A 128505-nucleotide genomic window follows, 5' to 3' on the forward strand; every position below is an offset into this window, starting at 1 on the left:
TTTTTTTGTTTTTTAGGATTTTCGAGACAAGGTTTCTCTGTAGTTTTTGGTGCCTGTCCTGGAACTAGCTCTTGTAGACCAGGCTGGCCTTGAACTCACAAAGATCCTCCTGCCTCTGCCTCCCGAGTGCTGGGAATAAAGGCGTGCGCCACCACTGCCCGGCATAAAATTCATTTTCTATAGCTCACCTAACACAAACAGCCGGCCTGACGGTCATGGTCCAAGTGTTCACATTGCCATCACTACAACAAGCACCGAGCTGGAAGGGAGGATCTACAAGTAGCTCATTTTATGGTCAGAAGCCAGACTCTGTAGGTGTGGAGCCAGTTCCACAAAACAAACCACGTGGACCGAGGTGGAAGGAGGGGGCTCATCAAGGAAAATGGAGTGATTCCCCCCAAAAGCAAGTTCGATGAACATACAACAAGCTCCTGGGGTTCCATCTCCAACCAAGACCACCATTCAAAGCCCACCACCATGACTTCACCTGTTCTGCACATCAGCCTCCCCATCTTAAACATCTTCTAAAGAGCCCTGACTCACTTCAGGTCTGAAACCGAACTAAGTTGGCCTTGAGAGATGATCCGGTAGGTAAAGGTGTTTCCGACACAGGCCTGGCAACCTGGATTTGGTCCTCAAAACCCACACAGAGATGGAAGGAGAGAACCGACTCCATGGTTCTCTGACCTCTACACATTCATACACATCATACTCGCACACACACATACACATAAAAAATATTAAATAATAATAATAACAAAGATACCTCCATGGCACCCATTGTCCAGCCCATAAAACCCAAGGTACAAGAAACTCAGTAGATTCATGCCCTGGTACTGCCATTACCCACCTGCCCAATTCACCTATCCGTCACTCAGCAGACTGGCATTTCAGCTAAACAATACTGGCTACTATTCCTCTACACGGCTTCTCTAGTCTCTCCCCTTGGAAGGCATCTTTAGCCAGAGTTCCACCATTTTCTGAGAATGCTCCCCCTCTCCATTATCCATTCCCCATAAACCAGCTCAATGCAGTGACTACCCCAGCCACACCAAGCACACGTCAGTATGGCGGGTCCCATGGCTGAGGCCACTCTCGGGTGCAATTCACCTGAGACTGTGATTCCTAGGTAGGGAAGCATTGCGAGCATCAGTGCAAGCATCCTCAGGCCTCGAGCCAGTCTCCACATAGATCAGGACCCTCCGAAATGCAAGCAATTCAACCAGAGCCTCTTCAAGACAAAGGTGTTTGGATCTGCCAAGGGCATGAACCGAGGCATGGCTGCCTCCCCACCGGTTCATTCCTCACCCCTCCCCCATCCTCTTTCTGCTTTCGTAGAAGACAATGGCCTCATTTGTTCCTGCTGGAGAAGGTGGCACCTGTCTCCATAGACCAGACAGACCTTGAACTCCCGATGCTCTTGGCTGCAGTGACTGCTGGGGTGACAGGCGTGCAACCCCACACCAGCTTGGAACTACATCTCTTCTAATACTCCGGCACCAAAATTCTGGGAGGATTCACTTGGCATGGTCCACAGATCTTCCTGAGCCAATCACTGTGGGCTAAGGAATAGGGTCACATGGTCACAGTAGCCTCAGCCCCACATTAGAACGGCAGGAAGTTCATAACATGGCCGTGTGTTGCCAGAGGACCCTCCCGACACTCAAGCCTGGCCTGAGGGTAGACTCTTAGGTGGGCTGTCAGCCCTGTTCTGGCTAACATTGCAGGCTGAAAGCTCCGCCGGGCACACCCCTGACCACAATCAAAGCAGCTCTGGCTGTTGGATACCTGTCCCAGATAGTCGCGTATTCCCATGGCAACCGCTAAGGAAGCATCCCTTTTCGTGGATGAGGAAAGCGAGGCACAAAGGAAGGGCAATTCATTTGTTCAGGGTTCCCAGATGAGAAGCCAAGGAGCCGGGATTCGAACCTCAGGAGGCATCGGCAGAACCCGAGCTTCCCGCTGCACGGTAGCGCCTGCGAGGACTGCTTGATCGGGGCCCATGAGCCCTGGATAGGCAGCAGAGCAGCAACAATCTGCCTCCCCACATGGTCACAGCCTCCTGCCTGAAGTCTCCTCTGCTCTAACAGCCTAGAGCTGTGGCAGACTGGCTAGGGCAGCCAGCTCTGTCCTCCGCCCCAAGGGAAAGGACCTGATGTGAACCCAGCCCTAGTCTCCCAGCCCCTGTCCACCAGGTGACCTCACTTCTTCAGTCCCCATGGGGTCCTCTACTTCTCAGCTCCACAGCCCCCCATTCAGTCATGGGTGCACACAGAGATGAGGTACCTGAAGAGTTAAATCATGGGAACAGGCAATGCACCCCGGGACCCTGCAAATTGGCAAGTGAGGGAGGGTGCCAGATCCCTCCATCTACCTCTCCCATGGGATAGAACCCTTCCTCTGACCACAATTTACACCAAAGTTCCCCACCCCAGCATCTGATCCTCCAGCAGGGTTCTTTCTTTCTCCCTGACCAGCTGAGTGACCTTGATTAACCCTTTCCCAGCTGGAGCTTCAGTCTGAGTATCCAGACTACAGCCCTGTGGGGAGACAAGCCTCAGTCCCGGAATTGGTGGCCCTCACCTATTTCCCCGATAAGTAGAGCCCTGACAACCATGCTCAGGGACCAGTCTTGTCCATCTGACTTCCCCAGGAAGCCCCATCCTGTCAAGTGTCACCTCTCTTGCCTGTCTGCCATCCAACCTTAGCTTTCTGGTTCCCTCAAATCCTTGCCAAGTACCTGACAACTATCCATAGGAATTTCCATGACTTCAGTGAAGTGGGAGGAATCCACAGGAGGGGAGACCCTGAGCTTTCTTAGGTTTCTCCGGCCTGCCATTTTGGTTTTCAGACATTACTGTATCAGGAGCTGGAGAGATAGCTCAGGAGTTAAAAGCACGGGCTGCTTTTGCAGACGACCTAGCTTTGATTCATAGTGCCCACATAGTGGCTCACAACCTTTCATAACTCCAACCCCAGGGGATTTGACACCCTCTTCTGGTCTATTCCAGGTACTGCATGCATGTGGTATACAGGCATGCATGCAAACAAAACGCCCACACATGTTAAATAAATAAATAAGATCTTACCACACACCCCCCCAAAAGAAGAACATTACATAACCCAGATAGACAAACAGTAACTAAAACTAATGGCTTTTCCTCCTCTTCTCCTCCTTCCCAACAACAAGATGGAGGGCTGGGATTGCAGGTCAGACAGTTCTGCCCAGGGCCTCTAGCCAAGGGCCTGGAAACCTTAACACATCTGCATCCAACTCACCTGTGACAGGGTATTGGCAGTCCCCTGGGGGCACTCAGGCCCTTCTGTGGCAGAGAGGCACAAGGCACATTATTCCTAGCCCGCATCCAATGTCAGTCACGTTGCCTGGTACCCCACCCTGTTCCCGAAAACCAAAGGCGCCCCTTCCAGAGAAGAAAGGAGACAGCCTCTTCATTAATAGCGCTGGCGGCAAGGTAAGGCCGGCCGCCCGCCCCAAGCCCGCGCCCCTAATTATGCCACGCGCCTTTCATCCCCACGCACACACGCAGAAAGTTTATTGTTGTATTCCGGCCTTTCTTCAGTCTCCCCTGCCTTTCATGCCAGGGGAAGGGTGCTGAGGGGTCAAAGCTTCCTCCCCCAGCGCCTCTCCCTGCTTCAGTCCTTTAGAAAAACACCCAAAGCCATAATTTGTCTTAGAATTTCTTTTGAAACAGCTACAAGAAAGACTAACGACTGCTCTTTTCCCTCTGTTTCTGATTCCAGCCATCCCTTTATCTGGCTTTCATTAGAGCCTGGGCCGCGCCTCTTTTGTGGGAGAGACTTGAGGGAGCCGAGGCAGTTTCCCGCCGCTGTGATGTTGCTAAAGATTAAAAAAGAGCTTTGAAGCTGCACCAGCTCTGCCTGCGCCCCCTCGGAACAGGACCTCAGAAAGACCCGCGCCATCTGGCAAACCTGACATAAAGACAAAATAAAGTGATTGAAACAGTCTCTTCAAAGCCACAATGGCAGATTTGTTGATTTGGGCGTTATCTTTCATGCGAGGCCTTCAGAAGTCACCAGAACACCTAGGTAATCTCGGGCAGGCCTGACTGGAGTGGATGGAGCCTTCCGGGCTGAAGTTTGACAAGCGGACTGGCTGTAACTGGTGGGGGCTGAGGGATGGACTGATGGTCCCCCGAGGTGGCTTTGAACTGAATCACTCAATAACTGAATCTAGAAGCCCGCTCGCTGTGATTCCTCCTCACCTGCGGTCCCCTCAGGAGAGGCACCTGATGCCAGCTGAAGTAGAGCCCAGGCAGGAAGCTGATACAGGGATGTCCTGAGCAGGTGGGGAGTGGCAAGACACGGAAGGCCTCTGCCCCGGTTGCAGCTAACAGCCTGTTAGCAATGCCATGGCGCTCTTGTCAGGGATGATCCTGGCCGGGCAGAAGCCTATTTGCTGGGTCCCACCGAGAGTCTCACGGCCAACTGAGCCCGGCAAAGGTCCTGCAGAGGTCCTACTGGCCTTCATTTACACCCACTATGGCTAGAATTCCGTTTCCTGTGTGCCTTAGTTCCGGCTCCTTCAAAGGAGAAGGCGCTGTCCCGATCAGGTTTTATACTGCGTTAGGTGGCAGTGTACAGCCTAAGGTCCCCATCTTGGAGCTAGTGTGGTGGTTGACACCTGTGAGCCCAGCCCTTCATAGGTGGAAGAATGAAGAGTTCAAGGGTCAGCTACACAGCTAGCCTGGACTACATAAGACCCTGTTTCAAAAACAAACAAAAAACTGTCTTGGACAGCAGTCTGGAGACGGCAGCAGAAAAGCCAGCTAAATAGCCCCTCCTGCACTGAGCTTCAGGCCAAGGAGTTCGGGGCCGCCATCCACATATCCGCCGCCCGTGCAATTTCTCCTAGTGAGAAAATGCAAGGGTTGGAATGGGAAGAAGCAGGGCTCCTTAAGCACTACTTAAGGGACTCAGGTGGTGTCTGGGGAGCACTCCCATCCCCCCACCTGCCTACCTCAGCTGATTTGTCCGTCTCCATGTAGAACACCTGACTCAATTTCTGGCTATATTTTAAGACTTTACTAGCCAAATACGTGCACAACGTAAAAGGTGAGGGTCTGGAGGCCCCTAGTCCTTCTTATGGGTCCCCTCAAACCTGGGGTTCAGGCAGATGCTGATGAACTCGATAGGAAAATGAATTGCAGTCTGCCAAATTTTAGCAAAATTATCAATTCACAAAACCTGACCACTGCTCAACCTCCAATGATCTACTGAAGACCTACTGCACACTCCCACACAGGCAAAAGATGCCTGTCTGTCCTCAGAGACCTAGCACTAAAAAGACACACGGAGGGAACTGCACCAGCAGGAGGCAGTGGTAAGGCGCTTCTGCATTCAGAACAGAGACACCAGTCCTAGTCACACATAGGCCCTAGCGACAACTTGCCTGTAGCACGGATTCTAATTGTTCTTAATAATAAAAGCCCGTTAGTTCCTTGGGGCAGCTGAGGATAGGGAACCTGAAATGACCCTATCCTATAGCAATACTGACGAATATCTTGCATATCATCATAGAACCTTCATCTGGTGATGGATGGAGATAGAGACAGAGACCCACACTGGAGCACTGGACTGAGTTCCCAAGGTCCCAATGAGGAGCAGAAGGAGGGAGAACATGAGCAAAGAAGTCGGGACCACGAGGGGTGCACCCACCCACTGAGACAGTGGAGCTGATCTATTGGGAGCTCACCAAGGCCAGCTGGACTGTGACTGAAAAAGCATGGGATAAAACTGGACTCTCTGAGCATGGCGAACAATGAGGGCTGATGAGAAGCCAAGGACAATGGCACGGGGTTTTGAACCTACGTAATGTGCTGGCTTTGTGGGAGCCTAGCCAGTTTGGATGTTCACCTTCCTAGAAATGGACGGAGAGGGGAGGACTTAGGACTTACCACAGGGCAGGGAACCCTGACTGCTCTTTGGACTGGAGAGGGAGGGGGAGAGGAGTGGGGGGAGGGGGAGAAGGGTGGGTGGAGGGGGAGAAGGGTGGGAGGAGGGGGAGGGAAATGGGAGGCTGGGAGGAGGTGGAAACTTGTTTTTTTTTTCTCCTTTTCTCAATAAAAAAATGGAACCTTTAAAAATAATAATAATAATAATAATAAAAGCCCAGAGTCAGATATTAGGGGGTGAAAGTTGACAGATCAGAGAAGCAGAACAGTCAGACACTAGAGAGTGCTTACCTCTATCAGTGCTCAGACCGAAGGGGCCACCCTGTCTCTAGGAATCCTCAGACTGCACTAAGCCCCTGTTTCCTCTTGCCTTATATTCCTCTTTCGGCCCAGCCATATCCCTCCTGTCTCCACCTCCCTGGTGCTGGGATTAAGGGTGTGGGATCCCAAGTGTTGGGATCACCTTTGTATGAGCTCTGTTTCTCTTTTAGACAGATTCAATCTCACTAGCCCAGGGTGGCCTTGAAGTCACAGAGATCCATCTGCCTCCTTCTCCCAAGTGCTGGGATTAAAGGTGTGTGCCCCCACTCCCTGGCCTCTGTGGCTAACTAGTGGCTTAGCTCTGCACTCTGATCTACAGACAAGCTGTATTTGTTGGATCGCAAACAAAATATCACCACATTCTTGCCCACCTGTTTTTCTTTGCCTCCCCACTCTGACCAGAAGCACCGCCTGAGTGGCAGCACTCCCCACCCCCTTACCCCCTCCAGAGGAAGCTTCTCATCAAAGGTGGCCCACACCACCCTTCCTTCCTCTCAGAAGCACAGCTGGCTTGGCATAGGGTGTGGGGAGAGGTTCACAGCACATTTCCTGGCGTGAGATTAGGGTTCTATCTGTTCCCTCCCACAGTGAGAAGAGAGTCATCTCCCCTGAGGGACAGCATGACTGGAGAGCACAGGCAGAAGCGGCTCCCAGCCTGCCAGTTCCTTCAGGGAACCTTCCAAATACATAATCCACCCTCCTCTGCTGGCTTCCATATCCTCATGATCTGATGAACTCCTACTCACCCTTTAAAACCTATGCCTAATAACCACTCCCCTGAAGCCCTTCTGAGTTTCCTTCTCCCTCAGCCCACACGCCACCTCTTCGTCTGTCTTGCGTGCCCCTGAAATAAAGATTAGACTATTTTTCCAGAAAGAGTATGCATGTCCGGAAGTCAGAAAACTTTAGACCAGGTGTCTATCTATCAGCTGTGACATTTGAGCAGGTCGCTTTGCCCCTCTGGTCCCCACTTTCCTTGTTTGTGAGTGAAGAAGATAAAATTTATCTTCCTGGGGTTGTTATTGGATATTAAATAAATCTCCAGTTTGAGGCAGGGAAGAGGCTCTGTGAGCAGAGAACTCTGGCTGCTCTTGCAGAGGACCTAGGTTCAGTTCCCACACTCACACTGTAGCCCACAACTGTCTCTAACTCGAGTTACAGGAGACCCCATGCCCTTTCCTGGCCTCTGCAGGCACCAGGAACACACGGTACACAGACAAACATGCAGTTAAAGCATTCGTACCCATCAGTAAATAAGGTAGTATATTTAAAAGAGCCTGAGACGGTACCGTACACACAGTGGGACTCCAGGAATGTGAACTCCACTCATTCCTTGGTAGAACGTGAGTACCTTAAAGACAGGACCCCGGTTTTCCCTCAGTCAGGCAGTCACTTCTCCAGTCGTCCATCCAGCCTGAGCTCCCGCAGAGCTCTGGGGTCTGAGTTCCCAGCCACAAGCTGGGTTGCACAGCAGGAGACAGTACAGGCTGCGTCCTAGTGCCCAGCGATCCCTTAGCTGGTTCTTTCTCCTGCAGCCGCAGCACTTGCTTTGACTGGAACTGTCCCTACACCCCCATGATTCCCAAGGAGGTCTTCACAATCCCTGGTAGTATGACGGGCCAGAGCAAGGAAACATGAGGTAAATAAGTCGGTCGTCTCCAGGGCCTGTGACTAGGATTTGCTTTGGAAGCAGATGAGGGTCTCTCTGGTTCCCAGTGAGTAAGGTATCCTTTAGGCATCTTTCCTGTGCCTAGCATCTGAGGACGGGCAGACACACATTTCTGTATGGGAGCACACTGTAGGTGTTCAGAACTGAACCTTTCACCCTCAGGAATGGTCAGCAAACTTCTCCCTGAGCTAAGCATCTATTTTTCAGTTTGCATTGCTGTGACAAAATCCCTGAGAGGCCTGAGGGGAGAAAAATGTTTGTTTTGCTCAGTTTCAGAACTTTTGATTCATGATTGGCTCCATGGATATTAGACTCAGTAGACTATCACAGCAGAAGGCCATAGTGGACAACTGCAAATCTGAGGGCAGACAGGAAGCAGAGAGCAGGAGATGGTCCAGGGACAAGACACACCCTTCAGAGACATGCCCCAATGCCCCACTTCCTCTAACCAGGCCCCATTTCCCAGGCAGCTGTGAACTATTACATGGTTTAGCTGTTGAGGATATGAGCATCCTCACAACCCAAGCACCTCTAAGCATCAGCAGCAACTGGGGAACCAAGCCTTTAACCATAAGTCTTTGTGAGGATATTTCATATCCAATTCAAAACAGCATTCTTCGGGAGCAGAGCCTCATCTGAACACTCTGGAGAAGACAGAGAGGGACCACCATCCACTCTTTCGGAGCTCCTGATCTGCTGGAGAGGATGCTCAGTTCATCCATAGAAGGCAGGTAGAAGATACAGGCACATCATTCTCAGTCTTGAAACCTGACGATCCTGGGGCTGGGACTGTAGGTCACGAATAAACCATTTGCCTAGCATGCAGAAGGCCCTGGGTTCAATCTCCAGTATAACATTTTTAAGAAAATGAAACAGAGGCTCTTGTTTTGATTAAACCCAAAGCTGAAATGTTTCTTAAAGTAAGGAAGGGAAGAGGGAAGAAAGAAAGGAAGAAAGGAAAGAAGGAAGCAAAGAAGGAAGGAAGGAAGCAAAGAAGGAAGGAAGGAAGCCACTGATTTAACAGAAGAAAGCTCTTGTCTGACAGCAGACAGCAGTTTCATCTCTGATGGTGCTAACTTCTGACTTGGTGGGGAAGACTTTGTTTCTGAGGCTGGCCCAGTCTCTGACCATGGGGTAGAACTGCTCCTATCACAAGAAGATTCCTGTGATGGAGGAGGTAGCCTGTACTTGTAGATAACGTGACACAGTCAGGTTAGCAAGTATGGGGAAAAGCCATCCATCCGCATCCCTTTGAGAAGCTGGGTGTGCAGCATCTGCGTGAGCTCAGAGAGATGTACCATCCTCAGTCACACGCTAGATACAGGTGACCCAGGACCACTTCCCTCTGGCTTCCAGCCAAGTCTTCTCACTCGAGAACCAACCCAGAGGAGCTGGCCTGGGGCCTCATCCCTGGCATCTTATGCCAGCGTGGCCAGGGGAGGCTTTCTCACGATCAGGGACATCTGGGCTGGCACAGCTCCCAGAGGCCACTGACATGAAAAGCAAGGGGCTCGGCGGAAACACCATCTGCACATCATAAAGTCGCTGGTAGTTCCCAGGGGTGGCCTCCAGCTGCGCTGGGGCTGCCAAGATAGAGGGGGGCGGGGTGAGAACAATGATGACTAGGGAGCAGGAAGGAACTCTCCCACCTGGCATCCTAGCACTTGGACAGTCAGTGCGCCAGGTTTGTCTCTCTATAGCCACAGGGAAGACACTGGGAGTTTCCTATCCCAGAAGGTAAGTTGGGTCATGCCAGGCAGGAACCGGTAGTGACGAGGCACTCTGTTCTAGACTGCACTTCTTGATCCAAATCCTAGACCATTCCTGGGACGAGTGGGTTGCTTTCTTCAGTGTTCACACGTGTTCAGATACATCTGAATGACTGTAGGCTTGCCACGAGGATCAAAGATAGAGTGCACTTAATATCGGAGCATTGGTTATATGCCAGAGAACTTCATTCCCAAAGAGGTCACATGGATGTAAAGGGGTGCTCCATCGCTCTTGGTTCTTATTACCTCCCTTGCTGTCATCTTTCCCATCCTGAAGCTGCCAGCCAGCTAGCTCACAGAGCACCCATCTGTGATGAGCAACGGGAATTAGATAAGAGATGTTGAGGCTAGCTCACTGGACCTGCTGCCCAGACACCCACCAGAGCACCAAGGCCACAGCTGACCGGGTAGGAGGTTGGACCTGGCTTAAGAGAAGTTCAGCTATTGAAAGTCGAGCAGAACCCATCCGGTTCTTTGCCGAGAACTTGAATGGGGGTCAGAACATTTGAAGTGATGATTCTGTTAGATTCTGAAGAAGCAGAGAAAAGAGACAAAAAAGGAAGAGGAGGAAGCAGAGAGGTGAGACTGAGAGAGAGGAGGACAGCACAAGATCTGGAGGAGATGAGAGAGAAAGGAGGCCCCAGTCCTCTTTAGACTCCTACACGCGCTCTCTGTAGACAAGGCCGTACCTGAGAAATGAGTCGAGCCAAGAAGCATAAACCCAAACACATGTCTCCGACACCCACAGCCAATCACACTTACGTACACGAGCTCTTTCTCTTCTTTTACATCCCATACGCAGCTGAACAACTTCTAAAACAGAGAACCCCAAGGGAGGCTGGCTGGCTGAGGCTCAGAAGCTGCGAGCACGCTGAGTAGCTGTGAACAATGGGATTTCTGGAGGGGTGGGAATGGTGGCTGCAGAAGAAAAAGCACAGGTGCACAGCGATGGGGACTCTATTGAGCATCTGAGCAGAGGTGTGTGGTCCTTAGAGAGCGTCAAAATCCCACCACCTGCCACCTCTGGCTCTGTTCCCCCAAGAGTTTACTCCTGACAGCTAATGAGAGGAGGTAATCACATAACCACAGACAGCCAAAGGGGGGCCCATGTCTTTGTCAGAGCTCCCCTCTGGAAGTCCTGAGTCAAGGCCTTGAAATGAAGCAGTGCACCCCCCTGGGAAATGATGACAGAACACCAGCAGGATAAAGGGGTGGGCCAGAGAGGGTCTGGTGCCAGCAAGGAGTGGCATAGCGTTTACAGTCTCTGTGGGTACAAATAGCCTAACCCCACAAAGAATCTTGGAGACCCAAGGTAGAACATGCATCTCGGAGGAATTGAGGGGCTCACTACCACCCCCTTTAATTGAGGGGAACCCCAAGGCCTGGACTAAGAATTTCTTAGATTTTTCGACCCTAGGCATCCTACACTCTCTTCAACTCCTCTGGCTGCTCCCCTGTCACACACATGGACAGAACCAGCTCCAGGTGCCTGAGGGCGCCCTTAGGCAGAGACGGAGGGTGAGCAGCTGGAAATTGAGTCAGCATGAATGCAAATGGAAGATATCAGGGGCTGCAACAGGGCACAATCGGCAGCTGCCACATAGAGCAAAATCTCATCACGTCTGTTCAGCCCTGGGCTAATCTCGGAGGCCAGAGGATGGGATATGTGTGGATGGAATTGCTCACGGAGCAGGATGGGAGAGCAAGATGGAGAGAAGATGTAAAGGGCCACGCATGCTCCTGCAGCCCACCCTGCAACCGTGAGGAGGTGGGTGGCTCCGGTACATACAGTGGCCATTCCTTACCCATAAACCTCTCAGGTCATTGGCAGGTGAGAGGATTGGGTTTGACTTGGCAAAATCCCTTCCAGGGCTGGGTCTGGAACTCAGTGGAGGAGCATTTGTCTAGCATTTGTGAAGCCCTGGGTTGGAGCCCCAGCCCTGCAGAAACAAAATCAGATCTCTTCAACCAATCCAAGCCACTTGCCCTAATCAGAATTAGAAGAAATTACTAGTGGTTCTTCAACCTTCCTAAGGCTGAGACCCTTTGATACAGTTCCTCACGTTATGGTGACACCCCCCCCCCCAACATAAAATTATTTTCCTTGCTACTTCATAACTGTAATTTTACTACTGTTATGAATTGTAATGGAAATATCTGTGTTTTCCAATGGTCTTAAGTGATCCCCGTGGAAGGAGCGTTCAACCCCAGAGGTTAAAATCCACAGGCTGAGAGCTGCTGGATTAGGTCCTAACTTTGTACCCGGATCTGAAGACACAGGAAAAGGTACCACTTCTGTTCCTGGAAGATGAAGGTGGCATCTCTGGAAGTGGACATGGCCATGACAACCATTCCAATTCTCATTCCACCCAGTCTGTGGGTGAGGTGGCGCTGATTGCACAATGTACCCAGAAAATGATAAGTTGCTAATGAGATTCCGCTACGCTGTAGATTATAAAATTCAATCTAGTTTTAGAGCTATGAAATGTAAAAAGATTTATTTTAGAACTTATGGGTTGCGGCCGTACTGTTATGATTTATAAAAAAGAAAATCCGTAGGCACGTTGCATTTATTGCTTACAGCAAATTTGCTGGAAGTTACATGGCGCCGCCTGTGTATCGTTGCATGCAGCTGCATCAGTATTTGCTGGGGGTCACTGAGCTCCTGGGTAAACAGAGGGGTGCTCCACATCACAGAGCCATGACTGTGTACCCTCTGCCCTCTGCCTACCTCCACTTTCCCCCAATCCCTTTAACCAACTGAACTCTTTCGCACATGCCCTCCTCCCAGCTGGAAACAAGAAGCCCACCAAGCACCCTGCCCACTGCCCCCTCATGCCATGGGCTCCCACAGGAGGCGTTTCTGGTCCTGAGCAATCTCTTCTTTCTAGCAAAGCCATCCTCCTTTTTAGCCACAAAATAGTGGACTCCTTCCCTTTCAGCTCCCCTCAAGACCACAGTCACCTGAATCTTTATTCGAGATTTGAGAGGGACAAGGCACACAGTCCCGAAAGTACTTCCACTTAGGCCTGTTTGATAACGGTTAATACCATAACTTTCTCACATATACGCCTAATCAACCCAAAACTGAGAAGTGCACGCAGTGTGTGTGTGTGTGTGTGTGTGTGTGTGTGTGTGTGTGTGTATACTGAGCTCTCGCCGGCCCTCTTTTTACTTTTTCTTTCTTTCTTTTTTTAAAAAAAGGAGGTTTTAGCATTTATTTTTTGCTATGCAGTGTGTGTGGGTATGTGCATGTAAGTCCAGGTGCCCACAGAGACCAAAAGGTCAGGTTCCCTGAAGCTAGAGTCACAGGTGGTTGTGAGCTACCCATCATGGTGCTGGGAGCTGAACTACAGTCTTCTGTCATCTCTCCAACCCCTTCCTTCTGGGGAGGGTGTCTGTTTGGTTTATTTTTGTTTTAGGGGGCTGTTTGGTTGGGTTTTCTTGGTTTTGGGTTTTGAGACAAGTTGCTCGGTCTAACCTTGGAGTCACTCTGTAGCCAGTATGGCCTTGAATGTCCTTGCCAGCCCTGGTGCTCTGCCTCCAAACCTCTCTAAACTCTCGGTCATTTTGATTTTCGAGACAGGGTTTCTCTGTAGCTTTTTGGTTCCTGTCCTGGAACTAGCTCTTGTAGATCAGGCTGGCCTCGAACTCACAGAGATCCGCCTGCCTCTGCCTCCCGAGTGCTGGGTTTAAAGGCTTGTGCCACCACCGCCCGGCTACTCTCGGTCATTTTGAATGAGGGACTTTGTGTGCTTCCCGTTGGCACTGGCTTTCAGATGATGCACTGGCTGAGACGGTCCCACTGCTCCAGAAGGCGCCTGAGCACGAAGATACTGCTGCTGTCCCTGTTCTTAGCACTGCTGAGATCGGGAACTGTGTCCTGGTCCCACTGCATGCTCTGCCCTCTCGACGGAGGGTGCACTTTGTGAACACCAAGGTGCACGTGGGGGTGGTACACGTGTCAGCCTCTATTCAGTCACTGCAAAGTAGTCACACTTAGAAGAGGAACCTATGGGCTCACTGGATTGAGAAGATTAAGAAGTGAATGTGATGGGTTTGATCCTGGGCTCTTGGCTGCTTCCCAACATGGCTCTTCTCAGGCATCATCTCCTCCAAAGCCTCCGAAGCCCAGGCTGACATGCACCCAGCTTAGTTTTTACAAGACAAAAACGACAAGTTCCCACCAGGGCCAGCCTCACTCCATGGCCATCTCTGTACCGATCATTAAGCCAGAGGCTGTGGTGGTCCCATTGGCCAGACCTCAGTCACATGGCTACCCCTAGACCCATCAGTCATAGGCAGTTTGGCTGCCGTTACTGACTGACTGTGCTGGATGTGCAGACTACCAGGGTCAGGTGGGACAGCTAGAGCAGGGGGCAGAATGGACAAACTGATAACGGCGCACGTATCTGGAGCAGGGAGCAGAAAAACAGACACAGCGCAGGCAGCTAGAGCAGAGACCAGACTGCAATGTGGTGTTTAAAAACAAAACAAGACAGGAGGAACTGAAGATGCCCACGAGTAGATCACTTGCTTAGCATAGACAAGGCCTGGCTTCCATCCCCAGCACTGCAAGCATAAATAAAATCAGAAAGGAGAAGCCAAGAGAGCAGAACCAGGCGAGAGCACACAGTCCTGAGAAGTCAGAAGAGGACATACTTGAGCAGGCTGCAAGGATGCCTTCCCGAGAAAGTAGAAGAGGGAAAGGAACTGGAATTACAAAGAGTGTAGAAGCAGCCCTCCAGAATCTGGGAGCTTGTAAAAAGGCTTGCCCTGTTGTCAAGGGAGGGTTGTTCAAAAGACTAGGATTAGTCAGAGGGAGTCTAATCACGGATGATGTCAAGTAGATTATGAAATAAGATGCTGATGGGGCGCCAGGCCTGTAACCAGGGTGCGCAGAGATCTGTGGACTGCGGAAGAGATGGAGCTTGGCCTGAGTAAAACGGGAGGACCTAGAAGGGAGTGACCAGGCAGTGATGTGGTCTTCTCCGATGGATGTTTCCAGGCCACTCTGACTGTGGTGGACAGAGTGCAAGGACAGTGGGACAGAGTACCCCCCCCCCCTTATCAATGGCGTGGTGGCTCTTACCAAGCCAATGTCAAGGGTAGACAGAGGCAGGTACAATTTCATCCTCATGGGGCATCAGGGACAGCGTTAGGGAGGAAAAGTTGGACCGATAAGCCAGAAGCAGCCTTCACTTCCCCCTCAAAGATTTTTCTTCCTGAGAAGTGGGAAGATTCGGTTTTCCCTTCTCTTTTCATTCTTTATAATTTATTTAAATTTTTTGTGCATTGGTTTGAAGTTCCCCTGGAACTAGAGCTACAGACAGTTGTGAGGTGCTGAGTGGGTGCTGGAAATCGAACCCATGTCTCAGCCCAGGCTGGCTTCCAGTGCTGGAATTGTGTGTTTGGACCACTGCACCTCGCTAGCATCATTGTTTTTAATAATCAGAAGTATTTTAAAATAAATGAAAAAGGCTCTTGGCTCCTCCCCATCTTTCCTTGAGTTTGTGAGTAGATCAAGCTCCTCTGAGATGGTCTGCCCTTCAGAGCTCCCCTGTGGGTGTCTAGTTGCTCTGAATTTACAGAAAGACTCTCCACATCTTGTCCGAGAGTCAGGAGTGATCTAATGCTCTAGAATGTTACTTCTCAAACTTTAACACCTATGCGTGCATTGCTAGGAGATTCCAGTTCCACAGCTCTGAAGAAGGCCCTGCTATTACCCAGTTCTCAGGACATGCAGATTGACCTGTCCACAGCGTTAGACCTGTCTGTAGAAGTCAGACTCTAGAATATTTCATGAAGGAATATTATAGATATACTGCCAAGGCAGGAAGAGGAGAATCACTACCAAACTCTAGTGTGGGAAAACAACGGGAAAATCTCTGGAATGACATATTCCAAAATATTACAGAAGTGGTGAGGTTCTGAGCAATTTAAATTCTCTTCCTCTTTCTTGTCTGCATTTTCAAATTTATAAGGAGTGTGCACTGCTTAGGATGAAGCTGAAATCTGTTCCAGCTTGATCAAAATTGTCCCCAGCTCACATTTTGAATGGATGCTCCTCAGCTGGTAGAACTACTCTGGGAGGGTGTGGAGACCTTTAGGAGGTGAGGTGGCTGCAGAAGTGGCCACTGGAGGCGGGGCTTTGACAGCTCCTGTCTTGAGCTCACTCCCACTCTCTCATCTTGAGCACTCTCTCTCTCTCAATCTCTCCCTCCTTCCCTACTTCCCTCTCTCTTTCTGCCATGCAGTGAGTAACCCTCATCACAGGCTCCCATGCCATGCCTTCCCCACTGTGATGGAATAAACCCTGTGAAACCATGAGACAAAGTAACTCCCCTCTTTCGCCCTCTCTTCCAGATAGTGTGGTCCAGTAATGTGAAAATCGCCAATACAAAATCTAAATGACTAAATCAAGAAAAGCCATCTAAAATACACACACAATTTTCTTTTCTGAGACGGGGTTACATGCAGCCCAAGCAATCCTCAATCTTGCTGTGTAGCCAAGAACGAACTTAAACTCCATACTGTTCGAGTTTTCTCATTCCATACAGTGAAGTCCATCCTGGACACTCTAGCTTCAAAGCGCTCAGACCCTGCCTCTGCTTCTCTTTCCCAGGCCTCCACTCGCCCAGCCTCTGGCTTCAGTGCCCCAGCATACATGATTCTGCTTGTTTAAACCAGCCCTGGAGACTCTTAGGCGGCTTCTCATCTTCCTGAAACCTAGTCTCGCACTGTGAGTTCTCTTCCTGCTCCTAACTGGTCTTCCTCGGTCTCTCTGGATGACACCTTGTCCTTCTCTGAGCCGTTAGTCTAGAAGCTCCCTATAGCCCCTTCTCCTCCGCTCACTCCCCTCTCTTTTCCTGAAGTCTCATCCCCTCCTAAGGTCCTGAATTATCTCTATGCTAGCCTGTTTGCCTAGCTGGCCTCTCTGCCAAGCATTGCTTCTAGGACCATTCTTTACCCCCATCAAATGCCCCGTCCTAAATGACTCAATTATCCCATCACACCCAGCCCATATTCCCCACTGACTCCCCTTCAGGACTGCACCAGCAACCTGGGTCCCCCTGCCACGTCTCCAAAGCACCATTTTTTTCTTTTTCTTTTTTTCTTTCTTTTTTTTTTTTGTTTGTTTGTTTGTTTTTCAAGACAGGGTTTCTCTGTAGCTTTGGAGCCTGTCCAGGAGCTAGCTCTTGCAGACCAGGCTGGCCTCGAACTCACAGAGATCCACCTGCCTCTGCCTCCTGAGTGCTGGGATTAAAGGCATGTGCCACCACTGCCCGGCCAAAGCACCATTTCTTACATTGTATAGCTGGACATGCATCCCCTTCCCCTGCTTGTTTTCTTACAAAGCCCCATACCTGAGCCGTGCCTCCAGAGGCTCTCCCAGCCCAGGCCAGCCTCTTCCACTGACCTCCTCACTCTCTTCCCCCAAGCCTGGCCTCCTTTCTCCCTTGCATGTATCCACCAAGGGGCCCTCTGCTGCTCGCTGGGTGGATTCGCCACGTACCTGACTTTGCAGAAGGACATAGCTAGTAACTGGGAGTGCTGGCTGCTAAAGGGTCCGTGGCCACTACTTTCTCTGGAGAACTGTCCTGGGACAACGGAGTGAACTCTACGGCAGATGACCCAGGGCCGACCTCACTGGCTGACCGGTATTGTGAGAAGTCAACCCTGTCCCTTGAAGTGTGGGTATCCATAGTGATGTTTATTCTCTGCGTACAGTCACTGGGCCACCTTGGGACCTAGCTAAGCTGAACCCATCTCACTTCACTTTAGCCTGCTTCTCTCCCTCCGCTTTGACTTTCTCCTGGTCCCTCGTTGTCTCTAGGTCACTCCCTTCTAAGCTCCCAACCCTCTTTATGTAAAGGACGGCTTCCCCAGGAGACCTTGCCTGAACCTCAGGCTGGGACAAAGCCATATCCTAACTGCTCTGTGTTCTACATAAGAATCAGAACATCTGCAGCTTACTGGTGATCAATGTCATCACTCATGAGGCACAGGTAGCCCTCATGGGTTTGCAAACTCCACGAAGCCAAAGCCATTCTAGTTCTCCCAGCATCCTCCTAGCTCCTAGGGGCACTTGGCACTTAGGAGATAGGCAGTAAACACCAGGTGGGTGCACCGGGAGGAAGGGGAGGGAGAGAGGGAAGTCCCTTGTGTTGCCTTTCATATTAATGGTCCAGGGCTCCATGTTTATCTCTATTTTGGCAGGCACTGAGACTGGCTGTGGCCTTCGAGTTGGCAGCCAGAAGCATTTGTGTGCCAGCTCAAGGCACAACTCCACCCCCAAGCAGCCCGTGTAAGACCACACAGTAGAGGTGGCACAGGATCCCCATGTAGAGTGCTGCTTTCTCTCTGCTCACTAGGAAGCAGGAGGCTTGGCTGCTCTACCGGTGACTGAAAACCCTGGCAGCTGCACAACCGACTGCATGTCACCATACGTCACCTCGGACAGGTGCATCTCCAAAGAGCTGCCCACTAACTGGCCTTAGCCCCTAAGTCCCAGGATCTCTCCCAGCAGAGATGGCAGGCTAGCACCAAGAAGACCCTGCCATACCTATTCTGTCAAACTGGGACACCTACTTGGTTATTTCCTGGGCTCTGGAAAATGCTATCTTCCTCCCTCTCTGAGAGATAGGACTCCTTAACAAAAGTATGCAGAGGAGCCAGGCCTTCCCCACCCATCCTGCCCCCTCACATCTGGAAAGGGCTGAGGACGCTCACTTCTCTTTTTGCCCACTCTCATGCTGGTCACACGCAAGTGTGTCACCTCAGATGAGCAAACTGAGGTCAGACCGAGGAGAGGAGGCACAGCTAGGAACTCCCAAGCTCTAGAGCTCCTCACCTGCCTTCCTGCCCCTAGAGCAAGTTTTAAGAAGCAAGGCGGAGGTGAGGACGGGGGAGGGGGGGAGGGAGGCGGATGGACATGTGGTGCAGAGCTTTGGGTCCTGCCGTACAGGAAAACTCAGGAGGGCTCCATAGGATCTCCCAGAACCAGGCCAAGGGGTTCAGTCTCAGCTACAGGGGACAGAGGCCACAGTCTACTTCAGGATTAGATGCCAGGACAGCAGATGTGGCTTGAAGGGTACCTCTCTCCATGAGAGTACCACAGCTGAAGCCCTCAGACCACTGCCCAGCAACTCTTCCCCCAAGGAGCAGGGCACAGGGTAGAGGCTGAGCTGGACAGATTTTTCTGGGAAAACCACGCCCCCCAGTGGCACCTGTGCAGTACCTCTCCCATTCCCAGGCTCCCTTACTAAAATAGTCATATCCTGTTCCCCCAGAAAGGACCCCAGGCAAGGGAGGAGGGAGGGGTTCACAACCACAGCATGGGGAGGCTCATTCGCTCATCCATTTATTCAACAAAAATGGCCTGTTTCTTGCCCAGTTCTGCAGAAGGTCCAGGGTCCCTGTCCTGAAGGTTCTCATCTGCAGGTTGTTGAAAGCCTAAGGGAGCAGAGACAGTGTGCCAGAGGCAAGTGAGGAGGGGAGGCCAGCGTGGAGGCGCTGAGATGATGCGGGGGGGGGGGGGGGGGGGAGGAGACAATGGCGCAGAAACAAGTGCAGAGGCCAGCATGGAGGGGCTGAGATGACTGGGCATGGCAGGTGGGTGGGGGAAGACAACGGAGTAGTTCAGGCCCTAAGAGCCCAGATGCGGTCTGGCCAAGACTATGACTGGGCTGTTGGCCAGGGCTGAGGTCTTATCTATATGTTCCAAGCAGAAAAATTCAGTTTGACCAAAAACACAAATGTTATGTGTCAGGTACAGGGGTGGAGTTAGGAATTCGAAAATGGATGCCTTGGGGTTCTTGTTTTGTAGAAATTTCTGTGAGCAGAGATTTCTGCTTCACGCTCTTATTTTCCCTCATGTGAACCCTCTACGGCTGGGGAGGATCATTCTCAAACGGAGAAGATACTAACCCTGCCGTACAAATGAGGCCAGCGGGTTCTCTTCCTCCATCATAGGGGCAGGGGAGGAAGAGAGACCTCTAAGAAGCCCTGGGAGAGTGGTGGCTGACTTGCTGCACATGCTCCCAGAGAACGGAACCATCCCTACCCATCCCTACCCTCGGAAGGCACGCAGAGCACAGGGCAGGCAGGAAAGCCCAATCCAGCCTGGAGTAAGAGGTATGCCACAGGCATCACAAAGAAAGAGGTGCACCCAACAGCTGGGGAGCTGGCCCGAGCTCTCTTCACAGGGCCCTGGGGGCTTGATTTCACTGTAGCGGAATTCCTTTGACCACACAATGCCCAGTTTTCCCACCTGTGCCTTCAACTTCACAAAAAAAGCTGTGGCTATAAAGTACCAGACTCAGATCTGGCTTTTGTGACAATGTAGCTACATTCATGAGAGCTTGGAGCAGCGTTGACTTCACTAGAGCTCCAAGCATCACCTTCCCTGGCCCAGTCCCAGACCCTCTTCCTTTTGGCAACAAGACTGGACTTGGTACCAAGATTGGATCAGTCTCCTGTTCCCTGACTATAAAACAAGTCTCAAGTGAACCAACCAGAGTCCTTCCCTGGGATTTTTTTTTTTTTCCGGGTGAAGCTATAATCACTTCCCCAGCTGCCAGGACATACCAAGATCCTAGAGACAGTTGGTGACCATGTTTCCAGCTATACGTGGTAGGGGTGGGTGGAAGCTCGAGAAGGTGGGAGACAACGGCACCAAATTCGTGTCACCCTCCCCTTTCAGACAATAAATGCCCTTTTTATTGAAATAATTCAAATTGGGTTTTCTATCACTTTCCAACCGAAGCTCCTAAAATATCAGCCCATCCTCTCCCCACTGGAAGTCAAGATCAAGCTACAGGGCTGGGGGTGTAGTTCAGGAGTAGAGCATTTACATAAACTGTACAGAGCTGGGCTCCATCCCTAGTATACCATGCACAGAGATAAATACACAAATATTCCTGAAGGAGGCCATCTAGGATTCCAACTTGGGTTCTTTTTTTAAATTTATGTGTGGATGGCTGTATGTATGCATATACACTGGATGCATGAAGGTGCCCAAAAGAGCCAAAAAGGAGCATTGGGCCTCTGAAACTAGAATTGCAGGCACTGTGAGCTGCTGACTGTGGGTACCGGGAACTGAACCCAGGTCTTCTACAAAAGCAGCAAGTGCTCTTAATTCTATCTCTGCAATTCTAGGTGCAGATTCTTAATACAGTAGAAATGATTGCTATCAAGAGAAAAAAATGAAATTATAAGATTATTTTACAGAACATATAGGGCAGTATAAGGTTAAAAGTGCAGTAAAGACCTCTTTCACTGTGTATACTAATGAAAAGGACCGTGACTCCAATTCATAACCGGATTTGAATCTGTATCTGGCCCCTAACTCACCTCTCCGGGCATCCGTTTCCTCGTCTATAAAACGGGAATGCAAATATTACCTGCCCTTCTCAATGTATAAAGTTATCTCTCTCACACAGACCACTGACACAGCTTTGTGACCCTTGCACACCAACTGCAAGCGCCATTTTTAGATGACATCTCACCGCGTAGCCCTGGCTAGCCCGGAACTCAGTTCGTCCTCCTGCCTTAACCTGAGTGCTGGGATTACAGTCCCGCACCACCACGCCCACCACAAGCAGATCTTAACGTGGCTTACCTGGGTGAATGCCAGTGGACAAAACTGTCAGTGAGCCACTGCCCCGGAGGGCTGGGCATCCAGAGATAAGAGAACAGGAAGGGCATTGACAAGGTGAGTGGCAGACGTGGGCTCCAAAGTCAGTCTGGGCCTCCCTAGGGAGTCAATAGCTACAACATCGTCACCTTTTCTAGCTGATGTTCTAGCTAATTTCCCGATTTTTATCTGTCTTATCTTTCCAGTTACTTTAGCATGTAAATTATGTTTTAAACAACAGCGATCAGCATGAACCTAAAAGAATCAACCGCCATTGGGTCCTGGACACCCAAGATAATCAAATTAAGCCATGCTATGTGTTTCCAGCCTTTGACTCCAGATGGCACCTTCATGTCAGGTTTTATTTTTAAAAGCCCTGTTCCATATTTGGTGGATTTAATTAACTTAGATGCTTTACCATATCATCAATAAGGCTTTGTTTTCTTGCTTGCTTGCTTCTTTCTATATTCATTTACTTGTGTAGGGGACGTGTATGGATGTGCACTACCATGGTACATTAGAGGTGTCAAAGGACAACCTTTCAGGAGTCAATTCTCCTTCCACCATGAGGGTCCTGGAGATCAAACGAATATCGTGGGGATTGGCAGAGTGTTCTTGTGTTTTCCAGATCCAGTACAGATTCGGAGTTCAATAATATTGGGGTTTTTTTTGTTTGTTTGTTTTTATTTTCGAGACAGGGTTTCTCCGTAGCTTTTTTTTTTTTTTTTTTTTTTTTGGTTCCTGTCCTGGAACTAGTTTTTCTAGACCAGGCTGGCCTCGAACTCAGAGATCCGCCTGCCTCTGCCTCCCGAGTGCTGGGATTAAAGGTGTGCACCACCACCGCCCGGCCTAATAATATTGTTAAAGAGAAGAAACAAAAAACAAAGGAAAGTGAAAAGGAGTCAGGAAATGGGGGGGGGGATGGATGGGGGGGGAGGAAAAGTCGGAGAGACTGGCTCCGCCTCCGAGCCCGCCTCCAGACGTGGCCCCGCCCTCCACCGCAGGCTGCAGTGCCACCTCCGGCCGCCAGGAGCCACCACGCGCGGCGGCCTGCACCCCGCGCGCCCCGCGGCCCTTCTCTCCCGCCGGTGTGCCGGCCTCTCGCCCTCCCGCCACCGCTCTCGCGCTTCGGCCGCGTCTCGCGCGTGGTCTTCTCGTGAGGGGCCTCGCGCCGCCCGGCGCGCCGTCCCCCTGCCTCGCGGCGCGGGGTCTCGCGGGCCCCGCTCCCGCCCTCCGCTCGCCTGGCCCGGACCGGAAGCGGCGCCGCACGGCCTGGGTCTGGCGCGGGGGGCGGGCACTGGGGCCCGGTCGGACATGGGCAAGAAGCACAAGAAGCACAAGTCGGACCGCCACTTCTACGAGGGTGAGGAGCGACCGGGCTGCCTGCGGAGCCGCGCCGCCTCTGCCTGCAAGGCTCCGACCCGCGGAGATCCCCCGGCGGGGCGGCGTTCGACCCGGGCCTGCCGGTCCCGGCGGGTGTTCGTGGGGCGCTGGGAGGTGGGGCGCCCGTCCTCGGTCTGCCCCCGGTCAGCCCGCGCCCTGCTGTTGTTTCAGAGTACGTGGAGAAGCCCCTGAAGCTGGTCCTCAAAGTGGGTGGCAGCGAAGTGACTGAGCTCTCCACGGGCAGCTCCGGGCACGACTCTAGCCTCTTCGAAGACAGAAGCGACCATGACAAACACAAGGACAGAAAACGGAAAAAGAGGAAGAAAGGAGAGAAACAGGCACCGGGGGAAGAGAAGGGGAGGAAGCGGAGAAGGGTCAAGGTAAAGGTGGCTTCGTTGCTTATGGCCCCGTCACCAGCTCCATTGGGACTCCAGGGCGCCTGGGGAGGCGGCTGGCTTTGTAGAGGAGTCAGACAGACCAGAAGCCTGGGTCACCTAGGAGCTCAGCCAGTCCTGTCTTATTGAGCACTTGTGCTGTCCCCACACGTCACGTAAGCAGCGAGTCCTGGCCCTCAGGAGCTGCTTCAAAGGGCGCTGTGTAATTATTTAGGAAGGATAAGACGTCATTCCCCAGAAAGCCGTGGAGGTTTGGCAGCCCGAGCCGTTCATCAGAAGTGAGTGCCATCCTCGGGAGTTCAGGTGTTGTTCCGAAACAGCAGCTGCCACGAGTTGGCCCGAGCCTGTAATCCCAGCCCTCAGGAGGCTGAGACCAGCCTGTGCTGCTTAATGCAGCTGCCTCAATCAATAAATAAATAAGTGGAGTTTGAGTCGGTTGAAGAGAATGTGATTAGACGCCTGAAATAACTATAAACCAAGAGTACAAACAACCGTTCTCACTAAATGAAAAAGAATTAGTAGCTGATGTCTTAAGTTACAAGGTAGGCTGAATAGTCAGAACTTTTCCCTGCAAAGTTGAGCCGGTCCATGTCTGGAATTGTCCCAGAATTCTGCACAAAATTTTTACTACCTCTGAATGGCTTCCTAAAAGTAATTGACATGATTTGGTTGTAGAATTCTTTTGCTATATACAGCCAAAATGCCCTATTCCCTGTCAGTAAACACACTGGTAAGTAACCAGGCCTTAGAGATAGTCTCTTTAAGATGTTTTAAAGTATTCAGGGAAAAAATTGTATTTCTCTCTGACCGGGTTTTTGTTGCCTTTAGGTAGACTATGACAGTAATCACAACCTTTTCCTAAATTACAAAAACCACAGAAGCACGAGTCTTTGCTTTAACTGAGAGCTTTGGAAGTGGGCATGTTGTAAATTGTTTTTACCTGTGAGGCTCAACACGTCTTGTCTTGACTGTTTTCTTGGGCACTTGAACATCAGGTAGGCAGCTGGCCTAGAACTCACTATATATAGTGTGATCTTTCTGTTTTCATCCTTCATATTGCTGGGATTGTGGATGCATGCCACCACCCCTGCCTGGTTTAGAAACCTAGGAAGTATGTATAGGTAGATTTTGGTAAGCTTTCCACGTTTAGAAATATTTGCTCTTGGATAGAATTGTCATACAGACTCAGAGTTTGAGTCAGTACAGAAATTTAAATTAAAAAGTATTTTCTCTCGAATTTTAAAATTTGGTGCATGTGCATGCAGTTGCTTATGGAGCCCAGAAGAGGGTGTCACTCCCTTAGCTGGAGTTCCAAGCAATTGTGAGCTGTCCAATATAGGAAGGAATCAAACTTGGGTCCTCTGGAAGAACAACTGCTCTTAACTGTTGAGTCATCTTTCCATTCCCCCATCTCTCAGATTTTGAAAGCATTTTAAAATTTAAAATTAGCTGGATAGTAGTGATGCATGCCTTTAATCCCAAGCACTCAGGAGGCAAAGTCAGGCAGTAGCAGTGATGCATGCCTTTAATCCCAAGCACTCAGGAGGCAAAGTCAGGCAGATCTCTGAGTTTGAGGTCTGATCTACAGAGAGAGTTCCAGGACAGGCTCCAAAACTACACAGAGAAACCCTGTCTTGGAAAAAAAAAATTTTAATTAAACATATTTCAGATATTTTCTGGCTGTCATTCAGAAGTTACTCTGTTGCATTCTAATTCTTAGTTTGTGACCATTATTTGTTTCCTTGGAATTTTTGCGATTGTCCCCTTGGTTGTCATTGTCCTAATGTTTCATAATAGATACTTGTACCTTCAATCCTGAGGTATTGCTCAAAGTATCTCTGTGGTCATTTTCTTCCTCCTTTTTCTCTTCCTTTAGAACCTCTATCATGTAGATGTTGGACTCCTAGATTGAAACTATTATTTTTTTTTCTCTTGTTTTGTGTTCTTTAAGGAAGAGCTCAACTTTCTCTTCTGAGCTTAAGAATGTGCATATAAAAATTTCCAAGTTACATGGGTATTGCTGGCATAGGGCTCACACTTCGGGGTCACTGATACAATGCTTTCTGTCTGTTCTCAAGCTCTACTTTGTACCATTAGCTCAGTAACTCTGGGGACCCTGACTTGCCACCTGTGTTTTAAGGTCTTTGGATGGTTCTAATGCACATTTCATCTTAAGAACCATCATGCCATTAATCCAGGCATGGTGCATTCACCTTTAATCCTAGCACTAGGGAGCCAAAAGCGGGCAGACTCCAAAGTTTGAAGCCAGCCTGGTCTGTATAGTGAGTTCCAGGACAGCCAGGACTACACAGAGAAACCCTGTCTTGAAAAAACAAAAAAGAAAAAATAAGAGAACCACAAGTCAATAATAATCTTTTGTGTAGTTCTCTATCATGTTGTGAAATTTCTCTAAGATATTTATAAAGGAATAGCTGAGATTAGGGGGGAAAGTTTTTCCAGACTTTGTAAGGTAATTATAGCTGCTTTCCTAATTGTGCCTACTCAACTATCTAGAACACAGTAGTTCTCAACCTGTGGGTCACGACCCCTTCGGGTCTGCTGACCCTTTCACAGATCACCTAAGACCATCAGAAATCATAGGTATTTGTATTATGATTCATAACAGTAGCAAAATTACATTTATGAAATAGCACGAAAATAATGGTTGTGGGTCACCACAACATGAGGAACTATATTAAAGGGTTGCAGCGTTAGGAGGGTTGAGAACCACTGTTTGGAAGGTATTTGAGTCTTACTTCTCTACATCTTTATTACAACTTGTTCAGACTTTTAAATTTTGCCCACCAGAATGACTGTCTTCTAAGTTTTTATTTTTTAATGTGGATGGGTTGTCTGTGTATATATGTGTGTGCCACTACATGCCTGGTGGTAGAAGAAGGCATTGATCTCCTGGATCTGGAGGTGTGAGACGCCCTGTGAATCAAAGCCAGGTCCTCTGGAGCAGCAGCCAGTCCTCTTAACTGCTGAGGTATCTTTCTAGCCCTGCCTTCTAGTTTTTAAGTTTAGAGTTCCTGACTCTTAGGAAGCCAGAGCTAGTTTTTACATCCCTTCTGTGAATTACCTGTGGTGTCCTTTTTACTTTTTGTTCTTACTCTCTTTACATGGTTTTGTATCTATTCTTGCTCTCCCTTTTATGATTATTTATGTTTCAAGTACTTCATCCCAGTCTATGGCTAGATATTTTAGCTTGAATTATTGGGTTTATTGAGGCACCAACATTTATAAATAAGTTTCAAATTTGGACTATAGAGACAGTTGTTGTGAGCACCTGCTCTACTAAGGGACCTGAGTTCTGTTCCTAGTACCCATATCAGACAGCTCCCAACTACCTGTAACTCCAGTTCCAGGATATATGAGGCTCTCTTCTGGCCTCCATGAGCACTGTATGCATGTGGTGTACATATATACACCCAGGCATACATGTATACAGAAAATATACATCTTTAAGTCAAATTTATCAAATTTGTTTTTTAAGAATCAGTCTTTCTGTGTTTCACTTAAGGAAAAAATTCCCTACTCTTGGGTCTCCAAGAATCATTTATCTGAACGTCTGAAGTTTTGCTCTGTACACTTAAGTTTTTGGAGTTTTGTGTGTAGGTTGGTTTCTGGGTTTATATTCCATTCTTTCAGCTCGTCTGTCCTCTGTCCACATTGTCTTTACACTCACTGTACAAATGCTTAGCGCCATTAAGGCTTACTGTCTTTTGTAGCTTTCCTTCCTTGCTTGTTTGGTTGCTTGTCATGCTGGAAATCAAACCTAACCAAGCCTTCTCAACTGTCAGGAAAATGCTTTATCAGGCATCTACATCCTCGGATTATCTCACTGTGACCTTTTCAAAACTCTCCTGGTTTAAATCATTCACTCTTTAAGAAAAAGTATGTAATTGGTTTGCAGATTTCATAGAAAATTCTGTTTTACAATTTTGAATGGCATTACATTGAATTTGATGAGCTTGAAGAGAGCTGACTTCATTAACATGGTATATCTCCTTTATTCATGTCTTCAGCTTGAATAAAGCTCACTAATGTTGGCTCACTCATGTTTCATGATTTTTCCAGAAGGTTATGGGAATCTTAGGTTTGCTCTGATGTATATTATATATTTGTGTGTGAATAGTAGTATTTTTCTAATCTATTATTTCTGGCATAGAGAAATGCACTTCTTTTCCTTGAGGAACATGTTCTCTTTGTCCAGTAGATGGCAGCAAAATACACTAAGATTTCTTAATTTAGAATTTCTTCTTTTCAGTACTACCTTTTTTCCTTCAAAACCAAAATGATATGTTTAAATATGTTGATTGTGAAATATTTCTAAATTGCTTCCAATTTTTCTATTTAGGACGATAAAAGGAAGCGGGATCGAGACCGTGTGGAGAATGAGGCAGAGAAAGATGTCCAGTGTCATGCCCCTATGAGATTAGACTTACCTCCCGAGAAGCCTCTCACGAGCTCTCTAGCCAGACAAGAAGGTTGGAGTTACCCTGAGCTGTCTGTCCTGAGTTGGGAGGGAAAGGGATCAAGCATTAGTTTCTGAATTATAACTAAGAGACCTGTAACAAGTTTATTCTAAGTTCTCTTGTTTCTCTTGCTGCATGAGAGCTCTAAGTTAGCTTCAGTGTTGACTTGTTATTCTCAGCCTTTAACACTTTTGTGATAAATTGAATTCCTGTGTGAAATGTTTAATAAAACATAGATGAGTCATCTAGATAGAAAACTGAAGTGCCAGCTTATATCTTTCTAACACACATTTTCTGTTTGCTTTAGAAGTAGAACAGACACCCCTTCAGGAAGCTTTGAATCAACTCATGAGACAACTGCAGAGGTAAATGTTTTCCAGCTTTTCTAAAGATAGTAACTCAAAGGGCGAAGATAGAGGTCCAAACCACATCTCTGTTGCTAGTTATCTAACGTCATGTTGTAGGGCTTAAACCCAAACACACTTGGTTTTAAAGTAGATGGTAAGTACCTTGCCTGGCAACAGAAGTAGTCCCAAGAGGGTGACATGAACTCTTATTTGGTTTGTTTCAACTGGCAACTTTAAGGGTGTTATGAAATGTCTAGTTTCTCCTTTCTGAATTAGTTTCTCATGTTAAAACTTGAAACTAACAGTAACAATACAGATAACTGCCCCCCTCTTCCTAGTAGCACAGGACAGTCCTTTCTGTGTGTTTATGCAGCACCTAGCCCCTGTGTTCAACAGTTATTAAGTCTGAAAGATAAAATGAAATGCTGTAAGTTTTATGACCCTTATTTGAGTATGTTGTCTTTGAGATGTGCTCTCACAATCTGAGGCTAGCTGGAATTCATCATCCTCCTGCCTCAGCCTCCTGAATGCTGAGATTGTAGGTGTGTGCCACTGTGCCTGGCTTTATGTTCCTTTAAATGTAGTGATTGTTGTCTAAAGTATTCTGGTAGGTAGAATAAACCAATTTAAGTTCATAAAAAGAAAAGAGGTGCTCAGCTGTAATGAAAATTTTGATGCATCTTTTTATTCCAATTTGAATTCCAACTCAGTGATATTTATTTTACTTGAGAAGATTGACGGTTGTGGGGTTTGCAGTCTGATAGGGAACTTTTCTCCTAGCTGTGTTGCCTGTTATCTGATACAGTTTGTATTCTCAACATCCATCTGGCTTTTCAATTAAAGTCAATAGTTACTAGCTTCTTTGCTTTTTTTGAGACAGATTTCACTATGTAGCTCTGACTGTCCTTGAACTCACTTTGTAGAGCAGGCTTGCCTGAAACTCACAGAGATCTGCCTACCTCCTAAGTGCTAGAATTAAAGGCAAGGCTTTGACTAGCTCTTTTTATGTGTTGGAATAGCTAAGAAAATGGTATCTCTAATCTTTGCATTTCAGTAAATTATTGCTTGTCAGTCCAGCAGAGAAGAGTTAAGTATTGCTATGGTATCCCTGTTGGAAGGTGTGACTATAAAGTGTTTTGCTTTTTGTAACAAAAGAGCAGACTGTTTGTCAATAATATCACCCTAAAAAATAAAGTCTACATCAGGAAGTATTTAAAGTCAGAGAAACTAACAGTGACCAGCACATTTTGAGGATTAGAATCTATGGCCACATTCTGTGACTATATAGTTATATATGACTATATGATTGTGATTGGATGATTCTTCGTCCTTGAGGTTCAGAGTTTAACCTAATTTTTTTTTTTAGAAAAATATTTATTTATTCATTATGTATACAATATTCTGTCTGTGTGTATGACTGCAGGCCAGAAGAGGGCACCGGACCCCATTACAGATGGTTGTGAGCCACCATGTGGTTGCTGGGAATTGAACTCAGGACCTTTGGAAGAGCAGGCAATGCTCTTAACCACTGAGCCATCTCTCCAGCCCTTAACCTGATTTTTTTTAAAAATGTATTTGATCAATTCTGGCAGTACCATTTTTGTTTAGAAAATAAAGTGGTCTCTATATTAAAATGATTGATTTTTAAGGAGAACAGATAATTTGTCCTTAAAGGTAAGAGGTCAGCCATTGGTGAAGCTTGTTATTCATAGTAACCCCGTGGACTGTGTGGACTTCGGCATGTGGGTTCCACATTGGACGTTTTTGCAATTTGCCATTACTTTTTGGTTTTGCAGCTTAGCTATTAGAGGCAGTCTGAGTTCAGGTTCCAACTCTTTTATTAGATTTATAGCACATATATATTATTCTCTTTTTCTTTTTTCTTTTTTTGATTTTTTGAGGCAAGTTTTCTCTGTGTAACCCTGGCTGTCCTAGTACTCTCTCTGTGTAGACCAAGGTGGCCCCAAACTCAAAGATCCTCCTGCCTTTGCCTTCAGAGTGCTGGGATTAAAGGCTTGTACCACCACTGCCCAGCTACAAATTATTCTTACTCCTAAGTTTCTGCCATCATCTGCCAGTGAGGAAACCACCAGCTGATGTGCCAGCTCTGTCAGTGGCAAGATAATAAACAGGTTTTCAAAATTGTTGCTGTGACTTATTTTGTTTTTAGTCATTTGTTAAAGCTTTAACAAAATCTGATATGCCAAGTTTGCTGGGTGGGTAATAGTCTAATGGCCTAATTTTGTAGAGAAGGGCTTAAATTTTTTCCACTTGTAACCTCTTTCCACTCAAGGAATTTTTATGTAGTCTCAAATGTATAATAACAAAAAGTAGATAAATGTGGAATTTATTCCATTTATTTTTTGGTTTTTGGTAAAGAGTGTCTCTATAGCTAGCTGTCCTGGAATTTACTATGTAGACCAGGCCTGCCTGGAACTCAAAGAAATCCTCCTGCCTCTACCTCCACCTTCAGAGTGCTGGGATTAAAGATGTACTCCACTACACTCAACTTGAAATTTATTTTTCCTCCTCCATGTTGTATCTCTGGCTGTCCTAGAACTCGATTTGTGGACCAGGCTGGCCTTGAACTCGGAGAGATCAGCCTGCCTCTGCCTCCCAAGTGCTGGGATTAAAATTGTGTGCCACGATTGCCTATTGCCACATTTTTCTTTACACCTTCCCACTGGCAGTTATGTAACTCTGTATGAAGTCACACCCTACGGTTTAAGAAGTTGTCCCAAAGAGCATGGATACTCAACCCTGGCAATATTAAACATACTAATGCCATATGCAGATGCCACTGAACCCTGGATACACCAATGACTTGGTGCCTTCTTCCTAAGAAAGTCTTGCTATAGTGAGGTTGGGGCTAGCCTTCCCTATCCCACTCTTGAAATGTACAGCCAGAGTTAAGAATGAACCTGTGGTAGAAAGCACTAGTTTTTACATATAAAGGGTGGGGGGGGGTATGCATGTGCTTGCTATAGCATGTGTGTGAGTATCTTTTAGGAATCAGTTCTCTCCTCCAGCCATGTTGGTCCTGGGGATTGAACTCAGTTGTTCAGTATCTAGTAAAGAAACAGTACCCCTTCTTCCATTATAATTATACAGCATTCATAGGCCTGCTCTGGTGAGATACTCTGACACAGGAGGCTTTTTAAAGCCCCTGAAGGTGCTGTACACATCAGTATTACCCTTTTCATTAGGTTAGGATTTCCTCCTCTATTTGCCTCTCCTGTTGTGTGTTGTGACCTCTTCAGTCCTGAGCATCTATCTGCAGCTGGATGAAACAGGCAGGCCAGGGCCTATAGGCTACACAGGGCTCCTGAGTCACCACAAGGATGACAGCACAGGAGGATTACACAGACTGTTAACTTTCCAAGGTCACTGCCTCCAGATGGGTTGCTTTGGGGTGACAGACGGATGGACAAGAGAACAACCAGAGGGATGTTGCTGCATAGTGGACCTAAACAGGCTCTCCTATGCCCAGTCCCAACTCTGCCCCATATCCTATCAGTTTCCACCACAATCCAATAGGAACTTTTCTTTTTTTTAAAATTTTATTTATTAATATATACCGTGTTCTGCCTGCACACCAGAAAAGGGCACCAGATCTCATAGAGGGTTGTGAACCACCATGTGATTGCTGGGAATTGAACTCTAGACCTCTGAAAGCAGCCAGTGCTCTTAACTTCTGAGTCATTTCTCCAGCCCCCCAATAGGAACTTTTTAAATGTCTTGGGGGAGGTGCTTCCACATTTACATAACAGATATGTTAGTTGATGGGAAAGTATGGTTTTATGGTACAGAACCAGAAAGAAAGCTTATAGGTGTGTATTCATAGTTAAACCAGGCTGAGTCACTGGGCAGTTAGTCTAGATCACTCATAGAAGGTGCTGCTGATAGGTTACTTCTCTAAACGAGAGGTTCTGTGCCTTAAGAGTCCTGCTGTTAGGGGCTGGAGAGATGGGCTCAGAGGTTAAGAGCATTGCCTGCTCTTCCAAAGGTCCTGAGTTCAATTCCCAGCAACCACATGGTGGCTCACAACCATCTGTTAAATAAATAAATAAATATTTTTTAAAAAAAAGAGTCCTGCTGTTAGCAAGGTGGTGGTGGTACTTGCCTTTAATTCCGCACTCTGGAGGCAGGGACAGAGTAAGTCTCTGTGAGTTCGAGGCCAGCCTAGTCTACAGTGTGAGTTCCAAGACCGCTAGAACTATACAGTGAGACCCTGGTGGGAGGGGGAGCCCTGCTGTTTAAAGTCTCTGATCCTTATTGTTAGTTGGTCTTGAAAATCATTTTTCAATTTTTCAATGAAAAGCGTATATACATTTTTTCTGATTATGAGAATTTATTATACTGACTTTGCTTCTGTACCAATAGGTTGCGATAGAAATAAATATAACTTTACCTTTTATGTGCCTGTACAGAAAAGACCCAAGTGCTTTCTTTTCATTTCCTGTGACGGACTTCATAGCTCCTGGCTACTCCATGATAATTAAACACCCAATGGATTTTAGTACCATGAAGGAAAAGATCAAGAATAATGACTACCAGTCCATAGAAGAACTAAAGGTAACTGTAATTAGTAGTTTTAATCTGTTTTATAATGGGATCTTTTTTAGCCTATCCTGGCCTTGAACTGATCCTCCTGCCTTCCTTCACTTATTAGGGACTAGGATTATAGATGAGTGCCACAAGATGTCACTCATTAGCTTTTTATTAGAGAAGCAGACTAAAGTATAATGCATTTTAACTGAGAGTCAAACTCTTGGATCCTGTGTAAAATAGAAAATCAACAAATATGTCTTAGAGTCCCAACATCACCATGATAGCGGGGAAAACAAACTCCGCAGAGCTGTCCTCTGACTTGTACTACGTGTGATGCTGTATGTATGTGTACAGAATAGGTAAATAAAGGTTATTTTTTGTATTTAGTTGCCAGTCATGGTGATGCACATTCTTCTTTAGTTTGTGTATCTTTTGGCTCTCTTGGCACTCACTCTGTAGACTAAGCTGGCCTCAAGCTAACAGAGATCCACCAGCCTCTGCCTCCCATGCGCTGGGATTAAAGGCGTGTGCTGCTGCTATACCAGCCAGCAATCTGATATTCAGTCTTTATTTGTACCTTCATTTTTAAATAATTTTATTTATTTTAAATGTCCAAAGTCTGTATTTTTCTCTTGGGCTGACAAGGTTGATCAGTGGGTAGAGGTATTTGTACACAAACCATGATCCCTAAGTTCCCATGAGGTTTCAGGAGAGGACCTGTCCCCTAGAGTTGTCCTGACTGCCAAACGTGCGTCATGGCACATTTGCACACATAAACACATTATTTTATTAATAAATTAAAATACTACAGGAAAGTTTAATTGTATTTTCCAGTTTGATGAAAATGAATTGTTCTCTGAGTTTACTCTGACTGTATTTATCTCAGCACACTGCATTCTCGACTTTTGAAGAGAAGGGGACTGAGAGTGTGTGGTTTGATGATAGAGGAGAGCTCTTACCTATTACACAAGGTGCATACTGAGCTTCAGATTCCTTCAATTTTAGCTGTCACCTTGGACTGGGGTTATAGGTAGTCATCACAAAAAATAAAACTTGTTACTTTAACAGACAACACAGTATCATTAAAGTCATCTCCTGCCAATTCATAAACTCATCATTGTCTTGTCAAGCTATAGCCAAGTGATTGTTTCCTGAGTGTACATAGCAGTCTGATGTCTTACCTCATTTGCATTCCTCTGTAGCTCCTGTAAGATTCTGAGAGGTCCAGAATTTAGCAAAACCTTTGACCAGAGCTCAGTATCTATATACACTTCCATTTGATTTTAACTTGATAGCAAATTTATTGTGGACTTGGAATTTGCTAATAAATTTAAAAAAAAAAAAACTTAGTCTATCTCCCTATTTTTAAGTTCTAAACTGTCATTACTACTACTAGTGAGATTTGAGGGGTTTTGGTTGGGACTTAGAGGTTTGTGGGGTGATGTTTTTATGTTTAGGTTCCTCCCATTTTAACAGTAAGGCAGTGGCACGATTACACATAATTACAAATGTGAAAATGTGTCACCAGGAAAAAGTACAGGGCTTCTGCTTCAGTACATACACATCTTTGAAATGTAATGAAAGCCCCAAGTGCAGTTCTGATAATTTAGCTATTCCAGTTATATGTTGCAACTCCTTGATGTTGAATAGTTTATTTAGCATTGACATAATTTTATTATATCTGAAAATTATGTTTAATTTCTAGTAGTGTCTAAATATTTTAACATAGTGTAAATATTTTAACATTTTTACTCAGTTTATTTGCATTTGGCAGAAAAACTTGTTATAATTTAACTCTGGTCCCAGTTTTTAATTAAAATTTGAACTGAAATATTTAACTCATAAATAACAAACTTAAAATTTGCCTTAAAAAGTGAGGGTAATATTTGTAATTATATGAACTACCCAGCTTGAATTATTAAATTTGAACTAGAAATATTTCCTCCAAAATTTTTGTGTGTGTGACTGTACTGAAAAACTTTCTTTTTCGAGACAGGGTTTCTCTGTAGCTTTGGAGCCTGTCCTGGAACTAGCTCGTGTAGACCAGGCTAGCCTCAAACTCAGAGATCTGCCTGCCTCTGCCTTCTGAGTGCCGGAATTAAAGGTGTATGCCACCACCACCTGGCCTGAAAAAACTTTAGGTTTATATTCTAGATTGAAAGTTAATACATAGATACTAAAATGCTTAAGAATTTAGAAACAAATTACAAGTATTTATTTTGTTGGTCTTAAATAAACGGTGACAAAAAAAAAAGATGTCTTCTTTTGGTTTTCAAATTTTTACAGGGCCTCTATGATTTCAGATAAAGAATTAAGAGTTTTATTCTAATGCATTTTTCCTCTTGATGCTTTCTTTTTAGGATAACTTCAAGCTAATGTGTACTAATGCAATGATTTACAATAAGCCAGAGACCATCTACTATAAAGCTGCAAAGAAGCTGTTGCACTCAGGGATGAAAATTCTTAGTCAGGTAAAGAAACTTTATCACAAATTAACAACCACTATAAAATCTATATCTTCACTTAAGTACTATCTTCCTCATTGGCAAATCATGTTAAAGTAGTGAGAACTTAGGAGAAAATTTCTATCAAGAAAAGATAGGAAGAAGCTCACATATAGTCTTTTCTTTTTTTTTTTTTTTTTTTTTTTTTTTGAGTCTCTGTGTAGCCCTGACTGTCCTGGAACTCACTCTGTAGACTGCAAACTCTGAGATTTCACCTGCCTCTCCCTCCCCTATGCTGGTATTAAAGGTGTGTACCATCACCACCTAGCCAGTCATTTCTTTTTCAAAAGTTATGCTATTCCATTTATTTATGTATTTGTGTATGTGTGCACATGCACCTGTTCACCCACATGCCAAAGAGCAATTTATAGGGCATCAGTTCTCTTCTGATACATGGATCCTGAAGATTAAACTTCGATTGTCAAGCTTGGTTGTAGTGATGAGGCGAGCAGGCCTGCTTTTCATCCTGCCAGGCTCCCTGCACGACTAGCTTAACACCAGAAATAACAACACACAAATTGTATTCATTTAAACACTGCTTGGCCCGTTAGTTCTTCCTCTTATCGGCTAATTCTCACATGTTGATTAACCCATTTCTAATAATCTGTGTAGCACCAATGGTGGCTTACCGGGAAAGATTCAGCATGTCTGACCTGGTGGCTGGTTCCATCGCATCTGCCCTCACTTCCCTTCTTCCCAGCATTCTGTTCTGTCAACTTCACTCACCTATGTTCTGACCCATCAGGCCAAGCAGTTTCTTTATTAATTAACCAATGAAAGCAACAGATAGACAGATGACCTTCCCACATCACTTGATGGCAAGTGCTGGCCTTCTGAGCCATTTCACAAGCCAAGGCTAGCCTTGAATGGACAGTTTAGCCAAGGATGATAGTCCTCCTACCTCCACCTCCTCTAAGTACTGAGATAGAGGCTTATGCCACCACTCCCAATTTTATTCAGTGCTGGAACTCAAACCTGGGGCTTTATGCATGTGTAGGCAAACAATCAACTGTAATTATTTCCCTGAAGTCTCTTCATAGATTTATTTTGCTGTGGGAGAAGCAGCAGCCAGAATTTCAGAATAAAATTGGATGAAGTATGAGGTCTTTTAGAGAAAAGTTCTGTTTACTTTAGTGATGGAATCTAATGTTCTGATCAGCCCTGCACTTCCTAGTGAAGTACATGACTTGTATTGGTAAGAAACAAAATATACAAATGAGAAATAACTTGAAATTTTTCAAAACTACCTCTGTACAAGAACAGTCCCTTCCTTGAAGGATGATAATCAATGCATAATAAAGAAGGCAAGCCATAATCCAGTTGCAGGAGAGAGCACATAGATTATGACAAGAAAGTATGTGAGTTTCACCCATTTTAAAAAAAGGCCTTATCTGTGGTCTCCAACATGACTTCCAGCATGACATGTCTAATTCCAAATAAGAGCTAAAATAGGGAAGATACAGGAAGAATAGCCAGAGATGGGGGTTTTATACAAAGAAAACCTGAGTTTCATTATAATGTAGACACATACAGAAGGAGAAAGGAATCAGAATGAAGAGCTTAAGCTCAGGCTTGGAGCAAGTAAAGGATGGCAGAAATTAGTCCCGTATTCACGTAGGTTTTCTGGGTTTGTCTGGTCATCACCTGTATTAAATTTCTACAGTTGAAGAAAGAGTTCGTGTGCAGATGTCTGGCTCTGAGAAATTCTTAAATTAGCTTACCTAGGAAAAGGAAAACATTTGAATTGGTGGTTATTCTTACATTCCTAATATTTAGACATCAGTTCTAAAATTTAAAATCTGTTTAGCAAAATTTGTAAAGGAGAATGTAAAATGTTTGTTTCCTTTCTTGTAGAAAGACCATCAGAATCTAGAATGAAACCATGTTCCACATTTAAAAACCCAAACCTGCTTGTTATAAAATTTCATTGAGCAAATACAGTCTTCATTCCAAAATAATTTTGAGAGTTGGAAAGGGGAGGGCGAGTGTGTGTGTTTTGTTGGGGTTTTTGTAGTTGTTGTTTTGTGACAAGGTCTCACTATAATATAGTTATGGCTATCCTGGAACTTGCTGTGTAGACCAGGATGGCTTTGAACACACAGAGATCTGCCTACCTCTGCCTCCCAAGTGCTGGAATTAAAGGTATGTGCCATCACCACCCAGTGTGTAATGGATTTTCAAGGAAAAATCTAGTGTTGTTTTGTTTAGTTCTTTTTAATCCTGACTTGCCACTATTTTGTCTAAATACTATAGTCAGCATAACTAAAGATTTCGTAGTCTTCTAAAGTTTACTGGGAACAGGAAGGTTAGCTTTGTCCCCTATTCCTTCTCTTCTTTTGTCTTGATTTTTAAAGATGTCTTGGGGCTGTAACCTTCTTGTGCTTAGCCTTCTTTTTGACTTCCACTCTAAATGGAAGGGATCCTTACAATGGTGATTTATAAACCTTTAAATTTTAACTTTCTGAGTTACCACTACTTAGTCTAGCAGTGTAGGCTCCCAAGAAAATCTACACGCTTTTCCATGAATGGTATCTTTTCAGAGACAGGTCTTATGAGTAGTCATTGAAAAATGGTAACAGTCGTCACTTTTTCCATTACACCCAATATTAGTACTTAGTACATGTGTTATTTTTATAAAGAAAGAACTGATGGCCAGGCATGGGGATATCATCGCAACACTTGAGATGAAAATAGAAGGATTGGGAGTTTGGGGCCAGTATGGGCTACACAATGGGGTTCTTGTCTTAAAACGGCATAGTAAAACAAAGGAAAGATGGTCAAATACTTGAGTAGAATACTACCTTCTGGTACACAGCAGTATTTGTAGTGCGGTGGCCTTGGAATCAGACTAATGACCATCTAGTTCTGCTGTTGCTTAGCAGCTAGGTGACCTTGCTCTGCAGCCTTTCTCAGCATTCCTCCTGTAGGTAGGGTTGGTGCTTAACTCAGAGTTGTCTGCTACAGAGGCAGGCACTCCATCAAGTGTTGGAACACTAAAGCAAATGGTGTCTTGAGCCCAGGATTTAGTGAGACTTAACTTGGAAGGGAGGGAGGCTGTGTTAAATAGCATGCATGCTTATGTGGAGACACGAATTACACACACACAAAAAGCATTTCTTTCAAAGTAAAACTAAACTTCCTGTGGCATTCCTAAATTTAGAAAATTTTTATTCTTTAAGCATTATGCACATTATGTTTAACAATGTCCCTAAATGATTTTTATTATAGCTTGTGCTTTGTAAAATAATGGGATGGAAACTTAAAAATTACTGAGAATTTTGTAAGATGAGCCTGTTTGTCTAGCTGTGTATTTAGTGGGTACAGTATCAGTCTACTGTCAGTACTACAGATCCACAGATAAATAGGCATGACCCGAGTGACGCATACAATGAATAGCCAAATCCACTACTGTCCAGAAGTATAGAGTAAAATAGCACATTTTTAAAAAGCATGCTGAGTGGTATATTTTTGGTTTTATTTTAATAATACTGTTCAGTTTGGCACTGATTCAGAAAAACTGTCGAATACTAGAAACTGATTAAATCTTCCTGGAAGAAAGTTTGACAATAAGTATTCCTTCACCCTCCACTGCAGAAATTTGCCCTGACGGAATAAATAAGACTCCTAGAGAGGTTTATTGACCATGTTTAGTGGAAATTTGAGTCTAAATGGCTAGTTATATTTTTAATTAAATAACTATTTATTATACATTGTAATTTTTAGAATACTAAAGACTATAATGATAGGGAGGACAAATACTTACAGTTTACTAATAAATAATTTATTAATTTGTTTACCAAATATTGAGTGTGCAGTTCGCTAAAATGTATACCATGCTCAGAAGAAAGAGTTGAAATGGTAACTGCTGGTACTGCTTTTCCCCGGAAGATAGGGAACAAGCTGTGTCTTCATTTCTTTAGTCTGATACATCACTTCATAGTTTTACAATTACTTTAAAAGCTGTCTTAGTTAGGGTTTCTATTGTTGTGGAGAGACACCATACAGCAGTTACTCCCCAGCTCTGACATCTCCAATATTTTGGATTCTCCAAGGAAATCCATACTTCACCTTCACAGCTTCACACAATGACCTCTAGGTCTCCGTGCAGGGATGCCCCTTATACGTGTGCCTGGCTTCACCACACCCATCTTTTTTTTTTTTTTTTTGGTTTTTCGAGTCAGGGTTTCTCTGTGGCTTTGGACCCTGTCCTGGAACTATCTCTTGTAGACCAGGCTGGTCTCGAACTCACAGAGATCCGCCTGCCTCTGCCTCCCGAGTGCTGGGATTAAAGGCGTGCGTCACCATCGCCCGGCTACCACACACATCTTTAACTGCTTTTCTAATCCAAAATTCACATTCCTCCAAACAGAAGCATGGTCAGGCCTATCAGTCATACCCCAGTCTCTTGTACCAACTTCTGTCTTAACTAAAGTTTCTATTGTTGTGAAGAGACCCCATGACCACAACAATTCTTATAAAGGAAAACATTGAATTGTGGCTTGCTTACAGTTCAGAGGTTTAATCCACTATCATCATGGTGGGAAGCATGAAGGCATGTAAGCTGACATACATGGTGCTGGGGAAAGAGCTGAGGGTTCTTCTGGAACCACAGGCAGCAGGAAGAGACTGCTACACTGGGCTGGCTTGAGCATCTGAAACCTCGAAGATGCGCCCCCCCCCCCCCCAACATTTCCTCCAACAAGGCCACACCTCCAATAAATGCCACTTCCTATGGGCCTGTGGGTGCCATTCTTATGCAGACTATCACAAAGGGCAAGTAAGAGGCTAAAGACTGTTCAGATGGCTGAGTACTTTACAAAGCATGTATGAAGCCATAGATTCAGTCCCCAGTATGTACCACATAAAGGTTGGGGAGGGAGGCCCAGAACATCAGGATCATCTTCAGCTACATGATGAGTTTGGGGCCACCCTGAGCTATCTGAGACTCTGTCTCAAAAACACAAAATGTTGAGTAAAAACAGCAGGAGTCATGCTGTTGGGTATTGTCATGTACACCCCTCCCCCCATAGTGCAGAGGAAGAGGTCTGGAGGGTAGGTGTTAGAGAGAGTCACTCATTTCTTTTGTTATGTGACCAGTCTCTGTTATTGCACGGAAGCTTTCCGTGCTGGTAAAGTGCAGTACTCAGGAGCTAGTGCTTCTGGTTTATCCAGTGGAAACTCTAGTTAAAAGACAGTAGTCTGTGGGAACAGAATTGTTCCCTTCTAAAAAAACTCAAACCCCTAGTGAAATTTTTCCAGCACATTATTGCAGTGGAAAATTGAGCATATGCTTCACAAAATAGCCGAGTCTTTTCTGTTTAGTAAGAACGTTATGCACTATGGAAAGGAAAGTATTCTACAATCACTTATTTTCCCTAGCCTGTGTTTTCACACAACAAAATGTGAATCATTGGTGTTGGCCATAGGACTGTGGGATCTAGAGATCCTTCAGTGTTCCAGAGCTTAAATCCTCAGTCGTTCTTAGCCCCAGTTCATATTTTGTCCTCTATTGACTTTTTCATGACACAGTATCATTGTAAAACCTCTGCTTACATTGGAAATTAAGAGGTCTGAGATAAGTGGACCTTACTGTCTGGTTCCTTTGGTGTTCTCTTTCCTCCTTAATAATAATGCAGGCTTTCATGGCAGAAAATGCATTTTTCAGTGACACCCATGCAGTATTGTTTTTTTTTAATACTTTCAGGAGAGAATTCAGAGCCTGAAGCAGAGTATAGAATTCATGGCGGACTTGCAGAAAACTCGGAAGCAGAAAGATAGAACAGATGCCTCTCAGAGTGGGGAGGACAGTGGCTGCTGGCAACGAGAGAGGGAAGACTCTGGAGATGCTGAAACACAAGCCTTCAGAAGCCCCACTAAGGATAATAAAAAGTAATGCATCTTGGAATATGAAGGTTAAGTTGTGGGGTTTGTTTTGTTTTGTTTTTGTACTTGCCCTATTTTTATTTTTTAAAAGGATTTATTATTTTTTAAAGGATTTTTATTGAGCTATATATTTTTCTCCACTCCCTTCCCCTTCAACCCTCTCCCATAATCCCCATGTTCCCAGTTTACTCAGGAGATCTTGTCTTTTTCTACTTCCCGTGTAGATTAGGTCCATGTACATCTTTCTAAGGGTCCTTTTTGTTGTCTAGGTTCTCTGGGCTTGTAAATTGTAGGCTGGTTTTTCTTTACGTCTAAAAGGCATTTATGAGTGAGTACATATTATATTTGTCTTTCTGGATCTGGGTTACTTCACTCAGTATGATGTTTTCTAAATTCATCCGTTTGCCCACAAATTTCAAGATGTCATTATTTTTTCTGCTGTGTAGTACTCCATTGTGTAAATGTGCCACATTTTCCTTATCCATTATTTGGTCCAGGGGCATTTAGGTTGTTTCATGGTTTTGGCTATGACAAATAGTGCTGCTATGAACATAGTTGAGCACATATCCTTGTGGTATGATTGAATATCCTTTATATATAACCAAAAGTAGTATTAAACTTTGGTTTTAAAGCAAGACAGGAATATTGATGAAGTTTGACTTGGGCAAACCAAGTCCCCATATATCAGTACTACCTTTCTTGGCATAAAGATCTGTCTTAATAGTGTCTTCCCTCTTGTCACACAGAGCACTGTGAAAATTAACCGAACAGCTCACAGAACAGTTCCAAATAGACATTTTTATTAGTTGTATTACAGCAAATTAAGGAGTTTGTTTCAATAGAACTATTGTATAGCGCTAATATAGTGTATTATATAACTTCACTCCATAAAGATTTAGGGATTCCTGTGTACATGGGCTGGCACTAAGGTGTGCACATGTTTTCCATTGAAGAGCTGGTCATGGTGCTGGACAGTCGTCTGTGCTACCCACTCACACCACTGATACCCACTGCTACCCATACAGAAAGTTAGAATCAACAGTTGGGGTTTCTGCCCTCATAATTCAAAGAAAGTTTAAATTGTATACTTCCTCTTCAAAATAATACCTGAATTAAAATTTATTTTCATGATTGTACCCAGAAAAAACATTGTGTAATACAAGTAACACTTGGGACTCTTTGCCAGGTTGCTGGGGAGTGGTGTTGATGGCTGTAGGACAAGTGTCTCCACTTACTGTGCTCAACTTTCAATAGTTTTCATCTTATTTAGGCATTTCATTTTAACTTTGTGTGAATATGTGTCTCAGGAAAGATAAAGACGTGCTTGAAGACAAATGGAGAGGCAGCAACTCAGAAAAGGAGCACGAGCAGATTGAGCGCGTTGTCCAGGAGTCAGGAGGCAAGCTAACGAGACGGCTGGCAAACAGTCAGGTGAGGGCTCTCTTTCCCTCCACCCACTGGCTCATGTCTCTGAGACCAGCAGCTTTTTAGTTTCTTCTGTACTTTTAATTTTTTATCTGCATAGAACTCTCCATCCCTACCATATGCACAAGAGACTCTATCAAGTATGACTATCCTATTCTCTATTACTGGGGGTTTTCTTTGGGGGAGGTGTGGATAACATACTTTATTTTGTTTCTTGAGATAGGGTGTCACTATGTAGCCCAGATTGTCCTTGAAGTCCCAATCTAATTGTCTCAGCCTCTCAGAATGCTGGAGCTGTACGTGTGCGCTGCCATGCTTGGCAGCAGACTTTTAACAACATACATTCTGGTCTTTTGAACTTACCCTATTGATTACATTGGTTTTACAACCAAGTAGAGTTATACATGGCTTTGGGTAAGTTTCCTGCCCCCTCCTGTACCTCAGCCCCCAGCAGTCTGTGAGTCCATATTAGTTCTGATAGTTTTTTTGTTTTGTTTTGTTTTTTTATAGTTTGGGAAACTAATGGCCCACACAGCTTTTCCAAATTGTATTTCTTCATCTTCCATTTCTCTAACCCATCAGTACCTGTAAACAGAGATGGCTATGAAAGTTGGTGTTCTGTATTTAATAATAGCCTATATGTTCATTTGATAGCTATGTTCTGTGTATATAGAATGTGTTAAATTTTATTCCACCTGATAACTTCGGTCATTTCAGTGTGAATTTGAAAGAAGAAAACCAGATGGAACAACAACATTGGGACTTCTTCATCCTGTTGAGCCCGTTGTTGGAGGTAGGATCACAGTTTAAGACTGTGTGAACCTGGTACTATTTGCAGAGCTGTATTAGTGGTGTGTTAGTCTGATGGAATACCTGCTAAACAATTCACAGGATTGTTACTTAGGTACACAGTTTGAGAGGGTTCTGTCCATAGTTTTTGGCTCTAAGCTTCTACTGAGGTAGAACAGGTGGGGGGAACATGCAATGATAAATCCAACTGTTAGCTGCTAAGAATTTGTCTGGATGCTATGTGTTTCGTAGAACAACTAGCTTAGCTTCTACTTCTACTTAGGTTAATTTGTCTAATATAATAATACATTTTCATACTGTCATAAGAAACATAGTAGGAAAGTAGAAATGGGTAATAACAGAATTCCTACATTTAGGAAGTAATGTCCAGGAGTCATTGTTTGCTGTGGGCAAGTCACTGTCTTTGGAGTCCAGCGTAAGTGAAACTAGGTGTATGAAGGAAGCAAATGAGACAAGTCCCTTACCCTAACACCCTGGAGGGTAAGGTAGTGAGAACACATGAAGCATCACTGAAAGAGATGTCTGCCAAGAACTGAGTACTCCTTAAATACTTGTCTTCAATCACAAGTACCCCAGAAGACTAGTTCAGCCATAATTGGAGCTGAGGGAGGGTGTGGCTGCCTAGCATTTGATGGGAAGGGAGAGCTTCCTTAAGGAAATTATATTTAGGTGATGTCATAAATGAGCTACATGATCAGGGAATAGCAGTGGGACCCATGGGAAGAATCTTGTAATTAAGGGAAGAGCTTGCTTGATGCATTTGGAGACTAATGGTTGAACCTGCATTCAGTGACCAATAATAGGACTAGCTCAGTTGATAGACTGCTTGCCTGGCATGAGCAAAGCCATGCCCAGCACTATAGAAACTAGGTGTGGTAAATGTTTGTAATCCAAGCACGTGACACGTGGTGGCAAAAATCGAGAATTTAAGGTCATCCTTGGCTACATAGCAAGTTAAGGCCAACCTGGGCTACATGAGATCCTATCTCAAAAAGCCTTTGTTTTCTTAGTATTGGTTTATAAGTGTGTGCCAATATGTCGGGGGAGCTATTTTATAAAAATCTTACTTTTAGATGAAGTGTAACATGATGATGGAGAATCCCACAAAGCATTGGAGATTAATGGAGGTCTAGGTTTTACGCCACATACCTTCTGAATTCAAATTAGCTTAGCTTAGAAATGGGTAGAGTAAAATCTGCCCACCTCTTTCATAGTGCATTGATAACATCTCTGAATCTCTGTGTGCCTCCTTCATTGTGCTGGGTTTTCTGTCCTAGAACCAGGCTACTGCCCTGTGAGACTAGGGATGACTACTGGAAGACTGCAGTCTGGAGTGAACACCCTGCAGGGATTCAAAGAGGATAAAAGGAACAGAGTAACCCCAGGTGAGGCTCCTGCCTGTTTCCGGGAGTTGGGAAAAGAAAGTGCATTTGCTATTCATTGCTCCATTCACTGCCTTTCTTGATATTTTTGCAATAGCAGTTTATCATCAGATTCAAAAGAAACTGAAAAATTGGCTGTTAGTATGCAGAGTTTTTTCCTCCCTTCTTTGTGGTAATAACTCATTTGTGTCAATGCTCTGCAGTCCAGGTGGCCGTCTGTATCCAACGCCAACTCATAGAAACCAGGTAGAAATAGGACAGAAGGACAGAAACTATCCTTATCTCTTAAACGATACAGTATAACATGGAAAGTAGAAAAAGATGAGACCTCCTGAGTAAATTGGGAGCATGGGGGCCATGGGAGAGGGTTGAAGGGGAGGAGAGAGGAGCAGAGAAAAATATAGAGCTCAATAAAAACAATTTTTAAAAAAGTACAGTATAACAGTTATTTATATCACACTGGGTTCTTCAAGTTGCCTAAAGCTCCAAGCAAATATATCTGTGGGGGCAACAATCAATCCCCTAGTATACTGAGGGTGACTGTACCTATTGGGAGTGTCTCTTAGATTTATATACACGTCAGTGAAGTTAGAAAATACTGCCTTTTAATAAAACCAAAAGGAGTATTAACAGTTTAAACGATACTGTAGTATTTAATTTTTTTTAACAGTGTTATACTTGAATTATGGACCATATAGTTCTTATGCCCCACATTACGACTCCACATTTGCCAATATCAGCAAAGATGATTCTGATTTAATCTATTCAACATATGGGGAAGACTCTGACCTTCCAAATAATTTCAGGTAAGCCACCTGTTAGTACTCTGAACATTATTTTTTCTGAAATATTAATATACAATGTGTGATTTGTAGGTAGACTTATAAAGTTATCCAAATGATAGAAAATGTCTAGAGAGAGTTCGAGACCAGCCTGGTCTACAAGAGCTAGTTCCAGGACAGGCTCCAAAGCCACAGAGAAACCCTGTCTTGAAAAACCAAAAAAAAAAAAAGAAAATGTCTAGAGAGAACATATCTTCTTGATACTGGCATTTGTAGTATTTTCTAATAGAAATATCTTTCCTTTGTAGATTTGTTTGATTATCACTATTATTATGTGTATGAGTCTTTTGCCTTCGTGTGTGTATGTGCACCACATACACACCAACCTGGTGCTGGAGTTGATCAGAAGAAAGTATCAGATCCCCTGGGACTAGAGTTACAGATAGTTGTCAGCTGCTGAGTGGGTCAATTCCAGGTTCTCTGCAATAGCGACAAGTGCTCTTAACTACTGAGTCAATTCTCCAACTTCAGAAATAGCTTTTTGATTTGGTTTGGATTTTGGTTTTTCAAGACAGGGTTTCTCTGTGTTGTTTTGTCTTGGAACTCATTCTATAAGACCAGGCTGGCCTCATACTCAGGGTTGTGCCTACCTCTGCCTCCTGAGTACTAGGATTAGCAGTGTACTACCACTGGCTGGCTACAGAAATACCTTTTTAAAAATGTTCCTGACACTCAAGTTTGGGAGCTTCTTACATCAGAACCTGCTCTTCTATAAAACTTTTCGTGTCAGTTGTGTTTCAGACTTGATCATCTTAAGAACCAACAAAGCATTTTCCCTAAGCCTTGAAATGTAGGACATGATGACTTAATTTCTAAAGCAACCCACATACAGGACAGTTAACTATCATGTTCCAACCAAACCATTGTAATTACTCCCAGCCATTCCTTTTACATGTCTCAGTGGGTCAGTAACTTCGTATTCCTCTTCGGGATGCTGAGTACTTGTTATCTGATCAGCTTAATGAGATACTTTCCCAGTTTACCAGGACTGTGCCCAGGATGGGACACTGAACCTGAATTTTCTCTTCTTGGCCCTGGTACTTTGTTAATTTTTATTATGTTCAAGAATTAATCCAGTAGACTAACAAGTCCCTTGGTTTGGGGGTTTTGTTGTTGTTTTGGGTTTTGTTCATTTATATTTGGGTTGGGGGTTGTTTAACTCTGATCACTCACATTAAATGTGCGTGCTCATGTTGTGTTTCCAGACGGGGTTCCTACGTTAAGATACTGGCTGTGGTTTCAGATTGAACAGTTTTTATCCTCAGACTGCACAAAATGGGACACATTTGTTGTAGATTACTTATTGAGGCAATCCACAAATTATCAGTGTGTGCCCACTATGTGCCAGACATTCTTCCAGATAGTGAGGATTCCATACAGAACCGTGCCCTCCTGTCAAGAGAGTGACAGAGCTTTGGAACAAGACAGAGTGGCCCAAGTAAAGGTGTTGATGATGAGTTTCAGTGGCAGGAGAGGGAACCGGCAGTGCTTCTCTCTGAACTGAGGGCTTGCCTGACCCAGCCAAGAGTTTCAGGAATGCTGTAAGGAGCAGAACAGGTGGAGGGGAAAGCAGTGGTCACAGGGTCACTATGGGAGATTGCTGTGAGGACTTGGTGTTCTCAGTGGGTCAGAAGATGGTCGGTGGCACATAGAGTAGTGACCCAGTCTGGCTTGTGATTCTGAAGGGACTGCTTGGGTAAGTAGTATTCAGAGCATAGGCTTCAAGGGCAGAAACCAGGACATGAACAGTAAACCAGGGAAGCAGCCATTGTGGTGTTGAGGGTTAGTAATTAGTAGGTTGCTGGTTTTTAACTGGAGGGTGAGAGAAGTCGGGATGATATCAGGGTTTTTAGACTTGCAGTTTACTGAAAGGGGGATGATTTTAGATCAGAACACTACTTGGGGAAAATAGCTGATTTTTCAGTCTGGAGTATTTTAAGCTTGCAATACCTGTTTATGCAAACAATCGTGATTTTTTTGAAGTTTTGGTACATAGGAAAATCTAGAGTTGAATAAGATTATTAAGGGGAATTAGCAAGAAGCCCCAGGACTTACTTGAGCCTCATCTTTGACATCCTTGCTTTCTTCAGGGATCCTCAGAACATTTCACTTCAGAGTGTGTGTGTATGTGTGTGTGTGTGTGTGTGTTCTTTCATGATGGTAAATTAGTAAGTATGTAGGTGCAATGCTGTTTGTGAACAGAACATTTTGAAGTATATATAAACCACGGGACATCTAATGGGAAGAGTTGACTGTGGTAGAGACCAAGCAAGCCATAGAAACTACTTCTGTAGAAGTGATTTTCTCAACTTTTATTTTCAGTGTCTCTGAGTTTTTGGCCACATGCCAAGATTACCCGTATGTTATGGCAGATAGTTTACTAGATGTTCTAACAAAAGGAGGACATTCCAGGAGCCTACAGGACTTGGACATGGTAAGCATGCTACTAAAGAAACAGGCTGTTTATAAATGGCTTTGAAACCCTAGACACTCAATGTTATGAGACCAGGGATTAACCAGTGTGACAGATGAACTCCATTCCCCCTGAAAGGATAGCCTGCCGTGGGTGGAGGACAATAAACCGAAAGGAATAAGTCAGCTCCAGGATCCGAGAGAGTTAGAACATGGCCATACTCTACTAATTTTGGTAAGACTCAGAAATAGAGTTCAGAAGTCAGCAGGTGCTGTGGAGCGCCTGAGCTGGGAATGAAGCTGACAGATGCGATGGGGGGGGGGGGGGGGGGTGCTTTCCCTGTTGTGCAGAGATAGAGATAGCACCACACTAGTAGCCTCAGAAAGGAAAACCTTCACCACTGACTCTTTGTCAACGCTTGTGAACTCTGTAGTTCAGTTCAAAACAGTTTATTCAGTCCTGACTCAGACACTAGAGCCAGGAAGCATTCCTATTGATGTCTACAATGTTCTGGTCACCATGTTAGAGGAGTCTTGGAAGTCACTTTTTTAATGTTTATATTTATTTGTTTTTATGTGTATGACTTTTTCTGCCTGCATGCATATGCCACATGCACGCCTGCCAAGTCTCCTGGAACTGGAGATGGTTGTGAGCTGCCATGTGGGTGCTGACCAGCAGACCCAGGCCCTCTGCAAGAACAAGTGCTCTTAGCTCCAGAAGTCATAACTTTTAATGGTTGCTGTGACCCAGTGCCTCAACTTCAGTGACTTCTGCTGCAAAATGCTATCACGTGAATTCTTTTCCTTATACCTTTTCATCTGTTCAAAAATAAATGTACTTGATCTTTCCCCTCAACTAATTAGAATTAGTTACCTAGAATCGGATTGCTTCGATTTGTTAGCTGTGTTTTAAATATGGGTTTGTTTTTTTTTTTTTTTTTTTTGCCCTGTGATCTAGCAGCTCCTTCTCTCAGAATTTATCCTAGAAAGGTTACACATATAAAGTAGTGAGTGACATTGCTACTAGGGACTGGTGAGATGGCTCAGTAAGTAAAGATGCTTGCCACACAAGTCTGGGGATAGGGTTCAATCCTTGGACTCTGTATGAAAGTGGAAGAAGAGAAATGACTCCACAGAATTTGTCTTCTGGTTTACAATTTCTAGAAATTAGATATGGGCTATATCAGAGTATAAACCTTCAAAAAAGATAACACTTTTATTGATGTCCATGATATGCTTTTTGTTTCTTTTTGTTTTTTCGGAGATGGGGTTTTCTGTGTAACAGCCCTAGCTGTCCTGAACTAACTCTGTAAACCAGGCTGGTCTCAAACTCAGAGATTCACCCTTCAATGCCTGCAGAGTGCTGGGATTAAAGGTGTACACCACCACACCCAGCTAGCTATGTTTCATTTTTATGTGTGAATTGCACTAATGTGCATACAATCATGTGGGATCATCTACATTCTGTGGCATTTGTATGTATTACAGTAAGCCTCTACTGCCAGAATGTTGCTTTTTTTTGCCTCTTTGTTTGATTGGTTGGGTTTTGTTTTGATTTTTGAGACAAAGTTTCTTTCTGTAACAGTCATAGCTCTCCTGGAACTAGCTCTGTAGAACAGGCTGGCCTTGAACTCACTGAGATAGACCTGCCTCTGCCTCAAAAGTGCTAGGATTAAAGGTATGCGCTACCATCATCTGGCTAGAATGTTGCTTCTTTTTTTTTTTTTTTTGGTTTTTTTTGGTTTTTCAAGACAGAGTTTCTCTGTGGCTTTGGAGCCTGTCCTGGAACTAGCTCTGTAGACCAGGCTGGTCTCGAACTCACAGAGATCCGCCTACCTCTGCCTCCCGAGTGCTGGGATTAAAGGCGTGCGCCACCATCGCCCGGCAGAATGTTGCTTCTTTAATGCTTGTCAAAGACTATATATTTAGGTATTTATATACTACTTCCCAAATATATTCTTATATAGACATAACATATATACATATATATAAAACAGTGTTCTAGAAAAAAAAATTTGAGACAGGGCCTCAGTCTCCCATTGCTAGTTTATAGGCATGCACCACACACTTGGCTATGTGTAATCAGACATGGATCTTAACATCACTAGCAACTCACAAAGACTCAGAATGTTAATAATTATTATATTAATTAATTTTGGTTTAGAAAATATATTGTTGGGGCTGGAGAGATGACTCAGGGAGCTCTGGCTACTGTTCCAGAGAACTCAGGTTCAATTCCCAGCACCCATATGGCAGCTCACAACTACTTGTAACTCCAGCTCCAAGTGATTCAACACCTCACACTGACATACATTCAGGCAAAACACAAATGCGCATAAAATTAAAATAAATCACTTAAAATATTTTAAGGATACTATATCATAAGTGTATATTATAAGTAGTATACTTTTCTCTTGCCACAAAGTTATGTTTTCTATTTAGCTTGATATTTGCATTTACTGCTTGCATAAAAAGTTTTTCCTTTATCCATATAGTCCTCATCTGAAGATGAAGGCCAGACCAGACCACTGGACACAGCAAGAGAAGCAGAGGTACTTACATTTTATTCCTTAAATGGAGAAAAGTTAAGATGATTAGGCTTTATCTATTTTAAGGTGACAATACTACTTGGAACTGGTGAGATGGCTCAGCAGGTGGATGCTTGTCATACAAGCCTGGGGATGGAGTTCAATCCTTGGAATTTATATAAATGTGGAAGAAGAGAAATGACTCCACAAAAACTCTTCTAACTTCCAGAACACCATTCTATGCCATGGCATGTATAAACACACACACAATGATTATTTTATAAAAATGTATTGAGTATCATCTAGAGTGAAAGCAGTAATTTGGGGAGTTTAGAAGTAGCTCATGTCATAGACAAAATTTAAAGAAGGGAACTCAAAGCCATTACCACAGTATAACTGCCCAGCATGCACCCTTGGGGTTGGGGAGCTCATGCTCTCAGGAGCAAGAACAGGGCTGGAAGATGAAGAGGCATTCATTCTCCCAGCATAGAGGACATAAACTCAGGAGGCAGGTGAATCCAAGGTCCCCAGGAAGAGGAAGACATGTAATGAGACTATGTAGGTGCGAACCCAGTGATGTTCCCTGTGCAGTGCTAAAAAGCTGAGATTTTCTCCTAGAAGATAAAAGGTGGGCTACTGTGGTAAATTATAAAGAGAGGGACCATTTAAAAGCTCTCAGACTTGCTGGCATAGTGATGCACACCTTTAATGCCAAAACTTAGGAAGCAAAGGCAAGCTGAAGTCTGAGTTCAAGGCCAGTCTGGTCTATATAGCAAGTCCCAGGACTATAGGGCTATGTAGAGACCCCAGTTTTTTGTTTGTTTGAAGAGGCTTGTGGGAGTTGTCTTAAACTGTGTGTGTGTGTGTGTGTGTGTGTGTGTTTATATATATATTCAACATAAAGATAATCTGAATTTGGGAAATGCACCAGAAGATTCCTCAAATACAAAAGAGAGACATAATAAAAGACTGACAAGACCTGGTGGGTGAGATAGGTGATTATTAGCGCATGTAGGACAGGCAGGGAAAAGAACTTTTGAGAGAAAAGGCCCCAAGAGTTTCTGTTTTGCTAAGTGAATTTGGGACATTGCTGGAAGTATAAGCCAGGAAGTCCAAAGTCTGGGCTATGGTGTGAATCTGACAGGAGTGATTCAAAATTAATTTTATTTTAGCCTCTCACTTGAGACTCTTCGGGGAGAGCATGGAAAAGGCTGAATAGAACCCTGGAGAAGTTCAAAGTTGAATAATGTATGAATCCCATGAAAGGATGGTTAGCAGAAATGGAGCAGGTTCAGCAAGATGGGATAGATAAGCCCAATGAAGGGCCCTTACAAGTGTCATTCATCACTGATGTCATCCATCATCAGAGCATCTCAGTAAAATAGTAGAGGCAAAGGATAGACCCTGGTAGGTCACACAACTTGAAGACACTGAGCTGTATAGAGCTGTTTTAAGATTGGACAGACTCAGCCGGGCGGTGGTGGCACACGCCTTTAATCCCAGCACTCGGGAGGCAGAGGCAGGTGGATCTCTGTGAGTTCGAGACCAGCCTGGTCTACAAGAGCTAATTCCAGGACAGGCTCCAAAACCACAGAGAAACCCTGTCTCGAAAAACCAAAAACAAAAACAAACAAAAGATTGGACAGACTCACACCAAGCTTTAACTGAAGGAAGGAAAACTTGTGATATGAGGTCCAAATAAAGGAGATGGTACTTAAGTAGCCATGCCATCCATCTTCATGGATAGAGGAGCCAACATGATCTTGTGTTTAGTGAAAGAATAGGAAAGGAAATTGGTTAAGAAAAAGACCATTGAGTGGGGTTGTTTGGGCCAGGCTGAAATGGTAAATCAGTGTACATATTTTTCCTGCACTGCACACTCTTCAGCCCCTGTGTGGGCTGCCAGGTGCTCAGACTGACTGCACTTGGAGCGCAGTTAGTACCCAAGTAAAAATGGAACCATGAACTCTTGGTTCTTATCAATTAATTGAAATGATACATTTGGGAGGGGGTGTATTTGGTTGGGGGGAATTGTTTGGTTTTTAGTTGGTTGGTTTTTCAAGACAGGGTTTCTCTGTAACTCTTGACTGTCCTGGAACTCAATTTGGAGATAGGATGGCCTCGAACTCACTGAGATCCATCTACCTCTCCCTCCCCAGTGCTAGGATTAAAGGCATGCGCCACCACCGCCCAGCAGATTGATAAATTCTTAAAAAGTTGTGTTGTGTTGAAATTATGGAAATTCTGAGTCTTATTCCAAAAATAAAATTCTCTTACGACTTTGTTCTCTTGTGCAATACTGATGACGTAGCCTTGGGGCTTGAGGAAGATCCAGGGAACTGCTGAAGCTGTAGATGTACTGAAACACTAACCTTTGAAACAGGCATTACCATAGTCACTAAAAGCACTTAACGGTTCAGATAGTAACAAGCTTTTAGAACTTTGTCATCAGAGTAGTTGGCATATGAAACAAATTATGCAGATTTCATAAGCTGTCATGTCATTACAGAGAAGTGTGGATTTATGGACACTTTTTTGGCCAGAATTTGAGAACATTTCTAAAAGAGTTCCTGGGAGACATAATCAAAATTATGGCTGTAAGGTGACTAGGTGGAATGACTTTGCTTGTAAGCACAAGCCATCGTACTGACTTTTCCTTGGCACTGTCACGGTTTCACAAGCTCAAATAATTAACTTTTTCTCCCCTGTTGAAGCAGATTGCCCAAATAGAGCCAACAGTGCGTTTGGAGTCCAGCAGTCGGGACAGGCTCACAGCACTACAAGCAGTAACAAACTTTGGTGCTCCGGCTGAAGTCTTTGACTCTGAAGGTGAGTGTCTGGAAAGTGTCCAGCACAGGCAGTTAGACTTGCTGTCACGTCAACGCTAATTAATCTAATGCTTACTATAGAAAAATCTGGGCCAACTAGGTTTAGAGACTGGTAGAGAGTAGCTGAACTGTTGGTCTCAATTGGAGTAGAAGCTAACAATAGCAGAGCCTGGGACCATAACTCAAACACAAGCTGCGTTGTTTTCTTCAGTATTGTCTTCTTACCACACAGAGGCTGAGGTGTTCCAGAGGAAGCTTGATGAGACTACAAGATTGCTCAGGGAACTTCAGGAGGCACAGAACGAGCGGCTGAGCACCAGACCTCCTCCCAATATGATCTGTCTCTTGGGTCCTTCTTACAGAGAAATATACCTTGGTATGTTTGTCCCAGGGATGGGAAGGAGAGCAGGCTGGGTGTGGGAAAGAAAGGCTTCCAGCAGGTGCCAGACGAGAAAGTAACTGCAGTGACTGCCAACCTTGAATGGAGTAGTTCTGCATTTATACATTTATAGTTCTGTAGGGTTTTGTTTTGTTTTTTAATTACCAGGGGTTAGGTGGATGGTTCATTCTGCAGAGTGTTTGCCGCGAAAACACTTTGACCTGAGTTCAGATTCCCAGCACGTGAAGGTGCAGTGGCATGCATCCAGCCTTAATAAGAGGTGGAAATAGGCAGATCCTTGGAGATCACTGACCAGTCTAGCCAAGCCAGTGTGCTTAAGGTTCAGTGAGAGACCACGTCTCAGAAAATAAGATGGACAGTAACTGAAGAGAACTCACATTGACTTTTAGATGTCATGCATGCACACGTCTAGGTGGCATACACTTAAAATTCCACCCCTTGGGGTGCTAAGGCAGAAGGATTTCTGTGAATCCAAGGCCAGCAAGAGCTACATAGCAAGACTTTTTAAAAAATTTCTAAAAGGCCAGGCATTGGTGCACATACCTTTAATCCCAGCACTCAGGAGGCAGAGACAGGAGGATCTCTGAGTTCGAGGCCAGCCTGGTCTACAGAGTGATTCCAGGACAGTCAGGCTACACAGAGAAACCCTGTCTGGGGTGGGGGGTGCAAACAAAACTCTAAAGGAACCACTTTGGTACCTTGAGCTTTTTTTCTCCCCATTTTTCCTAGCTGAACAAGTGACCAATAACCTTAAAGAACTCACACAGCAAGTAACCCCGGGTGATGTTGTGAGCATACATGGAGTCCGTAAAGCAATGGGAATTTCTGTTCCTTCCCCTGTCATGGGAAACAGCTTCGTAGATTTGACAGAAGGTAGGTGCCCTTTTTCTGTGGGTGGGAGATTTTTAAGAATAAAAGGAAACTCGTCCCTTTTTCATTTAAGATGACTTAAGAACCCTTGTCTGGTTTGATTTTGTTTCGTGTAATTTTTGAGATTAGCATACAAAGTAATGGGTTTTTATCATGACATCTTTCAGTTTTCTTTCCATATTGTTTAAAGAATTAATAGATCTGATACATTTTGTCAAAAAGCTGCTGCAATGACTTAATGCCAGGCTTCTCCCTAGCTGTAACTGTGACATGGAGGGCTGGTAAGCAGTGCCTCTACTGAACACTAGCTTCTTGTTCGTAACCCAGTGGGACAAAATGCTGAGTGCTGTCTTCCTCCTTCAGAGTGTGAAGAGCCTAAGGAGACCTGTGCTGCTGAGTGTGGGCCTGACGGGAGCTGAAGCTAGCCTGGTATTTGGTTATATTATGTACATATTTTTTTCATTCTGAACTTGGAGGTGCTTTTCAGAAGATATTAACTATTTGTAAATTGAGTTTTAATTAAGCTTTGGAACAGTTCCTTTCAGTGTTCCAGAGACTGGACTTGTATTAGGAAATAAAACTGAACCTGGGACTGTGAGGTGCTGGCGTGACAGCTAAGTTGCCCTTTGACTTGGTCTGACGTGAGCCTAAGGATAGATGCCTAGAACACACACTAGCCTTTTTCATGATCATCTTCCAAAGAAGTGGCTCCTCAAAATAAACTAATTACCCATTTTCCACTCTCATTAAAAAATTACAAGCAGGCCGGGCGATGGTGGCGCACGCCTTTAATCCCAGCACTCGGGAGGCAGAGGCAGGCGGATCTCTGTGAGTTCGAGACCAGCCTGGTCTACAGAGCTAGTTCCAGGACAGGCTCCAAAGCCACAGAGAAACCCTGTCTTGAAAAACCAAAAAAAAAAAAAAAAAAAAAAAAAAAATTACAAGCAGGTAATTACAAACTCTGGTAAGATCTGTCTTACCAGAGTTCATCTGAATGACATTCCAAAAATCTTGTGAGCAGGCCATCCTGGCAGCCTTTCAGACTGCCACTAGCACTGTTTGATTTACCTGAGCAAACCCAGCTTTATTATTGCTGTTACTATTGGATGTGTGATATATACACATTGGGCACATGCGCGCATGCCACAGTGCATGTGTAGAGTCAGAGGGCAAATTTTCGGAGTTGTGGTTACTAGGGATTAAATTTAAGTCACCAGACAAAACACCTTTTTACTCACTGGACCATCACACTGGCCCAGGACCCAGCTTTGTAAACACAAAACGCAGTTCTGTCCAGTGAGGTTTTCTAGCATCATACCATGAAAGTGAACACTCTCAAGGTAGTGTTAAAGTTTCCTGGTATGTTCTGCCCTCTGTGTACCTGATGGGAATGGTTTCCTTATTTGTGGTTATTGAGTACTACATCTGCCCCCACATACAAAAAGAAAAAACAGTGGGCTAGGAGATTCATGGTGATAAAATATGTCTAGTGTATTTTTTTTTTAGGTTATTTGGAGCTATAGCAAAAGGATACACAAATAAGATGAACCAAACCACTTTTAGATACATTAGAGTCTAGAACTTAAAGGAGAGCTTGCTTCTGCTCAGTTTCTCTAAGGCCACCTGTGCCCTTGGATCATTTCCCTTTATCTGAAATAACAAAGGTCAAGTGACCAAGCAGATTAAGTAGGAAACCATCAGATATGTCCCCTTCTATTACATGTTACTGGGCTGAGATGAATGATTTTTCTAAATCTGTGTCAAGATATAACCTGTTTGAACAGCAAGCTGTGTATGGTAGCACATACTTACAATCCCAGTACTTGGCGGGCTGAGAAAAGATTGCCATGAATCTGAGTCTGGTTGGGATACATACTGAAACCCTGCCTCAAAAAGGAAAAAAAAAAAAAAAAGGTGGAGATGGGGGCACTGGAGAGATGACTTGGCAGTTAAGAGCACATACTGTTCTTCAGGGGACTGGAGTCAGGTACTCAGCATCCTCATTGGGTAGCTCAAAGACACCTGTAACTTCAGCTCCATAGAACCTCATACCTCTGACCTCTGCAAGCACTGGCACTGTATGTACATACCCACATGCACACATACGTACATATGATTTTAAAATAAATAGAATGTCAGTGTGGACATAACCCCTTTGGCTGTCTGCAAAAATATAGACCAGAAGATATACCCATTTTTCTTGATTTAAAATCATTAAGCCAGCACAAGAACAGTACAGGAAAGCTGATTCTCTCAAATTCTGGGAGCCAGGAATGGTGGTACACATGCCTTTAATCCCAGTACTCAGGATGCAGAAGCAGATGGATCTCTATAAGTTCAAGGCCAGCCTGGTCTACAAAGTGAGTTCCATGCAGCCACAGCTACACAGAGAAACTATCTCAAAAAAAAAAAAAAAAAAAAAGGAAAGAAGAAATTATAGTGTGACTCTCTTGTAGATTGTGCTAATAGAGTAAAAAAATCAACTTAAGTGTTAATCAAGTCTTTTTAGATTTTGATTTTAGTCTCTAAAATAGAGTTTAGGGGCTGAAGGGTATGAGTCTGTTGGTAGAGTGCTTGAAGGCTAGCAATTCTGAGCCCCTAGCACCACATAAATTGGCCACAATGAGCTGCAAGTGAAGTGTGGCTCAGTGAGTAAAGTGCTTGTGCAAGCTTGACCACTTGAGTTTGGATCCCCAGAACCCACGTTCTGATCTGGTGGTGTGCATGTCTATAATCTGCACTCCTATAGGAAGATGGAAGCCAGAGATCAACGAACCCTGGACATTCATAGGGCAGCTAGCATGAAGCTAGCAGATGAGAAAACAAAAACCCTTTCTCAGGGTAGAAGGTGAAGACTAATACCCAGGGTTGTCTTCTGATCTCCACAGATGTAGCCCTGCACACACATGAACATGCATACGTACACAAAAAGAAAAACTGGCTGTAGTGGCACATGTCTGTAATCCTAGCACTCTAGAAGTAGACACAGAAAGATTAGGAGTGGAAGGTTTGAGGACAGTCTGAGTTATATGAAACCTTGCCTCGGAGATATATATATATCCCATAATTCACCAGTAGATCTACTTGCCACAGGTCAGTTCCTGAAGACTCAGAAATACCTTAATTCAAAACACCTTAGGACATTGAGGGTTTTGTTTTGTTTTTGAAGGACATTCAGGTTTTTAGTTATTGGCTGAACATATAAAAGAGCCAGGCACTGATTTCTGAAACTGAAACACTGACAGATGTTAAAGCTATAAATAGTACACAAACAGAACACACCATAGTTATTTGCCTGCGCCTGCTCAAAGCACTGACCATGAAGTACACAGTAATCATCTTTTGTTGGGGAGTGTCCTTCAGTAAGCCAGAACAGGGTATTACTTTCTGTAGTTAGTGAGGGCCACCTTAATGGATACCTGAAATGAATCCTTGAACCACAGAAGGGTTTTAAAAAAGTTCCTAAGATAAAATAAGACACTTGTGAAGAAATTACTTGGAAATTCAAAAACAAGTATGTGGTCGGGCGGTGGTGGCGCACGCCTTTAATCCCAGCACTTGGGAGGCAGAGGCAGGCGGATCTCTGTGAGTTCAAGACCAGCCTGGTCTACAAGAGCTAGTTCCAGGACAGGCTCCAAAACCACAGAGAAACCCTGTCTCGAAAAACCAAAAAAAAAAAAATGTGCATAACTCCCAAGTGTTTTTGTCAGTTATGCTCCTAAGACCTGAACAGTAGTAACTTAATACTCCTAGCCCAGTGCTTCAGTTGAAGATGTGTGAACAGTAGCAAGTTGTTTTTAAACTCAAGCTAGGACTTCTGTTGAAGGGGGAATTATTGGATGTTGGAAGAGTAGAAGTGTGTCAGCTTCAGGGAGGCTCATTCCTGCTCCCTGTGAACTGCATTGTGGCATTAGCAGGAACCTTCTTAGCCCCCGGGGAGCCTTGCTGGGAAGCCCTGACCACTGCTGGATTCCTTTGTGCAGACTAGAATCAGTCCCTCTTCCCTGGGCTGATAAAGCTCCACAGGACACAGTTCTGGCAGGTAGGTCCTGTCCCCTTCCCTCCGCATCTCTGACTACTTATCTTGAACCAAAGTCCCAGGTAAACCTGGCTGGTCAGGCACCCTGCCTACAGCACGTACATCATTTGCAGACTCCTGTGTGCATGATGTTCTGTGCTTAATAGGTTCCTTGGTGACGTCTAAGAATGCCATGACGTAGTGAAGTTCTGTGGCAATGAAGTCACTTTCCAAAAGGAGTGGGATGTTGGTCATCACTCAGCTTGAGTGGTCTGGAGCTAAAGCACATTAAGATGCCATCACACAGAGCTGAATTTGCCTTGACTCGTGAGAGCAACTTGGCATTTGTTTAGGTGCTCAATTTCACACATGTTCCTGCACATGTAGATCACAGTTGCAGCTCTGCAGTCAGCTCAGAAGACTAGAGAAAGGGCAAGAGGTACACAGGCTGTCTAAGCCCTTTCTACGCAGGTTTTCCCACAGAAAAAAAAAGCTGGCCATGGTAGTACACATCTATTCGAAACACTCAGGAACTGAGGCAGGAGAGTTGAAAGTTTGAGACCAGCCTTGGCTGACTCTGTCTCTAAAAAAAATAAAGTGCAGACTGAAGAACTGAAACATTACACCTCATTTCTAGACTTTCAGCTTCCTGAACCTTGTCCCAGTAGACTTATTCCAAAAATGCTGGATACAGATCCAAGGTTTTTGCTGCTCCTTGTGTGAGCCCCCTCTCTCAGAACTCCACCCTACAGCCAAGCTAATCCTATGAACTGACTGAACAGCAGTCCTGTTTACATGTAGTCAGTGGCTGAGAAAATATACTAGAAAGGAGATTGTTGCCTAGCATCTAAGAGTTGGTAGCAAAGATAGAACTTCCACTAATGACACGTTCATTTCAGACAGAAATGAGATGGTAAAGAGTGACATGTCAATTGAGACTACCTGCCAATATGCCCACTGTTTTCAACTCCATTTGCCAGAATGCCTGCATGAGAGGTTAGCATCCCATGGTGGGTACTAATGGGAAGAGGGAGGCTTTAACCTATGCTAGACAGCCTGGCTGAGCCTCCTGGAACCAGGAATTCTTTACCCAGTATATGCTGTTCACTGGCTACCAAGGTGGTGTCAGTCGTGGTCATGCATTAAGGTCTCTTCCAACATCCTGGGAACAAGCACAGCCCACAGTAGACCAGTGATCTAGCTAGCTAGGAATTGCACAGAGGTTCTGGACAACGTAGCTGCTTCAAACAAAATCCGCTGCATGTGTCAGAGCCGTCCATCCTGTAGTGCAAATCCAAAGAAGCCACACAGCCATCTGCAGCTGGCATGGGGCTGCATACTTGGCTCCCTCAGGGAAGGAGACAGACTACCAGACACCTCAGTTCAGCCCAAGGCCTTGAAACTTGGCAGTGTCTGTACACACAAAGTAAGTCCGCAGCTCTCCTTTGCCTTTGACGTTGATCAGCCCTCGGCACTCACAGGAATATCCTAGTCCCTGGAGGATGTTGCATGTCTCTTCTGTAACCTGGAATGAAAAAGAGCAGTGTCTGTCTGTTGTCTGTTCTAACAGTGATGGCCAGTGCCACACAGCCGAGTGAGAAATGGGCTGTGTCCTAGAGCAGGATACCTCCTCAGGACATGTCTTTTCCCCAAGCAGATGCTTCTCAGTGGACTTTTACCTGAATTTTCCCAAGCTCTCCAGTGCTCTCCATTCGGCTGGCAACATTGACTGTGTTTCCCCAGATGTCATACTGAGGCTTGCGTGCTCCAATCACTCCAGCAATCACAGGCCCGTGGTTTATACCTTAGGATGGTTTACAGTTAGCCATCTATAGTAACACTGAGGGAGCCCACAGAAAGGCTAGCAGGGCAGTGGGTGCAAGTTCCCTTGAAACTGTTCCTTTAGGTTGTGCCCCTGTGATAAGAAAGGCCCCAACTGTCTCTTGTCCATACTCCTAAACTCATTAGCTCTTCCCTGGTATCTGCTAATTTCTCTTTTTAAACAGTGTAGCCCTGGCTTTCCTGAAACTAGCTCACTTTGTAGATCAGGCTGGCCTCGAACTCACAGAGATCCACCTGCCTTGGACTCCCAAGTGCTGGGATCAAAGGCGTGCACCACCATTGCCCAGCAAATAGGCTCTAAGTGCCTACCTATAAAACTGATTATGGTTGGTTAGGCTTTATAAATCTGCTTTCTGTATTTTAAGATTATTTATTTGCAGCCATGATATTGGCCCTGCTTTTTTGTTGTTATTTTGTTTTTCAAGATAGGGTTTCTCTGTAGCTTTGAAGCCCGTCCTGGAACTAGCTCTTGTAGACCAGGCTGACCTCAAACTCAGAGATCCGCCTGCCTCTGCCTCCGAAGTCGTGGGACTCAGTACATGCGCCACCGCCGCCCAGAGGCCCTGAATTTATAGTTATATATTATTAAATTTTTCAAAGGTTGGTGGCTGCCAAGGTGGCTTATCAGGTAAAGATGCCACCAAGTCTGGTGATCTGAGTTGAATTCCCAGAACCCACACAGTGGAAAGAGAACCAGCTCTAATAAGTTATCTCTGATCTTCACAATGTGCACTGTGGTGTGTCACACACTAAATAAATGTAATTTTAAATTTACTAATAAAAAGAGGTCGAAGAGATAGCTCAGTTTGTCACACAAACATTGGGGACGTGAGTTGGATCCCCAGCACCCCGTGTAGAGAGAGTGATGACACCTGTAATCCTCGTGTTGGGGATGTGGACACAGGCAGATCTCTTGAGTCATTGGCGGGCCAGCCAGCCTCACCTCATTAGCAAATCCCAGATCCCAGGGAGACAGTCAGGAAATAGGATAGTCAGCTGCCGAGGTTGACCTCTGGCCTCCATACATACATGCACAAATACACATTTTTCATGAGCATATGCAAGGGAGATCAATGTTAATAACACCAGAAGGTCTGCTGAAACCTCATAGCAGAGGGCCCATGACACCCTCCAAACAAGAGGGTGTGCACAAGGCTAAGCTGCCCGTTTGTAAGCCTCACCAACTCGAAGGCGAAAGGAATTGAAGGAGTGCCTGTTGATTCCGTCCAGCTTGCTCATCAGGGCCATGCTGAATTCCACCAAGACACCGATGTGCACATGCTTCCTCTCTAGGTCCTGCAGGACATGGATGGCCTTAACTGAGGGCACGCACATCCCGCGGGGATAGGGTTCCTGTTCCCACCAGGGATCCCCGACACACCCTTTAGTAAGGTGCTAGGACTAGGGATACAGGCCTGGAGTACCTGGTTCTCATGTCCTGAGGGGACACTGAGCCCTGCTGCAGCCATGTAGGTGCTGCCAATGGTCTTAATCTTCTCCACACCACTGAACTTGGGCTTCAGCAGCAGCTACACAACAAAAAGAAGCCTCTGTAGCCTTGGTGCTGAGAAAAGGAAGAGAAGAGGACCCACCTTCCCCTGATGTGCAGTGCAAACACATCTTGTGTAATATCATTGCCCATCTGTGCTCATGACTGCAGGTGAGGACACAGCTCCCATCACCTCATCCCTTCCCTTCTCTGCACTCTGATCCTTCTAAGAGCAACCTACCCAGCATAATTTTCTCAGAGGCGGGTCAGTGTCTTCCACAAACCAGCCTGGGTCAGAGTTTTTCTGGAAGGACCTAACCTGTTGGCACCTGTCCAGTAGAGATTTAATAAAAGTTTTCTTACTTGATTAAAGAAAATGTGTCTCTTGATATCTAATGTATATAGTTTCAGCCTACTGACCTCGTGCTTTGTTTGACTACTGTTTTTTCTTACAGGACTAAGGATCGAGCCAGAGCCTCTCATAGTTAAGCGTACATCTCCACCCTGCCTTGCCACTACACAGTTGACAGGCTGTACGCCCCAACCCCTGTGCATACTAGACAGGTTGTACCTCATCAAAATCAGCAATGATCTCATTCAACAGGCGCAGGCACTCCAACCCTTCTTTGTTGACATCACACTCAGTGTAGAACACTTTGAAGTCCGGAACGGATGCAAACATGACACAGACACAGTCATAAGACTGATGGTACCAGTCCTGCAGCAGGGCAGGAGAGAACAGGACCCTAAGACCACTAACCCAGGGGCTCAGGTGCTGGTGGGGAGGGCCAGGCCGGTTGGCTGTGTGAGCTGTGACAGCTTGAATGCAGCTAGGGCAGGAATCCAGTCAGGAGGTGACTTTATAGTGAGCTGTCTCTGGACAGAAAGGCTTTGCACCTCATGGAAGTACAGATTCTTAACGATACAGAACATCTAGATGACAGACAATTCAGTATGTTTGAACCTCATAATCTGTTCCCCAGGGTGGAAGTCAAGGCCAGGGAGGCATGTTACCCACAGCCCCTGGTGGACATAGAGCCCTGACTTGACTGCAAGCCTGCCTTTGCATCTAGCATGCTCCAGGGATACTGCTGAGTAGCCCAGTCTGCCCCCAGACTCCTAGAGCACCCCACCTTCACACACCTCAGCTGCCTTGTCTCCAATGAAGTGGGCAGCCACGTGGGCTGGCAGCACATTTTCTAGGAGGAGGCGGTTCACATTCTCCATTGTTTCAAACTCCTCATGTTCCTTCTTGAACTTCTTCTTCCACAGACAGTCCAAGCGGCAGTAATAGTCAATCTGCAAACCAGGGAGCCAGTGCCATAGCTGTCACCTGACATACCACCCAGGGCTGGGATCTAGGGTACTGGACCAGCCTACCTACAGTGCTGCCCACCCTGCTCTGCCGTGTTGGTATCTCAGACCCTGCTCTCTGCACCGACTGTCTGCTCAGCAGAAGCTGGACAAGGAGTCTACACACCTGTCTAGACAGCAAGATGAGGGTGGCATAGAACAGGACCAGGTAGAAGTTGATCATGGTCTTCAGGTCTCTCTCTAAGCATCTGCTGGGGAAGGGGGCTGTCACCTGAGCCCCTGGAGCAAGGGTGTGGTTGTGCATGCTTCGTGCAGCAGGCAGGAGTGGAGGTGTCCTAAAGGGGGTAGGGAGTAAACAGTTGCTCTTGAACTTAATAAAGGGGACTTGTGGATCACTCCAAAAGGCCCATCTGCTGAGTGAGGATTAACATAAGGACCTGGCCAGAGTAAGGCAGACAATTTTTTCTAGGTCCTCAATCAAAAGCCAAAACCTTGAAGGCTGCAGGGCGCTCTTCAACCCACAGGAGTGTGCACTACCCAGAAGATACCAGGCATCTCCATTTCTGACATTGGTGATCTGGCCACAGGTCGGACTTAACTGGCTCATGGCTCCCATCTCACACTCGACAGGCCCAGAAAGAGGAGAAGCCTGATTGCCAGGACCTCCCCAAGAGCCTATTAGTAAGCCATACACCCAGCTCACTGCTGGAGACCTGGAGCCTGGACCAGTCACGGTGCCTCTGGAAAGCAGAAATCCATTTGTTCACAGTATGGTTCATTGGTACCATGGACAGAGATGTGCCATGCTCTGGCCAAGCGCTAGGTTGAAACAAACCAACTTACAGTAGTGGGCTACAGAGACACCAGCAAATAGGGCCCCACCTATGTGTGCTGTTGGTATCGGTGCTGTTGCCTGGGATGTGCCAGCACGGGGAGAGGTTGAAGAGCAGCAGGTAAGCCACCAAGGCCACTGTCAGCAGCATGGCCTTCACTTCCAGGCTTATCCGCAGGAAGACGGAGCACGAAATGAAGCCCAGGATGCAGCTGCAGGTGTAGTACTGCAGGTGGAGACAATGTCCTGTGTCAGTCACCAGGAGGCATGCCTGGAACAGTCCCCTCCTGCTGAGGAGCTCCATGGCCGGGCGTCTGTACCATCCTTGGCCCTCGGTTTCCCTTTTCAGCAGATCAGCAAGGGCACTGCATAACACTGGTGTAAGGTCAGCCCTAATCTCCCCACGTCTCATGACCCCTACTCTTGACTTGGGCCTCTCCAGGTTTATGTCAGCTGTCCTGGGCCCAGCCCTTTATTCCTTTAAGGCTTCAATTAACCTCTGATGCAGAGATTCTGACTGCACAGGGAGAATGACCCAAAGACACCCTCTAGTGCAACTGATGCTGGCCTGCTGTCCCTGCCCACCCCAAGGTTTACATCAAGAAGCAGTGACCCAGTGTTCTGTTTCCCTGGCACTGGGGTAAGCAGGAAACAGTCTTGGCTGCCTGGACCTGGCCTTCTCCACTTAGACTGGGAGACACTGGGTTTCTTCTTCCTCTCCAAGGCCTTAAGATTCGGACCTTCAAACCATGAGCTGTGCTCTGGCCAGAGTGGTCCAGCAGCACAAGAGGACTGGCCAGGGGCTGGGTGGTGCCGGGAGCCAGGATGAGCATACTCACCGGGAGGAGCTCACACAGGGTCCCAACTCTAGTTCTTGCAGCCAGCGGACTTGTCTCGTTGCTTCCAGGCTGCTCTGGGCCTGGGTTAAGCATCAGTGGCTGAGGGGAGACAGGTTGCCATTAGAGTAGATCCACGGATGAAGAGCTGCCAGGCCCAAGGCGGGTGACAACTGTAGGAACCAAAGGTGCCCTGATGCTGGGTGCTAGGCTCTCAGCTGAGCCCAGCAGCGGCTGTGTCCACAGCACCCACCGGGTATGAAGTACCTGGGGTGGGGAGAGCTACAGAACAGGACGTGTTAACAGCAGCAGCCCAGGGAAAGCATGAGAAAAGGCTAGGACTGGCCCCTCAAGAGCCCCCTTCTCCTGGACTCAGAGGAAGGCATGAGAGTGCACTCCCAAAACGGCAGCCTACAGTGTAGGAACAGTGTGGAGGAGCCTCTGTTCTAAAGGAAAGAGCTAGCATAAGGCAGGGCTGTGGGTTCCTACAGACTGCTTGGCAACTACCCACATGGGACTTGGACCAGAGGGCAAGTCTTATCCCTTACTGAGGAAAGAGTCCAAAAGAGTGGGAAGGAGGAGCTGGCAGTCAGCACGTATCTGTAGCGTTTCTGGGTGCCTCAAGCCCTCCCTTGAAGGGGTGAAGAGCTCTAAGCCTGCACTTGGGGACCCCACAGAGCGCTGCAGAGCTATGGAGGGGTCACCCCAGATGGAACTGCTCAGGCAACAAGAGTGGGATTCTAGAATCTGGGTTCCCCAGGTCTAAAATGGTTCCTTTCCTGATGTAGGATTCCCCTCTGTATGCTGTGAATAGGTTTTATTACCATTGGTAAATGAAGCTACTTTGGGCCTATGGCAGGGCAGAATAGAGCAAGGCAGGAATTCCAAGGAGTCAGGGAGATAACACATAGCTGCCAAAGGAGACAGACTCCGAACCTTACCTGGTAAGCCACAGCCTCATGGCAATACACAGAATAGAAATGGTTTAATTTAGCTAGCTAGGAATATGCCTAAGCTATTGGCCAAGCAGTGCTGTAATTAATATAGTTTCTGTGGATTATTCAGGTCTGAGCAATCAGGAAACGAATGAGCAGTCTCCGCCTACACTTTCCCCTGGCCTGACCCCATAACTCACCATGTTGATGATAGCAACAGTCAGTAGGCTGCCAACAGTCAGCACAACCAGGGACAGCCTGAGCAGGGGCTGCGTCTCCACACTCTCCGAGATGGCCTGGAGTGTACCTCGGGCTGGAAGGCACCTCTATGGAGAGGACAAGGCATGCAAACAGCAGCTGGGATGAAGGACAGCCCTACTCAGGAGGATGGATGGCCCTAACCAGCCTGGGAGGCTAAGGACTTGGGAGCAGTCTGCAGGGACTCAGTTCTCCTGGAGGTAAAGTGGGCACCCAACCATTGCCCAACTACTGGTGAGGGAGAGGCCACAGGGATGAGAACAAATGCACTGGATTCAGGGATCCACTCACTGAGAACTCAGTAGCGAAGCAGAGACTTAGCACCAGCCCCAGCAGGCAGGCCACAAGTCCAAAGGACACGCCCAGAGTGGCCATCCTGGAAAGGAGGGAAAACGTGAGTCCAGGTCCCCTCTACCAGTCCGTTCTCCAGTTCATAGTCAACCTGTCCGTCCCCAGTGGATATTCTGTACCCAGCAAAGGAGACCTTGAAGAATGACTCCAAATGTCCCTCAAACAATAATCATAAAGATCAAGGTTGTCATCAGGTCCCCCTGGAGGCCAAGTTTATAAGAGGTGAGCACATCGTGAGCCTCTAGAACCATGTCTGCCATGAAAACACGAAAGCAGCTGTAAGGGGGCTGGAGAGATGGCTCAGGAGTTAGGAACACTTGTGGTCTTGCGAAAGGATACAAGTTCAATTCCCAGCATCCACATGGTGGTTCCCCACCACCTACAATTCCAATCCAGGGGTTCAGACACCATCTCACAGCCTCGGGCACCAAGCACATGTTGTACAAATGCATACTCGTAGGCAAAAGTCACAAAAATACAATTAAAAAATTTTTTTTCGTTTTTTCAAGACAGGGTTTCTCTACAGCTTTAGAGTCTATTCTGAAACTTGCTCTGTAGACCAGGCTGGCCTTGAATTCAACATAGATCCGCCTGCCTCTGCCTTCTGAGTGCTGGGATTAAAGGTGTGTGCCACCACCACCTGACTACAATAAAAAAAAAATTTAAGCATTCATATATAATTTTTATTTAGCTTGGTTTGTTTGCTTTCAGTCTTCTTGTTATTGTTTTGATTTTTCAAGACAGGGTTTCTCTGTGTAGCCCTGACTGTCATGGAACTCACTCTGTAGGCCAGGCTAGCCTCGAACTGGGAGATCTGCCTGCTTCTGCCTCTGGAGTTCTGAGATTAAAAGCATGCGTCACCACCGTCCGGCCTTAGTTTGGTTTTGATACAGGGTCTTACAGCTCTGGCTGACCTGGAACTTACTATATAGACCAGTGTGGTCTCAAACTTGTAGCAATCCTCATATCTCTGCCACTGAGTGCTGTGGAACCACAGGCCTGGGTTACCATACGTGGTATCTAGCCTGTGTGTGTGTGTGTGTGTGTGTGTGTGTGTGTGTGTGTGTGTGTATGAGAGAGGGGGGGGGATGTAGGCGCCTACACGTCATAACATGCATGTAGAGGTTAGAGAATAACTCTGGAGTCAGTTCTTTTAACCACGTGAACAGCAGGGATCGAACTCGAGCTGTCAGGCTTGCCGGCAGGTGCCTTTACCCACTGAGTCATCTCACTAGCCCTGTGTAGTCTGTCAAACACATCCAAAACCACAAGGCCAGTCATGCTTTCTTTTAACTGCCTTCTGGAAGCTATCTGTGGCTAAGCTTTGGTCCTCCTGGTCCCTCATCCCTATCCATGCCAGCAGGACCCCAGAACATGAAGTAGGAATTTCAGGGTTCTTGGGTCCAGGCTGGGTGCCACGATCTCTGTAAATCTCACCTATCCACGTGAAAAGGAGAAATGACAGTGTCCACTGTCTCCAGAGGCTAGACCACACAGACAACAGGTCTTAGCAGCAGGTGGAGTCTGGGTCAGTTTTGCTCCCAGTCACAAGGCAGGGCCAGTAACTCCAGCTCTGGGGCTATAACCCCTGCTCCAGTGAGGGGGTGGGGGGATGCAGAGCAGAAGTCACTGGTCCCTTCCAGTTAGCCACGAAGCACCCTGTCAGTTTCTGCTGGGTCCTGCCAAGGTCACCAGCCCTCTGGCTGGTCCCCAGTGGGCTTGCTCTCCTCTCCACCACAGACTGACCTGGGCATCACGAGAAGATGGACAAACAGGATGCAGACGAAGACAAGGCTGGCACAGGCGAAGTCGTAGCGAGCACGGGGGATGGGCACCAGGCGGTACTGGGTGGAGGAGAGGAGACATGACCGTGAGAGACGGCAACCAGCAAAGTCCCTATGATGGCCATTCCAAGTTCATATCCTAAAATAAAATGTGTGGCGCCACTGCGGGAGCTCGAGGTTGTGCTACTCCACACAGCAGTGCTACTCCACACAGCAGTGCTACTCCACACAGCAGTGCTACTCCACACAGCAGTCATTGGCCCGCCAACACTATAGAGTTCCTCTGCATGGGCAATACTTAACACCCAGCAAGGCTTTCGTTTTCTTTTCTCGGGCCCCACACAGACAACAAACTCCTGCTCCTGGGGCCGGTTGTCGGTAGGCCTGACCTCACCCCTCACAAAGGAGTATTATCTGGGTCCTAGCCCCTGGACACACAGGTAGGGATCCCTGTGTCTACTCTGTGACCACACCATCATGCTCCCATGGTAGAGGAGCAACCAAGACTCGGGCCATGTGACCCACAGCCAAGGGAAGCCCCCTCCACTTTCTTCCCAGTAACTTTACTCAGATCCCCAGGGAGAAGATTCCTCCCCTCATATTGGACATCAGGCCATGAAGGTCAGGACAGCCACATCCTAAAGCTAAGGACAACCTGCTTCAAACACCTGTGAGCTGCAAGCTCCTGTCTAAACTGGATCTGGCACCTGCCTGGAGAAAAGGTAAAGTCGATCCTGATATGGACCCAAGAGCTGTAGGGAGCCACGAGTTGCTCTAGACCTATGGAGCCATAGGGTATAAAGTGTGTCACAGCAGTCAGGCAGGAGGTCCCACAGGTATGCAACCAGGAGACTGGATCTGAGATAGCATCCTCCTGAAAATCTTAAGCACTCACTTGCCCCAAACCTCAGGGACAAATCTCTAGGGTGGTGTCAGGTAAAGAGGGGAGGCCAACGGGAATGGGCACAAATGAGACTGCGCAGAACCCCGTCTACCCAGCAGTCAGTTCAGAGCGCCCCATGGATCTCCCCACCCTGTGCCGTTTGCTGGACCTGGCAGTTCATGCCCCACCCACCAGGTTCTGTGGTACCTGCCCGAATCTCACCTCCCGCTCAAAGCCCTTCTCCAGGAAGATGGGACCAAAGGTGTGGAAGTCATCAGACTTGGAGCAGCAGGGCCTGGGGGAACAGCAGCACAATGTCCGCAGGGCAGGAGAGGGCTACACTCTTAGCGACAACCCCGGGGCAAGGGAAGGAGCTACCGGCCACAGCCAGGGTTCAATGTCTAGCAGAGGGACCAGCCCTGCCTTGGGAGGGAGAGGAGGGTAGAGATCACAGGCCTCACCTGGTGGAGCTGAGCCCCTCGATGGCCGAGAGCATCTCGTCATCACAGTCGTCATCCAAGCGCCCCTTGGGGGAGGCACTCCTACAATTAGAGCCGCAGCTACATCACTCCAGGGGCCCACCTGGCCAGAGGCTAGGCTATGGATGCTGGACTTGCCAGTAGGATTACTGGTATCTGGTGGGGTCCCTGAGTTCATAAAAGGGGTTAAGGGAAGAGCCAGCAGCCCAGTAAAAAGCAGAGGACACATCCCTAACCCCTAGACCAAGGCCACCTCGGCTGGGGCAAAGATAAGCACAGAAGCCAGAGAACACACAGCAACCCGCTGCCCCTGCCCTAGGGTAGCACACAGCAGTCATTCAAAGAGCCTGGGACCTAGGGGTCATGTACCCAGAGAAGACAAACCTGAGCCCTGGCAAACCCGTGGAGGCTTGGGCTGGGCCTGGAGGGGCTGTCCCAGATAGAGACTGGTCGGGGCACCTGCCTGCAAGGAGGAGCCTGGCATAGCACCGGCGGTAAGCAGTATGCAGGAGGGCAGTGCACCTACCTGGCAAGGGCACGGTGTCGGCGCAGTGAAGAGGCCTGAAAGGGGCGAGGAGGAGAAGGTAAGCACTCCCTGAACACTGACTCTCATCCCCCATGGGTCTGGCTTTCTTTCCTCAGACTGGAAAAGGACCAGGAGATTCTAGGATATTCCAGGCCCCATTGGAGCCTTCTTCAAATACTTCCTCCTGTATTGACAGGCTTGACAGAGACTACCCACAATGCAGCTAGGGAAGGGCAGGACAGAGCCTTTTGCTCCCTGTCCCTTCTCCAAGGGCTCCTGACTCAGCAACCAGATGGGAGGGGACCTACCTTTGACCTCCGTCCATTGGAAATGGGGGTCTCACTGGTGCTCACACTCTCCCGGTGGTTGAGGTGTGCAAAGGGCCGCGCTGCACCCCAGGACTCGAGATAACGGGTTACACGCACTGAAGCCCGCATCTTCAGGGTCGCATCCCCCTTGGGCTTGGGGAGGTGATGGCTGGGTGGGGGTGGCTGCTGGCTCTGCAAACACATAGACATGACCTGTCCTGCCTGTTCCCCTCTCTGGCATCACTGGCATACATGTGAGCACGCCTGGAGCACTGGCTGGTCTGCTAAAGGGGAAAGTATTAAGTTTCTGAGCCTCTTCTTGAAGCGTGGGGTCCCCTGGGGACCAGCTGAAGCCCCAAGTCAGGAAGAGGCTGATGGCCACACAGCTCAAGTTCAGCCATCCTTGAGGAATCGTAAGCGGGAGCCCTGCCCCGCCCACCCACATGTGGTTCACACATGCTCCTTCCAGTGAGGGCAATGGGAGGAAGATGTGTTGGCCTGAACTCAGAGACACAACTACTAAAAGTGCCAGCCCACTCCACACCCAGCTCAGCACCAGGCCCATCTGCCACACACTTGCTGGGCCCAGCACCATCCTGGGGCCTCAGTGATTTACCCAGGCCCAGGGAAGGTCCAGCTCTGCCTCCTGTCCCAGTGCCACTGGGCCCTAAGGCCTCCTTAACACAAGCCTGGGCCTTTGCCAGTCAGGGCGGCCAGGTATGGCTGGAAGCAAGAAAGGAAAAGAAAGTCCCAAGATCATCAGACAATCATAGGCTACCTTGTGTCTGCTGAGGCTCTTCCCTTCCTCGCCCCCCACATCTCAGACACTCCCTCCAGAGCCCTTCTCTTCAGACTTGCCGACACCAACAGGCAGCAGCCTTCCTACAGCCCCAGACCTGGCCAAAGCACAGTGACAAATTTACTGGAAACTTCCAGAGTCTCTGAGCATAGGAACCTCTTTAAACCCTCTGAGGCTCCTCTCCTGCTGGCTGCCCTGGTCACGTGCTGGCTGAAGACAAGAAAGAAGAGGAACTCCTAGGGGTCCCTCTCAACTGCCAGCTACGTGAATAAATGAATGGACATGCTGGAGAGAGGGACCAGACAGAGCGACAGTCCCACACTGCCAGTGACACACACACACAAACACAAACACACACACACACACACACACACATACACACACACACGCACGCACGCACGCTGTTGCTTCTCTGAAGCCTGGCCAGAGTCTGACCAGCATCCTGCAATTGTGCCGGCTCAGGCTGGCAGCCCTCAGAGTGGGTTTTGGAACCATGCCTGCAGATGTCTTTTAGGTTGGGGCTTCATCCATTTCAAAGCCACTAAGCACATGCTCAGAGAAGTGCTGGGCCATCTGTGGGCTAGAGGGGCAGTGGTCTTGGACAGCATGAATGACAAACAAGGAAAAGGATAAATAAGACTACATGGGGACAATAAGGCCAGGAGCAGGCATTTTCCTGTATGTGGGAGCTGCCCTGTGGACACAGTGCAGCCAAAGACAGGCAATGGGAGTTAGGTGTGTTTGCAGGCTGCCGCCAGGCATACCCAACAACCAGAGCCAAGAGCAGGAAGAAGCTCCTGCCACCATTCTCCACGGATGATTCAGGAGGTTAAGTCCACAGACAACAAAAGGCAACAGACTGCCAGCTTGGAGCAGTCAGCAGAGAAACCCAGCCGCCTCTCCAGGTGGGCCACCAGAGCAAGCTGGGCTCCAGGAGAGGAGCCATCTTGAGCAACCTGAGAGTCCCAGTCCTGCAAGCTCCAGGAACAGGCTGCCCAGCCATTTCCTGCTTCCCTGAGTCTTCGCAGGGGTAAAGAGACCTTCCTGCAATTAGCTTCGTGGGCCTGCACTAACATGGCGCTCTATGTCCACAGTCCTTGCTCCCCTCCTTACAGAAACACAAACAGGTTGTTCCTTGGTGTCCTAGAATGTGCCCAGTTCAAGGAAGTGTCCTCCTACTTCCTAGTCTCTGCCACCTCACCACAGCCTTGAGGGTCAGTTGCTAGTAGTTGGGACCTTGTTCCCAGGCTGCCCAATCCCCCCATCCACCCCCAAGCCCTTGTACCCGAGGGTCTATCACCAGGTAGGTCCGAATGTTCATCTCTTTCAGATAGGGGTCGCGCTGCTGCCCGTTCCCATCCTCCACCTCGTACGCCTTGTCCAGGTGGTTCAGTGTCGCCTCTGTGATGTGCACCCGGCTGGGGAGACGGAAGTCAGATAAGGCAGCATGGCCCAGGCACCCACCCCTGATCAGCCTGGCCTCTGCCCTGCTGAAACTCACCCAGGGACTCCAGCCGCCTCCATCCTGTTGGCCAGGGACACGTCATGGGACCACACATCATACTGCCACTTGCGAAGCCCGATGACCCCACACAGCACATTGCCGGAGTGGATACCCACCCGCATGCTGATGTCCACTCCTGTGGCCTCACGCACCTGCCTGGAGCAGAGTGGTCTGTCACCTACAGCACTTCAGGAACACGCTGGAGGTCTCGGGTATGGCAGCGCACCAAGGAGGGAGGCAGAGGTTCCTCTTCAGAGAGGTCAAGAACTCCATCCTTGGGAGTGTGTAAGCTCACACCCACTCAAGGGTGTGTAATAAGAGAAAAGGACTTAGGATGCCATTTATGCTGGTGCGCCACCTTCTGTCCCAGGTATCCCTTGCCAGGCAGCCCTGGTTGGTTCTGGTAAGGCTGCCAGGGTGTAGAGGATGCTAAGCCCTACCCAATACTCAATAGACAAGAACTATGGGGGCTTCTCTACTCCACCTGCAGGAAATGAAAGCCCTATTCAGCACAAGGAGGCCCCAAGGTGGAGCCTTCCAGGACGTGGCACCACCCCTATTTCCCAGGCATGAGCAGAGCTCTATACCCCTCAGGCAAGCTGGTGGTTAGGGGCCCAGGGCACCAGCACCTGTGTCCACCAATGCAGCTGCAGATGAGCTGAAGCTACCAAGGCTAAGCCAGCAGGAGCAAAAGCTGCCTCTCCACGATGCAGAATGGGGACATGCTGGATCCCACGGCAGGCAGCCTGGGTGTCCTGCTGGGTCCCACGGCAGGCATCCCGGGTGTCTGCACTGTGGACTATGCCTACCACTTGGGGGAGAGTTCTGGAGGTACGGCAAAGAGGTATCAGATGGACTACCTCCTCTGCTGCCTAGATAGGCCACCTCCACCACCACCTCGTGAATCTTCTTGCGCACCCCTGAGCACCTCACCAACAGGCCAATGCCAGCAGAAGGGCCCAGAAGATCCAGGCCTACCTGGATGAAGATGCCCTCTGGCACCAGAGGCTTCCCAGAGGAACCGGAAGCTGATGGCGTCTGAGAGCTTGACCTTGCCTCTGAAGGACCTTCTGCTTTCTGTCCTGGGCTCCTCCTACAATCTCAGTCCTTGGAAGTGTGGAACCCAGCTGCCCAAGCTCAGCTTTTCATTCATTTTGGTTTGTTTTGTTTTTTGAGACAGGGTCTCTCTATGTAGTTCTGGAACTTGCTATGTAGACCAGGCTGGCCTCAAACTCAGAGATCCACCTGCCTCAGCCTCCTCAGTGCTAGGATTATAGGTGTGCACCACCATGCCTAGCCTAACCCAGCTTTTCAGATGCTTCTGGAACTTGAAGCCCCAGGTGGGCCCAGAGGAAGGGAGGCCAAGAGAAGGAGTCTGCATTCTCCACATGGCATGCTGAGAATCCAGGCAAGCCTCACACCCCACCCGCCTCGGTTTGGAGTTTGGCTGGGGGACATGCTCCTGGGCCCTGGCCCACCTGCACCTACTTAATGGCCTCACATATGTCCAGACCCATCTTCACGCAGTTGCGGGCGTGGGTGGGCAGCGACACAGGCAGGCCCGATACGCAGTAGTAGCAGTCACCCAGGATCTTGATCCGCATGCACTCGTTGGCCTGCGGGGTAAGCAAGCAAGGGGCATGCTCAGGGCAGGCCTGGGCCAGCTGGGCTCCTCCCTGCAGTGAATGGCCTTCAAGGCTGCTGCAGAGCCTGGCAAGAGGACCTGGAGAGACCCAGCCAGGAACCCAGATAAAAGCAAGGCTTAGTAAGGACCATGCAGGAGGGACTGTCTTTCTTATTTGCCTATGTAATGTTTGAGCACCTACTGTATACTTGGCCAGGTACTAGGACATAACAGTAGGCTACAGATACAAACCCTGCAGCTGCGGAATGACCATGCAAGCAGAAGGCTGGGACTAAATCAATGTGACTGGGAGGTCTACCCAGGAGAAGGAGAAAGGGCCCAGGAGACCAGAGCCAACACAGCCCTAGAAGAAGAGCATTGGAGGACTGGAGAGATGGCACAGTGGTTAAGAGCACTGACTGCTCTGAGGACCTGGGTTCAATTCCCAGCAACCACACGGCAGCTCACAACTGTATGTAGTTCCAATTCCAGGGGATCCAGCCCCCTAACACCTAATACATATAAGCAAAACGCCAAGGCACATAAAATAAAAATTATTTTTTTAAAAAAGAAAGAAAACCCATTCCTGTTTGGTATGCCAGGCTTCTCAGTGCCAGAAGGACAAACCCTGCTCTGCCTAGGCCACTACGTCCTTGTCTATCTCCCCGATACTTTACTCGACACACACTGAGCTCTTCACGTGCTGGAGACAGTTTTGTGTCTGCTCCAGGCCTTGTCCCCTGCCCCACAGGCTTCTCTTCCCTCCCTGCATCTGAGTCAGTGTCTTTCTCTGCCCCCTCCCCACCACTGGCCTCAAAACTCCCAGAGATCAGCCAGTTCTGCCTCCCAAGTGTTGGGATTGAAGGCACGCGCCATCATACTAGGCCATGGGTTCCTTCGGAAGGCTTCTCAAAGTTTCATTTTGTTTTGTTTTTCAAGGCAGGGTTTCTCTGTGTAACAGCCCTAGCTGTCCTGGAACTCGCTCTGTAGACCAGGCTGGCCTCAAACTCACAGAGATCCACCTGCTTCTGTTGGGATTAAAGGTGTGTACCACCACTGCCCGGCTTCTTATATGCATACTTCACCTGGGACTTTGTCAAGCCGAGACTCAGTGAGGCTGGGCATTCTGGCTGCTCCCAGACCCCCAAGGTAAGGCAAGGCTGCCAGACTAAAAGCCACTTGCAGATTGCAAGTCTAAGTCGCCATCTACTCTGGACCCATAAACACTCCGGGCACGCACTCAGCCTTGTTCTACATCTGCTGAGGCGGATGTACCCTGGCACCCTGCTTACAGGGATACACAGAAATCACCTCCTACCCAAACAGTAGCCCTCAGCCCCTGCCTCCCATCCACTCCCAGCTCATGCAGCACGTGATGTCCTGTGACCGCAGCGGCGGGCTGACAGCATGCCCAGGCTCACCTTGGCAATCTGGTCGAATTTCCCAAACAGCTCATTGAGCACCACCACCAGCTCCTTGGGGGAGCAGTCACTGGCCAGCCGCGTGAAGCCCACGATGTCTGCGTACAGGATGCTAGTCCGGGTGGACAGAGCTTGGATCAGATCCCTGAGAGGCTGCCCTGCCTCTGCCCCCATCAGTCCCAAAGGCCAGAAGAGATGCTCCTGGCCAGCTTGACCCATCCTAACTCCAGAGGCCTCTCACCACAACAGGACAGAGCACATTACCTATGCTCAGATCCCAGCACCCTCCCTTCTTCTCTGCCCCTGAACCTCAACTCCAGGAATACAACTCCCCCTCTCTCCATTCTCCCCAGGCCCTGAAAGAATCAAGCTGAGGTCTGGGGCGGTAGGTGGCAAAGCCCTCAGGCCTTGCTGTGTTCCTTGTCCTGTGAGACCCCAGGCAATAGATATAGCCCTGACTTGTACTAAAAGATGTCTGCTGGGACATAATGCTGGCCCTTGGGCAGAGACCCAGGTAGAGTTCAAAGTGGCCACAGTACACCCCACAAGAGATCCTACACCTATCAGTAAGGCCAGGTAAGGACAGGGACACCCGGTCACCAAGCTCAGGGGTATCACCTCCTTTAGGGAGAATCATCAGAAATGCCCCCCTCTCCCCACCCAATTGTCCGGCTAATTCACGTCACGTAACCCGCTCTGATTTTGGGGGAACACTGGGTCTTCTTCCTCTAATACCACCCTAGCCCTTTAAGAGCCTTGATCTGATTCTCCCCATGAAGAAACAAGGAGAGGGGCTGGGGATTTAGCTCAGTGGTAGAGTGCTTGTCTAGCAAGCGCAGGGCCCTGGGTTCAGTTCTCAACTCCAGAAAAAAAAAAAAAGGAAGAAAAGAAAGAAAGAAAGAAAGAAAGAAGGGAGGGGAAGGAAGGAAAGAAAGAAAAGAAAGAAAGAAAGGAAACAAAGAGAAACTGAGGCCCAAGGAAGTAGCTGACCACCAATCTGCGTGGACCGAGGCTCCCAACAGAGCGCTATTTGCCCAGGGAAAGGGGAGTGGTGGCCGGATTCTCAAAGGACACCATTTCCCAAGCCCCACCCACCTGACATTCTGGTGCCGCTTGACGTAGAGGCTGTGAAAGTTGTTGTCAGGCATGTGGCGGCGGTCACCGCCCTCTTTGAGGCGCTCAATGATGGCCAGCTTCATGCCCATGGATATATGGGCTGGCAGCACCGAGAGCAGCAGGTTCTCCTGGGCACAGAAGGGCAGACCGGTGGGAGGACAGTGGAGGCAGGCATAGCATCCCCAGGCCCCAGCCAGCCACCTGCACCTCACTTCTTCCCACGGACTCTACCTGTGACTACACTGTTTCCTGATGGGTTATATGTACACAGGGTCGCCCTGACAGAGCACCTGCCGTCCCTGTCACCAAAGCTCCGAGGACTGAGACCCTCAAGGCACCAGCCACATGGGCCACATGCGCAGGACAAGGTGGGGTCCACAGCAGTTGGGGAGAAGGGAAGAGAGGACGTAGGTCCCTACCTGCTGGCACTTCTCCACACGCAGCTTCCGGCGGATCTGGATACACTTGACGGTGTAGATGAAGAGGTCCCGGGAAGCATCCTGCAGCTGGTGCTTGTGAAAGGCCCCCGTGAAGTTCCCGCCCAGGAGGATAATGGCGTTGGCCAGAAGCTGAGGGCAGCCGAGGGCAAGCAAGGCTCAGCATGGTCTAGCCAGTGCACTTGCTCAGCATGACCCCCCACAGCAGACATGGTGGCATTTGTCCCCCATTGCCTGACCCAAACACTCTTCCCTTTGTTGTTTTTCCCTGGCTTCGGCAGAAAACTGAGGTCCAGGTGGCAGTCGATTCCCCAGTGAGTAGCTATGACTATGACCACAGGACCAGAACTTGGGCCTTCTTTGCCCCACCAGACAACATGCTCTATCCGTTATCTCTGGATGGTACCAGTCCAGGGATGCCAAGTACTTCCAAGGAGATGCTGGCTACCTCACTGAGCTCTGAACCCGGCCACAGAAGGTAAAGAACCCAGCTGGCTGCCCAGAGCTCTGACCTCTCCCTCAGAAGTGGCATTTAGGCCAGTCAGAAAGAAGACAATTCACTGCACCCCAATGATGTGAACTGGGGGCACACTTACTCAACAGAGTCAACATACCAAGACCAGGTTGTTAAGAACCTAGGTCAGGATCCAGGGGAGAGTCACTCAGGGCAGGACCTGAGCACAGCTAGGACCTGAGTCTAGAATATCCTAGATGAGCAGTTAAGGCAGACAAGATGGGGCCCTGCCTGCCACCACAGGTCTGCAAACACAGCCCCCAAGCTCAACCTCCACCAGGCTGGAGCCAGCCCCCACCCAGCCTCCGTAGCCCTCCCTCACCTGCAGTCCCAGCTGTGCGCCAGACATAGCCGTCTTGGAGGTTCCGGTCACAGCTCCAAACACCAGGAGGTGGGAGACGGTGGAGACCATCCCCACTGTGATGGCTGCCCGCGTGCTGAGGGGCAGTAAGGCGTATACCACAAAGACAATGAACAGGAAGAACGGCACCTGGAGGACAGTGTACCCCGAGAGTCAACATGGCCCAGGACCACAGAGGAGGAGAGGTCCTCAGCCTCTCGGCACCTGGGACATCCCAACCCTGGGATCTCTCATCTCTCCCCTACATGGTGAGGCACAGGAACAGACACAGCACAACAGGGAGACCTAAAGAGCCCTGTTCACCACCTGAATACTGAGTTTCTGTGTCACTGAGCTCAGCTGTTGGCCTGATAACCACTGGAAGGCTGGGATGGGGCAGGGTCACTTGTTGCCTCCCACTCCAGCCCTGCCTGCCAATGGTTTCATGAGCCTGAGCCCATCCAATCATAGCCTGAGCCTACCCACAGTCTGAGTCCGCCCAATCACGGCCTGAGCTCACCCAATCACAGTCTGAGTGCGCCAAATCAATCTGAGCTCACCCAATCACAGATTGAGTCCGCTCAATCACGGCCTGAGCCCACCCAATCACAGCCTGAGCCCGCCCAATCACCAGTCTGAGCCCACCCAATCACAGCCTGAGCCCGCCCAATCACCAGTCTGAGCCCACCCAATCACAGCCTGAGCCCGCCCAATCACCAGTCTGAGCTCGTCCAATCACAGACGATGACACAGGCTGTGCTCAGAGGATGCCACTTGAAGGCAACTGTGACTAACCAGGCCAGGCTGGTGCAGCTCAACCAAGGTCTCCAGCTGTCGCGCGCGTGGCACGGCTGTCCTCCTGAGTGAACAGCCATCTCAGCCTCTAGCTGGGGACAGGCTGCTCAGGAACAAAGTAACCCAGAGGAGAGCGGGACCAAAGGGGCCAAGCTACTGGAGCAAGGGCTGGTCCTACTCAGTTCTTCCTGACACTTGAACCCATAGGTGCTTTTTTGCCTTCTTGAGTTGCAATTTGGTCATCTTTAATCAAACAGGTTCTATCCAAAATGCCAGATCTCCAAAGGGGCACTCTGGGAAGAGAGTCAGCTTGGGGCCATCTTAAACCCAGTGCCCTAGCCTGCAGGGAGACCACAGCATACTCCCATAAACCCCAAGGCCACAAGCGGACAGAAGCTGCCGCACCCAAGCCCAGTGACTCCCACCGTTACCTGCTCCCACGCACAGGCTTCGTTCTTCCAGGAGTCCCACATCAGCAAGGAGCCGAGCAGCATGAGGCAGAGCCAGGTGAACAGCGCCAAGGCCTGCAGCCACCGCTGCACCAGGCACTCAACATACACCAGCACGTAGAGAGCCACAAACAGCGTCAGCAGGAAGAACGCAGTGCCCAGGAGAGCCTTGTGCCTCGGGGAGTCCTGGGTAGAGCAAACAGAGAGCGCCCACTCCTCCAGAAATCTACCCACAGCCCCTCCCACACAGCAGTGCTGGACTCCCCTGACACTGGTCTCCCCATAACCTGAGGCCTGTGTGGAATGCCATTTCTGTTAGCACCGCCTTTCCCAGCCATTGCAGCAGCTTGAGCACCCCCACTCTGCCCTAAGAGACCACTGCTCCCCTGTGGGGGACAGGTGCAACCACAGAGCCAGAACACGGTTTTCCTCAGGTAAAGCCTCGCTTAAGTCCGGGAGGAGAGACTGACTAAAGAACTGGTTTTGGGGGGGGACACAAAGAGCAGGCATGCCGCACACCGTGGCCCCGGTCTGCGCTCTATGCGCTAGACCCCAGTTCTCGAGCTCCTGGAAAGGGGCTGGAGGTTGAAGAAACACACGAAGAGACAGACCAACACGCAGACCTTTCAACACCGGTACCAAAAAGCCCCTCTTTAATAGCACCATGGAGGCTTAAATACACTGCAGTCAATGGCCAACAGGTGAAAATCCCATCCTCTGATCCCCTAAGCTAAGCACAGCTTCTAGTAACTTCAATTAGAAGGTTCTAGCAGGGAAGAGCAACTGAAGGCCAGGACTCATTAGTCCCAACACAGGCACCCCACACAGAGGTGGCACTGGAGGAGAGGTGCAGGTGGGGATGAGGATCCAGACGACAGATGGACCCAGAAGATCCTGGGTCCCCCCCAAAGACCCTAAGCGTCACTAGGGCAGATGCACCGTCTGCCTCTGGGCAGTGACAGGAAAGGGGTGTGTGTGCTGTAACGGTAAGGTCCAGCTGTCCCCTTTCCACTCCACCAGGGCACTGGCTGCCAACACAGAACTGCCTGCAGCCTCTGATATCACTTCAGGAACTTCTGACTGCATTTACAACAATCAGCAAGAAAATGAAGAAAAACCAAAACCAGGTTCTCTCTTGGTCATATGCCAAGTGACCAACAAGGGCGCATGGCTAGTGGCTGCAGGAGAGCAAGGGCACAGGTCAAGAGAGATACCATCTGCTCTGACAGTGGCAAGGAGCCTATGCCAGCGTTTAAGAGGCTATGAATTCAAGGCCAGCCTGGGCTACATAATGAGGCCCTGTCTTTAAAAAAGAATAAGAAAAATAAAGAAAAATAAGATGGCAAGGAAGAGGAAGAAGAGGAAAAGGAGGAGAAGGGGAAGTAAGGGAAGGAGAAGGAAGATGAGGTAAAGGAAAAAAATTCCAGGATCGTAACCAGATTCAGAAAGGAATACAGGGATTAACTGGTGATGTCTGCTGTGGTCAGATAAGGGAAGGGAGGAACATACAAGCCTTGACTCAGATCTTTTAACAGATTGAATTTCATGGTGAAAAAAAAAACTGAGGGTGATTTCATACAATTAATATAATAACTAAAATCAATCAGACTTCAAGATCAAATTCAAATTGACTGGTTTTTCATCCACCTAGCAGTTCACAAAAGAAGAAAATGAAGCTTCAGACAGGGACCATCGTGCCAAAGTTTTCCCATCGGAGCAGGAGGGCCAGAGTGCCCTAGCCCGGGCCCTTACCTCATGACTGAAGATGATGCTGATGAGCGCTATGCAGACGGCCACAGCCACCAAGAGGAGCAAGAGCAGCAGTGGCCCATGCTGGCTGGTGAGGCGGTACTTCTCATAGAGCTTTGCCTGGTTGGGGCCCTCGTCACCTTCATTTAGGAAGTAACGCCCCTTGGCTGGCATCTTCTTCCCCAGTGGCCTAGTCCAGCGGCCTGCTTAGGAGACCCACGGCCTGAGATACATTTGTCTACTGACACTCTTGAATGTGGCCCAGGCCTTTGACTTCTCTGAGGCTAGCAGTCAGGACTGGGCAGAGGCACCCAGAGCCTGTAGCTCCATGGGCACATAGCACCGGCTCCAGCCACTGAGTCTTGGTCACTGGTGTCTTCAGGGTGTCTGGAATGGGCTGACAGGACCTTCCGGGTCCTCAGATCTGTGGAGACAAAGCAGAACAAAAACACTTGATGTCCACGGAACAAATTAGGGAAGAGGGGACATGAGGGGAGGTGGAGCCATTTTCGGACAGTACCTGGGCATGTGTGAATTCAGAGTCATTAGAAATGGCATTGTGGAAGCCAGGTGTAGTGGTACTAAGGAGGCTGAGGCAGGAGGGTTGTAAGTTTGAGGACACCCCGTGCTGGATAACAAGACCCTGTCTAAGGACATTCCCAGCCCTGTTCCGCTAGTCACTTACTAAGGGCACAGGTGCACGTACCTTGCAGGCACTGCAGTACACAGACCCATAGTACCTTCATCGCCCTGGAGACCAGCACAGCACATGGGCACTCCAAGCCCGACTAAGCCACTTCCTGTTTGGTGACAGACTCCCCAGTATCATCTGTATGATGGAGGCTGGGCCACACGCGTTTCTTTCTCTAGGTGGCTCCCTAGTGATCTCCACACAGCTTGTAGCTCAGCCTTCCGAGGTTTCCCGGGCTTCAGTAGAGCCACGGGCCATATCAGGTGAGATGATGTGTTCTGTCCCCAGAATTAGTAAGAAGAGCCTGAGAGACTAGGCCAAATGGCTGTGGGACCTGGTTTATATCCCATCAGGTCCCACAGCCATTTAGTCCCAAATAAACACACATTAGTTATAAACTACATTATAATAAGGTCTACATTAATTATAAACTGATTGGCCTAGTAGCTCAGGCTTCTTATTATTATAACTATTATAATTTTGCTACTGTTGTGAATTGTAATGTAATGTATCTGATATGCAGGGTATTTGATATGTAACCCCTCTGAAAGGGTCATTCGACCCCAAGGGGGCAGGACCCACAGTGGTTGAGAACGACTGCTCTACACAGGCTGCCCTTCCAAGAGGAGAAATGAAAACAGAGGGACCACACAGACTCCACCTGAAGGCAGCTGCCCCATTGCAATAGAAGCCTCTTACAGAAGAGCCACCGTGTGCCAGGAACTGGGGACCCTTTAGTGTGCCTCACTTTGGAGCGACAGGGTAGAGGGTAGGCAGGCTACTAGACATACAAAAACTCAAAGGGGTCACAAACAGCCAGCTGCCAGTAGATGCTCCAAAGAAAAGTGTCCAGGAGGAAACAAAACCCTCGGTGGCTGAAGTACAGGGTCCCAGGGAGCCTACTCCTGCCCACTGCTTAGGAAGTCCCTGAAGGCTCCTCCAGCTCCCCCTCCCTCTGTCTTTAGCACAGGCCCAGACACAGCAGGGGGAAGCCTAGGATTTTGGGACTATACCCAAGCAGGTGTCCATAAGCACCCATGGTTGGGGGGGGGTGGCCCTAGAAGAATACTGCCTCCTGCGGGCTGGCAGTTCACCTCCTCTATATCTAGGCAGGCCATTCTGGAATCCACAGGAAGAGACGACTAAGCGCCAGCTGTATGTGCCCAGCCCTATGCTGTGGGCTGCAGGACAGGACGAGGCTCATCCTGAGTGGTGCCCAGCTCTGCAGTCACCACGCACACATCCAGCCCCTTGCTAACAGCCGCAGAGTTGAGCCCAGAGAGGCACAGTAGCTAGCCTAAGATCACACAGCTGGAGGAGCTTGCCAGAAGGGCTTGGACTCAAACCACAGCTCCTGGGCCCAGGCTTCTCCACTGCCACTCTAGGGGACAAAACCAAATGCCACAGGCACACAAACTGCAGTCCTGTCTGGCCCTCTGGCTCAGTGCCAAACACCAGTGGGCAGGGACTGCTGGACTGAGAAACCCCAGACACCACTGGTTGAGACAGCTCCAGAGCCACTTCTCTAGGCAAAGCCAGGCTGTGGGCAACCAGGACACATGTGTGTGGTGTGAGGGCACGCACGTGCACGCTCCAACACATGCGCATGCCTCCTCTGGTCCCAGACATGACCCGCCTCCCCAAGCACAGAGCCAGGCTGAGACATTGTTGCAAGAGCCCCCACCCCTGAACCCATGGGAAACCAGGCCTGGTAAACATTTTTATTTGTGGATCTAATTAGACCACTTCCCAGGCAACGGCGGCTGGGGATGGAAGTGGATGATAGGATGCACTGGGCACAGGGATTCAGTCCACCCAGGGCTCTGGAATAGCTAGCTGAGCAGAGGAATCTGAGACTCCCTTAGCTGGAAGCAAGGCTTCCGCAGCTGGGCTGAGGAGATGCCTCAGTGGGCAAGAGCGTGCACCGTGCAAGCGTGCACCTGCAAGCGAAGCGAGCCCGAGGACCTGAGTTTAAATGTAAAAAGCTGGGTGTGGTCTTTCACACTCCTGCTGGGCCCCCCCCCCTCCCGTGCAGAGACAGGTGGATCTCTGCTTTGTGATCAGCAACCCTGTCAAAAGAAAAAAAGTGCTCCGGGCCCAGTGAGAGGCCTTGCCCTTCAGTCTGCACACCTGCCTGTAGGCCCGCTGTTCCCATTTCCTGGGTATGGGAAATGAGCTACAGAGAGGCTCCACCATCGCCATGGTCACACAGCTAATGAGACAGAAAGCTGTGATTTGAACACAAGCCACTCACAGCCCACTCCTCACCCTGCTTCTCACCCTCGTTAAAAACTCCTAATACCTCAAAATGCTGACCCTTTCTTATCCCTATCCAATAAAGCAGGACAACATGGCATAACAAAAAAAAAAAGTGGCTAAATGGAGGTCATCAGACACTTCCCTCTTCCCTACAGGGACGGGGCAAGGCCAAGCAGCAGGATCCGGGAAGGGTACCCACTGAGCCACACACATTCCTTTCCTGTATCTCAGGCACGGCTGAGATCTCACCAATCCTGACCCGTGGTGTCCGTGTTCCTGAGTAAGAAGACGGTGACAGAAGGCAGGGGGCTGGCACATCACAGATTGGCACAGGGCTGGGCCTTCAGGCTGTCTGGGAGTCCCCCCCCAAGGGGAGTCAGCCGCCCCATGTTGTAAACCACCCATCCTTGTACCCACTTCCTTCCCTAGACAGAACCAGCAGGAACCCCAGTCCAGCTTCCTCAGCAAGCATGGAGCTGCAGAAGGCTTGGGGCCCTGGTGTCCTCAGAAAAGGGAAGTGGGGGCCTTAAGGCATGAGGGCCCCTCTGTAGGCCTGTGAGGAAGAGAGGCCCCACCCCAGCCTGGCAATCTACTAGTCCTGTCTCGCCCACAACAGACCCAGGCCTCAGCAGTGGCCACTGGAGAGCGGCACCATTGCCTTCAGGCTCTTCGTTTGCTGAGAAGGTCTCAGACTAACCCATCTCTTTCAGAAGACCCTAAACTTCATGCACACACTACTAGAAGTGTTGGGGCACCCAGGAAACCCCAGGACCTTGTGATCCCACCCTATGGCCTCTCTCCTTGTGCCTCCCTCCCTCCCCAGCTTGGTCTTGGCCCTACAGCCATGGCTTCCATACTTCCTTCCAATTCAGTATGTGCTGGTCAGACCCCAGTACCAGCCTCCTCACGGGGCCCAGACAAGATGCTTCTCTGTCTGTCCTACAGCTGGTCCCAGCTAGTCTTTGTGAAGTAAGCCTACAACAACACAGAGTGGGGATCAGAGCTTCCGAATGATCGGGAAAACAGAGAACACAAAGGGCTTCCCTTAGGAGAGCAGAGGAGCCTGCGGCCTGCTGCACTATATGGCTCCCAGGTGTTGGGGTTCAGTCAGCTCTGTGCTGATTTAGGGAGGGACTGCGTCGCTCATACTCTGCAAGGGCCTTAGCTTCCTCTGGGTGGATAAGGGGGTCTACAAAATGACAAGCCTGCTGGGCCAAGGTCGCAAAACCAAAGGACGGAGCTAAGGGCCAACCTAAACCAAGGAAGTCCTTCAGGACCAAAACCAAGCAGTGAGGCCCAGCCTGGAGGGGTAAGTGTGGCAGGGCCAGGCCAATCAACCCCCATCTCCTAACAGTTTGCTGAGCCCCAGGCAGAGCAATCATCAGAGACTCTCAGGGCCGTTAGCTTCAGCCTTCTGTTATCTCGGTGATGGCTTCACCTGGGCCAGGGACCATGGTTCAGACTGTCACACCAGTCACCATCTTGCTGCGTGTGACCCTGGGCAAGGCCCTGGCCTGAGTTGGGCCTCAGTTTTCCCTCTTTCAAAAAAAGCAGTATGCCAGACCTCTGAGGTCTCAGCTCTGACCTGGGCTCTTCTGGGCTTTGGGTGAAAACCGCCTCCCTCAGTGAAGAATCTGAAGGCTGAGACCAAACCAAGAGCCCGCGGAAGCTGCCAGGACGAGCTCCAAAAGGCAGAGGACTCAGGGCTTCCATATCGTGTCTGGGGGCTCTGCCTACCGTGGGAGACAGGCATGTGCTAACTAACATGTGGCCATGCACGCAAGGCACACTGGCTTTGCCCCCACCTCTTCCTTTTTTTAAAAAAATTTATTTATTTATGCCTGTGAGTGCTCTAATTGCATGCATGCCTGCATGACAGAAGAGGGCATCGGATCCCATGACAGATGGCTGTGAGCCACCATGTGGGTGCTGGGAATTGAACTCAGGTCCTCTGGAAGAGCAGCCAGTGCTCTTAACCACCAAGTCATTCTAGAGCCCACCCCCTTTTATTGAACACTTACTGCACTTTTTCTCACACTCTGAGGGTGGTCACACATGTTTGTAGGTCAGAGGACAGTTTGCGGGAGCATTTCTTTCCTTTCACCGCGTGGGTCCTGGGATTAAACCTACATCATCAGGCTTGGTGACTAGTACCTTTAAACCAGTCTTGGTGACAAGTGCCTTTACCAGCTGAGCCATCTCACTGGCCCCGTCCCCACCTTGTCCTCTGAATTTCACTAACTATGATTCATTCTTTGAAAAGCTGCCCTCTAGCTCCTTCCACCCTTTCGAATGGAAACACTTTCACGCCCACGCGGAGCAGAGTTCTGATCCCCTTTCCCTTGATAAGGAAGAACAGAAAGAGGAAGTCTAACCAGCCTCAGGACCTCAGTGATGCCAGGCCCAGCCCACACAGCAGTTCAGGAGCTGCCTGCTGGCTTCACCGCACAGGGCCTCACCCAGACCTTCGCTGTGATGGATGGAAGCTAGGGGCAAACTGTTTCCCTACTAATCTACAGGAGAGCAAAACTGAGCATGTGAGTCTTTAATGAGGCCTGGCCAGAGCCTCAACCAACAAAGGACGGGGTTTAACAAGGGCAGGAAACTGTACAAGCACTCCCATGTCAACACTCGCGAAGCTAAAGCTTTTCTGTTTTGTTTTTTTTTTGTTTTGTTTTGCTTTCAAGACAGGGTTTCTCTGTGTAGCCCTGGTTGTCCTAGAACTCGCTCTATAGACCAGGCAGGCCTTGAACTCAGAGATCCACCTGCTTCTGCTCCCTCCCAAGTGCTCGGATTAAAGGAGGGGTGCACCACCACTGCCAGGCCAGCTAGGGCCTTCCTAACACAATTCAAACTCAAGAGCCATAAAGAGCTGAAAAATTCAAGCATTTAAGTAAACAAAATTTACCTACTTGATTAAAAAGAAAACCTACCAAAAGAATAATCAACAGAAGAACTATATACACAAGGGAAATACATTACAACTCACATCACTGGGAGCTGATCTCCCTCATATGTGAAGAACACTTGCAAAATAAAAAGACTATGAACGAGAAACGATCACAAACAGAAAGGCCAGAGGAAAGTCAACTCAAATAGCTTTTAAATGTTTGAAAAAAAAAAAGATGACATCAACTATACTGAGTATAGAAAATGCAAATTAAAACTACCATGAAAAACTATTTTACCTGTCTGACTGGCAAAGATGAGGACACATCATAAAGTCTGTGAAATGGGCACTCACGACCGCTCCTGGCCGGCGCGTGTGTCAGCTACGAACACACACAGACACCTACTGCAATAGTGGACTGTGTACATACTCCTGCACGTGTGCAGGGACACACAGAAGATTCCATGTCCCACTGCTGGTGACAGCAAATGACCGAAAGTGTGTCTCACCCTGGGCTGGTACAACACATCCTTGTGGCAGAACACGCCCACGTGAAAACACACAGCTCCCTGTGAAAACTCCAGAGTCAATGTCACGCCTGGTAGATACACACTAAAGTAGAACATGCTCCCCCTGCCCAAAAACTCCACTCTGGTCCTAATGACTCAGTTCTCATTCTCACCATCTAGTTCTGTGCCATTATAAAATGTTAATAGGTAGGTGGCCCCTGGCTCATCAGACACAGCTGCACGACTGTGCTATGCCTCAGTTTCCTCTTTTGGAAATGGAGAAAAGCAATCTGACCACAAGGCTTAGAGAGGGCTCCGAAGGGTCAGGCAGCAGGCACGGTGCCGAGTCAGCATCTGGAGTGAGGACATCCACGGCTCTGTTACCACAGCTGCAAAAAGCATCAGGAGCGTGTAAAGGAGGGAGTTAGGAAGAACTCCTCCCTCCTCAGTCCTGTCTGAAGCCCACAGTACTGGCCCTGGGGAGGACTCAAGCTGCCTTTGGGGGTCCCAGACAGCAGCAGAGCTGGACCCTGAGGAAGTAACCATACCGTGACTGTGGAAGGGGCTGGGGATGCTGATCTGAGCAGAGGGAGCCAGCAGGGGACACCCAGAAAGTGCTGGACCCTGCCCTAAGCCTCCCAGGCTTGCCGCGGGCTGGAAGTGCTCTGCAGCCTCTGGACATGGCCATGAAAGAAGTGGTCTGCTTTCCTCAGAATCTCTAGCGCTCCAGGAGCCACGGCTAGCTTTGGCACACACCTCTGGGATCCCAGCCTACAATCCAAAGCTCGGTGTCTGGGATGGCCGAAATTCAAACTCAGGCCTGCCTCATTCCAAGGTCCAAGCTCTCTCTCTCTCTCTCTCTCTCTCTCTCTCTCTCTGTCTCTGTCTGTCTCTCTCTTCCCCCTCCCTCTCTCTTTCTTTTTTTTTCTTTTTTTCTTCTTTTTTTTTTTCAAGACAGGGTTTCTCTGTAGCTTTGGAGCCTGTCCTGAAACTAGCTCTTGTAGACCAGGCTGAGCTCGAACTCACAGAGATCCGTCTGCCTCTGCCTCCCGAGTGCTAGGATTAAAGGCATGTGCCACCACCACCCAGCTCTCTCTCTCTCTCTCTTTAAAATTCAGTTTGTTTTTTTAAATAACTTGTTTTTGACTTTGATGTATATAGGTATTTTGCCTTTATGTGGTATGTGCCCCATATGTATACCTGGTCTGAGGAGACCAAAAAAGGTCACCTGATCTCCTAGAGCTGGAGTTACAGATGGTTGTGAGCCACGACGTGGGTGCTGGGAATTGAATCTGGGTCCTCTGGAAGAGCAGCCAGTGTGTGCCCTTAACTTCTGAGCAACATACCAGCCCTAAATTCAATTTATTAATTTTAGTTTATGCACGTGTGTTTTGCCTGAGTGCACCACACGCATGCGGTGCCTTCAGGTCAGGTGTCAGATCTCCTAGAACTGGAGTTATGGATGGCTGTGAGCCACAAGGTGGGCGCTGGAAATCAAATGCAGGACCTCTGGAAGAGCAACGGGTGCCCTTAACTGCTGAGCCATCTTTCCAGCCCCCAGGCTCATTCTTAACTTTTCCCTTGCATTCCTTGATGTACACTGTGCCAAGCAAGACGGACACAGAAAGCTACGCACACATCCACAGGGGTCCATCGCAGGCACTGCTGGGCTCAGCTCATCCTCTTCCCTTTAAAGCCCCTATATATTTGAGCAAGTCAGTGATCGACAGGCAAGCAGCTAGTTGAAGGGCCTCTCTCTTCACTGATCTAACGGACTCCCATTAGGAATCTTCCAGACCCTGGCAGCTCCCCGTTTCTGGCAGCCTCAAGGTTAGGGCCCCACTTCTACCTGAGCCTGGATCAGACAGGGTGAGGAGACCTTCCAGGGACCAAGCTGACTTTGCCCTCCTGGGTGAAGGAAAGGGAGAGAAGTCAGGGCCATGGCCTGGGCTCTATGACTCTCATGGGCTCAGCAGTTGTCCCCCGGGAAGTTTCCAGGTAGGGACACCTTCTTCCCTGGGGAAAGGAAGAAAGAAGACAGCTCCCAGTGCCCACGTGTACCAGTTGCCAGACTGAGCAGGGAACAAAACTTAAAAATCAGTTCAGTTCCACCTTACCCTACCCAGCTCCAGGACCCAGGCAATTTTTAACCTCTCCAGTCCTGGTCACCACAGGGTTCCTGAGCCTCTGTCCTGCTTTTCCAGCAGAGGGCTCATAGGTAGGGGTGAGCAGCCAGGCCCACCAGGATCCAGCAGGTAACCTAGGGAGCCCAGTGAGACCTCTGTCCGAACAGAAACCTGTCTCAGAAGGCTGACAACCCACACAGCAAACACCAGCTGTAGAAAGGCCTCCCTAGGCCCAGATCCCGAAAGCCTCACTTCCCAGGCTTCCTGAGACCCTATCAAGGCCAAAAGAATCTATCTATAATGGGGGAGGGGCAGGCCTGAGAGCCGGAAGTGCTAGCCTTCAGGGAAAGCAGCCTCGGTATCCCCTAAACCACAGCCTGGCTTCCGGGGCCACACCTACCCATGGGCTCAGAAGCCCTCTCCGTAGCTACCTGTAGCCTGGGCACCCTCCTCCGGTCCCTGGATCCTTCCCTAAACTCCAACCTTCCAGAGCTAGGCTGTAGGCTGCACACTAAAGACTCACACATGGAGGCTCTCTCTCAATAGGCCCTGCTCCCCAAACCCTGGCCTCCCCTGAGGGACAATCCTCCTAGGGCCCTGGCTAAAACACAAAGAAAACCAAGCCCATTCCTCTTGCTTACGCCAGCCCAAAACTCAGCAACTTCTTGGGCCTTCCTGACGGTTGTAGGGTTTGACTGATTTTGCTTCCCCAAATAAGCCCCACCCACCCTTTCATCGCTGGGTCTGGGCGACCCAAAGACACTGCCCATTGCCCACCTCCTACCACATCCACCTGGCCAACTCCTGCCCTGCTGAGTCAGCTCCTTTAGGAAGACCACCCGGTCCCTCCCACCTGACTTCAATACCAATTGGTGGCTTCCCCAGGGCTGCCCCGCCCATAAGTATTTCCTCAAAGCTGCCCAGCACCTTACAAAAGCAGGCATGCAAACCCTACTCCACACTGCATTAGAGTGGGCACCCAGGGGCCAGGGTAGAAATGCTGTCTACAAATGCTGAAAGAAAGAAGGGGTCCACCCTGCCGTCCAGGACTCCAGCCCCGGCACCAGCTACTCTCTGGACTCCTGCCCAGAGACCTCCACCCAGCCCAGGACGAGGTGCTGAAACCACAAGACGCAAAATAGCACAGGGTTCCTGTGAGACACACTGGGGAGAGGGAAGCCATGTGATGAACTTTCTGAACAAGGAGAGGAAATGGGAGGGTGGACAAGGTGCCGCTTGTGCCCACAGTGGAAAAAAAAGCAGAGCCTCGAGAGTGCAAGTTCTGAGTTCAAAGTCAGGGTGTGGATTCCACTCCGCCCGGAAGGTGCTGTGTGGCCTCAGACATGTTTACTAACCCCTCTGGGCTTCAGTCTCCTGATACAAAGAATGAACTGGTAATGGTACCTATCGTGGCTTCATATAAAAGAGAGTACTCAGCACCATGATCTCCCAGGGTCATGCCAGCCTACTCTAAACATAAAGTTGGAAGCCTAAGAAACCTTGATGTAGAAGGACCAGGAACATCTTCCAGGGGTATCCATCTCACTGCCCGACAGCCCTCCCCCAAGCTGCTCTTCTCCTTTATTCCCCTGACATACTGGTCCTGCCCTCTTCCCCAGCCCCTTGGCATCAGCATGCATCTCCCCAAGGGCTGAGTGATGGCTCCAGGGAGTCTGGGAGTTTCAAAAGCGGCCACCTGCCATCCATCAGGGCCCCATGAGAGCAACACCTCCAGCCCACCTCATAGGACACCTCCTTCCCAGCCAGATGGGGTCCTGAAGACAGGTGTGGGAAGCAGGGCCAGGCTGCCTGCCCCAACCCCTTGTAATTGGTAGCAGGGCCAGCCAGGCTGCTGCAGAAATGGGAAATGGGTGGACTGAGGCCCAGGAGACAAGGACAGACACACCCACCAGATGGGTCCCAAGTCCCTATTCTTCTGAGCAAGAGACCAGGAGAAAGGCCCACAGAGAGAGCTGTGCTCTCTCACAGTACCTGCCAGGGAAATTCACGCTGGCCTAGCCGCTGCAGAGCCCGGTGGCCCTCCGGTGGCCCACCTGTGCTCCAGAACCCTGTGCGTCCCCATACTCAGCCAGTGAGAAGCACTGATGTAAGTCATCCGAGCCTGAGACCGACATGGGCAGCTGGGCCGGGACCCTGGGAGACAGGGGCTTCAGATAGAGCTCAGGGCTCTAGGAGCACCATTGGCACCCATTCCCTCCTTCAGGGGATGTCATGTTCCCCAGATCCCAGCCTGCCATTATGCAAAAGTGGTATGAGCGCCTTCCAGGAGTCAGGCCTCTGTCCCAGGGCCATGGCCACTCTGTTAGCAACAGCTGGGTGCTGATGCCCAGGGAGGAAGCAAAGAAGGTGGCCCTGGGGGTCCTGAAGGCACTGCTGAGAAATGGGGTACAATGGCAGAGATTTCTAAGAGGCCTCAACTGCCTCTTTGAAGGGAATTCTTTCTAGTGGCAGCCATGGGTGGGGATGAGGGAAGGGGATAGACACAGAGGCATAAGGAAGACGTTTAGTGACCACAGGAGCCTGCAACGGAAAAGCGTTGACCAGAGTCAAAAGCTGGAGGCAGTTGCCACATGGATGGACAAACACACTGGATTCCTTTTTGGTGGACCCCAGTACTCCTTAAAGAGATCCTCGCAAAGGAACAGTAGCCAAGTGAGTACAGGCATGCAGTACGGAGGCCGTGCTGGTGGGTAGCAGGATTGCACAGCAAACAGCAGGAGAGAGTCAAGCCAGTGCTGGGAGCAAGTCAGTGGGCTGGTGAAGACGGACAAAGGGACAGAGATAGTGCTGAACTGAGAGAACAGGCCTACATGCATGCATGCATGCATATATACATATGCGTATGTGTTGATATATGTATGAGCATATATATATATATATATGCAATTGACTTTTATTTTACACGCATTGGTGTTTTCCCTGCATATATGTCTATATGAGGGTGTTAGATCCTGGAGTTACAGACAGTTGTGAGTTGCCCTGTGGGTGCTGGGAATTGAATCCAGGTCCTCTGGAAAACAGTCAGGGTTCTTAACTGCTGAGCCATCGCTCCAGCCCCAAGAGAATGAGCTTTGTGGGAAGCCTGGGAGGCCGACAGAACTCACAACCTGCCTCTGCAGAGGAGACCCCAGCCTTACACTACTAGAGATCTCAACATCGTGGACTTCCTACTGGATCCAGGCTAGCCACCCCTGACCCTGTGATGAACACAGGTTTAAGTCAGTTCTACCGAATCAGTACCTAGACCACACTACTCACAGCCTGCAAGGACAACAGGTGGCAGCAGGAAGGCCCTGTTCTAAGTGTCCCTAGAGAAGGCCAGCTAGGGAAAGAGAGCTCAGGGTCAGGCTGCCTCCCATTCCACCCACCACCTAATCCGTCTAGCAAAGGAATCGAGGAACAACAGACCTTCAGCCAGGGTGGGTCGGAACCAAGACTGGCAAAAGCCAGCCGTGATGCAACGCTGAAACACCGCACAGCTGCAGGTCAGGCCGGATGCCTGTGGCTAGCTGGAGGTGCGGTGCCACCCTGCATCAGAGGACAGGAGGCCAATGAATAAGAGAAGAGACCACGAAGTGTCCCTTCCCCAAGCGGCAGAGGAAGCGGATGCTCGGCCAGCCGCCATCACAGCATGCATCTGACTCTCATATTTACCTGCCTGGCATCGTCAACCCCATCTCACCAATGAGAAAACAGAGGGACAGAGAGAAAAAGTGACTAACACAAAGGACACCGGCTGCCCTAGAGTTGCCCGCTGACCCTGTCCACCCTCGCTGCCTACCACCCAAGGCGGGAGGACGGCCGTGACATGCTAATGACCAGCATTTCTGGAGCACTGGAGACCAACAGCAAGCCATTTCACGGCAGAAACAGGCTCCACTCCATGCGGGTCCCCTACAGTAGGGGGAATGGGTGGCCTGATGACCCCTTCCTCTGGCCACTGATCAGGTGGGGCTGACTTGCGAGTCAAACTCAGTTCCCGCTCTGGTTCTGCACAGGCCTGTCTAGTTCAGTGAGAGCTTCCCCTTGAGGCCTGAAAAGCTTGAGCAGGGGTTGCCATGACCGGGGCCTGCTCAGTGACTCCTCTGCCTCCTCCAGGAAAACCAAGATCATTCCCCAGCTGGGCTAAGCACCAACTAAGATAACCCAGCAGGGGCAGGTGGCTTATCTCTTAGTAGGAAGGACCCCACAGTTTGTCTTCCAGGAATCAGAGGCCACACCAAGGGAGAGCCCACCTTGCCACTCAGGCGGACCCAAGCAATGGTGGGGTGGCAAGGATCCGCTGTCCTGATACAGCTCTCTCTCTACATAGCCAAGAGGGATCAGGTCAGTGAAGGACTCAGGTGATCAGGCTTACGGGGAAGTTCCATGTCACCCAGCCGTCCCACGGTGGGTCCAAAGACAGCAGTCACACCGCACAGGGACCTCTGAGGAAACTGATTCTCCAGCTGGCAGGGAGGCCACCACCATTAGCACCCCCCACTAGTCCACAGCAGAGCCCCTGCTCTCGGCTTGGACCCGAGTTGGCATCCTGACACCCATTCTCACCCCCAAGCACGGTAGCCCACTACCCTTGCAGTGCACAGGCGAGAACTGGAGGGGGAGGACTTGACCCAGGACAGCACAGCCCCCAGCCTCTGACCATACCCCATCAAAGAAATAGTAACAAGCTGGGTAGTAGTGGTGCACGCCTTTAATCCCAGCACTCAGGAGGCAGAGGCAGATGGATCCCTGTGAGATCAATCGATCGAGGCCAGCCTGGTCTACAAGAGCTAGTTCCAGGACAGGCTCCAAAGCTACAGAGAAACCTTGTCTTGAGGAAAAAAAAAAAAAGAGAGAGATAGTAACAAATTGTAAGAATGCTCACAAGTCCTTCAGACAGGATCAAGCTGGACCTCTGTCCTCCTTCCTAGGAGATACTTTTGCCTGCGTCCCCCCCTTACTGTGTCCACCTCCACTCCCTAGAGCTCCAGGACCAAGTCCTAGCATGGAGGCCTTTACAGAGCCACTTCCAACCCTGGAAACCGGTCACTAGGACACAAGCATTTCTTCTAGCTCCCACCGTGGGGGACTTTCCTGCAGCCCCTCCCCACACAGACACCTGGAACAGGGAGCCCCAGAATGCAAGGTATACTCTAGAGAAACGAAGAGACCTCAAGCCTGAACTTCCTGCAGTGCGCCTTGCTTCAGACTTCCTCTGAAGCCCAACCCTCGTCGCTGCGGTCTCTCAGCACTCCAAGACAATAACACATTCCATGCCAGACTCAGTATCTTTCTACATTTTTTTTTGGTTTGTTTTTTCTTGTCTCTGTTTTTTTGTTTTGTTTTTAACAAAACTCACTCGAACATTAAATACTTAAATTTTAATGTGTCCATTAACCCACAGGCTGAGACCTCCTGAGCTACAACAAACGAAGGATCCATGCCCTGGGGCCCCTGCGTCTAGACCGACCCTCACATTTAGAGCTGAGAGCTGGCGACGACACGTAGTGACACAGAGTCTTCTAGGCAGGGCCAGCCCATACTGTGGCCTCCAGTCCAAGCCTTTGAATCTTTCTTGGCTCCACATCCAGACACCATGCCACCCAGAGGCTGGCCAGGGAGATTGACTCCTGTGTCTGCCCCTGAACGGGGAAGAGGCACCTGTTCCATCCTGTGCCAGGTGCTTGGGACCCCCTTCAAGCGCCCCATCTTGATCCTGGGGCCTTGAAAGAGAGGGAAGGAGGGGAAGGGGTCGTTCTCATTTCCTGAGGCATCTTGGCTTTCTGTCTCTTTGGTGTGTATTGCTTTTAGAGTATTTGTTTAAAACTGTTCCCTCTTATTTTTGGTGCTGTGGATGGAACCCAGTGCCTCGGGCTAAGCACGTACTCTGCCCCTGAGCGACACCCCAAGCCCCACATTCAGAATGACTTTTGGTTGCTTTGTTTAGTAAGTTTCCTTGATAATGTTTATTTTCTGTGAGAAAAATGAAATGTAGGTGTAAATGTAAAATCACAATCTCGAAAGAAACACGGGCATTTAAGAGCATGCAGTTCCCCAAACTTCAGGTAAGAGGGCCAAGTGAGCAGCATCACTGCCCAAGATTCTGGCAGCACCGTTTTGCCAGACCGGGAGAAGCCAGGGCCAAACCGTCTGGGTTTCCCAGTGAGGAGCTGCCCTCCCAACTGCCTGCCTAGGAAACGGAGGGGCCCCCTTCTCCCCACCAGCCAGCCCTGCCCACCAGCAGTCAGGCCTGGGCTCACCTCCTTCCCACAGGCCTGGGACCCAAGGCCTGTCCTGCTGTCGCCTCAGGCCTGGGCAAAAAAACAGATGCCGTCCCATGCCCGAATCACACTTTACCTGGCTCTCCTGGGGCCCTGAAGCCGCCCAGCCAAGCTTGGTGCCTGTAGGAAGGTGGCTGGGCCCTCGGTACCCTTGCTCTGAAGGCGTCCAGTCTCACACATGGGAAGGCTCCCTCCACCGGCTACCTAATGAGAGTGAGTCACATCTGGGGCCCACCACTTCCTGCTCGGCAGTGGTAACGGCAGAGGGCTAGCTAAGGCTGGGCCCTCAGCTCCGCTCGCTCGGCTCCTGCTGTGGTGGGGGTGTGAGAAAGGCCCCCTCTCCCAGCCTGTGAGCCTGCCACAGGAGTGGGGGAGCTGCCAGGCCAGGCTCTCAGCTCCAATGACTTCATGGAAATTTGAAGCTTGAAGCTGGAACAAATTTTTAAAAAAAAAAAAAAAATTATGAAACAAGAAGTGAAAATCTCCATTAGAAGCCCCAAGACGATGGCTCCAAACAGAGAGCAGACGCATCCTCACTGAGCAATTCAAGCTGACAGCCTGGCACGAGCCTCCAGCTCAGCCACTCCCAGACAGGCCCCTTCCCTCCCAGTGATGTGGTGGCCTGGGGTACCCATTTGAGTGGTCACAGATCTTTCTGCACTCCATATTTGTCCCCTGTCGGGGCTAGGGCAGAAGTAAGGTTCAGGCTTAGCCTTAGAATTCTGGTTCCAAACCAGCAGAGACCCTGCCTGAAGACCCTCGACGGCCATGATTATCATGAGCCCAGGACTCTGGCTTCCCTTCCATCGCCAGGCCTCATGTTCCCCTGCAGTCACAGAGAGCTCAGTAGAAACACAGCACACTGCAAAGGGCCAGGAGGCAATGGGCAGGAGCCTCCTAACACAGAGAGAGCACCCACCTAGTCTGCAGACAGCGCCTGCGTGGAACCTAGAGTACTGGGGTTCTTTCTATCTTTTTCTCTAGCCGCACCCCCCCAACTCTATGTGAGCTTCTAAGAGCAAGACATGTCTCCCCCTCCCAGAGTGTGGGACATTCCTGGTGTAGTCCCCAGTCTCTATCCTTTCCCGCTGAAGGCTATCTTCCCACAGGTTACATCCCTGCTGAGAGCTACATCCTTTTGTGCCCAGCATCCAGAACATACTAGCCAAGTATCAGGACATGGACGGGATTTCAGAACCCCCTGTGCTGGGGAGGAGGGGGGGGGGTACAAGGTGGCCTACAGGTCTGCTCTCTGAGTCACACAGGATTCTGGATTGTCAGAGAAGCTACAGGAGGGCAGAGGGAACCTCACAGAGAAGCCAGACATTGATTCACCTTTCACTGAACAACTGTCTCCCAGGCATGGGTGTGCCAAAGCAAAGAAGAAGCCGGTGTCGCCAAGGAGGAGAAAAGACAAAGACCTCTGCAACACACACAACTGGAAATGAGTCCTGAAGACTGTACAAGGATCACCCACAGAGCCAGCAAGATGGCTCAGCGGGGCAAGGAGCCTGCCGACAAGCCTGGCAGCCTGAGTTCAACCATGGAGATGCACGTGGTAGGAAGAGAGAATCAACGCCCACAGGTTGTCTTCTGACCTCCACACGTGTACGGTGGAATATGCATGTGAACACACACACACTAAATAAAAATGCAATAAAACATTAAAAAAAATAGGTTACCCACAAATCAGTAACAAAAAGACAAATGGGGGCTGGAGAGATGGCTCAGAAGGTAAGTGCACTGGCTGCTCTTCCAGAGGTCCCGAGTTCAATTCCCAGCAACCACATGGTGGCTCACAACCATCTGTAATGAGACCTGGTGCCTTCCTTGCCAGCAGTACCTTGTATGCTTAATAAATAAATAAAAAATAAATAAATAAAATTGTTTAAAAAAAAAAAAGACAAGGGGCTGGAGAGATGGCTCAGTGGTTAAGAGCACTGCCTGCTCTTCCAGAGGTCCTGAGTTCAATTCCCGGCGACCACATGGTGGCTCACAACCATCTGTAGTGAGGTCTGGTGACCTCTTCTGGCCTGCAGACATACACACAGACAGAATATTGTATACATAATAAATAAAATAAATAAATAAATATTTAAAAAAAAAAAGACAAATGGCCAGGAGTAGTGGCACATGCTTTTAATCCCAGCACTTGAGAGGCAGGGGCAGGTTGAGCTTCATAAGTTCAAAGCCAGCCTAGTCTACAGAGTGAGTTCTAGGCCAGTCAGAACTACACAGTGATACCCTGTCACAAAATATTATAATAATAATAATATAATAATAATAATAAAGACATTGGTCCAATTAAAAGACAGGCACCAGCCAAGTATGATGGGACACACTTTTAGTCCTAGCTACTCAGAGAACTGAGGCAGGAGGATTGCTTCAGCTCAGGAGTTTCAAGTCAGCCTGAGCAACCCCGTAAGACCCTGTCACAAGCAAACAATAATAATAAATAAAATAGACAAAAGATTAAGCAGGTGTTTCAACAAAGATGCTACTTAAACAATCAATAAGTGCCTAAAAGAATACTTAGTAGCATGAAGTAGGAGAAAATTAAAGTGTTACAGATTCTGCAGTACCACAAGGTCAGTTAAACTTAAAGGAAAATATCAAGTGTTGACAAGAACGTGGGGCCAGGCCAGTTCTCGATCCTACTGACAGGAAACACTGGAGAGCTGCAGGGTGTGCACCGACTCTTCTCCCGTGACTCCAAACTCAGGGGTTTGCACAAGAAATGTGCGGCTTTAACCGTGATTGGCAAACTGGAAACAGCCTGCCTGCCACAGCAGTGACGCAAGCCTTCGCGGACCTGTACAACACAAGCTACTCCACAGTAAGAAGGCGGGCCGCTGATAGAGGTAACCACAGACGGACCTAGTGAGAACCTTAGGGCTCCCTGGGCAATGCCTCTAGGGTGCCTGTTGATTAGAGGACCCAAGGGACCTTTTGGGAGCTACCTCTCCCTCCGCTGTTAGCTACCCTGGCATGCAGAAGTAACTCTTCCCCCCGCCCCTTCAAACCAGAGTCCTTGACTGAATTACACATCTTTTTCCTGTAGTCACTGATTAATCCCTGGGCGCCCATTTATTCAAGAGGCTTGGTGCTGGGCACTATAAGACTCACAGGCCTGGCTTACACAGGACAAGACTCAAGTGAAGCCCAACAAAAAGCGGATGCTGCCAGCATGAGACGTGGCCCAGACTGGTGCTTGTGAGCAGCAGGGAGAGTGTGTTGGGGTTGGATCCACCCATTGGGCAAGGAAGGCCCATGGACCTGGGAGTTCTCAGGCTAATGGAGGAGGAGCCCTCTGCCCCGATGCTAACTCTGAAAGGTTTCCCCAGAAGCACTGGGGAAAGCACACAGAAACCTGGTTGTTGGAGAGGATCCTAGCTGTGGGAGGGAGGAGAGTCACAGGGCTGGACCACCCAGAGATGGCAGGAGATGAGTGATAACAAACCCAGAAATGCCTCACACTCTCCCCTGGCCTCCTGCCTATCTCTTCTTGGAGAGCACGACAACCCCAGCACACTTGACTCCCTCACCCCACACCTCACCCTCCCCTGAGGTCCTCTCAGCACTGAAGGCGGTGGCTCCTGTGGTCACATCTGACACTTGGCTGAGTTCTGGGCAACATGACGACCTCACAGGCACAGTTCACTAAGTCCCCCATCGTCCAGCCCCTCTGCCCTCCTCAGAGGAGGATGTCGGTTTAGAGGGTTCAGCACTTGCCAGTATACACAGTTTCAAGAAGCAAGACTGGAAATCAGGGTTCCCTCGGCCTGACTCCACGGCTGTACCTCAACTGCTTCCTGGGAGTAAGGCAGGAACTTCTTAGGACAGATAGGTCCTGAGGACCTCCAAGTCCTGACCCACAGGGCTCCCTAGCCTTCTGCGAGGATGCTCCATCTTCCCCCAGTTCCCTTTACTTCCTGCAGCTCCCCCAGAATCTGATATCCTCGAGCTTGAAAGCAGAAGACAGGCAGACTGGTACCTGCAGGTTCCACCACCAGGCCTTTCTTTCGGGGCTCCACCGAGCCTCCTCTCCAGAGTCAGAGACACAAAACTGATTTAGATGCTCAGCCAGGAGGAGAGGGCATGGTGAAGGCCATCACTCTAGAAGCCGGGCACACAGACCCAAAAGGTTCCACTATGAGACCTGGGGTCCCAAACTCTGGAAAATAACCTCACCCATGCCAGGAAGTATTTGGTCTCTACAGAAAGGGGTCCCAAGGTGAAGCTGAAGCCACATGCTGGGTAGGCAGGGACAAACAAGGCACAATTGTCAGTCAGCCAACCAACCAATAAGACTGAATGCTAAGCAAACAGCGTGACCCAGTTTGACAAGCCAGATGTGGAGCCCCGCCCCCATGGAGAAACCCCACAGCACCCCACTGCCTTCCAAACCCTGGGCAGTTTCTGCAGGGGCAGGAAAGAAGTGAGGAGAGAAACCGCCCTCACTCTGTCCATGAGCCTCGCAACCATGGTCTTCCTCCCCTGCCTTGGGGGCTCAGGACCCTCACTGGGCTGACCACAGTCTGAGCAATTGGCTGGACACTCTCACCAGTCCAGTTCCCTGACCTGGGGCGATGAAGCTCTACAGACGGAGGAGCTTCCGTGTGTGACCTCACCCAAGCCACAGCATTCCAGCGAGCTGCTGTAAGTCAAGGCAATACTGCATTACTGGCTGAGCATCTCTGAGGGATCTTTAACAGTCAGTTAAAGAGACAGGCAGGGATGCTGGCTGGGGTTATCCTGGCAGTGCCAATCCCTAGAGCCTGGCTCTACTTCCTGCCTACTCTCCTCACAGACTTTACATGGCGGACCTGTGCCTCAGGATCAAGTCCCCTTTCTCGGCCCATCAGACCCCAACACTCGGCTCAATTCCTTTTCCCACCCTGTCTTCCTCATGTTCCCACCCAACTGTCTCATTCTTCCAGCCTCTGCTCAGACCTTTTCATTTCCTGGTCATGTCAAAATACTGTGAATCCAGTCAAATCAGGTCTAGCAAGCCTCCCTCTGGGCCCCAGGCCCATGCCACACGTGTTCCGCCACAGAGAAGAGGCAGTGCTAACCTGTGCAGCTCCCCTGTCTGTGCTGAGGGTAAGCAGCCCCAGGTGTACTTGTGACCAACGAGAGCCAAGGAAGGGGCAAGCATTGGACTTTTAGGTGGACCATAGTGACCTGTACAGGAGCAGGTCTCTATTTTCATAAGGCTGTTGGCTCATGAGCCTCCAGGGACCCTGCATCCTAGGATTCATATTACTGACATAGCCCCAACTCCTTGTGTGACCAATGGGAAACAAACCAAAACAAACAAACGAACAAAAACCATGGGACTGGAGAGATGGCTCAGCCATTAAGAGAATACCAACTGCTCTTCCAGAGGACGGGGTTCAATTCCCAGCACCCGCACATCAGTTCACAAGTGTAACTCCAAGATCTGACACCTTCACACAGACACACATGCAGACAAAACACCAATGCACATAAAATGAAAATAAGTAAATTATAACCAAAAAAAAGAGAAAAAGAATTCATGAAATCATGCGACCTCTGAAGTCATGAAAGACGCCAAGGCTTCTCTCCTGGATTAGCCCCTCTAGGGGAAGCCCTTTTAGGGCCAGATCCCCAATCCTCTCTCAGGCTTGCAGCTCCACAAGCACTCTGGCTACAACCTCAGCTGACCACAAGTCAGAGCCACCAGGACATGATCTGACCACGGATACCGAGGGAAAGCTGGAGTGATCAATCATTTCATGGCAACAGACAAAGGAGCAAGCACTGTGCCTGAGAAGATTCTCAAAATGAAAGAACTGGAGAGTTAGGACAGTCTTCTGGCCGCCGGAGCCCCTGGGTCCAGCCGTGCATGGCTTGTACCATAGCTTCCCCAGCTTTGATTCCAAGCCTTCTTTTCTTCCTTTCCCTTGGGCTGGAGCAGAGTGTCCAACGCACCTCCCCAATCCTGTCTTCGCCACCCTGTCGTGTGGTAGCCCTGTCTATTTAGGAGGGTCCAAAGCATCTCTCGACTCTTGCCTCAGAGCCCGTGAGAAGGTTTTCCTGCAGCAACAGGGATTTCGGGACCTCTTGGTGTTCCTGCCAGATTGATTTATAGCACGTTCCTCCCTAGGCAATGCAGCACAGACGCATGGAACCCACTCTGCCACCAGCAGCAAAGCACTGTGGGGGTTCGCCTCCTCGAGAGGCAGAGCAGGCTGCCCTCAGTACTCCCCTAGGCACCCGCCAGCCCTTCCACACTCTAGCCAGTCAGAGGTGCCTTGCCAGCCCTTTGGTCCTGTCACTTAGCCTCCCTGCAGATGGCTTGCTGTCTGGGGAGCATTCTAATGCTTAGATTCCACTCTTCCCAGCCTGGGCTCAGGGACACACAGGGATCTCTTCCTGTCCTGGCTGGGCACATAGACAATGTCCTGGTCACACCTTCATTTCATAGGACAGCAGGATTTCCAGAAGACAGGGACCTCCTAGGGTCATACAAGCCACAACAAACTAAGGAAGAGCTAGGGTCTCGTGGCGTCACTGGCGGTCCTGAGGGTGAACTGCTGGCCGGTATCAAAGCTATTCCGAATGCCCATCTCACCAAGCAACACACCTCCCCAAATCCAGCCCCCACCAGCCCTGCCAGTGCAGAAATGCCAACCTCCTGCTTGGCCTAGTCTCAGGTAAGAACGGAGACCTGCACCTGTGAGTGCTACAGCCAGCCCAGAGGCAGGAGCAGGTTCTGTGGTCACCAGATGTTAGCCAGGCCTACGAGCCGGGTTTTTGCAGGAGAGAGGGCAGCCCAGGTCACAGTATGTTGAGTAACAGCAGAGAATCCTAAAAGAACAGATGTGAAAGCGATGGCCCTGCCAGCCAAATGCCTGATTTCCTTTGAAAGAGTTGGCAGCAGGGGCTGCACCAAGTGCCTGTCCTTTCCTGTATCCAGCCTAGAATGACCTTGGGAGGGCAGGGAGGAAGACCACATCCCTTCCAGCAGAGCCTGGGAAACAGCTCAAGCAAGGAACATAGCGTTGTGTGCACCAGGCCCTGGCTTTACACCCAGCATCACAGAGGAAAACAAAAATCAGGAAGAAGATACTGCAGGCTTTAAAAGTTACCATCGCATGACAGCATGTAGCCTTTTTGGTCTGTCTGTTTTTTAAGAAAGGGTCTCTAGCCCAGGTTGAACACTCTACCATGCCAGTATGACCTGCGGGCCTCCCCGCCACACCGTTTATGCTGGGCTGTAGACAGAACCCAGGGCCTCCCGGATACCAGGCAAGCATTCTACCAGCTGAGCTGCAGGCCAGCCCCTAGCACATTCTGAGGACTTCTGATTTACTTGTCCAGTTTCAGCTGATGAGAGAAGGCTGGGGCTTGGTAGCAGAGCACCTGCCTCCGTGTTGGAGAGGAAGAACGGAAATAAGGAGACGGGGAAGAGGAGAGAGAGAAAATAGCAGGAGGAAAAGCCGCCATGGGTAAACCATGAAGAAAAGAGGAAAAATAAAGAGAGATGCTCTGAACAGGGGGTGGGGGGATGGTTCCCCAGACCCTGCCACACTCAGCAGCTGGAACCTGGTTAAAAGTAAAGGTTTGTCCTCACCGGAAGCCTGGAAAAGTGCCTGTCAGCGCTCCACTAGGAGAGCCCAGCAGATATCTTCCAGAGGCGGGTGCTGCTGACTTCTCCACACTGTATGGAGCAGTCCAGCTGAATTAGATAAGCCTGTGGGTACAATCAACCGACGAGATTCAGGGGGCCAGGAACACAGTGGGGGACCAGTAGCATGGAAAAAGCTGCAAGTGAGAGATGGGCAAGAGATGGGTTCCACCCACACATAGGCAACAAATGGGAGCTACAGCAGGACCCTCACGAGACTCGTTTGGATCAGGAGTTTTGTTTTGCTTTTGTTTTTTGGACGAGGTCTCATTATGTAGCTCTGGCAGTACTGAAATTTGCTATGTAGATCAGGCTGGCCTCAAACTCATAGAGATCCACCTGCCTCTGCATCATGAATGCTGGGATTAAAGGCGTGCGCCGCCACCACTAGCTGGATCTCTGTGTGTATGTGTATGTATGTGCATATATATATATATGCACATACATACATATATATGTATGTATGTGCATATATATGCACATACATATATATATATATATATATATATATATATATATATATATATATAAAGTTTTTCGAGACAGGGTTTCTCTGTAGCTTTGGAGCCTGTCCTGGAACTAGCTCTGTAGACCAGGCTGGCAGGCTGGCCTCAAACTCACAGAGATCCACCTGCCTCTGCCTCCCAAGGGCAGGGATTAAAGGTCTGCACCACCACTACCCGGCATGGATCTGTCTTTTTTAAATACTGAAAAATAGCTATTTTGTTATTCGAGACAAGCTGCTCCTCCGAACCCTGCCTTGGCCTCCTGAGTGCTGGGCACGCACACCACGATCAGCTCCATATTTGTCCTCTCTCCTGGCAGAGCATTTGAAAATCCCCACAAGTTGGACATAGGCGTCACGAACAATAGTCACCATGCTGGGCCACTGCGCTCTTGAATAAAGTGCTCCATCTAATCACTAGCTCGCCCCTTTCGGCCTGCCTCTTGCCCCCGCCCCTGCTTCTGAGTCTGATGACCTTATATCTCACTATCTCACACGGAAATGCAAGAAAGCAGGATTTGTGCTCTTTTTTTTTTTTTCTGCCTCTCATCAGTATTGTCGTAGCAGAATGGCCTCCTTTCAGAGGCTCCATCATACTTCACTGTGCAACTCGACACAGTTTCTCTACCATGCCTCTGCTGTTGGGACCCGAGGACGCCTGTCTGCTTTGCTGTGGAGGAGGAGTTGCTACTGCCAGGGGAGTGCTGACAAGGTCTCTCTAGCAAATCCATCTCTGAGTTTGAGCTATAAACCTAGCGCTGGGTCCTATGTTAGCCCTGTTCCTAGTTACTTGAGAAGCCTCCTCTCTTCCCGGTTTCGGTAACGGCTGCGGTGACTCCATTCCCACCAGCGCTGTGCCAGGGCTCCTCAGCTCCACACGCCGCCAACAGTCATCTCTCATCGACTTCCTAATAGCCGTTCTGACAGGTGTTACGTAGCCTCTCCTTGTGGTTTTGCATGTGTTTCCCTGATGACTCACAGCATGTTATTGTATGTCCGCTGCTCACTTGTAGGCCTCGTGTCCACGCACGCCGTTTGCCCATTTTGAATAAGGGCTCTTTAGATCCCTGCTGTGACTTTCCTAGCTCACATGTTTGGGATATTAACCCCTTATCAGATGCTCACCTTGCAAATATGTCCCCTACTCACACACCCTCTCTTTCCTGGGATGCCTCCTTCCCCGTGAAGAAACTTCAGTCTGATGTAATCCCATAACCTGAGATTTTAGAACAAAAGTATCACAGGGATCTCTCTCTCTCTTTTTCTCTCTCAGGAGTTTTATAGTCTCAGATTGTATGCCTTTGGTCCTCTTGGACTGGTGTGAGTGTGAGTGTGTGTGTGTGTGTGTGTGTGTAAAATGTGTGAGACAGGAGCCTAATCTCTTGTAGGTGGATATCTACTTTTACTATCCTTTTCCCTTTGTGTATTTTTGGCATCTGGTTGGAAATCAGTCATAAATGCACAAGACAGGGCTCTCCCTATCCTGTTCCATTTTTATGCCAATGCCATACTATTTTAATTTCATAAGCTTTGTAGCATAGTTTGAAACCAAGATGTGTAGAATCTTCAGTCTGAGTCTTTTTGCTTGAGATGGCTTTGACTATTTGGGGGTCACTTGTGGTTTTACATGAATTTTACAGGTTTTTTTTTCTATTTCTGTGAAAATTGTCATTGGAATTTTTATAGAGATTACACTCAAATCCGTAGATCACCCGGGGAATTTGAATATTTCAACAATATTAATCCTTGCAAGCCATGAATATGGGCTACATCGCCGTTTATTTTTGTTCCGTTTCTTTCACCAGTACTTGATAAATATCAGTCTGCAGAGAAAGTCTGCAATCTTTCATCTCCATTGGTTAAATGCATTGCTAAAGCCTCTTCTGGGCTCTAATGCCCAGAAGAGATGGGAATTATTTCTTCTCTGGCTAGTTCCCTGCGAGTGTGTGGAAACACGGCTAGCTGCCCAGTACACGGATCCTGCCCGTGGAGTTTATTGCATTCCTTTATCAGTTCTAACAGATTTTAGGGCCACGTGTGTGTTCCAGGCTCATTATCTGTTTCTGAAACTTGTACGGATGAAGTGATGTGTTGTCTGGAGGGGGAAGTGTTTGGGCAGAGATGACCCGCGGCTAGCCAGGATGTGTAGGCTGGGGATGAGTCTATGGTGTAACCACACCTTTCTGCACACGGTCGTTTTTCCACAATGAAATGCCAAAGTGTGTCCCCATCAGAGCCCTGACACCTGTTGTCACATCACCTTCTACAGGTGAGGAATGTGTGATGGCTCACTAGGGCCTCAGCCAGTGGGCCTCATTCCCAGCAGGAGGGAAGACAGACCAACATAGCCTCCCCAGCCTCTTGCTGGAAGTCCAGCAGGCTGCAAGGCCTCTGCCTTCCCGCCACTTGTCAGTCAGAGCACACTAGCCACCTTCCCCGTGTACCTGCACCTCACCCATGGGACTCAGACTCCAGGTTCCAGAGCGCACAGCATCCCATGCCTGTCCAGGCAGAGCCCTCTCTAAAGAGCTCCTCCCTGTCTCATCCCCGACCACAAGGGAGCTTACACGGTAGCAGAAAGCCCACAGAGCCTGCCATGTCCACACCCCAGACACAGCTTAACACAAATCCATGTTTGTCTGTGGCCACCACTATGTCAGGAAATGGACTCGTGTTAGCTTAGCTTAAAAAGGTTTTCCCACTGCATGCAAGGATTTGGCTGCTGGTTGTTTGTGCAGAGACGTAACTACAAAACTACTGAAAAGGGGGGCCAGAGAGATGGTTCAGCGTTTAAGGGTGCACGCTGCTCTTGAAGAGGACCTGTTTGGGTCTCAGCATACATGTCAACAGCTCACAAGCCCTGCAACTCCAGCTCCACGGGTCAGCTGCCTCATGCCTCTACAGACACCTGCACTCTCGCGCACAATGGTTCCCCTTCCCTGCCCACCACATATACATAAACATAATTAAAACTAATTTTTTAAAAATTAAATATTGAGCCGGGCGGTGGTGGCGCACGCCTTTAATCCCAGCACTCAGGAGGCAGAGGCAGGCGGATCTCTGTGAGTTCGAGACCAGCCTGGTCTACAGAGCTAGTTCCAGGACAGGCTCCAAAGCCACAGAGAAACCCTGTCTCGAAAAACCAAAAAAAAAAAAAAAAAAATTAAATATTGAAAAATACTGAGAACACTCTTAATGTCCAGCCACGGAGGTCAGGGAAAACCAGTCAACACCCCTGGTTAAATGTTGCTGTCTGAAAACCCTTAGTCTCCAGCCCCCAACTCCACAAAGAGCAGGGTCACATGACAGTCTTCTTCGAGATCGTCAAGAAAGCTGTTACTCTCTTCCTCTTCTGTACTGGACACTGAGCCCAGGCCTTGTCACGAGGCAAGCACTCTGTCACTAAATGACGTTCCTAGCCCTGTTTTTGATTGTTTTGTTTGATTTGTGTATATACTAGTTCACGTTGGGCGGGGATGCATATGTGCCAGCTGAGTTTAAATTAATGTTATCTCATGCACACACATGTGTCCACCTATGTGGGGCTGAAGGTTGGCATTGAGATGTCTTCCACAATCACCTTTACTACCTTAGTTTTTTTGGAGACAGGGTCTCTCGCTGAACACGGAGCCCACCAATTTGGCTGGACTGAATGGCCAGAATACCCAGAGATCCTTTGGTTTCCACCATCTCCCGAGCGCTGGCACTGCAAGTGTGTGCCACTGACCCGGCTTTGTATGTGGTTCGGGAGATCAAGTCACAGCCTCATGTTTTCACAGCAAGCACCTGACGTGTGACAACCTTTTAGCTCTAGGCTAGCTTCTGATTTTAACTCAAGACAGGGTCTCACCAAGTTATTCAGATTGTCCTGGAACCCACTCTGTAGTTCAGGCTGCCCTTGAACTTGTGGTCCTCCTGCCTCAATTTTTTGAGCAGCCAGGACAGGTGTGTGTGTGTCCGCACGTGAGTGCGTGTGCACACACATGCGTGCATACGCGCACACATGTACAAATGCCACAGCTAACAAGAAATGGCCTGAAAGGACATACCCCTGTATCCAACATTATATTTGAAAGAGTAAAGACCCAATCAAAGTGTGGTGGTGCACACCTGTAATCCCAGTACTTGGGGAAACTGAGACAGGAGGATCAAGAGTTCAAGGCTAACCTGAGATACGTATCAAGATCCTGTCTCAAAAAAAAAAAAAAAAAACCCACCCCCAAAGGGAGGAGAGTGAAAGGTGGCTGTTGGGTTTTCTTCCCATATTATCACTGTGGTCTCTGATTTTCATTTCAATATCAAATTGGGATGTTTCTAGAATTTAGTAATGAAAGTCGGCCTAAGGACCACGATACAAGCCTTCCAGGCAGCAGATGCTCGGCCGCCCACTCAGCACACTGTGGCCTGGTTGAAGACCCCCGAGGTCATATCACCCATGAAACCTCAGTTCTATCTATCACACCCCACACCCACCAAATTACTCCCCCCTCCTGCCATCTTCAGAGCCTGGACCCTCCTTTAGGAGGTAGAAACTGTACCACCCACCCATTGAGTCACATACACTACGCTCATGGCCACTGCCCCTCCCATAAGCTCCTTTTCTGCCTAACGACCCTGTTTCTAGGCTGTTAGGACCGGCTGTGTCCAGAACCATTCTGTCCCCGTTTGCAGAGTTGTCCTTGATGGAGGCACCAGATGTGTGTCCCCATTTTACAGAGACTTTTACAGAAGTTCAGACAAGAGATGGCCACTTCCTTTGTATAGCAAAGGTAGGGAGAAAATCACAACGTGGACCCTCTGCGAGCCCCACCCTCACCCCGGTGAGGGACCAGGGACCAGCAACAGTTCAGGGCTGGGGCCAGGGCAGAAGAACTGGGAATACAATGTGACATAAAGGCAAGAGCCTCCCCCTGCCCTGCATCCCCAGCACCCATCCCACTCACACTCCCAGCAGATGAAGGAAGACAGCTCCCGAAGTACCCCCAGGACAGCGAGCCCAGAGTCCCGAGGGGCCATCAGACACTGGCCAGTGAAACAGGTCAGCCAGGAGGGGATGCTGGCAAGCAAAAGCCTGGTTGTGAAGAAGTGCCGCTCAGCTCCATGCCCCAACACGGCCAGTGACACCGACCTTCTGAGCTGGCCAAGGAAACTAGAGATTGGCGGTTTTGTGTAAAGCTGTATAGCATTCATACAAAGAAAACTCTAAACTCCTCCTGTGGATGTCCTGGAGTCTGCTGTGTGGACTTGAGCTCACCATGTGACCTCTCTTGAATAGCTGTGATCTGCACCACGGAGAGTTAAGACCTGTCCCTCGGTTATTTTGGCAATGAGACAAGACACACTTAGCCGGGACTAGTGATAACAAAACAACACTAATAGCTAGTGTTTCCTGAGTTCAAGTGGAGGCTATTTCACTCGGACCACAGGCACGTAGGACAGGCCTCACTGCAATGCTTACTGCAAAGCTTTTGCTGCAATGCTGAGGCACATCTGTAACCCCAGCATTCAGCAGGTGAAGCAGAAGATCATGAGTTCAACAACCACCCTTGGGGTTTTAAAATTAAGGGAAAAAATCTTCAGAAAAGTCTTAAAACAGGGAATCCTATTTTCTTTCTCCGGATTTGTGTAGTTACCCTGTTTTGCTCGGTTTTCTTTATTGTCTATCTGCATAGATCTCTTTAATAGTTGTGTGTGTGTGTGTGTGTGTGTGTGTGTGTGTGTGTGTGTTTGCAGTGCTGGGATGGAACCCAGGGCCTGGCGCAGGCTAGACAAGAGCCCCATTACCCTGCTTTTATCATAAAACACCCATATCAGGGGCTGGAGAGATGGCTCAGTGGTTGGGAGCATTGCCTGCTCTTCCAAAGGTCCTGGGTTCAATTCCCGGCAGCCACATGGTGGCTCACAACCATCTGTAATGAGGTCTGGTGCCCTCTTCTGGCCTGCAGACACACACAGAGACAGAATATTAAATAAATAAATATTAAAAAAAAAACACCCATATCATGCCAGGCGGTGGTGGCACACTCTTTTAATCCCAGCACTCAGGAGGCAGAGGCAGGTGCATCTCTGTGAGTTCAAGAACAGTCTGGTCTACAGAGCTACAGAGTAAATTCCCCGGACAGGCTCCAAAGCTACACAGAGAAACCGTGTCTCGAAAAACAAACAAACAAATGAATAAATAAATAAATAAATGAAGATAAAACACCCACACTCCACTTGCAGCAACACTGCTCCCGTAACCTCTCCCATGCCGCAGCTCACTCTCGGGTCTCCTGTGGATCTTTCAGCCTGGAGCTGGTCCTTGGCCTTTAATCCTTATTGTCTTCACTTTAGAGATGAGAAACTGAGGCCCAGAGAGGCTGAAGCGCCTGCCCAGGGTCACCCTACAGGGAAAGGTGAGTGGGGGGAGAGGGGTTTAAGCTCAAGAGGGGTCCCCTCCAAGCTGTGCACTGTCTCCAGACCTCAGAATGCCAGCAGCAGCCTCACCATCAGCAGGTGGGGGCTGGGCTCCTTCTGGAGCAAGTGGAGGCTGAGTGTAGACACCTCGTTCAGCTGGTGATTACCAAGCACCTGTCTGGGCATACCACCTGGGGTCCTGCTCAGCCCCCACAGGTGGCTATGGCCCTGGCGGAGTGCCACCCCCTCATTCTGTGACCCCAGTTAGCCACTAGAAGATAAACAGTGTTCTGGGGCAGAGAATACTCCCCACCTGTATGCAAACCGGGGACAAAAGGGACTGGGGAGGGATGGGGCCAGCTGGGTGGTGGCGAAGCTGCCTTTAATCCTAGCACTTGAACTCTGAGTTCAAGGCCAGTCTGGTCTACAGAGTGCGCCCCAGGAGAGAAACCCTGTCGTGAAAAACTGAGCAGGGTGGGGGTGGAGGGTCTCTCTGCTTAGCCCTGGCTGTCCTGGAACTCCTAGGTAGACCTAGCTAGCTCAGAACACACAGAAATCCACCGCCTCTGCCACTCAAGTGTGTCACCACACCTGGTCCACCCAGCTTTTTTTCTTTCTGTGAGTTCTGGGGATTAAACTCAGGCCACCAGGCTTGAGCGTGTTACCGCCTGGGTTAGCTCCCCAGCCCCAGCCTGTTCTCTTCTCAGCACAGCAGTCTAGGTCACTGTGTTCAAAAGGCCAAAGAGACAGAGCCTAAAGCCCCAAGGGCCCCAGGCCACTTCCCTGACCGGCAGACTAACCAGGCTGACTGTAGCCACAGCTTGACCCATTTCCAAAGCAGATGATAGTTGCCCACCGGGAGAGGAGAAGTCCTAGAGCCAAGGCTGGGAGGGGGACACGGGCGTGGGTGATACTGCATCGGACGTTCAGCCCGCAGTATCCGTGATGGAGAGTGAGACTAGCCACTCTGCAGTCTGAGTTCTCGGTAGCATGAACAAGACACCCTGCTGTCCTAGCATCCGTTGGCCTTTTGAGGGCAGGGCCACTTGAGACTAACAACTCACCCATCTGCCTGCCCAGACACTGGTTGGCACTGAAAGGTCCCCCTCTGGGTTTGGTCAGGGACCAACATAGGCCACCAACACCCTATGTCCAGCTACTGAAGAGAACTCCACAGGAGCAACAGGAAGAAGGGAGGGGGGTAGCATTCTGCAAGCAGTGTGGCCTTTCTTTCCACAGGTGATCTTAGGCCCACTGGAGATTCTGCCTTTGGGCATAGGAGTTCGGTTCACAGGCGTGACACATCAGAACTACGTCAGAATGGGACGAGAAGGTCAGAGGATTGAGCCTTGCTCCTAGTTCCTGGCCTAACTTATCTTGAAAGACCGCTGCTTTCCCAGATGTCAGTGAGGCTGCCTAATTCACGGTTAACTGGTTACAAGGCCAAAGAGCATCCACCCACAAAACCCCAACGACATGAAACACCAAGATGACCTAGTGCCTGGGGAGCCTGAATTCAGCACCACAGGAAATGACAGATAATGACCCCCAACTCATCTAGGGGAATCTGCATAGGCCCAGCAGCCACTCCCAAGTGGGCCTGTCTCCTTACAGATATGAGGACTGACCGTTCTTGTCAACCAAACCTCAAGTCACCAGAGCCCAAGCTGCGCTGCCCCGTGAGGCCCCTACCACTTGTCAAAGCAGCCCTGCTCCAACAGTTCCCTCTGAGGGCCTGGAGCTGGCTGGGCAGCCAGTTTCCTGGGCCACACAGCAGGCCAGGCAGTCCTACCGGTTGAATGCTCCGTCCAGCATCAGGACTTAAGCTCCTACTGTCCTCTCAGCTTAGGCTCTGTGCTGGGCCTCTTTACCCTGAGAGGAAGGCATCCAAGCAGCTAACCAGGTCCTCAGCACCCTGCCGCTTCCTTCCTGTGGAAGGCATGTGGGGGGTCTGTGGAGGTCCCCCGCTCGGCTACCCCCGACCCCCGAGCAGCCCCTTAGCGGGGGTCCAGCAGGATGGTGGCTCTCAATGAGCTGTGTCCCCTAGTCACTCTAAGCAGACCACCTAGACCCCTGGCTAGCCCCCAGGGACACATCAGACCCTCCCCGTCACCAAGCGCCCACAGCTATCCAAGCGAGGGAGGGATGTGCGGGTACCGGCGCCCGGGTGATCCAGAGCCTCGTGCCTTCCCCGTCTCCCCCAGACCGAGAAGGAAGCTTCTGAGGGGAAGCGCGGGGCGGAGGCGGCCTGCCTGGATCCCGCGCCCCGGCCGGAGAAGGGCTGGCCGAACCACCCGTGGTCACCTTTGCGTCTGTCCCGCGGGAACCGAGGCGAGGACCCCTACAGCCACGCCCGTCGCCCGAATCCCCTGACGTCCCAGCCCGCGTTCGCGCTCACCTGCCGCCACCGCCGCCGAGGGCCCGGCACACTGGAGTTCCCGCCCGTGGGTGTGAGAGCCCGGGCGCCCCCAGCTGGCCGTCCTGACCATGCGGGGCGCGGGCCGGGGAAATGTCCCCACCCGGTCCTCAAGTAGCCACCTCCGGCTCCCTTACCAGCAGCGCTAGGCCATCTCCTGTGTCCCTGAGTCTGCAGGAGGGAGCCACGCCCGCAGCCTTAGGTCACCAGACAGATCCCATCTCCGGGGTTCCCAAAGTACCTCTCCCACGTAGTTCCCGGCTCCCGGTCCATTCCCACCTCCGAGGAGATTATTAGACAATGTTGTCTGCGCCTCCGCCTCCCTCCACAGCTCGCCTGCCCTCCGGCCACGCCCCTGTTTCTGGAAGGCTCCAGGCTGCAACTAATGCTCTCCTGCCTTGAGTGGATGTCCCAATCTTTTGTCACCCAGATCTTGACTTCTTAGGACCGTCTGAGAGGAGAGCTACCCACCCATCTGGCTTACAGGCACAACCCTATTCACCTGGAGAGAAAAGACAGCCTAAGAAAATTTGTATGTGTAGCCTGGTGGTGGCCCCTATAACCTGGAGTGGAACACCAGAGTTGGAAAAACAAAATAACAACAACAACAAAACACACACACACAAAAACAAACAAACACAAAACAAAGAAAAACTGCCCTGGCCAGCCAGTGACGGCACACATCTTTTCTTTTGTTTGTTTGTTTGTTTGTTTTGTTTTTCGAGACAGGGTTTCTCTGTGGCTTTGGAGCCTGTCCTGGTACTAGCTCTTGTAGACCAGGCTGGTCTCGAACTCACAGAGATCCGCCTGCCTCTGCCTCCCGAGTGCTGGGATTAAAGGCGTGCGCCACCACCGCCCGGCTGATGGCACACATCTTTAATCCCAGCACTCAAGAGGCAGAGGCAGGCAGAGCTCTGAATTCGAGGCCAGACTGCTCTACAGAGTGAGTTCCAGAACAGCCAGGGCTACATAGAGACACCCTGTCTCAAAAAGTTCCCTCCCCCTCAAAAAAAAAAAAAAAAAACCTACCCTGTTTCTGAGGCTGGGCAAGCAAAATGGTGCTGCCCTGAGTCACCATGAAGCCACCCAGCAGGGCGTTCAGCTGGGACCTCCCCAGGCCTTCTGTGCCTCATCCTTGTGTGTATGAACGGCCGGCTTTCCACATTGCTGGGCCAACTCAAAACCTTGATGGGATCTGTTCAGTGATGTCCTGAGCATCTGATGGGCACACAGGAGACCCTGGGACAAGCAGAGGGGAGGAATCTGTCTGGTCTAGTGGGATCCTGGGACCAGGTACCCTACGAACAGGAGAGAGAAGAGGTGCCAGGGGATCATGACTGCTTCCCACAGAAGCCCCGGGTCCCACCCCAGAGATCATCTGTCACCTGGAAGGTAGTAACCGATTTCCACTCGAGGGGAGCAGTCAAGGCTTACATCCCTGTCTTCAGCAAGACTGCCCAGCCTTCCTGACATTGGCCAGACATTACTCCTGGCAGGCCACAGTGATGGCCAAGGTGACCCTTGCTGTCTAGACTGAAGCCTGTTGGCTTTCCCTCACTAAGAGCCCTGGCCTTAGTTCCCAAGAGACGAGCCTTCTGACAGATGGCAGCCCTCATCAGAACCCCAGCATCCTCACTCCATCAACAGAAACCAAGACACAGACAGCTTGCCTAATTGGTCCCAGAACTCCAAAATGGGGGGGGGGGTGACTTGGTGCAGAGATGGCATATCCTCCAGCCTTTCCAAAAGAAAACAAATGAACTAACAAACAAGACTGCATGGAGCCCTCGGTTCTTTTGGTGTGGGAATGATTCTATGACTTTGGTCTTTGGCATTTGTATGTCATCTGCACACAGGCCTGTGACCAATCTGCCAGCAGACAGGAAAACAGAACCGGAGAAAGGGAACGCAATAGGATGCTTGTCTCTGCATATGCTGCCAGCCCACAGGATGCCTTTACAGTCCTCATCTCTGCTGTGGACAGCCCTATGTTAGCCTGATGGGAGACTAACGCCCCGGTTGATAGTTATGGTCAAGCTGTGGCCAACACTAGATCTCCCAAAGGTCCAGCGGAAGCGCTCACTGGGTGGGGTGGGCCTGAGATTCTCAGCACAGTGTGGCTGGGGTACTTGACTTTCTAACTTGTTTTGTTTGTCAAGACAGGGTTTCTCTGTGTAACAGCCCTAGCTGTCCTGGAACTCGCTCTGTAGACCAGGCTGGCCTTGAACTCACAGAGATCTGCCTGCCTCTGCCTCCCGAGTGCTGGGATTAAAGGTGTGCGCCACCACTGCCTGGTCCTAACCTTTTTTTTCAAAATTTTATTATAGGTAAGTGTGCATGTCTGTACACCACATGAGCTCAGGGCTTGAAGAGGCCAGACAAGGGTGTCAAGACACCCTGGAGCTGGAGTTACAGACAGTCATGAGCTGACGTGTGGATGCTGGGACCTGAACTCTGGTCCTCTGAAAGAGTAACAAATATTCTTAACTACTGAGCCATCTCTCCAGTCCCTATGTGTGGATGTTTTGCCTCTATTCCTTGTAGCCCCTGCACTAATGAACAGTATGCGAGCCTAGAACTCGGCTGGAGATTTAAACACGTACACGGACAGAAAGGGACTCCAGACCGAGCTGCATCACTGCCTTCCTCTCACTCCACCGCCACCTTCTCCATATGCCACATGCAGACAGGCAGCCCAGCAGGGTCTGGGGGCTCCAGCACTTGTTGCCGTGGTTGCCAATGTTCCTGGCACTACCGCGGCATCCCCCTCGGCCCCACAACCTCTAGTAAACAATTTTGGGAATTTGAACGTTATTCTCTCTCCAGACTACTTCCTGCTGTTTATTGGGTGAAGTTTCTTTGGGGGTTTTTCAAGATGACCTTCAGGGGGTCTTGGTGCATCAAATCACATTAATCTAGAAGAAATCCACAGGTTCTCATCCTCTGTAGAAACAAAAGCAGAACCTCTTTTCCAAAGCAACAAGTCCTTAGACCTGTATTTTAAAGTCAAGATACCTTTCTTAGAAGTTCCCAGAATCAAATGTCTCTCTCGTTTTTTTGTTATTTTTTTTTTATTATGTGTACAGCATTCCTTCCATGTGTGCCCGCAAGCCAGAAGGGGGCACCAGGTCTCATTATACATGGCTGTGAGCCACCATGTGGTTGCTGGGAATTGAACTCAGAACCTCTGGAAGAGCACTCAGTGCTCTTAACCACTGAGCCATCTCTCCAGCCCAAATGTCTCTCTAGTTAAAAAAAAAAAAAGAAAAGAAAACACAATATACATGATCCAGATTCTCTGTGCACATTCCATCCTTTCGTGGCTCATTATTTTTTTACTCCTTTTAATCTGACTGTCTGTACTCTGTCTCTTTAAAGACTTACTCCTTTTCTTCCATTCTTCCTTTTAATCTGTCTATACTCTGTCCCTTTAAAAACTGACTTTTTCTTCCATTCTTTTTGAGGCCCTCAATTCGCCCTCCCACCTCCTCTTTATTACTTCCCTGCTGGCCAGCCTTCAGGAGGGCATCCCTCAGAGAACACCTAGTCACTGACCTCAGCGGTGCCTCCTGCTGTGATGCCTGCACCACCTGGAACCACTATCAGGCAAGAGTCTGGGGATGAAAACACACATAGACACCTACCCATCTTCAATCCACCCTCACCATTCCCGAGGGCAATCTCTCAGTATCTCCCTAGTTCCTGATCTCACTGGGAGCCTCCACTTGTAACCTCCATGATATTGTGTGTTCTACTGTCCTGTAGCGCCTGTACTATGTGTACTATGGCCTGTAGTGTATTGCCTGCACTATGGGACTGTTCATGAGTCTCGGGCAAGGACCTTGAGATTTAAGCACATACACACAGAGACACAGGGACATGGGTCATTCTTGATACAAGAATGCCAACTTTATTGTGTTCAGGGGCAGCTTATATAGTGCTCTGGGCATGCCCCAGCTCTGGCCTTGCCCCAGCTCTCAGGATCGTTCAGCTGCAGCCACCAGAAACCACTCCCCTGTCTCATGCTCAGAGCTGCAAACACAGAAAACCAAGTTGTTTTACTCAGATCACCTGCAAGCAAGTTGTTTACATGAAATTCAGGGTCTGGGAGTCCACAGTCCCCAACATTTGTTTACATGCCTGCAGAGGCCAAAGGAAGGTATCAGATCCCCTGGAGCTGGAGTTACAATTGTGGGTTGCCAAGTAGGTTCTAGAAACGGAACTCAGGTCCTCTGCAAGAGCAGCAAGTGCTTTTGAGTACCAAGCCATCACTCAAGACCCTCCACCTAATTTTTGGAGAAATCGTCTCTCAGCCAGGTGGAGGTAGCAACTCCTTTAATCTCAGCACCCAGGAGGCAGAGGCAGACAGATCTCTGAGTTCAAGTCCAGCCTGGTCTACAGAGTGAATTCTATGACAGGCAGGGCTACATAGAAAAAAACATGTCTCAGAAAAAGAAAAGAAGGGGCTGGAGAGATGGCTCAATGGTTAAGAGCACTGGCTGCTCTTCCAGAGGTCCCGAGTTCAATTCCCAGCAACCACATGGTGGCTCACAGCCATCTGTACTGAGATCTGGCGCCCTCTTCTGTGTGCCAGCATAAATGCAGGCAGAATGTTGTATACATAACTAAATAAACAAATCTTAAAAACTCCATAAAAAAAAGAAAAGAAAAAGAAAGAAAGAAAGAGAATGAAGGAAGAAAGAAAGAAAAGAGAAGAGAAAGGAAAGGGTCTCTCCCTGAACCTGGAGTTGTTTGACTACATTAGCTGGCCAGTGAGCAGCAAGGACTCATGAGTATCCTTCACCTTCACCTCCAGTGCTGGAGTTACAGGGTGTACGGACCCAGTACACAGACCCAGCTATACTACAGCCTGGCTGTGTGTGGTCTGGGGAAGTGCTATTAGGAGTTGGAAGGCTAGCTGAGTCGGGGAACTCCATCTATGTTGTAGTAATAGGAGCAGCGGGGCTGCGTCCCCAGCACCTCGGCCGCCTGCTAGCTTATGCCCGAAATAACACACAAACTGTATTCATTTAATCACTGCTTGGCCCATTTCTATCTAGCCTCTTCTAGGCTAACTCTTGCACCTGGACTAGCCCATTTCTAATAATCTGCTGTAGCCCACGAGGTGGCTTACCAGGGAGATTCTAGCCTATGTCCATCCTGGGTCAGAGCTTCATTGCGTGTGCCTCAGAGAACAGAGCTATCCCCGTGTCTGCCCAGGAGAGGGGACCATGGCATCCCTCTCGGAGGTGTCTGCTCCCGAGAGGAGAGCTGTCGAGTCTGAGCTCACTTCCTCTTCCTCCCAGCATTCTGTTCTGTTTTCTCCACCCACCTGTATTCTAACCTATGAGGGCCAACCAAGCAGTTTCTTTATTTTTTTAACCAATGAAATCAACAGATTGATATATGACACTCCCACATCACATCTATGCAGTTTTTAGATTATCCCCTGTGCAGCTGTTTAATAATGCAGCTGTTTGGGGGTCACCCACACTTTTAGAGGTAATCCTGCAGTTCACCAAGCTGAATTGTTCCTCTGGTCTGTTGTTGGCACGCTATCTGGGACGAGCAGAATTTGTTCATCTCTGGAGCTAGAGTGATAGCTCTGTGGTTAAGAGTACCCACTGCTCTTGCAAAGGACCCAGGTTCGGTTCCCGGCACCTACATGGAGGCTGACAAGCCACCTGAAGTTCCACTTCTAAGGCATGTGACACCCTCATCTGACCTCTGCAGGCATGGAATGTCATTTTAGGAGTCCATGGAGCACTTAGGAGGTGAGGCCTCCTGCCTGGCAGAAGCGAGGTCCTGCCTGGAGGTGGGCCTTTGATGGTTATAGCCTCTTCTGGTTCTAGCCTGGCCTGAGTGTTTTGCTTACTGGCTCAGTAGGACCTGGGAGAGCTGCTACATTGTTTCCGTTCCCCAAGTCCCACCATACACAGATCTGTTCCCTCCACCATGCCTTCTTCACTGTGTTAGACTGAAACCACGAGCCCAAACCCTCTCCCAATAAGCAGCTTCTGTCAGGTACTTGATCCTAAACTGAGAAAGCCGTCTAATCCAGAGAATCGGCGCTGCGAGTGGGGCTGTTGTGTCCTAAGTCTCACCATGGCTTTCATCAGCCTTCAGGACTGCTTTGTGGAAGAGTTGGGAGCTGAAGGATAAAGAAGCCCAGAAAGCTGTAAGCAGAGGTTAATGGGCCATTCTGGGGGGAGCACCGAGGAGCAGAATGCCAAGAAAAATGTGGGCATGGGAGGACACACCCAAACCCAGTAAGACAGATGGGAAACCCTACAGCCCGTATGAGCTCCAGGTCCTTTAGGATCCCTGTATCTGCAGGCCCGTCTCCTGTGGCACACACAGGCCGGTCATCTCTAGGGCTGACCCTACTGGCTGCCAACAACTTTCCTCAGCAGACATCCCATGTTCCAGGCATCATCATTTCCATAGCAACTGTGGCTTTCCCTTTATGGCTAGACACATGCGCAGATGTACACATTTGGACATGGAGGTTGGGAGACAGCTTCAGGGGTCAGTTCTCTCCTTCTGCTCTGAGTTCTGAAGATCAAGCTCAGGTCACGAGGTTTGGCAAGTGCTTACGCCACGTCACCTCGGCAGCTCAGGTTGTTTTTCCTTACTATTGTCCCATTCCCTTTTGGGATAGAAACGTTTACCCTGTTACACTTTACATTAGAAGTTTGTAACCTGGGAGCTGGAGCGTTGCTGGCTCTTCCAAAGGTCCTTGAGTTCAATTCCCAGCAACCACATGGTGGATCACAACCATCTGTAATGAGATCTGGTGCCCTCTTCTGGCGTATAAGCACACATGCAGGAAGAATACTGTATACATAATAAATACATATTTTTAAAAAGATATCTTTGTAACTTGTTGGGCATGGTGGCACATGCCTTTGATCTCAACACTCTAGAGGCAGAGGCAGGCAGATCTCTGTGAGTTCGAAGTTAAGCCAGGTCTTCAGAGTGAGTTCCAGGACAGCCAGAACTACACAGTGAGACTCTGTCACAACCCGTCACGGGGATTATTACAAGGGCTCACACGGAGTTCTCCATTAATATCAGAAGATACTTTGGACTCTTGGAGAGTGTTGGGATTCAAAACTGTGGGGACTTTTGATATTGTACTGAATTTTACTTACATTATGAGATGTCCATGAGCACACGGGGACCTGGGGGAAGAATATAGAATCTGAAATGTCCCCCACAGGCTTGTGTTTAGGGTACTTTGTCCCCAGCTGGTGGCATTGTTTTGGTGAGCTGTGGAACACTTAAGGGATGGAGGGGTGGGGTGTCAGGAACATACGCAGAGGGCCTAGGTCAGTTCCGTGCATGCTCTCTGGTTGTCTGTTCAGTCTCTATGAGCCCAGGTTAGTCTAGTCTGTGGGTTTTCTTGTGGTGCCCTTGACCCCTCTGACCCCTACAACCCTTCTGACTCCCCCTCCTCTGCAGGATTCCCTGAGGTCTGCCTAGTGGTTCCATAAGTTACTAGATGATGCCTCTCTGATGACCACTGGGCTAGGTCTCAATCTATGATTAGAACAGAATATCATTGGGAATCATTTCATTGATTTTTTTTTTAAAAAAAATTCTTGTTTTTTACCAGTCGTGTTTGGTTCTATCCTAGGTCTCGAATACATTTTCTTAACAAGAAACATCTGGGGATGAGAGGAAAAGAGGAAAAATATAAAAGCAGAAATGAAAACCTCCCAGGAGTGTTAGAGATACAGACCCAAATGCTAGAGATGGAAGGGATGGAAGGCAAAACAGACAGCTAGAGAGAGGCTTTCTGCCCCATCGCCCAATATTGAACAAATGGGGAGCCCCCAGGAAAGCAGAAGCGATGGGAGCAAGTGAAAATTCAGGATTTCCCCGTATCTGAAGGATGTGTGTCATGACGTGAAACACACCCGTCATGTAAAATATTCAGCACAATGGATTAAAAACTCAACTTCCATACAGTGATTTTTTTCAGAGCATTGAGGGGAAGGAGGTCCTAAATTTTTTTTTTTTTTTTGGTTTTTTCGAGACAGGGTTTCTCTGTGGCTTTGGAGCCTGTCCTGGAACTAGCTCTGTAGACCAGGCTGGTCTCGAACTCACAGAGATCCGCCTGCCTCTGCCTCCCGAGTGCTGGGATTAAAGGCGTGCGCCACCATCGCCCGGCTGGTCCTAAATATTTTGAAAGAGAAAAAAATTACCAAACCGGTATGGGACTCCTAACGACACTGAGAACGATGCTTTCGGCCTCTGAGAGATGCGTCCCAGCCCAGAGTTCTGTATGCAGCCAAACTGTTAACTGGGGACTAGAGCGCGTTTCTCATGTTTACAGCTGCGCAGTGTGCACCAGGAAGCCAGGGGTGGACACCCAGCAAAGGACCTTATGAAAACGGAAACCCAAGAAACAGGATAAGCCAAGGAATGGACAGGTGAAGGCAATGTCCCAGGTGCAGGGGGGGATGCAAGACCAAGTGACACCGGCATATCACAGCAAGCGTACCTGGGGCCAAGCCTCGGGGGACTGAGGGGAGTGTGACAAACACCTGGTACAGCTAAATAATCTGCAGGAGTCTCACACACTGACAGGGCTTAGGCTCAATTATCATACTAAAATGCCTGGAAAAATAAAAACACTTAGCTGGGCGGTTGTGACACACATCTTTAATCCCAACATTTGGGAGGCAAGGGCAGGTGGCAATCTCAGTGAGTTCGAGGCCAGCCTGGTCTACAAAGCAAGTTCCAAGACAGCCAAAACTAAAGAGAAAAACCCTGATTTGAAAAACCAGAAGAAAAAAAAAACCACAAAGGAGTAAAAAAAAATAAAAATAAAAACACTTGTTCAGAAAAAGAAACCAGGGCTGAGGGTGTAGCTCACTCAGCAGTATGCCATGTGATTCCACGCACAACACCCTGGTTTGAATCCCCAGCCCCCACCTCCTGTGCGTCACATTTTCACACAGCTCAGTTGGTAAAAACAGCATTTATCGTCACGGTATCGGAAACACTGTACGCTACAGACTACTAGGAGGTGGCACAGGCCAGAGATTTAAGGACATTGGAAAGTCAACAATTTCAAAACGTAAAAATTGAGAAGTGGCGGAAGCATGTCATGGAGAGGCTGCCCAACGCTCGCCCGCTCCTGGCTGAAAATGACTCGCCTGACTTTGCAAGTGGCTACCCCAGAAGCTAGGGGAGCCATTTAGAAGGCTTCAGTGTTCTGACGGCATGGATGCTCTGCCCCCAGCTGTTGGCACTTTCTCAGCAGACCCAGGACATCTCCCTAGCCCTCTGCCTCTTTCCTGCCTCCTTGCCTGAAGGGCTGTCCTGAGTCCTCAAGCCTGGAACTTGGAAACGCTGTTGTGTTGAAGTGGATTTTAAACAGAGAGGCTGGCGCAATCCTCCTTATGGCATTTTGAAGCGTGCTCAAGAAAAACCACATCCCTGGTGCCCAAAGTGCAAAGCTGGTCTGCAACCTAAGTTGAGTGGTCAAGCTTCTGAAAATTGATGCCACTTAGAGAGGCCACTTCATCCTTTTAATGAGACCATCCTTTCCTTTTAATGTTAACATTAAACATGAAGACATCTTTGTAGGGGCTGAAGAGATGGCTCTCAGGGGACCTGGATTCTCAACACCACAAGATGACTCATAACTGTCTTTAATGATTCTGGACATCTGATGCCCTCTTCTGGCCTTTTTGAGCATTGCATGCACACAGTGCACAGACAAACAGGCAGGCAAAATTCATACACATAAAACTAAAAATACATCCTTTATTTTCCTAAAAAGGGCACTGTTCTATTTGTGTCCATCCTTTTGGGGAGTTCCTCTTTTAATTCCACAACTTCAAAAAGGCATTACTTACAGCTTTAAATGCACACACACTTCTTTTAGACTGAAATCATCTTTCTCTCTCCTCTCTCTTTCCCACCCCAGGTGGATTATTTCAAATCCCTAGATCCTTGGGTTCTAAAATTGTCCTCTTAGACAAGCAGAGAATTGAAAACATTTTACTTCAAAGGCAAAATGTTCCCAATTAAAAGCCAAAAAAGTTGCATTCCTTACTTAAGCTGGTCAGCCCAGACTGTCTGTCTCACTCACTGCTGAATGAGGCATTGCAGCACAGACTCCAGCCGCAAGACTCAAGACCGTGATCCAAGGAAAACATCTTTTCAAATAATGTTGGGCACCTAGAGCTTAGAGATGACTCTGGGATTCCCTACAGCCCGGTTGGCTTTTATTCTTTTTCCCAGATTTGTCCCCAGATAACTCGGGTCAGCTCTGCCCTTCTCTGTTCCAATTAACCGGAACCCAGTTATTCTGTCCTGGGAGCCCTTTCTCCTCACCTGCTACTCACTCCTTGTGAGTTGGAGGCCAGTCTGCCTGGTTTACATGATGAGTTCCAGTACAGCCAGGGCTATGTAGAAAACACCCTGCCTCAAAAAAAAAAAAAGATTGAGTTTTACCAGGTAGGTAGCAAAAATGATCAAAGAACTGCTTTACCCAAATCAAGGTGGTTCTTCTTCTTTTCTTCTTTCTTTCTTCTTCTTCTTCTTCTCCTCCTCCTCCTCCTCCTCCTCTTCTTCTTTTTCAAGACAGGGTTTCTCTGTAGCTTTGGAGCCTGTTCTGGAACTAGCTTTTGTAGAGCAGGCTGGCCTCGAACTCACAGAGATCCGCCTGCCTCTGCCTCCTGAGTGCTGGGATTAAAGGTGTGCGCCACCACCGCCCAGCTCGAGTGGAAAATGGCAAAAGGAACAGGAGCTGTTCTGGATGACTGTGCTGCACCGTGACATTCAACTCCTAGGAAAAGAATCAAGAGCCAGGCCGGGGACACAGCTCAGCTGGTAGAGTGCTCGCCTAGCGTGCACAGAGCCCTGGGTTTGATCCCCGGCAACCAGTGAACTGGGTGTGGCAATCGCCTGAATCCCAGCATTTGAGTGGCAGATAAAGGAATCAAAAGTACTCGGTCATCTTTTGTTTTTTGTTTTTGTTTATCAAGACAGGGTTTCCCTGTGTAACAAGTCCTAGCTGTCCTGCAACTAGTTCTTGTAGACTAGGCTGGCCTCAAACTCACACGGAATCATCTTTTGATACATAGCAAGTTTGAGGCTAGCCTGGGATACATAAGAGCCTGGCCTAAAAAATAAATAAATAAATAAAGGGGGAGTTGGAGAGATGGCTCAGAGGTTAAGAGCACTGACTGCTCTTCCAGAGGTCCTGAGTTCAATTCCCAGCAACCACATGGTGGCTCACAACCATCTGTAATGAGATCTGGCGCCCTCTTCTGGTGTGTGGGAAGCAGAATGTTGTACACATAATAAATAAATTAAAAAATAAATAAAGGTGAGAAATTTACCAATTTACAAATAGTCTCTGGAAAGAATGTAATCCCGGCCCTGAGGAGAAAAAGCAGCAAGACCCGAGTTCAAAGTCAGCCTAGCCTACACTGGAAGTCTGTGTGTAGAGAAAACAGGGATTTTTATTGTCTCAGTAAACTCAATTCGAGCGTGTCGTCACAGCTTGCTTAAACTAAAGGTAAGCTGAAAGCTCTGGGAACTGCCCAGCAGCCCACTGATGTCTTAGTGTCAGGGTATTTACTGTGCTGATTTACTAAAGCAACTTCCAGCAGCCAGTACCATATACAGTAGGGACTAGCTCGGCACATGTGCGCCAGCATGGGAGCTGTGGGTACTGTACAACCAACTCTAATAAAGAAACCCCCCAACAGACGTTGGTATGGGCAATTGCGTAAAACTCAGCTTAGGCTGCACCCAGTATTAAAACTTAGCTCTGGGATGGCTAAGCAGAACTAGTTACCTACTCAAACCTTGGGCCACCGGCATGCTAGAAAGTGGTCCATCACTGAGTCACACCCACAACCCTTTTCCTCATTGTTTTGTCCAAACAAGCTGTGTGTCTTGTTCCACCAAGACCTACAGCAAAGTACTGCAATTCCTTACAGCGTAAGTTTACCAAGCAAGGTAAGACTGGGCACATTGGGGCATGCCTTTGATCCCAGCACTTGTAAGATACTATCTCAAACAAACAAACAAACAAAAAAAAAAACTAGGCTACTACTTGCAAATAACCAAATTCTGTTCCAGTTTTGTGCTGGTTATGTGGGCAGGGCATCGAACACCCTTCATTGGAAACACTTTAAAGAAGAAAAAGGAGTTTGACCATCACACTGTATGAGCAAGGAAATGTCCACTCTAAACAAGGCTGTATTTAGAATTTTCTGAAGTAGCTAATCAGGTTGTGCATAAATACCTCATAGCGGCGGTTGTGAGGATAAATGAAAGCACACAGTCTTTATTGAACTGCAGACTGTGAATACGCCCCGTGGGACGGGCTGTGTTTGCATACAAGTGCAATTTATAAACTTTCAAGGTAAACAACAGACATCTTTGAAGACACTGTGAGCTTAAAAAAAGAAAGCTTCCAGCTGTGACATCCACTCAGTTTCCATCACTGGTGCCCAGTCACATGGCCTCAGGAAATGTCGAGATTTCATAAAGCATTTGTATCAAATCTCTTTCAGGTAATCTCCTTAGTGCCTCTGCAGCGGTAACTAGACAAGAATGGAGAGTTGAACACTCAGACCTCCAGCACCTCATGGGCATCTGCGTTGCTCAACACTGAAGGCAATGCTAGCAAAGAAGAAAATAAACAGAAAGCTGGTTAGACACAAACCAACTTCACCAGACTTCTAAGCACCTGTCTATAGGATATGCTACCCGAGAAAAATGTTGATGCCAGTGCCCTTTCCCACTCTTATGTCCAGAAACAAGATTGGCACTATACACATCTTCCCCCTTTAACAATGCATACAGAAGCCACACTTCTTAGCAGTCTGTAAAATGTGGAGAGTCGCAGAATTGCTGGACTTTCAATGACTTGAAAACTTCAGTGTAATGTAACAGAGGGAATCTTAAAAGCCAGAGAAGGACTGGAGAGATGGCTCAGAGGTTAAGAACAGTGGCTTCTCTTCCAGAGGTCCTGAGTTCAATTCCCAGCAACCACATGGTGGCTCACAACCACCTATGGTGGGATGTGATGCCATCTTCTGGTATAAAATTGTACATGCACTCATATACATAAATAAATATATATAAAAAAGCCAGAGGCCAGGTTTAGAAACCAAGTTTCACAATCAACTGCTGCTCCATGTAAAAGGGCAGACTGGGGCTGGAGAGATGGCTCAGTGGTTAAGAGCACTGGCTGCTCTTGCAGAGGTCCTGAGTTCCATTTCCAGCAACCACATGGTGGCTCACAACCATCTGTAATGAGATCTGGTGCCCTCCTCTGATGTGTAGACACACATGCAGACAGAATACTATACATAATAAATCATTTTTTTAAAAGCATAAAAAAATAAAAAGGTTGAACTGATCTAGGACCAAAGGACAGAAGTAGCGGAGCAGCGCAGTTTGCACTTTAAGAAAAAGGTTGACAACCCAGGATTGGGTACTGAATTCTAGGAGACAAGCTCCATACCCCAGTGAGTACTAGCTGCAGTATGCTTCTCTGGCCCTCCCACTCCTACCTGAGCCCCACCATCTCCACAGGAATATTTATAACAAGGTCTTCCAGATTCTCTAACAGAGACCTTCTCCATCAAGCAGCAGAAACACAGAGCCAAGGGAGTGACAGAAACTGAATGGAAATGTAAGTCTGGCTCAAAGTATAAAAACCCATTTCCCCCTTTAAAAGAACTGAAATGTAAAGATAAAACTACCAGCTACCCATAGACAACTCCACTGCAATCGCAAACTCAGAAAATACCCCCCTGCTCTATCCCCCAAAGTCAAGGCCATAATTGAGCCTAACCAGGGCAGCCAGTTGCTGCCATCTCTCTCTCTCTCTCTCTGTCTGTCTCTCTCTCTCTCACGCAACACCCCTCTTTTAGACTAGGGATCACAGCAAACTCAGTAAGACAACACTTAACTGGATGTCAAGGCCAAACACATACTCAAAAACAGTAAACCTCTGATTAGAGCGAACCAGGTAAGGAGTTAAATAACCAGGAGATCTAAGCAGGCTTCCATGGAAACTGTGTCGGGCCTGAGCCGGGAGAAACACTGAAGGGCATCCTCGAGTGTGTGCTTCAGCATTTGCTCCAAGAACACTCTGACAAAAGGGCAGGAAACGACTCTGGAGCTCTTGAGGTTCACACGAGGCAAGATGGCGATACTCCCAAGGAAGCCTGCTCCCACGCGCACTGTCTTCTCAGCGCTCCACTGGCTAGCTGCTACTCTTCGGGCATTTCAACAGTGGCTGCAACATCTAACAAGCCTGCTCAAGCTTACTGCAGCTTTACAGAAGCCTTGGCTCACAAGCTCCTCCCTGTGGATGTTGCTTTCTTATTACAAAGTGCTTCAGTAGCCAGGCAGTGGTGGTGCAAGTCTTTCATCCCAGCACTGGGAGGCAGAGGCAGGAGGCCTCTGAGTTCAAGGCCAACCTGGTCTACAGAGTTCCGTAACAGCCAGAGCTACACAGAAAAACCCTGTCTCCAAAACCAAAACCAAAAGGACTGTTTCAAGCCTCACCCAGCACTTGAGAAGCAGAGGCAGGCAGATCTTTTTGAGTTTGAGGCCAGCCTGATCAAAGCTGTCCCAAAACATATCATGGACTTGGAGATCACCATGTTATTTCAGTATCTACCAGTGAAACCAGGGACATCTAATAGCTTATTCTTAAAGTTAATTGTAGAAGAACCAATTGTCTATGAACATTCTTCGTTTCTGGGCAACACACAAAGACCAAATAAACAGGATGAAAGAACTGGGCAGTTCAAAACAGCTCACCAACAAGTCCAGAACCACAATAACCCAGAACCAGAGCATGGTGGTAATCTCTAGACAGCACTCTTTCAGTATATCCCCACACATCTGGAAGGAGAGCCAGTGAACACAGGTCACAGCAGCAGGGGCCGGCGCTGCCCAGTTCCACCTTTCTTCTGACTCTCTTGTCTTTCTCAAAGTCCCAAGCACTAGCCCCAAAGATCAATGTACACAACCCCACTCATCACACAGGACGGAATGGGAAGAGATCAAAGGAGACTGACAACTCCAGAGCAGAGTTCATTCAAGATGACCTTCCCAGACAGAGAGCCAGCCTACGCCGTTCGTGCTAGCACCTGGGAGGCGGGGGCAGGAAGAGCTCCCGTTTGAGAACAGCTGGACTACAGCCTGTCTTAGCTAACGCCAACCCCTGGAACCATAACGCACAACCATGAACCATGGGCATTATCCAGGAATATCTGGGATGAATCCAACAACCTAAATGTGAAGAGGCTCCTAATTTAAACTAAGCGTTAAGATACCCTCAAGCTGAACCAATATAATATATAATGTGGTCAACTGCTTAAGACGAGAGAGAACACACATGAACCCAAAATCTAGGACTAGAAAAATGACTCAGCAGTGAAAAGAGGAGACCCATATTCAGTTCCTAGCACCCACATGATGGCTCACTCTAGCTCCAGGGCATCATCCAACATGTTCTGGTCTCTGTGGGCTCCTGAACTTACAGGGTACACATAAATTCACGCAGGTACTCATATACATATAATCCTCTAGAAATATTTTTAAAGTTGAAGATCCTATAGATGAAAGCTAGAATTGAAAACTAAGTGTAGAATCTTCAAACAAAAGATGCTCAAGACCAGGGACCATGCTGGGCACATGTAACGCCAGTGAAAAAGGAACTTGCAGTATCAATTGACCCAAAGCACTGGGGTTCCCTGTGGATACCTCGCCGCCACCCCACCCCCCCCCCAGCACGGCTACAGAGTG

General features: G+C 48.6%; 2 protein-coding genes across 3 annotated transcripts; one reads left to right on the plus strand and one right to left on the minus strand.

The window, feature by feature from the left end:
* The first annotated feature begins 22373 nt into the window (after positions 1-22373).
* Brd7 (bromodomain containing 7) lies at positions 22374-54966 on the plus strand. 2 transcript variants are annotated; one of them, XM_041649708.1, is made up of 17 exons: positions 22374-22693; positions 22885-23093; positions 27469-27598; positions 27894-27951; positions 32364-32508; positions 34845-34955; positions 40693-40877; positions 42179-42302; positions 43014-43089; positions 44384-44491; positions 45159-45294; positions 47653-47764; positions 50238-50294; positions 52985-53099; positions 53331-53474; positions 54228-54371; positions 54732-54966. In XM_041649708.1, exons 1-17 carry the CDS (start codon positions 22645-22647, stop codon positions 54785-54787), a joined length of 1959 nt encoding a protein of 652 aa, XP_041505642.1. In that variant the 5' UTR covers positions 22374-22644; the 3' UTR covers positions 54788-54966. The 2 variants fall into 2 exon arrangements, with proteins under 2 accessions (XP_041505642.1, XP_041505643.1); XM_041649709.1 differs by having other exon boundaries at positions 22375-22693; positions 52988-53099.
* A 1835-nt stretch (positions 54967-56801) lies between these two features.
* Adcy7 (adenylate cyclase 7) lies at positions 56802-112720 on the minus strand. The gene is made up of 26 exons (XM_041649707.1): positions 112684-112720; positions 80975-81395; positions 79205-79408; positions 77961-78128; positions 77107-77256; positions 76667-76815; positions 75572-75683; positions 74015-74142; positions 72524-72682; positions 72308-72440; positions 70224-70415; positions 69916-69950; positions 69372-69452; positions 69133-69205; positions 67990-68087; positions 66184-66268; positions 65835-65960; positions 64703-64801; positions 63914-64089; positions 63198-63366; positions 62861-63016; positions 62289-62435; positions 61653-61757; positions 61410-61524; positions 60066-60190; positions 56802-59911 (listed from the first exon to the last, which is right to left on the minus strand). The coding sequence occupies exons 2-26, from the start codon at positions 81143-81145 to the stop codon at positions 59765-59767; spliced, it is 3303 nt and encodes a 1100-aa protein (XP_041505641.1). The 5' UTR covers positions 81146-81395; positions 112684-112720; the 3' UTR covers positions 56802-59764.
* Between the last annotated feature and the right edge of the window lie 15785 nt (positions 112721-128505).

Source organism: Microtus oregoni, unplaced genomic scaffold, assembly GCF_018167655.1.
Source record: "Microtus oregoni isolate MIOR12 unplaced genomic scaffold, Mior012 000004F_ref0000308, whole genome shotgun sequence".
Classification (NCBI taxonomy): domain Eukaryota; kingdom Metazoa; phylum Chordata; class Mammalia; order Rodentia; family Cricetidae; genus Microtus; species Microtus oregoni.

Excerpts from the sequence above, each read along its gene's own strand:
- Adcy7 (XM_041649707.1), bottom strand. The coding sequence starts at position 81,145 with ATGCCAGCCAAGGGGCGTTACTTCCTAAATGAAGGTGACGAGGGCCCC. Across the intron at positions 78,129-79,204 it reads AAGCCTGTGCGTGGGAGCAG|GTGCCGTTCTTCCTGTTCAT; the intron begins GTAACGGTGGGA and ends ACTGTCCTCCAG. Across the intron at positions 76,816-77,106 it reads GTGTGGAGAAGTGCCAGCAG|GAGAACCTGCTGCTCTCGGT; the intron begins GTAGGGACCTAC and ends TTCTGTGCCCAG.
- Brd7 (XM_041649708.1), top strand. The coding sequence starts at position 22,645 with ATGGGCAAGAAGCACAAGAAGCACAAGTCGGACCGCCACTTCTACGAG. Across the intron at positions 23,094-27,468 it reads GGAAGCGGAGAAGGGTCAAG|GACGATAAAAGGAAGCGGGA; the intron begins GTAAAGGTGGCT and ends TTTTCTATTTAG. Across the intron at positions 27,952-32,363 it reads CTCATGAGACAACTGCAGAG|AAAAGACCCAAGTGCTTTCT; the intron begins GTAAATGTTTTC and ends GTGCCTGTACAG.